The sequence below is a fragment of the Coregonus clupeaformis genome, chromosome 34 (assembly GCF_020615455.1).
Source record: "Coregonus clupeaformis isolate EN_2021a chromosome 34, ASM2061545v1, whole genome shotgun sequence".
Taxonomy (NCBI): Eukaryota; Metazoa; Chordata; class Actinopteri; order Salmoniformes; family Salmonidae; genus Coregonus; species Coregonus clupeaformis.
The window spans coordinates 38,178,459-38,322,637 of record NC_059225.1 but is presented as its reverse complement, the minus strand read 5'-3'; the positions used below and the strand labels follow the sequence as shown (position 1 = coordinate 38,322,637).

Below are 144,179 nucleotides of genomic sequence, written 5' to 3'. Positions count from 1 at the left end.
CACCCTCTCTCTTCGAATAGCCTCCCGTAACCTGCAACAGAGCGCACAGGAGCCGGGTTGGGCACAGGCAGCCACCGCATACCCCACCCAAACAGACAAGACAATTGCTCTGACCACCCAATCCATTTCCGCTTCCTGCACCTCGTTCCCAGCCAAGATACCGGCATTGGGAAAGGAAAGTCGCCATTGGTAATTCCAATCTTACGTGGCAATGCGCACACGGACTGGTTTGAGCGAGGGCCTCCTGAGTGTGTTCCAAGACGAGACTACAAATAGATATGAGTATCTTTCAGATAAATACTAGAACTGCATGACTGTGGGCATGATCTCCACCCTCAGTCGTTTTCTTAGCCAATTTGCATTAGCAAATTGAAGAATAACTAATTGTTTGTGATTAGAAAACGTATGAGACCAAGTACACCCTTCAGCACAGAACATCCAGGGGGTGAGCACGCTCTACCACTATGGGACGGTTTAGTTGGCGCAACATAAAACAGTCTCATTTTCCAATTGTTTGTTCTAGTAGCGTGAATCGTTCCTGTTCACACAGAGGTGAAGAGAGGAATAATTGAAGGAATTAATCCGAGCCTCACGCTTATCACCTGTGGAAGGCGCAGATTTCATTGGCCTTGTCAGGCGTGATTGTAGATCCTTCAACCGAAGTCGCGAGATTGACACTCCTCATAGTATGTTGTACTGAAGTTGACTGACTGAAAGGGAACTCTGACTCAGTAGTTATGGATATGTTGAACAATTCTTGGCAGGGACTAAAATGTGAAAAGGATGTTGCTGTTGATGAGTTATAAGATATCAAGGTCATGGTCTACAGCACTCTGTTTACATCAGGGCCCCTACAATTTCAGAACTTTCACATTGAGTATCTTATTGAAGGGGAAATCTGGGATTTGGAAAAAAACATAGCGGTCAACCCTTCCTTGTTTTAGAAACAGCAGAGGGATGGGGCTGGACAAATGTAACCACTCTTAATTTGTGGATAGAGCTGTGGTGATCATTACATTTTGTCAGCCGGTTATTGTAATGCAAATGTACTGTTAATTAACATAAACATGTTTAACATCTCCAGGCCTCTATGCATACAAGCTGCATACAAGCCGCTGATGCGCGTCTTTGGAACATCTACATTTTAAAAAGTATAATAAATCAATTCAATATACACCATCACATTAAATCCATTATTTATTTTAGTCAGGTCTAAAGAAACATTATGATATGAAGAAAATGTTTTCCGAAGAACAGAATATGAGTTGACCTACTGTATGTTATCTGGCTAAGCTCCATGTCATCGGCTGTAGGCTTGTTCATTTAGCTGACAAGATATGCTTATAGGTCCCGTGCCATTATTTTATATTATATGATTTTATAGTAAGAAGAATATAATTGAACTTAGCTGAATAAAATAGAAAGGATATTTTTCCCATTCCGGAGCTAGTGCGCATATGAAGTGGCTATGTTGAGCATAAAAGTGATAATTTGAAACAGGTTTTATATGCTAGATTTAGATTTATTTGGCAACTTTAGTTGTGAATGATACAAACCTTAGAATTGTTTTGAAATTAAAACATATATGGGCTGCATGATGCGACTATAGGCTATTGATGATTTGAGAAAGTCACAAAAAAAGCTTGTGCTCTGTTCCTTGCCTCAGGCTGCACAGCTTTCATCAAGTGATCATATTTTCACCCATCAGACTATTCTCAATTTAATCTTGTCTTTACTATATGTGAAATTAGTTTAGATTTAGAATGTCCCATTATCAAACGGGCAGGAACAGTAGCAGCGGAAAAAGACATGTCATGTGTATGCACTCGAATAGCGAATGGAGGCCGCCTACTTTCCCGCTGGTCCCGTTTTTTCAATGATGCCTGGTAGGCTACTTTGGTTTTATAGCTGAGCTGTGCTTAATATGAGCAGCTGAGAAATAAATATAAGAACACTTATTTCACTCCACTCATCAAACACTGTTTGAGGAGCATGCTCTCGCTGCGCGACAGCTGATAGCCTATTCTGCCCAAACTCTATGGGCCCTCCAACCCTGTTCCTGCAGCTACCCAGTGCTTACTTTGGGAAACCAAGTGAAATCTGTTCGGGAACATCAATATTAACATTCTTGCAATGAAACATTTCACTAAACTGTTGACTGCCCCTTTGCAAGCTCGAGAAAGCAATAAAGAAGGAACGAGAGGAGATGGAAACGCATGGTTGTGAGATATTCTGTATAGCTAAAGGTAATGTGCCACCCAATAAATTATGAAAATATAAAACATTCCAAATCAAATACAAATTCACTATATTTGTAGGCTAACTGTAAGCCGCCCTGCACAATCAATGAACCAACAGCATTGCCTAGGGCTATACGTTCTCTCCCAGACTCATGGATATGCATTTTGGAGCATAGCATAAGGTAACCAGTCCATCCAGTATGTATAATAATACAGCCAACAATCAAAGGTGATTACTCAAATTTGATAAATTTTGGAGTGAAGGCTAGACCAATTATGTACCAAAGACATCTTAATTCGGTTTTGTTTTATGTTTTTCTGCCTGTGTAATATGCGGTAGGCTATGTATTGTATAAGGCACAATCATCATTTTATTCAGTTTTTGGGGGGGCTTGGGATCATAAGTCTATGCGTATGCATAAGCTCTAATATGTGTATGGGTGTTTTGAATTAATCATCACCTTAGAAAGTGCTGTCCATTTCATTGTGTTAGGCTTTGAAATGACATCCACAATGACCATGTTTTACACTCAGTTTCAACCTGGTGTTGAACTTTCGTCAAATTGATCATAATAGTGAGGTGAGTTTTAAAAGCAGGATACTGTTTTGATGATAAGTGTTTGATGTGATTTTCGATTACATTTGCATTGGTATCAGAGTGGTTAGAGGGACAATAGAGCCCTGAGTACCAGGCCATTAGGACCTGATGGTCATTAGCAAGTTGGGTATAGTACCAAAGCATGTCCAGAGTGCATAACAGGAGATTACCATGACTCAAAGGTTACGTGGAATTATACTGCACTCGTGACTCATGACTGCTGGTGTGGTGGTAACACCACAAGAGCCCTAGCTGTGGATCCCTTATGAAAAAAGATTGCAGTCAGAGTGCAGTATAACTGCAGTACACTGTTGTATAACTGTAGGTAGAGTGCAGTGTTACTGCAGTATGCTGCAAATACTGCATCCAAAATAACTTTTTTTTTACTGCAGTAATTTTGCAGTGTAACTGCAGTTACAGTGCAGTATAACTGCACTTCAACTGCAGTAACTTCAACTGCAGTACGCTGCAGTCATTCTGCAATCACTGCGTCCAAAATACCAGTCGACTGCAGTTACTGCACTTTCACTGCAGTTTCAAAACTGCTATCTTTTTTTGTAAGGGATGCAAGGACTGACGATCCATGAGCTCAAAATGATAGTTTTAACTATGTTTTGAAGCTATACAGTGTTTGTTTACAATTACATTGTTTACAAACAATGGTGTGCAATAATCTCATAGTTTGGGTTCTGCTGGGGCACAACAATTACACTAAGGCGTAGATTCATTCAGTTCAAGCGTTAACTGGTGATAACAGGCAGCTGCATAGTGGATGTTTTGGCGGTTTTTACTGCATTGGAGCCTTCAAATCGGTGAGCAAGCTGCTCTTGTGATTGTCAGGAAACCATCCCGCCCCACTCACGTTAGAAGTTCAGAAAGAGAAAGTGTAGGCTAGATAGAAATAATTACCCAAATTGAATAATCATTCAACAAAAATAATGAGGATTAATAGAGGTGTAGATTACATCTAACATTCCAGTGTTCGATCTTGTAAACAAAGCTGCATGGGATTTCTCTTAATGCGACTCCGTGCAGCCAATGGCAATGTCTGCTTTAGGTATAATGCCGGGTGCCACTTGTGGATTCAATCCGATTGGCCCTTTTCGGCTATGCACCTTTTAAAAGCAATGTTCTTGCGTTCGTGGAGACCGCATTCACAGTATTTAAATTACCTTTAAATGTCAAGTGCGCTATCAAGCGGATCTAGCGCAGATCGGAATGAATCCCGGCCTAAACTCAGTCAAGTTATATTCTTCAAGAATCAATGGCTATAATATATCATTCATTCCAAAAATGTATGTACCAATCACAGACTGACCCTTTAATCATGGCTTGCGTTCCACTGGGTTGAGGTTTTATGAACATTTTACAGAGAGCATACGGAGAGCAGTCACTCCGTTATTTCTCCCACAACTTTTATGATCTGTACTTCCCAGCTGTCCATATCTCCTTAGCTTTGCATACATGCACACACCCATACACATAATAGACTAGAGATAGAACATGATGAGAAAGAACATTATGTCCAGATATTTGATATGCAGTAAGGACCAGCATTCCAAATACCATGAGGTATGCTGTTAAATATGTATTCATTATCTTTCTCTTCCACCCCCCTGTGGATGTTTAGGGCAATTACACCCAACACTGGTGTTCGGCTTTGTTGGACAGTTGACAATACAGCACCATCCACCTCAACCACTTTAGTATCCAAGTAGTTTCCCAGATTAATTACTTCCAGTGGTTAGCTGATTCATAATAAAGAGAGAAAAGCTATAATTCCATCATGAGGTGGATGGATCTTATGTAAACATACCTGTTCATCACACTGTGGCTATTTATTCCAGGGACACGTGACATTGTCACCATCCATGCTGCAACATGACTGTCATTGAGTTTGACAGAATGTAGTCTGTTTCTCGGTGTGTCAAACTGAGTGTCAAAGTCATGATACGGCCTGTATCTGACCTGGACATATTTAGATTCTCACTGACAAGCTGTGTCAGAATGTGTGTCAAAATGTGTCTCTCTCTCTCACCACATTTCTTGTGTTTTCAATTTTCACAGGCCTTTATTCAACAAGTGAGGGAGCTCACCCCCGAGGAGGAGGGGTGAAAAGGGGCCACATAAAAAATTATGTTTGATGTCGAAACAGACCATGAAGACCCACAGGGTCTTGTGACATATTCACCAGTGTGGCGCTCTGAAGAATGAAACAAATTAATAAAAACAAGCTGAACAAAGGAGGAAGGACAAGGGACTTGGGGAGAAAAGGTAAAACCTAACCTGACCACCTACCACATACAAACACACTGGATCAGTTCATGTAAATGTTACATTTGTTGTAAATGTTACATTTGTTGCAATAAAATGCACGGCGCAAAACACCGGAATAATTATCACTGAATTATCATTGTGAATCATTGCAATGTTTGTTTGTGTGCCAATTAATCCCTTAAGGTATGGGTTGCCAACTGCCGATTTGACATGGAAATAAAATGTCATTCATACAGTGTTTTTTATGTTAAAGTCTCAGAAATAAAGATTTAGATTTATTCTTAAAGGGGTACAAACGCTTGCCCCTTTAGTGTGGTATATGGCCAATATACCACGGCTAAGGGCTGTTCTTAAGCACGATGCAACGCGGAGTGCCTGAATATACCACAGCCAGCTAAGGGCTGTGGTATATTGGCCATATACCACAAACCCGAGGTGCCTTATTGCTATTATAAACTGCTTTCAAACATATTTATAACAGTAAAAATAAATGTTTTGTCATACCCGTGGTATACAGTTTCATATACTACGGCTTTCAGCCAATCAGCATTCAGGAATCGAACAAACCAGTTTATAATATAGGCTACAGCAGGCTACTAAATACAATTTCCAGTGGCACACTGACTCACCTAATGATGAAGATGAAGCCATAGGCTACTACTCACGGTGATGGCCGATGAGCACATCTTGGCAATAGCCCCTCTCATGAGCTACTTTGAAAAACAGTGCTGCTGTTCGGCAAAAACATTTTTTGGGTTCTACAGACAGATTAGTCTTCTCTTTTCAGCAGAAGGCATTCGCTTTCCAAACTGTACATTTTCCTGCAATTTTATTTAGAAATTTGCAAAAAAGACAAAACAGACAGCCCAAACCTACTATGGAAATATAGTCCATAAATGGCAGTTCCAATTCAAGTCTGGACTGACAGCCATTTCTAACGTACCCATGAGTTGAATAGTCAAATTGCCAGGGTAAGAAGTTCCAAAACTCTTCTATGGATTATACACTTCCGGGCAAATGTTTTAGAACAGCTACTCATTCAAGGGTTTTTCTTTATTTTTACTATTTTCTACATTGTAGAATAATAGTGAAGACTTCAAAACTATGAAATAACACATATGGAATCATGTAGTAACCAAAAAAGTGTTAAACAAATCCAAATATATTTTATATTTCAGATTCTTCAAGTAGGCACCCTTTGCCTTGATGACAGCTTTGCACACTGTTGGCATTCTCTCAACCAGCTTCATGAGGTAGTCACCTGGAATGCATTTCAATTAACAGGTGTGCCTTCTTAAAAGTTCATTTGTGGAATTTATTTCCTTCTTAATGCGTTTGAGCCAATCAGTTGGGTTGTGACAAGGTAGGGTTGGTATACAGAAGATAGCCCTACTTGATAAAAGACCAAGTCCATATTATAGCAAGAACAGCTCAAATAAGCAAAGAGAAATGACAGTCCATCATTGCTTTAAGAGATGAAGGTCAGTCAATATGGAACATTTCAAGAACTTTGAAAGTTTCTTCAAGTGCAGTCGCAAAAACCATGAAGCGCTATGATGAAACTGTCTCTCATGAGGACCGCCACAGAAATGGAAGACCCGGAGTTACTTCTGCTGCAGAGGATAAGTTAATTAGCGTTAACAGCCTCAGAAATTGCAGCCCAAATAAACGCTTCACAGAGTTCAAGTAACAGACACATCTCAACATCAACTGTTCAGAGGAGACTGTGTGACTCAGGCCTTCATGGTTGAATTGCTGCAAAGAAACTACTACTAATGGACACCAATAAGAAGAAGAGACTTGCTTGGGCCAAGAAACACGAACAATGGACATTAGACCGGTGGAAATCCAAATTGGAGATTTTTGGTTCCAATCACTGTGTCTTTGTGAGACGCGTGTGGGTGAACGGATTATCTCCGCATGTGTATTTCCCACCGTAAAGCATGGAGGAGGAGGTGTTATGGTGTGGCGGTGCTTTGCTGGTGACACTGTCTGAGATTTATTTAGAATTGAAGGCACACTTAACCAGCATGGCTACCACAGCATTCTGCAGCGATACGCCTTCCCATCTGGTTTGGGCTTAGTGGGACTATCATTTGTTTTTCAACTGGACAATGACCCAACACACCTCCAGGCTGTGAAGGGCTATTTTACCAAGAAGGAGAGTGATGGAGTGTTGCATCAGATGTTCCTGGCCTCCACAATCCCCCGACCTCAACCAAATTGAGATGGTTTGGGATGAGTCGGACCGCAGAGTGAAGGAAAAGCAGCCAACAAGTGCTCAGCATATGTGGGAACTCCTTCAAGACTGTTGGAAAAGCATTCCAGGTGAAGCTGGTTGAGAGAATGCCAAGTGTGTGCAAAGCTGTCATCAAGGCAAAGAGTGGCTATTTGAAGAATCTCAAATATAAAATATATTTGGATTTGTTTAACACTTTTTTGGTTACTACATGATTCCATATGTGTTATTTCATAGTTTTGATGTCTTCACTATTATTCTACAATGTAGAAAATAGTAAAACTAAAGAAAAATGCTTGAATGAGTAGGTGTTCTAAAACTTTTGACCGGTAGTGTATGTCTATGGCCACAACTCAACACGCTGTATATTTGGCACACATGTTAGCCTTCCCAAATGTAGGCAAACACTTGAGTAAATGGGGATACAAATAATATAATAATAATAATAAGCCATTTAGCAGACGCTTTTATCCAAAGCGACTTACGGTCATGTGTGCATACATTTTTACGTATGGGTGGTCCCGGGGACCGAACCCACTACCCTGGCGTTACAAGCACTATGCTCTACCAATTGAGCTACAGAGGACCACATATGTCATGGTGTGGGGTGCATTTTCCTGGCATGGTTTAGGCCCACTTGTAGAATCTATGGCAAGGCTCATTGACGCTGTTCTGGCAGCTCATGGTTGCCAAACATCCTTTTAAGACACTGTGTTGGTGTTTCCTTTATTTTGGCAGCGACCTGTATGTCCGACCTGTATTTAATCCAGTTAATTTTTTGAAACTATTGATCGTCTGTGGCTAATGTATGCTCTCTAGTGTATTTTGAACATTGAGTGCGAGCTCCTGTGGTTGGATAAAACAATTATAATAATAAAAAATAACTTATTTTGTAATAACTTTTTATTTTTGTTGCCTCTTCCAGCCCCTTACTCACACAATTGACCAGACACATTTATTTATTATGCAGTTATTATTTGTATTTTGTATTAGTCAGTTACCCAATCAAGGCAGGGCCCCCCAGTTACCCACGTGTGCCTCCTCTCTTCCCCCCCATCTGACGATTAGCAGAGCGGCAGCAGCAGGTTGTCTACACTCATTGACAGCGGGCTCCTGAATCCTCCTGTGGTTGGCGGTTGCAGTAAAAAATAATAATATTTATATATATATTACATACATAATACAGTTGAAGTCGGAAGTTTACATACACTTAGGTTGGAGTCATTAAAACACATTTTTCAACCACTCCACACATTTCTTGTTAACAAACTATAGTTTTGGCAAGTCAGTTAGGACATCTACTTTGTGCATGACACAAATAATCTTTCCAACAATTGTTTACAGACAGATTATTTCACTTATAATTCACTGTATCACAATTCCAGTGGGTCAGAAGTTTACATACACTAAGTTGACTGTGTCTTTAAACAGCTTGGAAAATTCCAGAAAATGATGTCATGGCTTTAGAAGCTTCTGATAGGCTAATTGACATAATTTGAGTCAATTGGAGGTATACCTGTGGATGTATTTCAAGGCCTACCTTCAAAGTCAATGCCTCTTTTGTTGACATCATGGGAAAATCAAAAGAAATCAGCCAAGACCTCCAAAAATTTCCAAATGCCTGAAGGTACCACGTTCATCTGTACAAACAATAGTACGCAAGTATAAACACCATTGGACCACGCAGCCGTCATACCGCTCAGGAAGGAGACGCGTTCTGTCTCCTAGAGATGAACGTACTTTGGTGCGAAAAGTACAAATCAGTCCCAGAACAACAGCAAAGGACATTGTGAAGATGCTGGAGGAAACAGCCTTTGACGGCGCGGGTGCTGGTCAAAGCTTATATCCCATTCACTAGAGTGGATGGCAGACGACCGGGAATTTCCCAGGGGATCTCCAGGCTGGAGGGCGCCATGGCTGCGTACCTCATCCCGGGGTCGAGCTCCTGGCCTTCGTCCAAAAAGCCCACTCTACCCACTCCGAAGGACCGATTCACGTCTCAGCTAATGGAGAAGTCCTTCGTATTAGGGGCCCAGGCTGGAGCAGCAGCTAACAACATTTCTCTCCTCGCAGCCTCTCTGTCCCGTCTCACCACAGATAAGACTGAGCTGTCAGGAGAGGAGATCGAAGAGGTGTCGAGGATTTCCGGCGCCATTCTTCATCTCACCCAAGCGTCGGCTGTGTGTGCGGGGAGGTCCATGGCCACTTCAGTGGTCGCGGAACGACACCTCTGGCTGTCTCTGACTGCCATGAAGGACACCGACAATGCCGCACTGTTGAACGCCCCCATCTCTGACGACGGCCTCTTCAGAGTCGCCGTCAAAGAAGCGACGGAGCGTTTTGGGAAATTGGACGAAGAGAGGAAGCAATTATCAAAACACCTGCCTTTGACAGGGCGTTCTAGACTGCTACCTAGGGAACCGTCCAATTCCACCGCCTCCAGTAGACCTGGGTCTACTGCTAGACGGCGCGCTCGGCATCAGGCGGCATCATCCAGCAGCATGAGAGCGGGCCCCGCCCCTCCTGCAGTGCCGGAGAGAGCAACCGTCCAGCTGGCGACAGAGGTTGTCGTGATGTCACCCTGGCATCACCCGAAGGGCGGCCAGAAGAGACGTCGCCCATGACGAGACGCGGGGGAGAGGATAGCAGAGAGCACATTAACCTGTTTGATTGTGCCCACTTTTCCCCCTCACCCCTTTATTGAGGGATGGAGGAGCCCACCTGTTGTTTGTATAATAAAGGATGGATTCCAATTGACTTTGTCACAAGATAACCCTTTTTCCATGACGAACCAGAGACCGTTCAGGTTCTCTCTCTCTCTCTCTCTCTCTCTCTCTCTCTCTCTCTCTCTCTCTCTCTCTCTCTCTCTCTCTCTCTCTCTCTCTCTCTCTCTCTCTCTCTCTCTCTCTCTCTCTCTCTCTGAGTGTAGCACAGCCCACTATGCGTGCGTAGCTGTGGTTCAGGGTTTAAAGAGCAGCCTTCATACATACCCCCGTGTTGGGTTGATGACGCAATCGCTGTTGGGAGACGGCACACTGACTCGGGCAAGCACCTCAGTCAGTGTAGTTAAGACCCGTGCTGCGTTCACGGAGGGGTGGGACAACGGTTTTACGGGTTTAACCAACATGTCATCGCCTCCGTTCATCTCAGAACGCACTAATACAGTGGGGGAAAAAAGTATTTAGTCAGCCACCAATTGTGCAAGTTCTCCCACTTAAAAAGATGAGAGAGGCCTGTAATTTTCATCATAGGTACACGTCAACTATGACAGACAAAATGAGAAAAAAAATCCAGAAAATCACATTGTAGGATTTTTAATGAATTTATTTGCAAATTATGGTGGAAAATAAGTATTTGGTCAATAACAACATTTTCTCAATACTTTGTTATATACCCTTTGTTGGCAATGACACAGGTCAAACGTTTTCTGTAAGTCTTCACAAGGTTTTCACACACTGTTGCTGGTATTTTGGCCCATTCCTCCATGCAGATCTCCTCTAGAGCAGTGATGTTTTGGGGCTGTCGCTGGGCAACACGGACTTTCAACTCCCTCCAAAGATTTTCTATGGGGTTGAGATCTGGAGACTGGCTAGGCCACTCCAGGACCTTGAAATGCTTCTTACGAAGCCACTCCTTCGTTGCCCGGGTGGTGTGTTTGGGATCATTGTCATGCTGAAAGACCCAGCCACGTTTCATCTTCAATGCCCTTGCTGATGGAAGGAGGTTTTCACTCAAAATCTCACGATACATGGCCCCATTCATTCTTTCCTTTACACGGATCAGTCGTCCTGGTCCCTTTGCAGAAAAACAGCCCCAAAGCATGATGTTTCCACCCCCATGCTTCACAGTAGGTATGGTGTTCTTTGGATGCAACTCAGCATTCTATGTCCTCCAAACATGACTAGTTGAGTTTTTACCAAAAATTCTATTTTGGTTTCATCTGACCATATGACATTCTCCCAATCCTCTTCTGGATCATCCAAATGCACTCTAGCAAACTTCAGACGGGCCTGGACATGTACTGGCTTAAGCAGGGGGACACGTCTGGCACTGCAGGATTTGAGTCCCTGGCGGCGTAGTGTGTTACTGATGGTAGGCTTTGTTACTTTGGTCCCAGCTCTCTGCAGGTCATTCACTAGGTCCCCCCGTGTGGTTCTGGGATTTTTGCTCACCGTTCATGTGATCATTTTGACCCCACGGGGTGATATCTTGCGTGGAGCCCCAGATCGAGGGAGATTATCAGTGGTCTTGTATGTCTTCCATTTCCTAATAATTGCTCCCACAGTTGATTTCTTCAAACCAAGCTGCTTACCTATTGCAGATTCAGTCTTCCCAGCCTGGTGCAGGTCTACAATTTTGTTTCTGGTGTACTTTGACAGCTCTTTGGTCTTGGCCATAGTGGAGTTTGGAGTGTGACTGTTTGAGGTTGTGGACAGGTGTCTTTTATACTGATAACAAACAGGTGCCATTAATACAGGTAACAAGTGGAGGACAGAGGAGCCTCTTAAAGAAGAAGTTACAGGTCTGTGAGAGCCAGAAATCTTGCTTGTTTGTAGGTGACCAAATACTTATTTTCCACCATAATTTGCTAATAAATTCATAAAAAATCCTACAATGTGATTTTCTGGTGGCTAAATACTTTCCCCCCCACTGTACCCCCTCTCCCTTTCATGGGAGGCCCGCCTTGGGCTGTGCCACCACTTCAATGTCGGAGGACAGCGGCGGCAAGGGCTATAGAGGAATACAGGTCCTTCCTACTGAATGCACCACAACTTTGCGCTCTTCCGCTCTCAGAGCATTATTGGGAGTGGCAGCGAAGTTGCACCCTCTCCCACTGGCTAAGCCGGACGCTGGAGAAGGGTTATGCCATCCAATTTCATAGGACTCCTCCCCCGTTTTCGGGCGTGGTGGAAACGGTGATGAAATCACCAGAAAAAGTAACCGCTGTCACTGCAGAGATTACGTAACTTTTGGCGAAGGAGGCGGTTGTTACCCAAGAGCAACGGAACAGCAGGCTATATTCGCCCTACTTCCTAGTGCCAAAGAAGACGGGGGGAATGAGGCCAATATTGGATCTACGCGTTCTCAACGAGAGCGTAACCAAACGGCCCTTTCGAATTCTTATGACAAAACGTCTGCTGGAAAGTGTCCACAAGAGAGACTTTTGTATAAGCATAGACCTGAAGGACGCTTACTTTTATGTGCTGGTGCATCCGCGTCACAGGAAGTTCCTGCGTTTTTCCTTTCAAGGGGTGGCGTACGAGTATGTGAGAATGCCATTCGGACACCCTGGCACCTCACACCTTTTCCAAATGCGTGGAGGCGGCAATATAACCGTTGCGTCGTCAGGGGATAAGGGTTTTGGCCTACCTAGATGACCTACTAGTTCTCGCCCCGTCAGTAGAGCTGGCGATCGCACACACGACACAGACAGTGATTAATCTTACGCGTCTGGGGTTTGCTGTGAATTGGGAAAAGAGCACGCCTTGGCACAGTCATCAGATTGTCTACCTGGGACTGCAGCTAGACACTGTGACTATGAAGGCTCGATTTTCGGATCCTCGGCGCGCTGCCTTGTTGCTAGCCCTATGAAAGTTTTATCTGAATCGCATGGTGACGGTGCATTCGGTCATGACACTCTTGGGTCTCATGTCGTCTGCCCACTCCGTGGTTCCGCTGGGACTCCTGCACATGCGCAGAACACAGCGATGGTTTGCCCAACTACGACTAGACCCGGTGCGGCATCATCGTCAGTTGTTGGTGGTTCCCCTGTCGCTCAGAGCGGACTTGAAATATTGGAGAGACCCGCACTTCCTGACACACAGGGTCCCAATAGGCAGAGTGTCCTCCTACATACCAGTCTTTACAGATGCTTGTCTCACTGGATGGGGAGGAACATGTCAGACTCAGGCGATAGGAGGAGTGTGGCCTCTCTCGGGACGCCACATCAACCTCCTGGAGTTGGAGACTATTGGTTCTGACCCAGACAACCGAACCACAGTAGCCTATATAAATCGCCAAGGAGGAGTCAGTTCTCCTGCACTCCAACGACTGGCAGAGGGATTGTGGATGTTGGCTCACGAGCACCTTCGCTCATTGAGAGCAGCACACTTTCCAGGCTATCAGAACGTAGGGGCAGACCTCATGTCTTGAGGAGGTCCTCGAGACGACGAGTGGCGTCTACACCCCAACATTGTTCTCCAAATATGGGAACAGTTTGGGAGAGCCGAGGTGGATCTTTTTGTGTCACCTGTGAACGCGCATTGCCCTCTCTGGTTCTCTCTTCGAGCCCAGAATGAACCGCCAATCGGGACGGACGCTTTTGCGCACCGACCGTGGCCGAATGTTCTCCTGTTCTCATTTCCAACACTGTCCTGCATTCTCCCACTGCTAGCCCGGGTGAGGACAGGCGGGCTGTCAATCATATTGATAGCTCCCGATCGGCAATTGCCCATAATCGGCCAACCACTGATGGTATTGCTCCTGAGAGGGACAGGTTAGAGCACCGTGGGTTATCTGATTCAGTAATCAGAACCATACAGGGCTCACGTGCCAGTTCCACATCCAGGACTTATGCCAGTAAATGGAACGTGTTTTCACAATTGTGTGCCACAGAGAATGTGAACCCTGTGTGTTGTCAGGTCGAGAGTGTACTCTCATTCCTACAGTTCCTGTTTGACAAGCAGTGCTCACCCGTCACCATTAAGGTGTTTGCGGAGGCGATTTCAGCTTGTCATGAGGGGTTTGGCAGAGACACTGTCTTCAGCCACCCTCTAGTGAAACGGTTCCTATTAGGAACGCGGCGGCTTAGGCCAATGCCTAGAGCCACGCTTCCTCAGTGGGATTTGGCTTTGGTACTCGAAGCGCTCTGTGAGCCACCGTTCGAGCCATTGAATCAAATTCCCCTCAAGATGTTATCTTTGAAGACGGCACTGTTGCTCGCTTTGACTATGGCTAAGCATGTCAGTGATTTGAGCGCTCTTTCGACGAGACCCGACGGCCATTAATGACGATCTGAGCAGGGCGGTGTTACGTCCTAAACCGGCATTTATGCCGAAGGTTATTAAGAGCTCATATAGATCACAGATTGTTGAGCTGTGGGCCTTCTTACCCCCTCCCCATGTGGAGAGGAGAGAGGAAAGGCTTCATCGCCTGTGCTACGTGGAGCGCATGGCGGCGATTAGGTCATCGCCTCAGCTGTTTGTGTGTCACGGTGCAAATGCACTCGCTAGACCACTTTCTAAACAGCGGCTGTCTCATTGGCTTTGCGAAGGCATTGAGACGGCTTATGAGGTTGCAGGGCGGCCATTGCCTCAGGGTGTAAGAGCCCACTCCACTCGTGGAGTAGTGGCGTCCACTGTCCTTTTCAGAGGAACAGGAGTAGAGGATATTTGGGCAGCGGCGTCATGGTCGTACCGTCTCCTTTCATCAGTTTCTACCCGTTGCATATGTCTTCTAACTCTCTGGCTCAGTCTGTACTCAGCGTAGCTGATGGAAGGACTTGAACTAAGAGGGAAAGTTGGAGGGCCGTTGTGCATGGTTCCCATTAGGATCACTCTTTTTCCGTGAGAGAGACATATATGACATGTCTCCTGTCTGATATTCTCAGTACAGTAGAGAGAATGTTTTTTGACCTGCCCACCAGACTAGTACTGTGATAGGGCGGAAGGATGGGGGAAACAGTGTGGTAAACTATAGCTCAAAACTACACTCCATGACCAAAGGTATGTGGACACCTGCTCGTCGAAACATCTCATTCCAAAATCATGGGCATTAATATGGAGTTGGTCCCCTGTTTGTAGCTATAACAGCCTCGACTCTTCTGGGAAGGCTTTCCACTAGATGTTGGAACGTTGCTGCGGGGACTTGCTTCCATTCAGCCACAAGAGCATTAGTGAGGTTGGGTACTGATGTTGAGGGATTAGGCCTGGCTCGCAGTCGGCGTTCCAATTCATCCCAAAGTTGTTCGATAGGGTTGAGGTCAGGGCTCTGTGCAGGCCAGTCAAGTTCTTCCACACCGATCTCGACAAACCATTTCTGTATGGACCTCGCTTTGTGCGCTAGGGCATTGTCATGCTGAAACAGGAAAGGGCCTTTCCCAAACTGTTGCCACAAAGTTGGAAGCACATAATAATCTAGAATGTAATTGTATGCTGTATGGTTAAGATTTCCCTTCACTGGAACTAAGGGGCCTAGCCCGAACCATGAAAAACAGCCTCAGACCATTATTCCTCCTCCACCAAGCTTTACAGTTGGCACTATGCATTCGGGCAGGTAGCGTTCTCCTGGCATCCGCCAAACCCAGATTCGTCTGTCGCACTGCCAAATCGTGAAGCGTGATTCATCACTCCAGAGAACGTGTTTCTACTGCTCCGGAGTCCAATGGCGGTGAGCTTTACACCACTCCAGCCAACGCTTGGCATTGCGCATGGTGATCTTAGGCTTGTGTGTGGCTGCTCGGCCATGGAAACCCATTTCATGAAGCACTCGACGAACTGTTCTTGTGCTGACGTTGCTTCCAGAGGCAGTTTGGAACTCGGTAGTGAGTGTTGCAACCGAGGACAGTTTATTTTTATGCGCTATGCGCTTCAGCACTCGGTGGCCCCGTTCTTAGAGCTTGTGTTGCCTGAGACGTTTTTGCTCGTAGACGTTTCTACTTCACAATAACAGCACTTACACTTGACCGGGACAGCTCTAGCAGGGCAGAGATTTGACAAACTGACTTGTTGGAAAGGTGGCATCATAGGACGGTGCCACGTTGAAAGTCACTGAGCTCTTCAGTAAGGCCATTCTACTGCCAATGTTTGTCTATGGAGATTTCATGGCTGTGTGCTCGATTTTATACACCTGTCAGCAACGGGTGTTGCTGAAATTTCCGAATCCACTAATTTGAAGGGGTGTCCATATACTTTTGTATATACAGTGGGGGAAAAAAGTATTTAGTCAGCCACCAATTGTGCAAGTTCTCCCACTTAAAAAGATGAGAGAGGCCTGTAATTTTCATCATAGGTACACGTCAACTATGACAGACAAATTGAAGAAAAAAAATCCAGAAAATCACATTGTAGGATTTTTAATGAATTTATTTGCAAATTATGGTGGAAAATAATTATTTGGTCACCTACAAACAAGCAAGATTTCTGGCTCTCACAGACCTGTGACTTCTTCTTTAAGAGGCTCCTCTGTCCTCCACTCGTTACCTGTATTAATGGCACCTGTTTGAACTTGTTATCAGTATAAAAGACACCTGTCCACAACCTCAAACAGTCACACTCCAAACTCCACTATGGCCAAGACCAAAGAGCTGTCAAAGGACACCAGAAACAAAATTGTAGACCTGCACCAGGCTGGGAAGACTGAATCTGCAATAGGTAAGCAGCTTGGTTTGAAGAAATCAACTGTGGGAGCAATTATTAGGAAATGTAAGACATACAAGACCACTGATAATCTCCCTCGATCTGGGGCTCCATGCAAGATCTCACCCCGTGGGGTCAAAATGATCACAAGAACGGTGAGCAAAAATCCCAGAACCACACGGGGGGACCTAGTGAATGACCTGCAGAGAGCTGGGACCAAAGTAACAAAGCCTACCATCAGTAACACACTACGCCGCCAGGGACTCAAATCCTGCAGTGCCAGATGTGTCCCCCTACTTAAGCCAGTACATGTCCAGGCCCGTCTGAAGTTTGCTAGAGTGCATTTGGATGATCCAGAAGAGGATTGGGAGAATGTCATATGGTCAGATGAAACCAAAATAGAACTTTTTGGTAAAACCTCAACTCGTCGTGTTTGGAGGACAAAGAATGCTGAGTTGCATCCAAAGAACACCATACCTACTGTGAAGCATGGGGGTGGAAACATCATGCTTTGGAGCTGTTTTTCTGCAAAGGGACCAGGACGACTGATCCGTGTAAAGGAAATAATGAATGGGGCCATGTATCGTGAGATTTTGAGTGAAAACCTCCTTCCATCAGCAAGGGCATTGAAGATGAAACGTGGCTGGGTCTTTCAGCATGACAATGATCCCAAACACACCGCCCGGGCAACGAAGGATTGGCTTCGTAAGAAGCATTTCAAGATCCTGGAGTGGCCTAGCCAGTCTCCAGATCTCAACCCCATAGAAAATCTTTGGAGGGAGTTGAAAGTCCGTGTTGCCCAGCGACAGCCCCAAAACATCACTGCTCTAGAGGAGATCTGCATGGAGGAATGGGCCAAAATACCAGCAACAGTGTGTGAAAACGTTTGACCTGTGTCATTGCCAACAAAGGTTATATAACAAAGTATTGAGAAACTTTTGTTATTGACCAAATACTTATTTTCCACCATAATTTGCAAATAAATTCATAAAAAATCCTACAATGTGATTTTCTGGAGAAAAAAAATCTCATTTTGTCAGTCATAGTTGACGTGTACCTATGATGAAAATTACAGGCCTCTCTCATCTTTTTAAGTGGGAGAACTTGCACAATTGGTGGCTGACTAAATACTTTTTCTCCCCACTGTATAGTGTATGTGTGAAAACAACCTTAGTCTTCTGCAAAACCAGTTGACATATTTATACTAATTAAAACCATCCAGCGACGGTCTCCCTCTCTTTTGAACCTCCTATGCGATGTTTCTGCATTATCTGAAAGTGCTTATTTGTCTGAGAGAAGCAGTAATTGCCTCATTAAACAGACTATACCAGTGGTACTAACTTCCAGATGCCATGACAGAAATACATTAAAAAAACTCACTCAACAGATGGGGGGTTTTATCCACAAAGCTGTCAGGGAGAGAGACAGAGGAGAGGGCGAGAGACCTCTGTGTCAAGGAAACACCAGTTTAGTATTGACTCCCCCCAGAAATGGTGGATTCAAAAGTCAGAGTAATGTCGTGGAATTTCTCTCTCCTCTCTCTTGGCAGATGGTGGTCCCTACTGGAATCCATGTTTCATCTACATTCACTTTAAAGCCACAATGTATTAGATTTCCGATGGCTTATTGGTGATTTGAACTATTGGAATATGACTTTAAAGATAGACTCAGTAATGCACAAAGTGAACAGCAATACCATTCCAATTTCAGCAAAACAACTAAGATCATTGAAGCAGCATGAAGCACACCCGTGCACTACTGCATACTCTGTGTGACTGTGTGAGGTCTGAGTCAAAGCTCATCTCAATATCTGCAGTGTTGCATGTGGACACTTCATAATGCTGAGTCTACCTTTAATGAGATGAGTTTATCTTAACCAAACACCTAAAGGGCCTATTTCTCAATTGTTGTCATAGGATACTTTGTAAATACATTATTTAGTTTCAAGTTTCACGTTTTATTAGTCGTATGTACGGGATAGACATATGGTATACACCGTCCTACGAAATGCTTACTTGCAGGTTCTTTCTCGACAATGCAACAACAATAAGAAATAATAAAAGATAAGAATACGAACATAAAGTAAATGGCTCAGTAGAATAGAATAAACATTTTAGTATAAGTATAATTCAGGAAGGCACAATTTATACTCCAATATTTATATGTTTTGAGGAAGGGAGGAGTGGGGGGCAAGTGTATAAATTGTGCAGTATTTAGCAATCATAATAAGAGTCACGACTTCCTCCGAAGCTGCCTCCTCTCCTTGTTCGGGCAGGCTTCGGCGTTCGTCGTCACCAGTTCTAGCCACTGCCGCTCCTCATCTCATCATTCCATTTGTTTTGTCTTGTCTTTCCACACACCTGGTTCATATCCCCTCATCAGTACCTCTATAAGTGTTCCCTCTGCTCCCCCATGTCTTTGTGTGTGATTGTTACTTTGTGGAGGTATCGCTAGCTCGGTTGAGCATTTTGTTATTTTATTGGCGGGAATATTTACCCGTGTATGTTTGGTTCCCAGTACGTATTTAAGTCGCACTGGGATCGTGTTTATGCATTGCTGCGGACTACCTTATTGGGCTTAATAAAGCATATTCCTTCTTCACACTCCTGCGCCTGACTCCATCACCACATAATCACACACCCAACAGCATGGAGTCAGTAGGAAACGGGAATATGCCTGGAGTCGTGGAGCGGGTCCGGGAGCATTCCAACATGCTAGCCAGCTTGGGCGAAGCGATGCCCCAGGGGCTGCATTCGGTTAAAATTTGCAAAGAAATTGTCCTCTATCCATCGTTTTTGGAATTCTCTATGCTTCCTGACTGTCTAGCTTTCATTTTGGTGATTTTTAGCGAGCTGGACACAGTCAAGAAACTGTACGATTTGGTTTTAGTCATTTTAAAGTATATTGAGTTTGTTTTCCCCCACACAAAAAAATATAATAAAAGAATGTACAAATGTTCTACTCAAACTACCCGTAGGCCAGATTGGACCCCCTCACGGGCCGGAGGTTTGACAGACCTGCATTAGAGGATCCTTATAAGGGCAATGGAGGATTTCTTCCAGAAATACAGTGCATTCGGAAAGTATTCAGACCCCTTCCCTTTTTCCACATTTTGTTACGTTATAGCCTTATTCTAAAATTGATTTTTTAAAAACATTTCCTCATCAATCTACACACAATACCCCATAATGACAAAGCGAAAACAGGTTTTTCGATTTTTGTGCAAAAAAACAACAAAAAAAAGATACCTTATTTACAGAAGTATTCAGACCCTTTGTTATCAGACTCGAAATTGAGCTCAGGTGCATCCTGTTTCCATTGATTATCCTTGAGATGTTTCTACAACTTGATTGGAGTCCACCTGTGGTAAATTCAATTGATTGGACATGATTTGGAAAGGCACACACCTGTCTATATAAGGTCCCACAGTTGACAGTGCATGTCAGAGCAAAAACCAAGCCATGAGGTTGAAGGAATTGACCTTAGAGCTCTGAGACAGGATTGTGTCGAGGCACAGATCTGGGGAAGGGTACCAAAACATTTCTGCAGCATTGAAGGTCCCCAAGAACACAGTGGCCTCCATCATTCTTAAATGGAAGAAGTTTGGAACCACCAAGACTCTTCCTAGAGCTGGCCGCCCGGCCAATTTGAGCAATCAGGGGAGAAGGGCCTTGGTCAGGGAGGTGACCAAGAATCCGATGACAGAGCTCCAGAGCTCCTCTGTGGAGATGGGAGAACCTTCCAGAAGACAACCATCTCTGTAGCACTCCACCAATCAGGCCTTTATGGTAGAGTGATTTGGAGGTGAAAGAAACGCACACCTATTTAGTCGAGGTGCTGGCTAACGGAGTAGAACACTTAAAAAAGAAAAGGAGAGCCGCACACTCTAGGAGCTCAGATGCAATTGTATGTATTTTGTATGTTCTGTTTATCTGTGAATTAACCAATGACATCTGGCCACACCCAGCGATGATTAGACACCTGTGTGTGTCCTTTGACACTATATAAACTAGTGACCCGCAATGTTTGTCATTATACCCTGATGAAGACAGCTTGTCTGTCGAAACGTTGGTTATTAGGTTATTAAATTATTGCATCTGAGCTCCTAGAGTGTGCGGCTCTCCTTTTCTTCTTTATGGTAGAGTGGCCAGATGGAAGCCACTCCTCAGTAAAAGGCACATGACAGCCCGCTTGGAGTTTGCCAAAAGGCACCTAAAGGACTCTCAGACCATGAGAAACAAGATTCTCTGGTCTGATGAAACCAAGATTGAACTCTTTGGCCTGAATGCCAATAGTCACATCTGGAGGAAACCTGGCACCATCCCTACGGTGAAGCATGGTGGTGGCAGCATCATGCTGGGGGGATGTTTTTCAGCGGCAGGGAGACTAGTCAGGATTGAGGGAAAGATGAACGGAGATCCTTGATGAAAACCTGCTCCAGAGCGCTCAGGACCACAGACTGGGGCAAAGGTTCACCTTCCAACAGGACAACAACCCTAAGCAAACAGCCAAGACAACGCAGGAGTGGCTTCGGGACAAGTCTCTGAATGTCCTTGAGTGGCCCAGCTAGAGCCCGGACTTGAACCTGATCGAACATCTCTGGAGAGACCTGAAAATAGCTGTGCAGCGATGCTCCCCATCCAACCTGACAGAGCTTGAGAGGATCTGCAGAGAAGAATGGGAGAAACTCCCCAAATACAGGTGTGCCAAGCGTTATACCCAAGAAGACTCTAGGCTTTAATCGCTGACAAAGGTGATTTAACAAAGCACTGAGTAAAGCGTCTGAAAAGTTATGTAAATGTGATATTGACGTTTTTTATTTGCAGTAAATTTGCAAAAAAATATAAAAACCTGTTTTTGCTTTGTCATTATGGGGTATTGTGTGTAGATTGATGAGGGAAAAAAAACTATTTTTCAATTTTAGCATAAAGCTGTAACGTAACAAAATGTGTAAAAAGTCAAGAGGTCTGAATACTTTCCTAATGTACTGTATATACAGTACCTTCAGAATAGTATTCATACCCCTTGACTTATTCCACATTTTGTTGTTACAGCGTGAATTCAAAATGGATTAAAAAAAAAAAAATTCTCACCCATCTACACACAATACCCCATAATGACAAAGTGAAAACATGTTCTTAGAAATGTTTCAAATGTATTGAAAATGAAATAGAGAAATATCTAATTTACATAAGTAGTCACACCCCTGAGTCAATACTTTGTAGGAGCACCTTTGGCAGTGATTACAGCAGTGAGTCTTTCTGGGTAAGTCTCTAAGAGCTTTCCACACCTGGATTGTGCAACACTTGCCCATTATTCTTTTAAAAATTCTTCAAGCTCTGTCTAATTGGTTGTTGTTCATTGCTAAACCATTTCCAGGTCTTGCTATAGATTTTCAAGTAGATTTAAGTCAAAACTTTAACTCAGCCATTCACTGTCTTCTTGGTAAGCAACTCCAGTGTATATTTGTCCTTGTGTTTTAGGTTATTGTCCTGTTGAAAGGTGAATTCATCTCCCAGTGTCTGGTGGAAAGCAGACTGAATCAGGTTTTCTTCTAGGATTTTGCCTGTGCTTAGCTCCATTCCATTTTTTTTTATCCTGAAAAACTCCTCAGTCCTTAACAATTACAAAAATACCCATAACATGATGCAGCCACCACTATGCTTGAAAATATGGAGAGTGGTACTCAGTAATGTGTTGTATTAGATTTGCCCCAAACATACTGTAACACGTTGTATTCAGGAGAAAAAAGTGTATTGCTTTGCCAACGTTTTTGCACTATTACTTTAGTGCCTTGTTGCAAACAGGATGCATGTTTTGGAAAAAATGTATTCTGTACAGGCTTCCATCTTTTCACTCTGTCAATTAAGTTAGTATTGTGGAGTAACTACAATGTTGTTGATCCATCTTCAGTTTTCTCCTATCACAGCCATTAAACTCTATAACTGTTTTAAAGTCACCATTGGCCTCATGGTGAAATCCCTGAGCGGTTTCCTTCCTCTCCGGCAACTGAGTTAGTAAGGATGCCTGTATATTTGTAGTGACTGGGTGTATTGATACACCATCCAAAGTATAATTCATAACTTTACACTGCTTAAAGGGATATTTTTTTTTTTTACCAATAGATGCCCTCTTTTGTAAGGCATTGGAAAACGCCGCTGGTCTTTGTGGTTGAATCTGTGTTTGAAATTCACTGCTCGACTGAGAGATCTTACAGATAATTGTATGTGTGGGGTACAGAGATGAGGTAGTCATTCACAAATCATGTTAAACACTATTATTGCACATAGAGTGAGTCCATGCAACTTATTATGTGACTTGTTAAGAAAATGTTACTCCTGAACTTATTTATGCTTGCCATAACAAAGGGGTTGAATACTTATTGACTCAAGACATGTCAGCTTTTAATTTTACCTTTTTGAAAAGCATAATTCCACTTTGACATTATGGAGTATTGAGTGTAGGCCAGTGTCAAACTCAATGTAGTCAATTTTAAATTCAGGCTGTAACACAACAAACTGTGGAAAAAGTCAAGGAGTGTGAATACTTTCTGAAGGCAAGGTAGCGTTTCACAGTGTAAATGTATGCACTAATCATGAAGCACTACGCCTAACTCTGGCTATTAATACAATTCTGGAGAATTAACCCCCATTTGACTGCGGTTGTTTATAATATTGCCTCGTCTTCAAAGGCAGACTTGTCGAGGGTTACATTGACCATGCACACACCGTGCAGTAGGTAGGTTAGTCATACACCATCCATAGGCTATACATGTACATAATAGTCTTTACAGCTCACATTGCGTCAACCCTTAGTCGTTTTTTCTTATTGGCTCGCTTTTCAATGACCGTGCATGCAGGTGTTGAAGATAACACATTTCATCTCGGACATAACACCTTACTTAGTCATAGAAAGTCATAGAAATTACCCTGTGAAAGAAGAGTGTACGGACCATCCACACACTTTGAAGCTTTTTGTCATAATTCAATGATCAATTGATGATTTGATGATCAACGTAATGTTCGATGTGATGATGGACCTCTTGATGCTAGAGGACAGAGCAGGGTGGCAGGTAGCCTAGTGAATCCAGAGCCAACAAGGGTAAAAATCTGTCTTTGCCCTTGAGCAAGGCACTTAACCCTAATTGCTCCTGTAAGCCGCTCTGGATAAGAGCATCTGCTAAATGACTAAGATGTTCTATCAACAAACTCAACTGCAACTCTGTTGATATGCAACCTCTTTACAGTTAGGCTTAATTTTAGGATTAGAGATAGTTATTAGAAGTGTTGCTGACAGTTAGTTGAACATCTACTGAACATCTAAAAACCATCTATTTAGGATTATCCAAATAAAGTGATTCAATTCAATAAAAAAATACTGGAGTTTTCCTAGCTCTACTTACTGTATATAACCCATGTGCCCTCTTCCTCTGCCCCCCTCTCTCCCTCAGAGGTAATGCCCCCCACCCAGTGGCCGGATACGGTGTGCGAGCGTTGGCGGGTCAGCCTGGTGGACCATTACGGGGGCCAGGCCCGAGCCCCACCACTACCTGCCCCAGTGTGACCCCCAGGGCCAGTTCAACCCCGTCCAGTGCTATGGCCACAGCAGCTACTGCTGGTGTGTGGACCAGGACGGCCGCGAGGTGGCTGGGTCGCGCTCGCAAGACGTGGTCAAGCCTGCCTGTGAGTGACGTAACTGAAGCTGCTGGTCATCCTTTTATGTTTTGAAGTTTGTACTGTATATAGAAAGTTGGAGTCTAACCTTGGGCACATAAGTTTTGGGGATAAAATATTTGTTGATATTAATTTGAAGCAGGGCCGGCGCAAGAACGAATCAGTTGGACGGGCCTTTGATTTCCATAGGCGGGCACGTTTTTTCATGGGAGGTCCTGTGTGTGCACGCGCGCTAGAAGGATTACTTTATCCTATCCCAGGTATTCCTTAAAGAGGTGGGGTTTCAAATGTCTCCGGAAGGTGGTGAGTGACTCCGCTGTCCTGGCGTCGTGAGGGAGCTTGTTCCACCATTGGGGTGCCAGAGTAGCGAACAGTTTTGACTGGGCTGAGCGGGAACTGTGCTTCCCCAGGTATTCCTTAAAGAGGTGGGGTTTCAAATGTCTCCGGAAGGTGGTGAGTGACTCCGCTGTCCTGGCGTCGTGAGGGAGCTTGTTCCACCATTGGGGTGCCAGAGCAGCGAACAGTTTTGACTGGGCTGAGCGGGAACTGTGCTTCAGCAGAGGTAGGGGAGCCAGCAGGCCAGAGGTGGATGAACGCAATGCCCTCGTTTGGGTGTAGGGACTGATCAGAGCCTGAAGGTACGGAGGTGCCGTTCCCCTCACAGCTCTGTAGGCAAGCACCATGGTCTTGTAGCAGATGCGAGCTTCAACTGGAAGCCAGTGGAGTGTGCGGAGGAGCGGGGTGACGTGAGAGAACTTGGGAAGGTTGAACACCAGACGGGCTGCGGCATTCTGGATGAGTTGTAGGGGGTTTAATGGCACAGGCAGGGAGCCCAGCCAACAGCGAGTTGCAGTAATCCAGACGGGAGATGACAAGTGCCTGGATTAGGACCTGTGCCGCTTCCTGTGTAAGGCAGGGTCGTACTCTCCGAATGTTGTAGAGCATGAACCTACAGGATCGGGTCACCGCCTTGATGTTAGCGGAGAACGACAGGGTGTTGTCCAGGGTCACGCCAAGGCTCTTCGCACTTTGGGAGGAGGACACAACGGAGTTGTCAACCGTGATGGCGAGATCATGGAACGGGCAGTCCTTCCCCGGGAGGAAGAGCAGCTCCGTCTTGCCAGGGTTCAGCTTGAGGTGGTGATCCGTCATCCATACTGATATGTCTGCCAGACATGCAGAGATGCGATTCGCCACCTGGTTATCAGAAGGGGGAAAGGAGAAGATTAGTTGTGTGTTGTCTGCATAGCAATGATAGGAGAGGCCATGTGAGGACATGACAGAGCCAAGTGACTTGGTGTATAGCGAGAATAGGAGAGGGCCTAGAACTGAGCCCTGGGGGACACCAGTGGTGAGAGCACGTGGTGCGGAGACAGCTTCTCGCCACACCACTTGGTAGGAGCGACCGGTCAGGTAGGACGCAATCCAAGAGTGAGCCGCGCCGGAGATGCCCAGCTCGGAGAGGGTGGAGAGGAGGATCTGATGGTTCACAGTATCAAAGGCAGCAGACAGGTCTAGAAGGACAAGAGCAGAGGAGAGAGAGTTAGCTTTAGCAGTGCGGAGAGCCTCCGTGATCTGATTTGAAGTTTTGTGTTTGAGTTATGTTGGTCTATCGGAAGTTAGTATTTTATTAATTAATTTATCCATTAATTCACTAATGCATTCATTTGTATATTTATTTATATACCTAACCAGGTAGGTAAATTAACAACTTCGTATTTACAATAACAACCTATATTTGGTCCTGAAGTCTTCTTGCACTACTAGACCATTGAGAACTTGACTTTAAACATGACTACATTGGAAACCACTTGTGGTTGTCCTTTACCCATACGGTACATTAACATATGAAATTACATCTCTCAATACATTCTCAGTGTTTTATCCTGACTTTCTTCTTTCCTCTCACCTCCAGGTATCCCTAATGTAGCCCCTCCCACCATGCACCCTCTACCCCACCCTGATGTTACCCCGCCCCCCTCAGGCAACTCCCTCCTGTACGCCCAGGGACAACAGATCGGCGCGCTGCCTCTCAACAACACACACATGGACTCGTAGCGCTCCTCTACACTACTGGCTCTGCATGTAATGAAGAATACTAGGCAACTCCATGCTAGTCCTTGCTGGTTGCGGTGGTTGGTCACAGTGCTTCTGAAAGCTGCGCTATCAAGAGCTTCATCTAGAGCAGTGCGAATATTGGGTCGCGACTGAGGCAACCTGGTTGAATTTGGGTCCCGAGGCAAAACCAGTTGAGAACCATGCTGTAGGTTTTCACTCCAACCTTAATCTAGTGCACCTGTTTCTAATAATTAGCTGGTTGATAAACTAAATCAGGTTAGTTAGAACTGGGGTTGGAGCGAAAAACCTACAGCAGTGTAGCTCTCCAGGAACAGGGTTGGAGAGCGCTGATCTAGAGCTTGTACTATTGAACAGCTAGGAATATCTAATTGTATGTCAGCCATTCACAATTTCTCAGTGTTCTCGGCCTTATGTGCAGTTCACGGCACTCACCGCCGTATTTGGAGATGCATACGGTTTTGTGTGACGTGTTATTTTTGTGGCTAACCTACAACCTGTGTTGAACTGTAAGGTGTAAACTGTATGTGTTTCTCCACAGGGCTCCATTGTGGTGGGCATCGACTATGACTGCAGGGAGAGGAAGGTGTACTGGACCGACCTGGCAGGCAGGACCATCAACAGAGCCAGATTGGAGCCTGGGGCAGAGCCTGAGACTATCATCAACCACAGGTACACTAACACCCACAGGTAACACCGTCAACACAGGTATATCACACACAACCAACATAGGTAATCATGTAACACACACAGCAAACACAGGTATAACAAACACAGCCAACACAATTAACACAGGTATAACACACATAGCCAACATAGGGAACACAGTCAACAAAGGGATAACACACAAATTCAATTATATTTAAATTCCCTCTCCCTGTAAGTTCCATTTCATTCAATTGAAATTCCAGGTCAGTCTTAAAGAATAATTCATAATTAAATTCCTCTCAATTCCAATGTTAGGTAAATTCCAATAATTAAATTCCCAGTTCAATATTATGCCCAACAATTCCACAAATTCCTAGGCTGATCATGTCACTGTTTAGACAGCCTAGCAATACTGGAAATATAGAAATGATTTAAAACAAATCCTGCAGTTAATTTGTGATACTAGGTGCATTAATTCCATTAACTGGGAAATGTACAAATATTCAATTCAATTCCAAATATTAAATGTTTTTACAATTCCAATTCAAACAGTCCAATAAGTCTAATTCCCATTCAATTTCAATTCCATAACTTGAAGATTGTTGAAATTCGAATTGAATTCAAAATAAATTATTCATGAGTGAATTCAATAATTTTATTGGAATTTCAAATTACATTTGAATTGACCCCAACCCTGCTACCAACACAGTTAACACAGACTTTTCATCCACAGTTACCACAGAATCACCTTCACAGCTTACTGACTACTACACTGCTCAAAAAAATAAAGGGAACACTAAAATAACACATCCTAGATCTGAATGAATGAAATAATCTTATTAAATACTTTTTTCTTTACATAGTTGAATGTGCTGACAACAAAATCACACAAAAATTATCAATGGAAATCAAATTTATCAACACATAGAGGTCTGGATTTGGAGTCACCCTCAAAATTAAAGTGGAAAACCACACTACAGGCTGATCCAACTTTGATGTAATGTCCTTAAAACAAGTCAAAATGAGGCTCAGTAGTGTGTGTGGCCTCCACGTGCCTGTATGACCTCCCTACAACGCCTGGGCATGCTCCTGATGAGGTGGCGGATGGTCTCCTGAGGGATCTCCTCCCAGACCTGGACTAAAGCATCCGCCAACTCCTGGACAGTCTGTGGTGCAACGTGGCGTTGGTGGATGGAGCGAGACATGATGTCCCAGATGTGCTCAATTGGATTCAGGTCTGGGGAACGGGCGGGCCAGTCCATAGCATCAATGCCTTCCTCTTGCAGGAACTGCTGACACACTCCAGCCACATGAGGTCTAGCATTGTCTTGCATTAGGAGGAACCCAGGGCCAACCGCACCAGCATATGGTCTCACAAGGGGTCTGAGGATCTCATCTCGGTACCTAATGGCAGTCAGGCTACCTCTGGCGAGCACATGGAGGGCTGTGCGGCCCCCCAAAGAAATGCCACACCACACCTTGACTGACCCACCGCCAAACCGGTCATGCTGGAGGATGTTGCAGGCAGCAGAACGTTCTCCACGGCGTCTCCAGACTCTGTCACGTCTGTCACATATGCTCAGTGTGAACCTGCTTTCATCTGTGAAGAGCACAGGGCGCCAGTGGCGAATTTGCCAATCTTGGTGTTCTCTGGCAAATGACAAACGTCCTGCACGGTGTTGGGCTGTAAGCACAACCCCCACCTGTGGACGTCGGGCCCTCATACCACCCTCATGGAGTCTGTTTCTGACCGTTTGAGTAGACACATGCACATTTGTGGCCTGCTGGAGGTCATTTTGCAGGGCTCTGGCAGTGCTCCTCCTGCTCCTCCTTGCACAAAGGCGGAGGTAGCAGTCCTGCTGCTGGGTTGTTGCCCTCCTACGGCCTCCTCCACGTCTCCTGATGTACTGGCCTGTCTCCTGGTAGCACCTCCATGCTCTGGACACTACGCTGACAGACACAGCAAACCTTCTTGCACTACCTGAGCCACTTGTGTGGGTTGTAGACTCCGTCTCATGCTACCACTAGAGTGAAAGCACCGCCAGCATTCAAAAGTGACCAAAACATCAGCCAGGAAGCATAGGAACTGAGAAGTGGTCTGTGGTCACCACCTGCAGAACCACTTCTTTATTGGGGGTGTCTTGCTAATTGCCTATAATTTCCACCTGTTGTCTATTCCATTTGCACAACAGCATGTGACATTTATTGTCAATCAGTGTTTCTTCCTAAGTGGACAGTTTGATTTCACAGAAGTGTGATTGACTTGGAGTTACATTGTGTTGTTTAAGTGTTCCCTTTATTTTTTTGAGCAGTGTAGTATAAAAAATACAATTGAACAAAGCTGAATAAAATAGAAAGGATATTTTCTCCAAACGATTTGAGGGAGTGCGCACAATTCTGTGTTGAGTGGTTAACAAAGAAATAGGTATTCCTATATGCTTAATTTAGAGTTATTAATGTAACTTTAGTTGTTCTACAAACGTTGGGCTATATGTTTTGATTTTTAATACATTGTAAAGCTGCATGATGCGACTAATGATTTGAAAAAAGTTGTTTGAAAGGCATGAGCTCTGCTTAGTTTTTTGCGCAGGCTGTACACACTTTATCAGTCTCTCATTCACAATTTGACAAGCACTTGATAATGCCTCGAATTTCCTAGCGGCATTCCCTTTTTGTGGCCGTAATGCACCCTAAAGAAATCCATGCCTTTTGCGGCCAGTGGCCGTTGTTCCCTTCTCCGTGAGTGCTGCGTACTCAGAAGCATCTCTCACTCACATGGCTCTCCGTCACATGATAGGGTCTTTCTCACAGGCTACAAGTGAAGAGACACTTTGGGGACGCAACTGTGCGCATCCTTATCCAATTCCGAGGTGCATATTGAAGATATTGGAAGAACTGTCCACATTTACTTTGTCAGCCAACAAGATGAGTAGGCCTAACGAACAGCAAAAGCACTAGCCTATGTCAATCTACTCTCCCCCATAGTACAAAGGTCGACCTGCGATAAATAAATATTCCAAACGTAGTCTGGGACAGTTGTGGGATGAGATTGATCCCAAATTAATACAACGTTTTTATGCAATGTGGCTGATGCAACAGATCAGAACGTTTAGCTTAAAATGTTGATAAACTATTAGGCTATTTCTTCACATTATAAGCGCAGCAATACGCACATGGTAGTAGGCTATAAGTGCGAATGTTCCATAAGCGGAAAACACCATTATCAAAAGGGACAGCAAATGCAATTATGCATGTAATGCTTTTATTATAAAGGTGCTTTTTTATGGTGAAAATGATCTTCCCCAAACTTGAAACTCACACGCTGCTTATGTATGCCAGTTAGGCTCTACACCCCTTGTAAAGCGGATTAAGGTGCTTAATTTTAAGAAGTTATTTGGCCACTTTAGTTATGATACAAACCTTATTAAAACATATAGGCCTATGGCCTAGGCTACTATGATTGTTTCTTGTGATGGTCATCATTCACAAGTGATAATATATAATTCATAAGTGATAGGCTAATATTGTCATCCATCAGACTATTCTTGATTTAATCTTGTCTTTTCATATACTAAATAATATATGGGTGAAATTTGTTTTGATTTAGAATGGACCATTATGATGCACCTGTATCGAAACAGGGGCAGCGGGAAAAAATACATTTAATGTATGCACTTAAATAGCGAATGGAGGACGGTTTTCCCCTTGGTTTATTTTCATGCCAGCCAGGTATGCTATACTCCTGTTGTAAATACACTGCTCAGAAAAATAAAGGGAACACTTAAACAACACAATGTAACTCCAAGTCAATCACACTTCTGTGAAATCAAACTGTCCACTTAGGAAGAAACACTGATTGACAATAAATTTCACATGCTGTTGTGCAAATGGAATAGACAACAGGTGGAAATTATAGGCAATTAGCAAGACACCCCCAATAAAGAAGTGGTTCTGCAGGTGGTGACCACAGACAACTTCTCAGTTCCTATGCTTCCTGGCTGATGTTTTGGTCACTTTTGAATGCCGGCGGTGCTTTCACTCTAGTGGTAGCATGAGACAGAGTCTACAACCCACACAAGTGGCTCAGGTAGTGCAGCTCATCCAGGATGGCACATTAATGCGAGCTGTGGCAAGAAGGTTTGCTGTGTCTGTCAGCGTAGTGTCCAGAGCATGGAGGCGCTACCAGGAGACAGGCCAGTACATCAGGAGACGTGGAGGAGGCCGTAGGAGGGCAACAACCCAGCAGCAGGACCGCTACCCCTGCCTTTGTGCAAGGAGGAGCAGGAGGAGCACTGCCAGAGCCCTGCAAAATTACCTCCAGCAGGCCACAAATGTGCATGTGTCTGCTCAAACGGTCAGAAACAGACTCCATGAGGGTGGTATGAGGGCCCGACGTCCACAGGTGGGGGTTGTGCTTACAGCCCAACGCCGTGCAGGACGTTTGGCATTTGCCAGAGAACACCAAGATTGGCAAATTTGTGTGATTTTGTTGTCAGCACTTTCAACTATGTAAAGAAAAAATTATTTAATAAGATTATTTCATTCATTCAGATCGAGGATGTGTTGTTTAAGTGTTCCCTTTATTTGTTTGAGCAGTGTATAAGCAATGTGCTTAATATTAGGAAAGTTGAAAAATAAATATAGTAAGCCTATAGAATGCTGATCCTCCTCTTTTCAGTAGAGGCCATCACTCTGTTTTCTCGCGCAATTGCATAGCCGATTGAAATGTTGCGCAACATGAGCACATGGCCTCTCGTGAAATGTTTGATTAGATTTTCGAAAACATTTGCATTGATGTCAGAGTGATTAGAGGGACAATATAGTGCTGAGTACCAGGCAGTTAGCAAGTTTGGTAGGCTACTAATGACCATCAGCAGCATCAGAGCTTGGAGAAGCCTAATTACCGTGACTAAATGGTCACGTGGAATTTGACTGCCTTCATGACTTGTGACCGCCGGTGTGGCGGTAAAATGGTCACTGCAACAGCCCTAGTGAAGGCATATAAATACAACCAGCTTACTCTCCCCAAATCCTCACCTTCATCATAAGGGAAAAATGCTAAACAGATCAGGGGCATTTTCATTAGCTCTTTTGAGGCTGAAGTTGCTAAGTCTCTGTGATCCAAGTCTCTCTCTATGTATCCTACAGTTTTTATGTTTTTCTATTCTCATTATGAAGTTGAGCTATACATATACTATAATAATGACAATTTCATGATTTCTAAAATAGTAAGCTATTAAAAGTATGCTAAGCTATTCGAAAACCGTGCTGCAAGTAGGGATGGGGCCAAATTGTTCTGGAGCAGAGTCAAAGAAGTGGTACACAGTTCAGATGCATATAGTCTGGATACTACTCTATATACTAAGAAAGGAACTTATACTGTTATCAACCTAATGAAACCTATAAAATCTCTCCCTTACCCTCTCTCCCCCATCTCTTCTCTCCTTCTACCCTCTTTCTCTCTCACACACTCTTTCTCTCTCTCAGGGACCAAGCGTTTGGAGTGCATTGCATCTGATGGGACGGGTAGAAGGGTGATCCACAGCAACCTGAACTACCCCTTCAGTATGGTGTTCTATGCCAACCACTTCTACTTCACAGACTGGAGGAGGTAAGACAGGGATTGGTTTCAAATATAATTCCTTTTCTGTAAAATACTTAAGCTGCACTTGATTGAGGTCGCTGGGTGCAACGGAACCAACGGAATAGTCCCAAAAGTGCAAACCCCATAAATTGTGTTTAAAGTTGTGTTTTTTATGTTCAGTGTGATGGGAGTTGATTTTTTTTCTTTTTTTTTTCTCTATGGTGTTTGTAGGGACGGAGTCATTGCTCTGAGTCGGGACAGCAGCCAGTTCACAGACGAGTACCTACCAGACCAGAGGTCTCACCTGTACGGCGTCACCATAGCAACCACCCACTGTCTATAAGGTAATACTGTACATCTTTCTAACGTCCTGTCCAGGGGGTGAACTTGTACATCAAGCTGCCTCACGCTACAGAAACATTGTGGGCTCACAAACAAATCTTGTATCGTGATTGGTGACTTGCCAGGTTGTCATTTTTGCTATATCATATGAATTGGTAACAAGACACTTCCTTAAATGTTGTGAGATCTAATCATCTGTTCAGCGCGCCTGCAAAAAAAGACAACCTGGAATGCCGTCAATATTACCCTTAGCAATAGCATTCACTGTCGCCAGTGGTTTTACACAGTGGGTGGAAATACATTTTACATTTACATTTTAGTAATTTAGCAGACGCTCTTTTCCAGAGCGACTTACATGAGCAATTAGGGTTAAGTGCCTTGCTCAAGGGCACATCGACAGATTTTTCACCTAGTCGGCTCGGGGATTAGAACCAGAAACCTTTCGGTTACTGGCACAATGCTCTTAACCACTAAGCTACCTGCCGCCCTGTATGGCTTATTATGCCTTTTGTGTGTTATGTAGGATAAAAGCAGTCTGTGTAGCCTGAAACGCTATTTTCTTTTGCAGATTTAGCTTGTGAGGAAGCACGGAGCCTCAATACAGTGCATTCGGAAAGTATTCAGACCCATTCCCTTTTTACACATTTAGTTACCTTATTCTAAAATGGATTGGAAAAAACCTCTAAATCTACACACAATACCCCATTTGACAAAGCGAAAACAGGTTTGTCAAAATTTTTGCACATTTATTTAAATAAAAATACCCAGACCCTTTGCTATGAGACTCGAAATTGAGCTCAGGTGCATCCTGTTACATCCTTGAGATGTTTCTACAACTTCATTGGAGTCCACCTGTGGTATATTCAATTGATTGGACATGATTTGGAAAGGCACACACCTGTCTATATAAGGTCCCACAGTTGACAGTGCATGTCAGAGCAAAAACAAGGCCATGAGGTCAAAGGAATTGTTTGTAGAGCGCCGAGACAGGATTGTGTTGAGGCACAGATCTGGGGAAGGGTACCAAAAAATTTCTGCAGCATTGAAGGTCCCCAAGAACACAGTGGCCTCCATCATTCTTAAATGGAAGAAATTTGGAACCACCAAGACTCTTCCTAGAGCTGGCCACCAGGCCAAACTGAGCAATCAGGGGAGAAGGGCCTTGGTCAGGGAAGTGACCAAGAACCCAATGGTCACTCTGACAGAGCTCCAGAGTTCGTCTGTGGAGATTGGAGAACCTTCCAGAAGGACAACCATTTCTGCAGCACTCCATCAATCAGGCCTTTATGGTAGAGTGGCCACTCCTACCATAAAGCCACTCCTCAGTAAAAGGAACGCTTGGAGTTTGCCAAAAGGCACCTAAAGGACTCTCAGACCATGAGAAACAAGATTTTCTGGTCAGATGAAACAAAGATTGAACTCTTTGGCCTGAATGCCAAGCGTCACATCTGGAGGAAACTACGGTGAAGCATGGTGGTAGCAGCATCATGCTGTGGGGATGTTTTTCAGCGGCAGGGACTGGGAGACTAGTCAGGATCGAGGGAAAGATTAACAGAGTTAAGTACAGAGAGATCTTTGATGACCTGCTCCAGAGCACTCAGGACGTCAGACTGGGGCGAAGGTTCACCTTCCAACAGGACAACGACCCTAAGCACACAGCCAAGAAAACGCAGGAGTGGCTTCGGGATAAGTCTCTGAATGTTCTTGAGTGGCGCAGCCAGAGCTCGGACCTGAACCCGATCTAACATCTCTGGAGAGACCTGAAAATAGCTGTACAGCGATGCTCCCCATCCAACCTGACAGAGCTTGAGAGGATCTGCAGAGAAGAATGGGAGAACCTCCCCAAATACAGGTGTGCCAAGCTTGTAGCGTCATAACTAAGAAGACTCAAGGCTGTAATCGCTGCCAAAGGTGCTTCAACAAAGTACTGAGTAAAGGGTCTGAATACTTATGTAAATGTGATTTCAGTTTATTTTTCATACATGTGCAAACATTTCTAAAAACCGGTTTTTGCTGTCATTATGGGGTATTGTGTGTAGATTGATAATGAAATAAAAAACGATTTTATCAATTTTAGAATAAGGCTGTAACGTAACAATGTGGAAAAAATCAAGGGGTCTGAATACTTACCGAATGCACTCTACTGGGGGCCATACTTAGTTTTGATGTGACGGTATCAGAGCGGACACCTGCAACAAACAAAAAAAGAAGCCAAATGACCTTTGGCTGTACAAAGAGCCTTGGCACAGAACCTGTCAACTAGCAAGTTCCTCAAGGGGAAAAGTAGAAGTCAACTGCTGCCAAATCACAGTACTTCAGACCCATGTGACGAAATGTGACCAGTCTTTGCAGAGACATCAAAGCCATAGAGCCCTATGAGTTCAGTATTGCATTATATGAATGGACAAAGCCATTGATCATGTGTTACCATTCATTTCTATGTGAAGACTCAATAGCGCATTGAAGACAAATGCAGTCGGTTAAGATGGCGTCTCAAGGAGACATGCACAGTTTGAGCAACTCCAGGAAATGACGTTGCAGGCTAGCTCAGTGCTGCCTCATCTCATTGAGCTACGAAACCCCTACCTGTCCCAGACCTGCTGTTTTCAACTCTTTAATGATCGGCTATGAAAAGCCAACTGAGAGACCTGAGCCCTAGGACCATACGTCGGGACTACCGGCCGTGGTGACTCCTTGCTGTCCCCAGTCCGCCTGGCCTTGCTGCTATTCCAGTTTCAACTGTTCTGCCTGCGGTTATGGAACCCCTACCTGTCCCAGACCTGCTGTTTTCAACTCTTAATGATCGGCTATGAAAAGCCAACTGAGATTTATTCCTGATTATTATTTGACCATGCTTGTCACTTATGAACATTTTTGAACATCTTGGCATGGTTCTGTTATAATCTCCACCCGGCACAGCCAGAAGAGGACTGGCCACCCCTCATAGCCTGGTTCCTCTCTAGGTTTCTTCCTAGGCTTTCGCCTTTCTAGGGAGTTTTTCCTAGCCACCGTGCTTCTACACCTGCATTACTAGCTGTTTGGGGTTTTAGGCTGGGTTTCTGTACAGCACTTCGAGATATTAGCTGATGTAAGAAGGGCTATATAAAATAAAATTGATTGAAATTGATTGATTGAGTAACTCAAGTTGAAGGTTGACTGGCGTACTGCAGGCTCCCAGTAGCAACTAAATTATCCTCTGTGTGCGATTAAAAAAAAATAATCAATTCAAGGACATACATCTTGTGTATTAGAAGCAATTATTGATACCATGATTGTCCTTGATTATTAATTTTTTTACACGAAGATCGCCATTTTTCTATTCACGATAATGGAGATCCTGTTTTATGCTAACAATGCCTGCAGTCGGCCTTGAACTTCGGTGGCTTCAATGAGAGGGGGCAGTCATTCTCCCCTGGTATTTACAGAGGTAAAAAAATAACACATTTGGAAAGTAATGTTTGTTCTGTGACTGATGATAGCGGAGTGTGGTATAGTTATCAAGGATGTCCACTGTCCTGCGACCTAATGTAGTGCTGTTGCACGGAGACACTAATGATAGAGGATCGTTTTATGGTGTTATTTCGGGCGAGTCTTGAAGTGCTTGCCCCTGTGAGAACCCTTCTGTCGTAGACTTCTACAGAGGCGGCGAATGAAGGACACTTGCGACAGAGCAAAGATTTCACCAACCACCACCAGAGTAAATTTACAAACGGCAACCATGACTTCCCTCCCCCCGCAAATAGTTGTCAATTTGTTTTATACTTTCTACTGTATTTGTGAGTTTTTTTAATAGAAAGCCAAAGAGATAAAAATAAAAGATATTTGAGCCACAAGTCCTGTTATGTTCATGTGTATTGAATGAACACACAGCAATGCAGTATTTGAGTATTCTGTGCACTAATAATTTTGTATTTCACCACATGGAATTGCCAAATATTTGTTCTACCACAATTCTTTTTTAATCCTTTATATTTTCTAAGATGTGATATTTATAACAATAAAATGTGATTCAGGACTTTCCTGACCTGTTCTCTCTCTCATTCCATCTTTGGGTTTGGCCCAAACCCAGCAAAATAAATAAAACACGTTCTCCAACGCAAGGGTAATTTCAGCACATAATCTGATAGCAGTTCCCATTTCTTATGAACACAAACAAACCACAAAGTTTTTCTTTTTCCCCCCAATGTATTTCATACATTTTCATTCCAACACTCATTCCATGAAAATGCATTTCTTTCTCCAAAACAAAAAAACTAGTCCATTTCATTCCAACCTTCCAAATCCATAAAAAACAACAACTATGAAACTCACAAAGGCTTAGTCCTAGTTGTTGGGTGGCTAAAATAAAATAAGGACAGGATCTTGGACCAATATCCATGTATAGTTTGTGTGGTACTGCTTTTCCACAGACCGTGTGTGTTGGGGGTTAAAGGCAGAGGTCAAGGGGTCAGGCAGGCCAGGTCATCTGCCGACCTTGCCCAGGCGGTGGTCTGTCTTGGGGTCTGCGATGATGGCCTGGACGGCTACGATGGCCTCGTTGATCCGGGTCTGCAGATCCCGTAGCTCCTCAATGTGGAGCAGACGTAGGATCTGAGCCGCCTCGTTCAGGGTGGCGTCTGCAGAGAAAGGAGGTGCACGCCGTTAGGGGCCATGTTCCAGAGTAAGAGATTATGCTCAGTCGGTGATCAGCAACTGAGGCCACAGTTCAATTCTTGTATGAATAAAGGACCACATGTATGAAGTAGGATGCATGTAATTGTGCTTTTGTTTTCCCTATGATGTCTTCTACCCAAATAAGGGGGTTAATAAAGCTATATTTGTAGTGATCCATCAAAACACTTACATACATCCTTCCCTGCAAGTAGGCACAACCCCTGCCCTGACATAGCCTGACATTAGGTTGACATGACAGGCCACTTCAAACAAAGTGGTTTGCGGGGAAATGACACTAGTCTCCACAATGACACGTTCAATGCCTTTTCACCAACTGATCTGGAACAGATCTTGACACAATGGGACGGCCCTACCCTCCCACGCAATCCTACAGTACAGTGAAGATAAATGCCATGTCTATCATATCAATAGGACAGAATGTTTGGAGCCTATTTAGATGATTATAATTGTCTTGGGCACAAGAACATGGGAGAATTAAGTGTTTCAAAATGTAATTTTAGGGACAAAATCCCTTTGTGAGGATACTAAGGATAACACAGTCCTTTTTTAAAATGTGCCCTGTGTGGATTACTTTAAAAACTCGACTGCGAGCACTCACCTCCGGTATCAAAGCCGAGGATGTGCTTGTCCAAGGCCACAGGTAGACCCTTGAGGAGACGAGGCAAAAACAGAAAGAGATACATCACAGCAATTAAAAGGCAATCGGGACACAGTAAGTGCCAATATACTGTATGTCCGGCCTCTTAAAATAGCATAGCCACGGAGACGACTCCCAGACCACTGCACACAGGCCTTACATATCACACTCTGGGGCCGTATGTATCATGCATCTCAGAGTAGGAGTGCTGATTTAGCATCAGGTCCACGTCCGATCCTTTTCATTGTGATTTAAAAAGCTAAACTGATCCTGAATCAGTACTCTGAGATGCTTGATACATACGGCCCCTGAGCAGTAATGTGTGCTGAGAGTTCCCGTGTATTATCATGTCAGATTGAGAGAATAGAGGTATGTCGACTTGGGTACACATTGCATTAGTTTTTTTTCAAATACACTCTGCGCTTAATTGAGCTTTCCCAGTGCAAAACCTGTCCATCTGGCACACCAGGCAGGCTCAATTCAACGCAAAAAGTATTTGGAAGAAAACAAATACAGTTTGGACCAATGTCTGAAGTATTGTGGGTACTCTTTCGGATCACATTTCAAAACAACGCATTTTGATGAAAATCTATCAACGCATTTTGATGAAAATCATTTTGAAGAAAACCTAAATGTGTAGGTGGATCTCTGTCAGTCAAAGACCCTTCAAGAGTAGCTCACCTCTTTGGACTGGCTGGCCTTGGCTATGGCTTCTGGGGTCAGCCTCTCTTGGATAAGGATCCTTATAGCCTGTTAGACAAGGGAAATTACCACACCATTGTAATCAAATCTGCTCAAGTCTGAAATCTGCACAGGGTCGTCATTTACAACATGGTCATAAGAAATTAGTAAGACCCTTTTCACAGTAAAGCGCCGATCTGAACTGTACTGGCTCAGAGATATTTTCTTTTCACATGGTCCTTTCCAGCACGGTTCCAGTAAATATAGTGGGTGTGTAACCAGGTCATCGCACTACAGCTCAGCACAGCTTGGCTCAGTAGTGTGAAAAGGATATTAGTACGTCTGACATGGTGCTCGGTTGCCGCTGGTTCTCACCTTCAGCATGACCAGGTAGTCGTCGTGACGTTGGATCTTCAGCAGGCTAGCCAGGCCTATGACGCCAGCCTTAAAGTCTGGGTTGCTGCCTTAAGGAGCACACACACACTTATTTTCAACACAACATGGAGGCTGTTGACTCAGTTACATTCATGAAGTCAGCTAGTCACAACTGTCCCCGTTGGTCCGATTCTGTGTGTGTGTGTGTGTGTGTGTGTGTGTGTGTGTGTGTGTGTGTGTGAGATTGTAATCAGTCTGGTGGTCTGGCCCAGACACGGTTGAGCTAACCCACTTTAGTACTACGTTGTTCACTGGTTTCTTTAATCAAACGATTCTATCACAGAACATCAGGGACAGAGAAGGGAGTGATGAGAGAGATGAGTAGAGAGGATGAGAGAGACTAGAGAGGTAAGGGGAGAGACTAGAGAGGTAAGGGGACAGAGTAGAGAGGTAAGGGGAGAGACTAGAGAGGTAAGGGGACAGAGTAGAGAGGTAAGGGGAGAGACTAGAGAGGTAAGGGGAGAGACTAGAGAGGTAAGGGGAGAGACTAGAGAGGTAAGGGGACAGAGTAGAGAGGTAAGGGGACAGAGTAGAGAGGTAAGGGGACAGACTAGAGAGGTAAGGGGACAGAGTAGAGAGGTAAGGGGAGAGACTAGAGAGGAAAGGGGACAGAGTAGAGAGGTAAGGGGAGAGACTAGAGAGGTAAGGGGACAGAGTAGAGAGGTAAGGGCACAGAGTAGAGAGGTAAGGGGAGAGACTAGAGAGGTAAGGGGACAGAGTAGAGAGGTAAGGGGAGAGACTAGAGAGGTAAGGGGACAGAGTAGAGAGGTAAGGGGAGAGACTAGAGAGGTAAGGGGAGAGACTAGAGAGGTAAGGGGAGAGACTAGAGAGGTAAGGGGAGAGACTAGAGAGGTAAGGGGAGAGACTAGAGAGGTAAGGGGACAGACTAGAGAGGTAAGGGGACAGAGTAGAGAGGTAAGGGGACAGACTAGAGAGGTAAGGGGACAGACTAGAGAGGTAAGGGGACAGAGTAGAGAGGTAAGGGGACAGACTAGAGAGGTAAGGGGACAGACTAGAGAGGTAAGGGGACAGACTAGAGAGGTAAGGGGACAGAGTAGAGAGGTAAGGGGAGAGACTAGAGAGGTAAGGGGACAGAGTAGAGAGGTAAGGGGAGAGACTAGAGAGGTAAGGGGACAGAGTAGAGAGGTAAGGGGAGAGACTAGAGAGGTAAGGGGACAGAGTAGAGAGGTAAGGGGAGAGACTAGAGAGGTAAGGGGACAGAGTAGAGAGGTAAGGGGAGAGACTAGAGAGGTAAGGGGACAGAGTAGAGAGGTAAGGGGACAGAGTAGAGAGGTAAGGGGACAGACTAGAGAGGTAAGGGGACAGAGTAGAGAGGTAAGGGGACAGAGTAGAGAGGTAAGGGGACAGAGTAGAGAGGTAAGGGGACAGACTAGAGAGGTAAGGGGACAGAGTAGAGAGGTAAGGGGAGAGACTAGAGAGGTAAGGGGAGAGAGGGGATAGGCATTTAGAGGAAGGAGTGGTTGTGCTCACTATCCAGATGGATGAGGGGATCCGAGGGTTTCTCCGCCTTGGTGGCTGTGGCTGGCTGGCAATTCTTGTACTTCTCAACTGGGGAGCCAGCAGGACACACAACATTGCATTTACATTTTAGTCATTTAGCAGACGCTCTTATCTTAGTGAGCGCATACATTATTTTTTATACTGGCCCCCCGTGGGAATCGAACCCACAACCCTGGTGTTGCAAACGCCATGCTCTACCAACTGAGCTACATCCCTGCCGGCCATTCCCTCCCCTACCCTGGGCCAATTGTGCGCCGCCCCATGGGTCTCCCGGTCGCGGCCGGCTATGACAGAGCCTGGATTCGAACCAGGATCTCTAGTGGCACAGCTAGCACTGCGATACAGTGCCTTAGACCACTGCGCCACTCGGGAGGACACAAAAATCCAGACAGTGACCACTTAGTCCATGCCCCCCACTAACTACATACTACTACCACCACCAAACTGTTTTTACAACAAATACTTTTTTAATAAGCACATTTATTTAACATTCCTGAACAATGACAATACAGTGTATGGCAAGAGAGGGTGGAACCACGACTAGATTATACCTTATGGTAGAGCAGCCCAAGATGTCAAAGTTGCCATTTAAGACAATGCTTCCATCTAGTGGCTAAACGACACATGATCACCACCACCACAACAATACAGCCCTCAAACTCAACTCTGGACCTCGAAGCCAGTTCCACTACATTTTTTTACTTTTCAGGGACTGATTTAGACCTGGAACACCAATTCATTATCAAGTAGAACAGAAAACTAGCAGGCTCCGGACCTCGTAGGGTAAGAGTTGAATACCCCTGCTACACAAGGTTGGTTGAACATTTACTGTATTATCATCTATGGACTACAATAGTCAAAGTAGTAATATGCCACAACAAGTAGCCCAAGTACACACAATGGGCACCGAATCATATGGCTATAAAAATGTTTTCAATAAAGCAAAAGATATACAGAGAAAATAGTACTGTACCATTGTCGCCATATTCCAACCGAACGGCTAGACCCAGCAACCAGTCCACTGACTCCTGTCTCTCTTCGACGGTGAATGGGCAATTCACATCTTGAAGATACTGCGTAGGAAACAGGGTCAGGCTCATGTTCCGCAGGGAGAAAACTTGCCCCAGTGTGCCCTCCTGAACAGTTGTACCGTGTATACGAGGTGCCTGAGACCATAGCTGTGATGCACTCCTCTTCAATGGTTCACATCCATCGGAGTGGTGTCGTTACTAGCTGTCCCCGGGTAGCTCTTTATTTCAGAGCGCTTGGGGCCAGGGGTGTATTCATCAGCCCACGCCGTAGCAAAATGTTTTGCACTGGAAAAACTAAAACAAGCACTGACAGGGGCTATGTCTCAATAGTCTTTCCTCATCCCGTCCTCCCCTCTTTCTCAAAAATGTAAATTGGAAGCGAGGATGCGAGGACAAAGGGAGCTTCCCGGCCAGGGAACGGGGATGGTAACTTCACAACCCCAATAGAGGTTCTCCAATGAAGAAGAGTGAATCACAGCTATGGAGACCAGTGATGAGGGTGGTAAATTGGCTTACTATCAGCATTTAAGAATTATTAGGCCTACTGATTGATATTGGGGCATGTTGAACAGGACACAACGTTTTGGAACATTCAGATAGATGTAGGCTAATGTAGAACAAACATGCCTCTCCGACGCTTTGAACTAATCATGTCAGTTCTATTAATGGCATTTCTATCTGTAACGTTCGACAACTGAACTGGCTTGATTGTTTTGCTTATGATGTAAACGGTTAGGGGTGGAAATAACACATTGTTAATAGATATGTTGATAAAGTGGGAAAAGAGCCCCACCATGGTTCAGTAAGGAGAAAATATTATGACACATGGAGATACTACATAAACTTCTCCAATAAGAAAGAACACAGATCCATCGCAAAACGTATTTCTACAGTTCACAATCCATGTCGTATTACTTGGATGTAATATGAACACAACACTTTTTCTGACCCAAGGTTATTTCCAGTATAGTAACTGTAACTAGCCTTGCTGCTCACCTGCTCAAAGGACTTGGGCCATTCCGAGCTGGGGATATTCCTCAGGTTGCCCCGATCTTCAATTTTGTAGTGTCTGATTTTCTGGTCCTCCAGCCACACAATGAAATTCCTGAACTCTGTCTCATCTGTGCAAAACAGAACATTAGCTAAGTGAAACTTATAGCTAGATGCACTCTGCAAAGCTAACTGACCTGCACAAATGTGCCAGTGGTAGTAGATTTTTGTTGTTGTTGGTATATACAACCGGCAGAAATTCACATACGACTAGTCACAATACATACAAACAAGACATAGATTGGGAATCAATTTCCGATGCCACCCCTAACCTAGCTAGCTAGTTAGCTAACATTAGCTAGCTAGTTACGTTCTCGGTCTCCACTGCCTGTTTGGCACTGCTGTTAGTAACTTCCCAAAAAGCTAGTTAATTAGCTAACGTTACCTGGGCTAATGCACAAAAGTACAAAACCTGACTACCTAACACGAATCACAGGTTAATCCTTTTTAATGACATAAACCCAGCCAATATAAACAAAGCATGCATACATATTACAGGCGTGGCTGTATTGAAACGTTTTAGACTGAGAGTAACAGCTTGTTAGCTAAAGGTAGATGCTAGCTAACATATTTTGAGCATGGCCATGGCTGGCTCTGAAAGTGCACGTCATTCATTAGCAGATAGCTCGTTTATCATGGTTTTGTAGCTACCTTTACAGTCAAACCCAGAGGGGTTATGGTAATCCAAAGCTGTCAGTTTTCTTCGAAACATGTTGACAAGTTGTTCTAGCTAGCTTTATAGCTAACGTTAGCGAAACTTCTAGCCGAAAGCGAGACAGTTCTTCTACTGTGGCTTTCCAGCAGACTTCTTCTGTGGGGTTCAAAGGCGGTTGGCATCCAATGTTTATGGTGCATTACCGCCACCATCTGTACAGGGGTAAAAAAAATGAAAATAGGGGGGGGGCTTAATCCACACAAAATAAATAAAAATCCATACCCCCCTCCCCAGGCTCCGGGGCCTGAGATGGTGGTATTGCTTGTGCCATTAGCTCAAGTAAATCCTTTGCCATAAAATGGAACTGATCTGCTGCATCCTCAATAACTTCCATCCTTCCGGACCTCTTCTCCACCTTAGCCATGTCATTGACCACCATTGCAATCAAAACCACAAAGTCCACCTTCTTCAAATGCAACATCTCTGGGTCGTGCTGATGAGAGGGCATCCCTGCAGCCTGCAGTAAAGGCCTATACACCACCATGGGCCCTTGAGGGCCATTCACTCCCTCAACCCTCCTGACAGCTTCTGCATATGGCATACACTGGTTGGCCCTGAACCAGAATCTGGGTTTACAGGAGACGTTGAATATGGCGATTCTCTTTTAAGCCCAGGAAGCAGCCATTCAACTTGCCATTCACCAGCTTTTCAAGCTTAAAAATGTCAAAATACGTTTGGGATATACAGTTGAAGTCGGAAGTTTACGTACACCTTAGCCAAATACATTTAAACTAGTTTTTCACAATTCCTGACATTTAATCCTAGTAAAAAGTCCCTGTATTAGGTCAGTTAGGATCACCACTTTATTTTAAGAATGTGAAATGTCAGAATAATAGTAGAGAGAATTATTTATTTCAGCTTTTATTTATTTCATCAAATTCCCAGTGGGTCAGAAGTTTACATACACTCAATTAGTATTTGGTAGCATTGCCTTTAAAATTGTTTAACTTCCACAAGCTTCCCACAATAAGTTGGGTGAATTTTGGCCCATTCCTCCTGACAGAGCTGGTGTAACTGAGTCAGGTTTGTAAGCCTCCTTGCTCACACACACTTTTCAATTCTGCCCACACATTTTCTATAGGATTGAGGTCAGGGCTTTGTGATGGCCACTCTAATACCTTGAATTTGTTGTCCTTAAGCCATTTTGCCACAACTTTGGAAGTATGCTTGGGGTCATTGTCCATTTGGAAGACCCATTTGCGACCAAGCTTTAACTTCCTGACTGATGTCTTGAGATGATGCTTCAACATATCCACAACAGTTTCCTTCTTCATGATGCCATCTATTTTGTGAAGTGCACCAGTCCCTCCTGCAGCAAAGCACCCCCACAGCATGATGCTGCCACCCCAGTGCTTCACGGTTGGGATGGTGTTCTTCGGCTTGCAAGCCACCCCCTGTTTCCTCCAAACATAACGATGGTCATTATGGCCAAACAGTTCTATTTTTGTTTAATCAGACCAGAGCACATTTCTCCAAAAAGTACGATCTTTGTCCCCATGTGCAGTTGCAAACCGTAGTCTGGCTTTTTTATGGCGGTTTTGGAGCAGTGGGTTCTTTCTTGCTGAGCGTCCTTTCAGGTTATGTCGATATAGGACTCGTTTTACAGTGGATATAGATACTTTTGTACCTGTTTCCTCCAGCATCTTCACAAGGTCCTTTGCTGTTGTTCTGGGGGGGGGGCATGGGCAAGTTTCAGCGGAGGGTGCAGAGCTGGTGGCTGGGTTAGGGGTGGCCAGGTGGAAAGCATGGCCAGCAAAATGCTTGTTGAATTTCTCGATTATCGTAGATTTATCGGTGGTGACACCTCCGTTGTCTTCAACCAGGATCTCAGCGATCACTGCCTCATTGCCTGCATCCGTAATGGGTCCGCGGTCAAACGACCACCCCTCATCACTGTCAAACGCTTCCTAAAGCACTTCAGCGAGCAGGCCTTTCTAATTGACCTGGCCCGGGTATCCTGGATGGATATTGACCTCATTCCATCAGTAGAGGATGCCTGGTTGTTCTTTAAAAGTGCAGAGCTGGTGGCTGGGTTAGGGGTGGCCAGGTGGAAAGCATGGCCAGCAAAATGCTTGTTGAATTTCTCGATTATCGTAGATTTATCGGTGGTGACAGTGTTTCCTAGCCTCAGTGCAGTGGGTACAGGATGCACATTTCTGTTTGAAAAAGCTAGCCATTGCTTTCCTAACTGATTGTGTATATTGGTTCCTGACTACCCTGAAAAGTTGCATATCGCGAGGGCTGTTCGATGCTAATGCAGCACGCCACAGGATGTTTTTGTGCTGGTCAGTCAAGTCTGGGATGAACCAGGGGCTATATCTGTTCTTAGTTCTGAATTTTTTGAATGGGGCATACTTATTTAAGATGGAGAGGAAAGCACTTTTAAAGAACAACCAGGCATCCTCTACTGATGGAATGAGGTCAATATCCATCCAGGATACCCGGGCCAGGTCAATTAGAAAGGCCTGCTCGCTGAAGTGCTTTAGGAAGCGTTTGACAGTGATGAGGGGTGGTCGTTTGACCGCGGACCCATTACGGATGCAGGCAATGAGGCAGTGATCGCTGAGATCCTGGTTGAAGACAACGGAGGTGTATTTAGAGGGTAAATTAGTCAGGATGATATCTATGAGGATGCCCATGTTAACGGATTTAGGGTTGTACCTGGTAGGTTCCTTGATAATTTGTGTGAGATTGAGGGCATCTAGTTTAGATTGTAGGACAGCCGGGGGTGTTAAGCATATCCCAGTTTAGGTCACCAAGCAATACGAACTCTGAGGATAGATGAGGGGCAATCAATTTACATATGGTGTCCAGGGCACAGCTGGGGGCTGAGGGGAGTCTGTAGCAAGCGGCAACAGTGAGAGACTTATTTCTGGAAAGGTGGATTTTTAGAAGTAGAAGCTCAAACTGTTTGGGCACAGACCTTGATAGTATGATAGATCTCTACAGTAGATTGCAACTCCGCCCACTTTGGCAGTTCTATCTGGATGGAAAATGTTGTAGTTGGTAATGGACATTTCTGAATCTTTGGTGGCCTTCCTAAGCCAGGATTCAGACACTGCTAGAACATCAGGGTTGGCGAAGTGTGCTAACGCAGTGAATAACTAAAACTTAAGGAGGAGGCTTCTGATGTTAACATGCAAGAAACCAAGGCTTTTGCAGTTACAGAAGTCAACAAATGATAGCGCTTGGGGAGTAGGAGTGATACTGGGGGCTATAGGGCCTGGGTTAACCTCTACATCACCAGAGGAACAGAGGAGGAATAGAATAAGGATATGGTTATGGAGATGGGCCTGGCTCGAGGCTAGTTTAAGGCTAACTGGGGCTTGCTTCGGGACAGTGGTGATTAGCCAACAACAAAAACAGCCATTCGGTTGCAGCTAGCTAGTTGCGATGATCCGGTGTTAAGATCCAGTGATTCAGTGATTCCTGCAGAAAATCTGATATGCTCTGGCTCGATAGCGTGATGTGCAGACTGGCCGATAATTGTCCAGGCTAGAGCTGGCTGGTAGGTAGTGCAGGCCATGGACAATTGTGAAGACCGCTAACGGTGGCTAATAGCAAGTAGATAGTTAGCTGGCTAGCTGGCTAGTTTCAGCCGGAGGTTCTAGATAAGAAGATATAAAGAAATAATAGAATCCGTTCCACATTGGGTGAGGTGGGTTGCAGGAAAGTATATTTAGTTAATGGATGGAAAGTGAGATTGAGAAATATAAATGAAAAATACGAAAAAAACAGGCTATTTACAGAAAACACGACCGCACTGCTACGCCATCTTGGATGTCGTAGCAGTGCGGTCGGTATGACGGCTGCGTGGTCCCATGGTGTTTATACTTGCATACTATTACTTGTACAGATGAACGTGGTACCTTCAGGTGTTTGGAAATTGCTCCCAAGGATGAACCAGACTTGTGGAGGTCTAGAAAAAAAATCTGAGGTCTTGGCTGATTTATTTTGCTCTTCCCATGATGTCAAGCAAAGAGGCACCGAGTTTGAAGGTAGGCCTTGAAATATATCCAAAGGTACACCTCAAATTGACTCAAATGATGTCAATTAGCCTATCAGAAGCTTCTAAAGCCATGACATCATTTTCTGGAATTTTCCAAACTGTTTAAAGGCACAGTCAACTTAGTGTATGTAAACTTCTGACCCACTGGAATTGTGATACAGTGAATTATAAGTGAAATAATCTGTCTGTAAACAATTGTTGGAAAAATTACTTGTGTCGCGCACAAAGTAGATGTCCTAACCAATCTGCCAAAACTATAGTTTGTTAACAAGATATTTGTGGAGTGGTTGAAAAACGAGTTTTAATGACTCCAACCTAAGTGTATGTAAACTTCCGAATTCAACTGTATATACAGTGTATATACATTTCTTAAAAATAAAAATATGAAATATGACATTTACATTGGTATTCAGACCCTTTACTCAGTACTTTGTGGAAGCGCCTTTGACAGGGATTACAGCCTCGAGTCTTCTTGGGTATGACGCTACAAACTTGGCACACCTGTATTTGGGGAGTTTCTCCCATTCTTCTCTGCAGATCCTCTCAAGCTCTGTCAGGTTGGATCGGGAGCGTCGCTGCACAGCTATTTTCAGGTCTCTCCAGAGATGTTTGATCGGGTTCAAGTCCGGGCTCTGGCTGGGCCACTCAAGGACAATTCAGAGACTTGTCCCGAAGCCACTCCTGCGTTGTCTTGGCTGTGTGCTTAGGGTTGTTGTCCTGTTGTAAGGTGAACCTTCGCCCCCAGTCTGAGGTCCTGAGTGCTCTGGAGCAGGTTTTCATCAAGGATCTTTCTGTACTTTGCTCCGTTCATCTTTCCCTCGATCCTGACTAGTCTCCCTATCCCTGACGCTGAAAACATCCCCACAGCATGATGCTGCCACCACCATGCTTCACCGTAGGGATGGTCTCAGGTTTCCTTTTTGGCAATCTCCAATTAGGCTGTCATGTGCCTTTTACTGAGGAGTGGCTTCCGTCTGGCCACTCTACCATAAAGGCCTGATTGGTGGAATGCTGCAGAGATGGTTGTCCTTCTGGAAGGTTCTCCCATCTCCACAGAGGAACTCTGGAGCGCTGTCAGAGTGACCATTGGGTTCTTGGTCACCTCCCTGACCAAGGCCCTTCTCCCCCGGTTGCTCAGTTTGGCCGGGAAGCCAGTTCTCGAAAGAGTATTGGTAGTCTCAAACTTCTTCCACTTAAGAATGATGGAGGCCACTGTGTTCTTGGTACCCTTCCCCAGATCTGTGCCTCGGGACAATTCCTTCAACCTCATGGCTTGGTTTTTGCTTTAATATGCACTGTCAACTGTGGGACCATATATAGACAGGTGTGTGCCTTTCCAAATCTAGTCCAATCAATTGAATTTACTACACGTTGACTCCAATCAATTTGTAGAAACATCTCAAGGATGATCAATGGAAACAGGATGTACCTGGGCTCAATTTCGAGTCTCATAGCAAAGGGTCTGAATACTTATGTAAATAAGGTATTTCTGTTTTTTTTTAACTATACATTCGCAAAGAATTCTAAAAACCTGTTTTTGCGTTGTCATTAAGGGGTATTGTGTGTAGATTGATGAGGGAAAAAATCTATGTAATCCATTTTAGAATAAGGCTGTAAAGTAACAATGTGGAAAACGTCAAGGGGTCTGAATACTTTACTGTACAAAAATATAAACGCAACATGTAAGTGTTTCATGAGCTGAAATAAAAGATCCCAGAAATTTTCCATACAGACGAAAAGCTTAGTTCTCTCAAATTTTGTGCACAAATTTGTTTGCATCCCTGTTAGTGAGCATTTCTCCTTTGCCAAGATAATCCATCCACTTGACAGGTGTGGCATATCAAGAAGCTGATTAAACAGCATGATCATTACACAGGTGCACCTTGTGCTGGGGACAATAAAAGGCCACTCTAAAATGTTTTGAGAGAGCATGCAGTTGGCATTCTAACTGCAGGAATGTCCACCAGAGCTGTTGCCAGATAATTTAATGTTAATTTCCCTACCATAAGCTGCCTCCAACATTGTTTTAGAGAATTTGGCAGTACATCCAACCGGCCTCACAACAGCAGACCTTGTGTAACCGCGCCAGCCCAGAACCTCCACATCCGGCTTCTTCACCTGAAGGATTGTCTGAGACAGCTGATGACACTGGGGGTTTGTACAACCGAAGAATTTCTGCACAAACTGTCAGAAACCGTCTCAGGGATGCTCATCTGCGTGCTCGTCGTCCTCACCAGGGTCTTCACCTGACTGCAGGTGTCATAACCGACTTCAGTGGGAAAATGCTCACCTTCGATATTCACTGGCATGCTGGAGAAGTGTGCTCCTCACGGATTAACCCTGGTTTCAACTGTACTGGGCAGATGGCAGACAGTGTGTATGGCGTTGTGTGGGCGAGCAGTTTACTGATGTCAACGTTGTGAACAGAGCGCCCCATGGTGACGATGAGGTTATGGTATGGGCAGGCATAAGCTACAGACAACTAACACAGTTGGATTTTATTGAGGGCAATTTAAATGCACAGAGATACCGTCGCGAGATCCTGAGGCCCATTGTCGTGCCATTCATCCGCCGCCATCACCTCATGTTTCAGCATGATAATGCATGGCCCCATGTCGCAAGGATCTGTACACAATTCCTGGAAGCTGAAAATGTCCCAGTTCTTCCATGGCCTGCCAACTCACCAGACATGTCACCCATTGAGCTTGTTTAGGATGCTCTAGATTGACGTGTACGACAGTGTGTTCCAGTTCCCGCCAATATCCAGCAACTTCACACAGCCCTTGAAGAGGAGTGGGACAACATTCCACTGGCCACAATCAACAGCCTTATCAACTCTATGCGAAGGAGATGTGTCGCGCTGCATGAGGTAAATGGTGGTCACACCAGATACAGAAAGGTTTTCAGATACACGACCCTACATTTTTAAAGATATCTGTGACCAACAGATGCATATCTGTATTCCCAGTCATGTGAAATCCATAGATTAGGGCCTGATGATTTTATTTAAATTGACTGATTTCCTTATATGAACTGTAACTCAGAAAATCTTTGAAATTGTTGCATATTGCGTTTATATTTATTTTTAGTGTATATTGGGCCATCCACCCTCATCGGAGGGCAAAAGTAATATTCTTACTAATACATTTTTGTTACAAATAAATTTTTACATAGATTTTTTTTTTATACAGTGCCTTGCAAAAGTATTTTTCCTATTTTGTTGCATTACAACCTGTAATTTAAATGGATTTTTATTTGGATTTCATGTAATGGACATACACAAAATAGTCAAAATTGGTGAAGTGAAATGAAAAAAATAACTTGTTTCAAAAAATTCTAAGAAATAAATAACGGAAAAGTGGTACGCGCATATGTATTCACCCCCTTTGCTATGAAGCCCCTAAATAAGATCTGGTGCAACCAATTACCTTCAGAAGTCACATAATTAATTAAATAAAGTCCACCTGTGTGCAATCTAAGTGTCACATTATCTGTCACATGATCTCAGTATATATAGACCTGTTCTGAAAGGCCCCAGAGTCTGCAACACCACTAAGCAAGGGGCACCACCAAGCAAGCGGCACCATGAAGACCAAGGAGCTCTCCAAACACGTCAGGGACAAAGTTGAGGAGAAGTACAGATCAGGGTTGGGTTATAAAGAAATATCTGAAACTTTGAACATCCCACGGAGCACCATTAAATCCATTAGTAAAAAATTGAAAGAATATGGCACCACAACAAACCTGCCAAGAGAGGGCCACCCACCAAAACTCACGGACCAGGCAAGGAGGGCATTAATCAGAGAGGCAACAAAGAGCCAAAGATAACCATGAAGGACCTGCAAAGCTCCATAGCGGAGATTGGAGTATCTGTCCATAGGACCACTTTAAGCCGTACACTCCACAGAGCTGAGCTTTACGGAAGAGTGGCCAGAAAAAAAGCCATTGCTTAAAGAAAAAAATAAGCAAACACGTTTGGTGTTCACCAAAAGGCATGTGGGAGACTCCCCAAACAAATTGAAGAAAGTACTCTGGTCAGATGAGACTAAAATTTAGCTTTTTGGCAATCAAGGAAAACGCTATGTCTGGCGCAAACCCAACACCTCTCATCACCCCGAGAACACTATCCCCACAGTGAAGCATGGTGGTGGCAGCATCAGGGACTGGGAAACTGGTCAGAATTGAGGGATGGTGCTAAATACAGGGAAATTCTTGGGGGAAACCTGTTTCAGTCTTCCAGAGATTTGAGACTGGGACGGAGGTTCACCTTCCAGCAGGACAATGACCCTAAGCATACTGCTAAAGCAACACTCGAGTGGTTTAAGGGGAAACATTTAAATGTCTTGGAATGGCCTAGTCAAAGCCCTCAATCCAATTGAGAATCTGTTGTTTGACTTAAAGATTGCTGTACACCAGCGGAACCCATCCAACTTGAAGGAGCTGGAGCAGTTTTGCCTTGAAGAATGGTCAAATATCCCAGTGGCTAGATGTGCCAAGCTTATAGAGACAAACCCCAAGAGACTTGCAGCTGTAATTGCTGCAAAAGGTGGCTCTACAAAGTATTGACTTTGGGGTGGGGGGGTGAAGAGTTATGCATGCTCAAGTTTTCTGTTTTTTTGTCTTATTTCTTGTTTGTTTCACAAGAAAAAATTTTTTTCATCTTCGAAGTGGTAGGTATGTTGTGTAAATCAAATTATACAAACCCCCGCAAAATTCATTTTAATTCCAGGTTGAAAGGCAACAAAATAGGAAAAATGCCAAGAGGGGGTGAATACTTTCGCAAGCCACTGTATAAATATATTTTTAAACATAATATCACATATCCATCCCTCAGCTTCTCTCAGCCCATCCCACCTATCTCCATAGAACACCCTCTCTTGATTTCCTTGTGCCTTATATTTTTCAATTGTGCTGTAATGTCTTACATAGATTCTGAACCTTTCTAATAGCACATTATCAACAGATTGTGATTTTAAAATGAATATTTTAGCTAAGAGTATTATTATGCTGTTGATTGATTGACAATGACATTCCAGATTGCCCAACAGTGTTTTATTTGTAGGGTTGATTTTAAAACAATGTTATGACTTTTTAGCCGCTCCTGAACCTGTGACCAGAAACCAGCTACACGAGGGCAATACCAAAATAGATGATCCAGTGATTCTATCTCTTCACAGCAAAATGTGGTTGTATGCCCCATATATATAACATTTTGTTGGTAGCAATAATTTTGTATAATAATTAAAAATTTTAAAACTCAATCAATCGTTGTTTTTTATATCAGTTCATAAAATATTTGCCATGGGATTGGAGCATTGAAGATGTCTTCCCGGCTTTTTTGTAACATGTGTGCTGCAGCTGTCAGCATTTTTGTCCTCAAATGGAACTGGTATATTTAATTTAATTTTGCCGATTTCTTTCTGCCAATTTTGATCTTTAATATAGGGCAGAGAAACAAGTTCCCTACCTTCTCCCCCTTCCACTTGCCTTTTCCATTTCTGCGGTAATGCTGCAACCAATTGGTTGTAACTTTGTTTTAAGCAAACATTCCCATATGCAGTATTTTCGATAGCTGCATGTGTGACATAACTCCACCATTCCTATTCATAATATCATTAATAAAAATAATGCCATGAAAAAATTATAATAAATTATCAATTAGTATATTTGAGTTTAACCATAATATTTGTTGTATATAGAAAGGGGGATATTTTCAACAAAGTTTAGTTTTCAATTAACAGAAAATGAGAGGTTGTAATCTGAATGAAGGCAAAAAGGCAATTTTCGAACAAAATATAAGCCTTTGTTAACTAATTTTTGAGTGAAGCTTTTAGTGAGAGATTCAATGCTTTAATATTTAATCATTTCAGCCCCCCAAATTCATATTCATTATATAAATAGGCACGTTTAATTTTGTCTGGCTTACCATTCCAAATAAATGTAAATATTATGACCTAAAAACAAACTTGAGCCACTGGGAAGGTAACCTGAGTCAGAATGTACTATAGCCTACACCAAAGTCAGATGAACCATTGTCTTTTTCATTTGGTAAAGACAAAAGACTAGAGGATACCAAGAGGGGAAGCCTCCATATTGAGATGCATGCCAAGACATGACCGCTCCTCACACGTCTCCTCTCTGCCTGTTTTCCATACTTGTGCCGCAGACAAGCACTCCTCTTCCCTATAAACGAAATTTGCTTCAGAATAACAAAAACAAAATTACCCAACATGGGAATTACCAATAGCACAAGCCCCATTCGACACTATGTCAAATTGACACTGAGTTATGGATGAGCAGAACAGACAACTTAGCGTGGTTGAACACAAGCATTTCAATGCACACTTTATACCTGCTGTGAAGTGTGTACGTAACAAATAACATGTTATTTGATTTAGATGCATCTTCTACTGATATCAAATAGGCCCCTCAATGCCTCTTCAAAGGGCCTGTGGTTGGAGTGTGTAGTGTTCTTAAAAAGAGGTGCCAAGTCTGGGTACTGCACAGAGAACTCTATCTCCACTCTTGCCATGGCCTCATGGGAACAGAAACGGTTAACACAAAAGGTGGACTCCCTTGTCAACGCTGATCCTGTCTGCTCCCTATACAGTGCATTCGGAAAGTATTCAGACCCCTTGACTTTTTCCACATTTTGTTACGTTACAGCCTTATTCTTAAATGGATTAAAAAATATATGTTTTCCTCATCAATCTACACACACTACCCCATAGTGACAAAGCAAAAACAGTTTTTTAGACATTTTTGCTAATAAAAAAAAATAAAAAAAACTGAAATATGACATATACATACACTACCAGTCAAAAGTTTGGACACACCTACTCATTCAAGGGTTTTTCTTTATTTTTACTATTTTTTACATTGTAAAATAATAGTGTAGACATCAAAACTATGAAATAACACATATGGAATCATGTAGTGACCAAAAAATTGTTAAACAAATCAAAATATATTTTATATTTGTCACGTCTCCTCCCGTTACTCCCCTCTGGCGCTCTGATTCGCCGGTCTACTGAGCCACCGGTCTGAGCGCACCACCTCAGCAAACACAGGAATGGAAACCCAACGCACCCTAATCACCTCCAGCGCACCTGCACCTCATCATCTCATCACCACCAATATATAGCTCTGGACTGTTCGTTCATTGTTGTGTGTAATTGTTAGCGTCATGTCGTTTACTCGCTCTTTGTTATTCACTTTCTCATTGTTAAGTAAACCTTTACCTTGTTAATTCCTACGTCTGCGTCCTGCCTCTTCGTATACTCAGTACTCGTCACAATATTTGAGATTCTTCAAATAGCCACCCTTTGCCTTGATGACAGCTTTGCACACTCTTGGCATTCTCTCAACCAGATAGGGGGGGTATACAGAAGATAGCCCTATTTGGTAAAAGACCAAGTCCATATTATGGCAAGAACAGCTTAAATAAATAAAGAGAAATGACAGTCCATCATTACTTTAAGACATGAAGGTCAGTCAATACGGAAAATGTCAGGAACTTTCTTCAAGTGCAGTCACAAGAACCATCAAGCGCTATGATGAAACTGACTCTAATGAGGACCGCCACAGGAATGGAAGAACCAGAGTTACCTATGCTGCAGAGGATAAGTTCATTAGAGTTACCAGCCTCAGAAATTGCAGCCCAAGTAAATGCTTCACAGAGTTCAAGTAACAGTTCAGAGGGGACTGTGTGAATCATGCCTTCATGGTCGAATTACTGCAAAGAAACCACTACTAAAGGACACCAACAAGAAGAAGAGACCTGCTTTGGCCAAGAAACACGAGCAATGGACATTAGACCGGTGGAGATTTGTCCAAATTTGAGATTTTGGGTTCAAACCGCTGTGTCTTTGTGAGAAGCGGTGTGGGTGAACTGATGATCTCTGCATGTGTAGTTCCCACTTTAAACCATGGAGGAGGAGGTGTTATGGTGTGGGGATGCTTTGCTGGTGACACTGTCTGTGATTTATTTAGAATTCAAGGCACACTTAACCAGCATCGCTACCACAGCATTCTGCAGCGATACACCATCCCATCTGGTTTGGGCTTAGTGGGACTATAATTAGTTTTTCAACAGGACAATGACCCAAAACACACCACCAGGCTGTGTAAGGGCTATTTTACCAAGAAGTGGAGTGATGGAGTGCTGCATCAGATGACCTGGCCTCCACAATCCCCCGACCTCAACCCAATTGAGATGGTTTGGGATGAGTTGGACGGCAGAGTGAAGGAAAAGCAGCCAACAAGTGCTCAGCATATGTGGGAACTCCTTCAAGACTGCTGGAAAAGCATTCCAGGTGAAGCTGGTTGAGAGAATGCCAAGAGTGTGCAAAGCTGTCATCAAGGCAAATGGTGGCTATTTGATTTGTTTAACACTTGTTTGGTTACTACATGATTCCGTATGTGTTATTTCATAGTTTTGATGTCTATCACTATTATTCTACAATGTTAAAAATGGTAAAAATAAAGAAGAACCCTTGAATGAGTAGGTGTGTCCAAACTTTGTACTGGTACTGTAAGTATTCAGACCCTTTACTCAGTACTTTGTTGAAGCCCTTTTGACAGTGATTTCAGCCTCGAGACGTCTTGGGTATGACGCTACAAGCTTGGCACACCTGTATTTGGGGAGTTTCTTCCATTCTTCTCTACAGATCCTCTCAAACTCTGTCAGGTTGGATGGGGAGCGTCGCTGCACAGCTATTTTCAGGTCTCTCCAGAGACTTTTGATCATGTTCAAGTCCGGCCTCTGGTTAGCCACTCAAGATCATTCAGAGACTTGTCCCAAAGCCACTCCTGCGTTGTCTTGGCTGTGTGCTTAGGGACGTTGTCCTGTTGGACGGTGAACCTTTGCCCCCAGTCTGAGGTCCTGATCGCTCTGGAGCAGGTTTTCATCATGCTCTGAAATTTTCTCTGTTCATCTTTCCCTCGATCCTGACTAGTCTCCCAGTCCCTGCCGCTGAAAAACATCCCCACAGTATGATGCTGCCACCACCATGCTTCACCATAGGGATGGTGCCAGGTTTCCTCCAGACATGACGCTTGGCATTCAGGCCAAAGAGTTAAATGTTGGTTTCATCAGACCAGATAATCTTGTTTCTCATGGTCAGAGTCCTTTAGGTGCCTTTTGGCAAACTCCAAGCAGGCTGTCATGTGCCATTTATTGAGCCCATTGGTTATCTCACTACACCCCCATATGCCATGTCTTGAAATATGTAGATAGACGGATTTAAAAGTATGTTTATATTGTAATACTTCTGTCAACAAACTTTCTAGCTCCGCCCATAACTTTTGGACTTTAAAGCTATTGATTCATAATTAGTTTTACACTTAAGACATGACTCTGCCATTGTGCTGTAGCATTTGTGAATGTTGTCTCTTGTATAATACATTCTATACATTAGTTTATACTGGATTAAGCGTACATGTTAGTTAACTGTAATTTCGTTAGTTATTCTCTAACTTTCCCTCCATCTTGTGCCAACATCCAGTTATTTTTAAGTCTTGGTTCCAGTAGTTTATATTTTTTTCTAAGAGATTGTCAGTTGGAAATTCTCTCTGCAAGGTTTTGCATATCTTCCCTATCATATGAACATCCGTTTCTGACTCAAATAAGGTTCCCTCAAGGTTGCTCTGATGTGCAAAAGATTTCAAATATACATTTTGTGATATGTAACTTTTAAGTTGCATGTATTTCCAACTATCTACATTGGTCAGTCCAAAATTACGTTTGAATTCTGTCATGGAAATAAATGTATTTCCTGTTACCAAGTAATTTACGGTTTCTATACCTTTAGTTTTCCATGTGGACCAATTTATCTGTGAATTCTTAAAAGCTATCCAAGGATTGTTCCATAAAGTAGTGTTTTAGGGAGTAATATTGGTTCTTGTATAATACGTTTCACTTTCTTCCATAGTTTTATAGTGTTCTTAAATATTAAGATGTTTATGTTCTTAGCTTTATCCTTTGAAAATAGACACATAAATCATTTTTTAAAGAATTAATTTTTTGGTGGTTTAATTGGTATTACTGAAAATAAATACAAAAACTTTGGCAACCATGCCATTCTAAAGAGGTTTATTCTACCTGTAAGATTTATGGGAAGATTATTCCATTTAATTAGATCTGCTTTCATATTGTTGAGTAATGCAATAAAGTTATCTTTTTATATTTGTTGTCACTTATTAAGCATCCTAAGTTTTAATATTTTTTTTGTGGTCCACTTAAAGCATTGCTGTAGATCGTGAGTTATTCCTTTTCTTTTTCCTATTGCCATTATGTCGTTTTTTACCATGTTAGTTTTATATCCTGAGATTTTATAACCTGAGATTCCTGAGTATTCTGAAAATAAATAGAACAAAATCAATTGAAAGTACATGTCACACACTGATCTGTTTCACCTGTCTTGTACTTGTCTCCACCCCCCACCAGGTGTCTCCCATTTCCCCCATTATCCCCTGTGTATTTCTACCTGCGTTTTCTGTTTGTCTGTTGCCAGTTCGTCATTGTCTTGCCAAGTCTTACCAGCGTGTTTTCAAATTTTTTCCAGTGTCTCTAGTTTCTGTTTTCTAGTCCTCCCGGTTCTGACCATTCTGCCTGCCCTGACCCTGAGCCTGCCTGCCATTCTGTCCCTTATTCACGCTGCCTTGGACTACTGACCTCTGCCTGCCCTTGACCTGCCGTTTGCCTACTCCCTGTTTTGTAATAAACATCTGAGATTCGAACTGTCTGCCTCCTGTGTCTACATCTGGGTCTTCTCCTGTGTCGTTATAGTACGAACTGGCCATGACTGATCTAGCAGACTCAGACCTGCCCCGCAACTCTGTCTCTTCCCAAGGACCTGCCATTGGAAGACACGAGGAGTTACTTCAAAATCTTATCGAAGGATTCCAGACCTTGGCGGAACGCCAGGACCGCACTTTCAATACATTGCTGGAGCAATTCCGTGGATTGTCTTTTAGGCAGGCAGCCAGACACTACAGCCTCTCAGTAATCCCGCTGTCAGCAGTGCGTCTCCCCAGCCCACCCTGGCTTCCCGAGAACCCTGCTTACCTCCTCCGGAGTGCTACGCTGGAGATTCAAGAACCTGTTGGGCGTTTCTCTCCCATTGCAATGGAATAGAAGGTGAAGGCAATGCTGGACCGCCTCCTACAGGAGAAAAAAAGGGAACCAGTGAAACACTAATGTTCAAATGTTATTTTCTGTGATGCCCCTTATGTTGAATGTTAGAAAATAGCAATTTCCCCATGATAATAAAGTTTTCTACTACTACTACTAGTATGAATAGCCTGAATGGCCACCAAAAGGAAATGAGCTGATAATGTAGGATATAAGCACAAACACATTACATTTACCGGACGTTCTTATCCAGAGCAACTAACAGTTAGTGCATACATTATTATTTTCATACTGGCCCCCTGTGGGAATCAAACCCACAACCCTGGCGTTGCAAACGCCATGCTCTATCAACTGAGCTACCTCCCTGCCTGCCATTCCCTCCCCTACCCTGGGCCAATTGTGCGCCGCCCCATTGGTCTCCTGGTTGCGGCCGGCTACAGCAGAGCCTCGATTCAAACCAGGATCTCTAGTTGCACAGCTAGCACTGCGATGCAGTGCCTTAGACCACTGCGCCACTCGCACATGCATATTATAACCCCGTTAATGACAAGAGGGGTGCAGTAGCATACTAATGTACATAACAAAAGTAATATATTTGTTTTTGGGCATTATCCTAGCCCACAATTTAACCACATCACCTCCTGTACTGCTTGTGCCACCTCCAGCTCCAGATGATGATCTGAGATTGGCCTGCGCCGCAGACCATACTCAGTGCAACATCTTCTGAGACTCCTTTCAGAGCACCAATACACTCCATGGTTTCCAGCAATGTCTGCATTGGATTTATTAGGTCGGCATATGGTTCTAAAGCCATGACAGGGAGGGCAATTAAGAATGACAGACAGACAGAATTGTTCTTAAAATAACATTTGGGGTGGGTTTATTGAAGTGATAATGCCCGATAAGCCGGTGTTTGGAGGATATATTGGCACTGGTGTAGTTAGGCCCAAGACGAAGTTGAGGGCTGGCAAACCATGCCAATATATCCTCCAAACACCGGCTTCGAGGGCATTATCACTTTTATACAACGGGTTACAAACATATTCAAACAATGATTGACATATTTTCATTAAAAACATTATTTTTATAAATTTATTCATACTATTTCATCCTTCCACAAGATATAGTCCCGACACAAATCTAGGGTTGCTACCCAAGCCGGCTGGTCGTTTGTTCTATTGGTTCGGTTGCCAGAGACGCGACCCAGTCGTTCGTTCTAAATGTTCCATTGCCATACCGGTTGGCAACGTTCTTCTCCCTTGCTTGCTAGCTAGCCAACTACGGCTAACTTACAGTCATGTCTAACGTCAAAAAGAATACCAACAGTAGCTGCATTTGCATTTGTTGAAGCTTTTTTCTAGTGACATTTATTTGGATACATCCATAACAATGAGCTAATGAGGCGCAATTTCGCCTGGCCAACAACAAAGCTAACACAATCACTTCAAACACTAAAGCTGTAAAGACTGCAAACTAGCTGCACTTCGTTTCGTTTGACCTTTTTTCAATTGACATTTCTTTGTATATATCCATAAAAATGCCAGCTGATTCATGATTTCGATTGGCTGAGAAGCGCTGCCCGTCTCGTCCCGACCCCTACACGTTCATTACTATGGGACAGCTGGAGATCGAATTTGAATAGTGACAGACAGCAAGGTTTATAAAAATCTCCGCTGTTGAAAACTAAATGTTAGTCTAAAAGAAATGTGAGATAATGTCTAGATGCTTTTTATAGTGGAGATCAAGTTTATAATTTGCCTGGCTGGGCTGATGAGACAGTGGATTGCGCAGTCAGATGGAACAGACTAAATAGGCATTTTAACGTCATAGATTTAGCCGGTGGTAACTTGTGGAATAGACACCGGCTGGAATGCGCTTTTAACCAATCAGCATTCAGGATTAGACCCACCTGTTGTATAAAAACCAATAGACCAATAAAAGAAGGTAAAGTACAAACACAGAGAGAATAAGTCTGCAAAGAAAGAAAGAAAACCACAGTGAATTTATGGCCAATGTTAGCTACTGTTGCATTTCATAACTTGTAGTCAATATCAGGTACAATCTTTAGGCCCCAACTTTAAACACCTATGACCTGTCCTTCATGTAACTATCTAATATTTTTAGTGTTCTTCTTATTTCTATTTCTTGTGTGTTTTTGTTGTACCTTATGTTACTTTTAGTGCTACATTGATATTGATTACTACATTTTGGGGTTTGGAGCTTGTAAAAAAGGCATTTCACTGTACTTGTGCACATGAAATTAAAACTTGAAACTATTTTGATGCTTATTACTGTCATTGTTGTTGTTGTCATTGGTAAAATGCTATTCTTTTTAACTTCAATTTAGTTAATTAACAAACATTATGTTAAGTATGTTGAGACCTTGGTTAACTGTCCTTATACACCCCCTACATATGTATGAAAATACACTAAAATAAAAGGTGACATTCTGTACCGTCACCTCAAATGAAACATTTTATCTCAAATCAAAAATGCTGGAGTATTTAAACACATTTATAATTTTAGCATCACTGTCCAAATACTTATGTAGGGAAGTGTATGGTAATAAAACTAGACCAGGCCTAATGCTGCAACAATATCGAATTAAGCATTGAAGATGCAGTAGCCCTAGCAATTATGGCAGGTTAGAGCTGCTGAGATTGATAATATTATCTAAGCTATCTGTCAAAATAGATGTTGAGTTAAATAAAGAACAATGGCTGCAAAAGCTATCCAGCAATCGCTTATTATTTATGAAAATGTATGCGTAGCCTAATCCTACACTAGTCTTATTAAAGTAACATGGACAAGCACATTGGTGCATCTCGTTACTCACCTCGATGATCGGGAATGATGGTGGTCCGAAAAGACATTAATGAGCGCGCTAGGACGGATGTAGTCAATATAACTATTTGTTCAGCACTTTTGAAATGTACAGCGACAAAATTCAGAACAGTATTCTCCCTGTACACCAAGTCAGAACCATAGGATACATAAAGGGGGCATATAAGCAGACAATGAAAGCTCTTACAATATTCAATGATGACATTTCTCTAAGACAGGCTATAGGCTACATGTGCACCACCAAGTCAGAACAGTAGGCTAAGTTATGAGGGGAAAAGGGACCACATTTTTAGGGTGAGGCACATGGGCTACTAACGGCTTACTACACAACATACACTTAGTATTACTTTCATAGCTACAGTATGCATATCTCCCTGGCATATTACATCATTTATGCAGCAACATACAATAAATTTTTGGACTCACCTTGTTGTGCTGTGCTCACTTGAACAGGAAGGTGGTGCGGCGGTCCTTTGTGGGCAAATTTTGTCATCAAACTGTGTCATCACATTCTAGCGTTCTCTGGATTTATGGTGCTTTTAAGATTTGGAACTAAAAAAAAAAACTAGGTCGAATCATGACGTTAGTGATCTTCAGGTCGAAGCTCTAGAAAGAGGCCCACGTTCCCGACTTGGAATTCCGAGTTGGATGACCATTCAAAACGTATTTTCCCAGTTTGAGCTCGTTTTCTTCCGAGTTCCCAGTTGTCTTGAACTCACTGAAGTCTGAGATTTCCCTGTTCCGAGTTTCCAGTTGTTTTGAAAGCGGTAGAAGTCATGCTGGATTGACAGCATGGCCAATGTTGAATGTTTATCATTTTAAGCTTGGAAAAGAGCTTAAAAGACCCTCAAACCCAAACTTGGACCACACATCCACCACTGAATAACAGGCTAGTGATTGCTTTGCAATGCTTGCAGTTAGCCACTGATTCCTTCCAAACCACTCATTGTTGAGTTTGCGATTTCTAACTTGTTGTGTAATGTCCAGTGGCCGATGAGCACCGATACATTTTATCTATAATTTCTCTTCATCATTTCTCTTCATATGACAAGGATTGAAAAGGATTTGCCAGTAGATTGTCGACTTGATTCATGATGATGACTGCTAGCTTGCTAGTTAAGATTTTGAAAGTATGATGTTGACATGATCAGTCCAATCAAAGCTACTGTAGACATAACGTGATTTGATGGATCTGTGGCCAATGACCTTGAGCCTTCTTGGAAGGGCACTTCCAATGTAACTCTATGGCAGCACCCATGGGGCTTGAATCTTCGAGCTCTTCCCATAGATTTTGCGGGGACGTAGTGTCCCCATGAGTGACAGAACACTGAGCCAATCACGGCGCAACTAGAGAACATTACCAACCCCTACGCTCCATATTTTCTGCCCCACCACCACAGAACGCACTGAGCTAGGTTGAAACACCTGCATTTTGGAGCTGCTTTACTCAATAAAGCAAAAAAAAGACCATGTTTGTATGCGGCTTTATTAACTAAAATATGTATATTCTTTACATTGTTTGCGAACTGATATGTGACACGTATTAATGCCAAAATAACATGCAAAACAGGCAAAAATTATAGTAATATATAAACACCACCAGTTAAAAGTTTGGACACACCTACTCATTCAAGGGTTTTTCTTTATTTTTACTATTTTCTACATTGTAGAATAATAGTGAAGACATCAAAACTATGAAATAACACATATGGAATCATGTAGCAACCAAAAAAGTGTTAAACAAATCTAAATATATTTTGTATTTGAGAATCTTCAAATAGCCACTCTTTGCCTTGATGACAGCTTTGCACACTCTTGGCATTCTCTCAACCAGCTTCATGAGGTAGTCACCTGGAATATATTTTCAATTAACAGGTGTGCCTTCTTTAAAGGTAATTTGTGGAATTTCTTTCCTTCTTAATGCGTTTGAGCCAATCAGTTGTGTTGTGACAAGGTAGGGGGGGTATACAGAAGATAGCCCTATTTGGTAAAAGACCAAGTCCATATTAAGTCAAGAACAGCTCAAATAAGCAAAGAGAAATGACAGTCCATCATTACTTTAAGACATGAAGGTCAGTCAATACGGAACATTTCAAGAACTTTGAAAGTTTCTTTGAGTACAGTCGCAAAAACCAGCAAGCGCTATGATGAAACTGGCTCTCATGAGGACTGCCACAGGAATGGAAGACCCAGAGTTACCTCTGCTTTAGAGGATAAGTTCATTAGAGTTACCAGCCTCAGAAATTGCAGGCCAAATAAATGCTTCACAGAGTTCAAGTCACAGACACATCTCAACATCAACTGTTCAGAGGTGACTGTGTGAATCAGGCCTTCATTGTCGAATTGCTGCAAAGAAACCACTACTAAAGGACAACAATAATAAGAAGAGGCCTGCTTGGGCCAAGAAACACGAGCAATGGACATTAGACCGGTGGAAATATGTCTTTTGGTCTGGAGTCCAAATTTGAGTTTTTTGGTTCCAACCGCTGTGTCTTTGTGAGACGCGGTGTGGGTGAATGGATAATCTCCGCATGTGTAGTTCCTCCCGTAAAGCATGCAGGAGGAGGTGTTATTGTGTGGGGGTGCTTTGCTGTTGACACTGTCTGTGATTTATTGAGAATTCAAGGCACACTTAACCAACATGGCTACCACAGCATTCTGCAGCGCTACGCCATCCAATCTGGTTTGGGCTTAGTGGTAATATCATTCATTTTTCAACAGGACAATGACCCAACACACCTCCAGGCTGTGTAAGGGCTATTTGACCAAGAAGGAGAGTGATGGAGTGCTGCATCAGATGACCTGGCCTCCACAATCCCCTGACCTCAACCAAATTGAGATGGTTTGGGATGAGTCGGATGGCAGAGTGAAGGAAAAGCAGCCAACAAGTGCTCAGCATATGTGGGAACTCCTTCAAGACTGTTGGAAAATCATTCCAGTTGAAGCTGGTTGAGAGAATGCCAAGAGTGTGCAAAGCTGTCATCAAGGCAAAGGGTGGCTAGTTGAATAAAATATATTTTGATTTGTTTAACACTTTTTGGGTTACTACATGATTCCGTATGTGTTATTTCATAGTTTTGATGGCTTCACTATTATTCTACAATGTAGAAACTAGTAAAAATTATGAAAAACCCTTGAATGAGTAGGTGTGTCCAAACTTTTGACTGGTACTGTATGACGGGTCGCCACTGTACCTTACAAGTAACTGCTGTACATTGTATCTTTGTGGAAACAGACTCGATTTCATTTACAGCCCTCTTACCTCCTAAATATCCAAGTGTAAACGTGGTATCATATAACAACAGGTTAAGATCACGGACAGATTTGCTGTTGTCTTTATGGGATGGAGTCTGCCAATTCTGCTTGATGTGTTATTGCTGGAATGAGCTAGATACAGTACTAAGAATGTACTTGATTTAAACCACATGTAACCTATTGTGCTGTATAATTAAGGCGGTCTGCACATTGGGATTTAATGTCAGAGAACTTTGGATGGAGCCAATGCTTTTGAATGGTGGTCATCCGTTGACGGATGAATGACAACGGATGATGATTGTGGGCTGTGCCCGTCTTGACACCTTAATACTGCCATAAATTAGAGAATCTATCTCTTGTCCTCCAGTATGGTGAAAGGAATGTCCTTTGTTTCAGAGACTTTTTGCCGCCCAAAGACTTCAACATCCAACAATGAACATTGGGACAGTATATTTCAACATCCAAACGTTGGGAATGATGAGAAATGGAATATGGAACATTAATGTCTATTTTGTGATGTCATTAAAAATGGTATAAAGGCGTTATAACGAAAACATTGTGACTTGAAGAGCTTTTACACTGTGGATATCAGGTGTACATCCTTTATGTAAATATCAAGGAGGAAGACAATGTTTTCATGAAGATAGTAATGTGATTTTAGCTTTCTAACAAGATCATAGTGATAATACTTTTGCCTCGTAACTAGCCACGCCCAAGGCAGCTCAGAGAGCGTGTCAGTATGACGGAAACGCCCCTCTTTACCAGAGTGCATAAAAGACTGAGATAAGAATTATCAGATCAGACTAGATGGACCTCAAGCTGCAGCTGTTGTCCATATTGGTCACGACCCTGAAAATCAACACGAGGTGAAGACAACAAAGTTGCCTCCACTAACAATCAATGTTACGGCTGAGTAGCTGTTCTAAGTACTGTATCTAAGAAGGTGAATTTAAGTGGGACCATCCTGTTACTCTCTTCAAACCATCGTCATCTACACTGCTCTCATCACCCCACAGGGGATCATCGACATGGCTGATTAGCCATCCTCAGAAGACCACTTCCAGAACGAGTGAAAGTAAACAGATGACTAAGAAGAAGGACATTGTGACCTCTTGTGGACAATCTGAGCCTTCCATCTGAACCTTCCATCTAAAAGGCCATCCGAAAAGAGAAGGCCCAATCGACCCTTCCCACGAAGGCCTGGGTCCAACAAAGACGACAAAGACGTAAATACATGCATTCATTCTTACCAAACGGGCGGCAGTTCTTGAAAAAGTATTAGGATTACTATGAGTATAGGTCTGTGTGTATCCAAGTGTTTTCTCTCGCTCTCTCTCTCTCTCTTTAAATCACCATCTTTTGTAACAAGTGTCATATTGTGTTAGTACGCTAGGTACCCGTTTTCATTGTATTAAGTTTCTAATCCCTACCTATACCGTGTATGTGTTTGTATCTTGTGTTATCATTTTTAATTAGTTAATAAATAAATAATTAAATCAATTTGTGTGGTACGGAATGATCAGTAAGACCCGGGTTCGCGCAGACTTAAAGAGCCTACGACTTTCAGAATGAGACTGATATGAGGTAAATGATTAATAAATGACTGTTAAACGATAAGAGATATCTAGATAACTTGAGTTAATTTGGGAAACGGTAACTCGTTAAACAACTTTTCCCATGGTGCCCCAAATTCCTAATGAGTTAATTGTTACATGATTAATTTAATCTAGTAACAATTAAACATAGTAGGTAATTATTCAATAAATAATAGTCATCTCAATAATGAAAGTCACGTCACGACACCGCCTCTCATTCCACACATTCTCCTTCACATAGTATCTATTGAGCTGTGTAGTGAATATGGATAACATGTCCTGAGAAAATGACCCAGTATGCTATGCAAATAACCCACTGGAGTCGTAGCCTTATCTCAAGAATGTACAGTATATTTGACTGACTGTTGTGTGCATGTGATCTCCTTAAGCTGCTGTACACCCTCTCTTCACCTAGTTTACTGATGTGCTTCCGTGACTTCAACAGATGTGTTGATGTGACAGTGTTAAGAAGTGCGCGTGTGTGTGTATAAAGATGAAAGATAAACAGGATATCTGTCAGTATCCCGTCCCATCCACACACAGCTGGTGTGTACAGATTCCCCCCCCACTCCCCCAGCTCAAAACAGGGTCACACTTCATACACATCATAAAATATTTGCAAGCAGATGCAGGTACCAACCCAACAACCTCTGCCCTGTGCCCCTTAAAATGTCCTTTAGGAACCTACAGTATGTGAAAAATGTGTTCTTTGATATCCCTCTGGCAGCCAGCCAGTCAGTATCCCGTACGGATAAAGCCTGCTAGGAGAACTAAAGGGATTCATCACAAAGGGCATCACTTACAAGAGTATCACACTGCCGTCGGCCACCAGATCCTGTGTTTTCTCACTTGTCAAATAGAAAAACCACTCAGGTCTTTTCCAGACCAGCAGCTCAGGCCCTTCCAGGTTCTCTCATTCCAACCAGAGGAGACAATCAGGCGTCGGAACGGCAGGCTTTGGAGGTCAGAACCTGGGCTCATTACACAGATAAAGGACAGCGGAAATCTAATGAAGAGGAAGACAGAAAAAGGGGGGAAAACATGGGAAAAGTTCCCTGGAGTAGGTGAGAGGAAAGGTAGTAGGTGTTCCTCCTTCCATCTCTTTGTCTAGATGTCCAGGACTTGACGAAGTCCCATCCCAGCTCGACGCAGGTGAAACTAATGGCAAAAGGGTACTATGTTCCTCATAAATTAGACATCTGTGTCTGTTGATGGACAGCTGTGAGATGTTATTCTTTCCATGAATTCATAGGGAGATCTCCAATGACTCTCTCCTTTTGGCATGCAGACTGGAAAATGGCAAGGCTCGACACTTTTTCTTTCTCAGCCTTTACAGCACGGGCCAAGAGAGAAGCAAAATGCCATGTTTATTAATATGCAGGAATAAATATTTATCAAACCATTTGTACATTCTTTGACTCAAGTTCCAAATGGCCTAGTAAGTCAAATGGACAATTCTTCCAGATATGGAAATACTTGAATCCGTACGATATACTGTACTTAATAAATCACAGCATTTGGATCACTGCCTATTAAGAAATATTCATTTAAGCAATCACACAAGAGCAATGAACCGAGAGGTCTGCTCAAACTAGACTGAGGACATCACAAAACATGACATCATCGCCATCTCCTTTCCTGATAGATTAGAGTCCTAGCCCTCTGAGCAGCGAATGAATCCAAAACTCCTACAGAGAGGGCATGGCTGTGTAAAATGTAATATCGTTATTTGAACGACATGTGTCGCCAAATCACGCATTCAAGGTAACAGGTTGGACTGTAGGGAGGAGTTGTAAAAAAAGAAGACCTTTAATACATAGCATTGCTTTCGTTGGCATGTGGAATGACCAGTTGTTGATGACTTACTTCATAGATTGAGTAAACCGATTCCTTTAGCAATAACAGGCACAGAGGTCAGATAGGAGCCAGTGGAGAAATACTCAAAGGCACAGGGGAGCAAGATAGCAGCTTCTCAACTAAATACAGCATCTTCCAATAGTGATATATATTTTTTTATAAAACCCCATGTATTTGATTGTAATGGTGTACATCTCTGCCAAACATGTTGGTATCCATTTGATCCAGTTCTAGGTTCAAATACTATTTCAAATGTCTCAATTACTTTCACATACATTTCGAAGTAAGTGTTCAGATATGTTTTATTTGAAAAGACAAGTAGTTGAATATTGGAATGTATTTCCAAATACACTTGGAAAGTATTGGCACATATTTGAACATTCTCAAATACACTGGCTGTGTCTGAATACCCATCCTAGCGTACTACATACTTAAACTGCATACTATTTAGCACATACCGTTTAGTAAAAAGTATGCCACGGCCGCAACGCAGTAGCGGCTCCTAACTGGCTGAGAAGCTGGAGGGTGGATTTTTTCAATAGACTTATCGCATTAACAAGCCTGATAATAGCGCATTTCCAAATTGATTAATTTCTCTAAACTCTGAATAAAATAGGAATGGAGTTACAGGCTTACTCAGGCTGGTTATAGGCAGACTATCACATTCGACCTATACCGCAGCCCATATAGCCCCTCTATCCTATTTAAAAAGGACTGAAGACAGAAACAGATAATTTGGTTCCATATCAACATATTTAGTACTGAAACCAAAGTGCTGTAACATATATAAATTAAATCAAATAGCCTAGTACACACACCAAAACTTTTCAGATGTTCAAATCAAAAGGCTATTGCACAGAAAAACGTGGACGGTTGGGTGCATCGCACATTTCAGAACCGCTGGACAGCAACATAATAAACTAAAGGACTGATCATTGGGAACGAGATCAGAATGACTGCTAAGGCTTGACCCATAAATTAAATAATTAAATAGGTAACCTAGCCTACAAAACTAAAACAATCCATAAGTTCAAATCAAAAGGCCAGATTAACATGACATCAATAACGCAGCAACATCCCGAGTCCCCGGTGCCGACACATTAAAAAATCAAAAGATGGTTTAGTATTTAGTTTAAAAGCTCTGACGAAGGCCAAAAGAACAAGAAACACTTTTCAATACGAAAACAGAAATATACCTTGGGTAAAAAAAAAAAGATGTAGCAATACTCGTGATAATTAATTTGAAGGAGAACAAAAACTACTTACACTACATTTGAACACCACCGCAGAAGCTTCGCTATTCGGCATCTGCCCAATTAAGTAGTCTAGTTTTGTTGTCTGGCTACTGAAGAGAACTAGGGCCTATCACTCGCAGCCCACCTCTACCAATGTATTGTGGAAAAGTGTGCATCGAATTCTACTAGATGAAGAGCAGAAATGAGTATAACATCCTGGCATTTAAACCATACTTGATTTTCGAAATTTTGCATACTATTAAACTGAATTTTTCCGCATACTCAAATGGCCTACAATTTAGGACGCAAGTATGGGTATTCGGACATGGCCAGTGACTCAAATATACTCCCATGCATTTAACCCAGGTATTTGAAAATAGTATTTGAAAGTTATTTCAAATAGTAGGCTTTTTAGGAAATTATTTGAAAATACTTTCAAATACTTCCAATAGAAGTAGTTGATTCAGGCCATGTTATTAGAAAATATTAAAATACACAGAAAATAAGTATTTAAATAACAAATAATCATTATTTGAATCCAGGTCTGATTTGATGATCTGTAAGCTGAATTTCCAAGCAAAGAACACATAAACACATGCTCCAATAGCCTACCACCCTAATGCAGTGGCTAATAACGTCCTGATGCTGTTCTGATATCGTTGCCTGCTACATCGCATCTGGTATGTATCAGATGTGCTAGTGTTGGAATAGATCATACGTGGAATAGTTGGGGGGAACCTAGGACGGGTTGGGAAACACTGGTCTGCTGTGTATCACATTGGCCATAGGAGGGCCTGTAGCTGCTGCTCTGTATGTATCACTGGGCCATTGGATTGGAACGCTCATTTCTTGTTGCCCTTGGCAGCTATTCAACACATCGTGTGCCTGAGGGGGGAATAGAGAGTGGGGTTCAAGGGGGAAGGGGTAGGAAAAAACTCCCTCCCGACTCGTTTTATCTCTGCGAAGCCAGATAGTTTTCCCCAAGGCTTTCAGACTTTCATTTTGTCACACTTGTGTCATAATGTGTTGAGTCATCTCATTTGTTGCAAAAAACGTTTCTAGAAATCCTGGTTAGAAGATTCCTGGAATCAAGAGGGAACAAGAAGGACATCCGATATCTTCCAACTAGGATTTCTGGAAAACCTGGGAATTTGGGGAAATGTTGCAGATTTTTGCAACCCTACTGATGTAATAAAGGGGCTATGGCCCATCTGGTCCTACAGTACTGTAGTATAAGGCAGCGTTTCCCTCTGGTTGAGGTAAATTCCTACTTGGTTGTGGCTTAAGGCTGGACTTTGAGCTAGGAACATTCTTTCATTCACCTGGAGCATCACAGACATTTCTGAAGGCTTTAGGTAGGTCACGGACGGCACAGAAAATGTTTTGGGAACCATCAGTATAAGGTACTGAAGCTTTAAAATAATATCCACACAGACAAACTTTGGATCACTGGGCCAAAGGCATTACAGGGTATAAAGACCAGAACACACATACAAGGAGATAGAAAAGTGCACGGTAATATAAAAACATTCACAAAATGTGTGAATTCATCTCAATAGAAAACAGCTAGAGAAAATCAAGCAATGAATTTCTCATTCCTTGTTCTTTCCCCTAGACTACACATTCTGTACTTCAGGTTAACCTCAGACCTTGACTATGGGTCTGGCTCTATGGCAGGGAAACACTTTGCAGCAAAGGGGTACGTGGGATGTCAAGGAGACCTTATGGTCGGTATTAGTGCACGAAGGACTACTGTACTCCGAACCCCATGCCTGGAGTGAGTAATAAGGAGACGGAGACTCCAATAACCATATAAAAATCCTGCAGTAGTACAAATTCGGTGTGAAAACACTTCTCCAAATGTTGGGTAAGCTAAACATCTCTGTCTGCTGCTGCTCAGTCTATAGTATATCCTATGTTTGTTCAAGCAGTTCATCAGGTCTCACAACATCAGAGGGCCAGGAATGACACGCGGAGGGTGAAACACAAAACTTTTCTGTCGTCGTCGTCTTCTAGTTCTCTTTCATTCCCATGTTTCACAAGTCGATATAAAGTCATTCTAACCTCATTCTCTGGAACCGTCGTTTTGCTTTCAAAAGCGGTTGTCAAATAAAACCGTGAGTCTAAACGGCTCCGGAGGGGACCAACCCCTACCCCTCTCTTCTTTCTCACTTTCCTCTTTCCTCCCTCCCTTCCTCTCCCTCGCTCATGTTCCAGCTTGAGAGCCTAGGGGATGCTGTCACATCTGTTCGTACAGCAGCATTCCATTGAAAATGGTGAGAGGCTCTACAGAGTGGGCCAGCTTGCCCATGACCAGGTCAATGCAGACTGTGTCTCCAGCCTGGAGGGGCAGGATGATGTTGAACACGGCCAGGGAGCCGGGGGTGATCTTGGCCTCGGCCACCGGCTTGTTCTCCAGGCCCTCTGGCTGGTATCCCCCGGAGTCTACGCGGGCCATACCGTAGTTGGACTTGGACAGCACCGCCTCGATCTTCTCGTTCCTGTGGCCCGTCAGGATGGCGCTGAAGAAGTAGCGCCCATCAATGGGCGCTGTGAAAACGCCTGGGAAACACAGAGAGGGAAAGGTTAGAGTTAGCTTAGCATAATCCACTGATATTGTAGGCAATAACAGTTGCCTGTTCAGGGTTATGACTTGGTTTGACAGTTAGCTCATTCTACATGAACTAAAACAATGATGTAACTAACTAGCTACTTACTGTACATTGTAAGTATGAGGTTAATGTTTACAGTCAGTGCCGTTTAAGATTAGGGAGGACCATTTTTCTTATTTCTATTACAGCATATTGGACGACTGTCATTCATATTTCATTCACCCAGCTCAATGTAACATCGATAGGTTTAGGCTACTACATGATACTCGAATTTGCCCTATACTCATCATGAGGTTGCTACAACCTAGTCTACAAATGAACGTTCATAACGTAGGTGCACAGGTCGAGAGACAAATTTGAGTAATCAAGGTGACAGACAGTGGCACATTCAATACTGCCTTACACACTCTTGCCTGCATCTAGCTGATCTGGGGTGTAATCATTAGTCCCAACAGTTGCAAAACAGGAACGTTTTGCAACTAAATCGAGAGTTTCTATTGAACAAATTCAGGTAGGTCCCTCCCCATTTCATTCAGTTTGCTTCCGTTCAAGAAACATTTTGCAACAGAATTGGTGGAGTGAATACACCCCTGATCACCCGCACATACAGCATAATCACTTTGCTTGTTGTATAATTCCTTCTCGCATCTACCCGCTCTCCTCCTCTCACCTTTTCCTTTTGCTTGTGGACTTCAGTGCACAACACAACAGCTGTCTGTGACCAAGTGCAAAAACCTCTCCAAGCCAACCTTCATACCATAACCGCTACACAGCCTACATCGTTGTCACTAGCTAATTTTCCACCAACATCGGACACCCCCTAACTTCGGACACTCTCTAGCGGTTGGAGGACTAAATCACCTCGAGCTCAACATTTAAATGGACTGGAAAATAACGGTATGTTTTGCCACTAAAGACACCCTTCTAGCTAGCTGACCACCGATTTTCAGTGCAATTTATGTAAATTAAGTTAGGTTTTGAAAGTTTTCAAAAAAGTTATATATGTACACATTTTGTGGGACACGCTGCATATTGTAAAATTCGACTGCGCGACAGACCACAACTTTTTACCTCTGAAATATAGCTAACGGATTTTCTAATGTTGCTAGCTTAGTTGCTAAATGTTGATAGAACTGCTAAGACAGCAAAAAGGAAATAAATTGTAAGCGTTAGATAATACATATCACGAAAACAGCTGAATGTTGTCAAGCTTTACCGTATCAAATTTGAAGTCCTCTGACGGAGGCGTTTTGCACAATCTGCAAAAATGTATTTGGAACTTTTAACCATTAACCTTTTGACACCTATCACTGTTGGCTATGTTTCATCTTACAACAGCTACATAGAGGCAGTATTTAGTCAAATGTTACAATGTACGCATCAATATTAAACTAATTGGGACACTAATTTTCATTACAGATAACATCAAACAAAAAACGTGGGTATACTTTCAGTTATTGTGAAAACTTTCATCACCTTTCAATGCCTTAGCTTTGAAATGTAAATGTTTATACATATTCAGATTGAGTTATCTTTCTAAAATGTGTATAGTATGCCAAGTTATTTAGCTAAATGTATTTACCACCACAGCATGGAGAAAGTCAAGAGGAAGCAGTGGAGTGAGGTGGACATGTTCCATGCCATGGAGGACTGCGGGGCAGGGCATCTTTTGTTTTTAGGAGATTACCATGTGTATGTGAATTTTATCAGCTAGTAACAGTTTTCTTTTCTTATCTACCAAGGTGCATGGTGTACCTCGGCAGACCCTGGCGGACAGGCTGAGCAGCTGGGTGACCCATGGTTGTCGCAGTGGACCACCCACATTGCTTGCACCAGAGGATGAAAATTATCTAGTGCAGTACTGTATCTACTGCGCCAGCCATGGGTTCCCCTTCCAAGGTAGCTGGAGACCTTAGCCATTTTGGCCACTCCTACATGGTAAACAAATCAGAATTTGCCAGAGTATTCCGCTACCCATACTAGCGATGCAAGGACATGCGCTATGTGGTGGAAGGGTTTAAGAAGTGTGGCATCTTCCCTTTTGATCCTACCGGGTCCCACCACCGCCTCTCCTGGACCACAGGAGGACCCTCAGCCCCTGCTCCAGTCCCAGCCCCTGCTCCAGTTGGCAAAGGACCTGGGGCACATCCTTACTGTACTGAAGTATCGGCTGGAACGATACAGAAGACTCCCTGTGGTCGCCACATGCCTCACCGGGGAGGAATACACGCGCCAGTGGCAGGAGAGGGGTGAGAAGGAGAGGGCCGAGGCAGAGGAGAAAGAGCGTCGGGCAGCCCTCAGAACACAGAGGGCACAGGAGAGGGCTGCCATGGATGAGACCATTGATGCCATTGCCTCTGCTGGACTCCCTGCTGGAACCACTCCTGACAGCTGCATCACCACTGCCAGTGCCTCCCAGTGTGCAACACCTGTAGGAGCCGCCGGAGTCCCCAGCTGCAGAAGAAGGCCACGTGCCTACTCTCCTGGCCACACCATCGTCGGCCCCTCAACCCCACTATTACACCAGCTCCTCCAAGCCATCGTCGGCGGTTTTGTCCACCACCACCACGATGCACACCACCCCCCCTGTCTGTCACCACCAACACGGCCTCCTCTGGACCAACTGCCTCCTCCGTCTCCCCTGGTCACACCACCATAGCACCCTCGTCTGGTGTCCCTGCCTCCTGCAATTTGAATACTGCCACCTCCACAGGTAAACACATGTTAAATTACGAAAAAATCACTGTTTGTTATCTGTTTTATAAAACAGCAATGTAAACTAAAATAAATCTCTCTTTACATATCTACAGTCCATAGCACCAGCCCTCAAGTCATCTCCACCTGCTCCAAAACCTCTGCAGCTTCCTCCAGAGGTATTGATGTAAAAAAGTTGAAAAGGGTTTTCATGCAACATGCTCTGTATAACACTACTTTTTATCAAACTGCAGCACAGAAAAGGAAGAGAAAAGCTCCACCGGTCACGTCTGTCATGTCACCCATGGCACCACTCTCAGGTACTTCATAATTTGTTTTTTCTCTCTCTCTCAGTTGTATCAATTACTATTGTTGTTGAAGAATCAATTTTTATTCTTATTTTATTTTTTTATAAAAGAAGACACCACCTGCTGTTTTCGCTGCGGGGATCATGATCCGCCTGCAAGCTCCCCTCAGGAGTGTAGATCCGAGGTGCCATGGGTGTGCTGTGACTTCTGCCAGCACTGGTTCCACTGCAGGTGTGTAAAGTGGGATCCAGAGGTAGCGGTGGAGCTGGATTTTGATTGTGATTTTTATGACAATATAGGGATGGAGGTCGAGATTTAATTGTTTGTTTTGTTTGTGTTCATATGAAATTATTTATTTGTACAAAAAAATTAATGTCTAAAATATAATATATATATTTATTCAACCCATCTTGTGTATTTCTTCCTTTACTTTCCAAGTGCACCTCTGCAACACAAACTCCAAAAGTGTTTTCATTGTTTATGTCAATGCACATAACTGAAATTAAAATGTTATTTGATGTAAATTATTAATACTCATATTTTAGTATTCAACTGTTATCTAATTTCTCAAAACATAAGATTAATCTGTAAAAGAAATTATGAGACATTATTTGGTTACAACACTGAATATGTTGGTGAAGAACCATTTTTTAAGAGTCCACAGGAGGGCGCACCGGGCTACGCAATGAAAAGTTGACAGGCAAGTCATTATTTTTTACCGGAAGGCTAGCCAACTAGTCAACTATCTAGTAAACACTACGTGGTTGGTGTCTCTTTTTTGAACAAAATTAAACTGATATATCTTGTAATTGAACAAAATAGTAAGGTGGCCAATAACTGGGGACCGTATGCCGATAATACGGGATGTATTTATTTGCTAAACTGCTTATCAAAAAGCTGATAATAGTAGTATTTCCACTGAAATGTCAAACATGCTAATTGCCAACCCGTTAGCTAACATTTTTACGACACCAATAATCACATAACATTGATGGCTTGATCACAAGATAGCACTGTTGAAGGTAATATATTTCTTAAATGCTGTTGAATATGCCGATAATACGGGGTTCCACGCTATATTAACGTCATAGTCAACCAACTAGAACTAACACGTTAGTAAATGCTCAATCCAATCCATGTGTACATTCATGCAGTACAGTGTACAGCAATCAGTTTAGCAGCTACACCGGCGGCCCCCGGAGGCAATAAATTAATAAAACCGAAAGCTTACCTTGACTTCGAAGAGTTGCAGTATTGGATAGCCTTAGCCAGCTGGCTAACATAAATAGTATTCCTCTCTGTTTGAGTCAGGTTGTTGAGTAGGCTTAATTAGCTGCATTAGCTAAGTAAGCGAAAGGTAAGCCAAGAAGAAGAAAAAAATACAAAGATTTCTCTCTCTCTCTCTAATGCTTTTCCTTAACTTTTGAAGAAATTCATTTGTTCAAAATTGTTCAACTATTGTCTTTCTCTTTGAGTCAACTACTCAAAACACCTTATGCACTGCAATGCTAGCTAGCTATAGCTTATGCTTTCAGTACTAGACTCATTCTCTGATCCTTTAATTGGATGGACAACATGTCAGTTCATGCTGCAAAAGCTCTGAAATGTTGGAGGAAGTCCTCCGGAAGTCACCATAATTACTGTGTAAGTCTATGGAAGGGGGTGAGAACCATGAGCCTCCTAGGTTTTGTATTGAAGTCAATGTACCCAGAGGACAGAAAATAGCTGTCCTCCGTCTACACCATGGTGCTAGCCTAAGGGTGCTGTTGAGGCTACTGTAGACCTTCATTGCAAAACAGTGAGTTTAAATCAGTTATTTGGTGACGTGAATATATTTAGTATAGTTTTATCTAAAAAGGATAACTTTTTTACATTTTAGTCATTTAGCAGACGCTCTTATCCAGAGCGACTTACAGTTAGTGAGTGCATACAATACCATTTTTTTTCATACTGGCCCCCCGTGGGAATCGAACCCACAACCCTGGCGTTGAAAACGCCATGCTCTACCAACATCCCTGCCGGCCATTCCCTCCCCTACCCTGGACGACGCTGGGCCAATTGTGCGCCGCCCCATGGGTCTCCCGGTCGCGGCCGGCTACAACAGAGCCTGGATTCGAACCAGGATCTCTAGTGGCACAGCTAGCACTGTGATGCAGACCACTGCGCCACTCGTTGTGTTTCACTATTTTAATGTTTAACCTTTCTCCTCTGAGGAGCCTCCACTGCTTCACATGTAGATTGAACTAACAGTATACATTGGTATCAGTAGTATGCACTGATCATGTTTGTGTATACTTCTTCAACCCAAAAAACAACAACGCCTTTCTATTCAGTACCTGTCCGTGGGTCATAGAACTCTCCCTCGTTGACAAAGATCTTGTCGAAGACGATGGTGCCAGCGTTGAGCATGGGGTAGGTGAGAGCTGCAGAGAAGGAGAGCTTGGGCACGTTGGCATCAGCACCTGGCATACCTGTGGGCAAAATCACATCAAGGTCTCAGAAAATAACCCAACAGGAGTGGAGGGAGAGCATGATTATTATCTAAACCATATATGATATTTCTTTGTTCTAACATGAGGAAATCTATTTTCACGGTTCATTACAGTACAAAATGGCAAAGTAAACAATGTGTAGGGAACATAGCGAGAAAGATGTTTATTAAAGACCGTTACGGCCCTTGGAATGTTTTCCTGTAATAGGCTAATCTACTGTAGATCAGACGCAGCTATACTGCCTTTGTGATGGGAATGTTACATCACAAAACAAATAGGGGTAAAAAACTCTAGGTTCACAGGGACAACACACACATACACACACATGCACACACACACACTAAGCTAATAGCCGCATAATTTATCTCACAATCACCACATGTTGCCCTCAAGCTTACCCAGGAACCAGTATGTGCACATCACCTGGCTGCCTCAAATTATTCATGTTCTCATTGGCCTAACGCTGACCTCTGACCTCTACAGTGACTCCTACACACATTCACACCAAACCCCATTCACCCTGAGTGTTATCGACCCTCAGCAACACTCATGTTATGTATGTAATGGGGTGAAACACACATCACTGTTGAGGGCATTAGCACATTGCAACAGTAGGACTCAAATGCAATGATAAAACAAACATAAACATACCTTGTTCACCTTTGAGGCCTGGAATGAAGAAGAGAGGAAGAGACGAGTTCAGTAGTTGGACCAATTCAAACCGTTCAACCATGTTTGTTTTTAAGTATTCATTATTTTTTTTTATTTATGTAAAGTGTGTTGTGACTTTGTTAAATGAACTTGCAATAAATTGTGATTTGATATGATGTCAAACATCAACATATAGCATTTCCTGAGGCATTAACACTGATTACAGAGGGTAGTGCGTACGGCCCAGTACATCACTGGGGCCAAGCTTCCTGCCATCCAGGACCTCTATACCAGGCGGTGTCAGAGGAAGGCCCTCAAAATTGTCAAAGACTCCAGCCACCCTAGTCATAGACTGTTCTCTCTGCTACCGCACAGCAAGCGGTACCGGAGCACCAAGTCTAGGTCCAAAAGGCTTCTCAACAGCTTCTACCCCCAAGCCATAAGACTCCTGAACAGCTAGTCATGGCTACCCGGACTATTTGCAGTGCCCCCCCACCCCCACCCGATCTTTTTACGCTGCTGCTACTCTGTTAATTATTTATGCATAGTCACTTTAACTCTACCCACATGTACATATTACCTCAACTACCTCAACTAGCCGGTGCCCCCACACATTGACACTGCACCGGTACCCCCCTGTATATAGTCTCCCTACTGTTATTTTATTTTACTTCTGCTCTTTTTTTCTCAACACTTTTTTGTTGTTGTTTTATTGTACTTTTTAAATAAAAGAATTAATGCATTGTTGGTTAAGGGCTGTAAGTAAGCATTTCACGGTAATGTCTACACCTGTTGTATTCGGCGCATGTGGCAAATAAAATTTGATTTGATTTGATTATAAAGGGCTTATATGGTTCCTGTTACCTGGTGGTCCTCTGGGCCCGTTCTCTCCCTGCCTGCCCGGAGGTCCGTCCCTGCCTTGGGACCCCTTGGGGCCGGGAAACCCTGGGAGCCCTCTTTCCCCAGAGGGACCTGGAGGACCAGTCAGACCTGGGGTGGTGGGAGGCAATGACAACAATATGAATACATGTAACTTTCATAATTTACATATATTTAACTGAAATATTCAGTGTTGACACAAAGGCGGCCTGTTATTGGACACGGGACATAGAACAAATTCCAGACAGTGTTAACAATACAGTGGAGGAGTTTTCTCATTCAAAATTATGTAATTTAATTCCACCCACATAAATAGAGGACTCATCTTTGTATCTGTGCCATTCAGTGTTAATTTTGTCAACAATAACTATGACGAAAAATACTTGTCAACAACCTATTTTTCCTGACTAAAGGTTACTACACGCTTCACTCCGTTGATCTACATGTGTGCGTGCACGTAGGAGGAGTGGGATTTTTGGAGTAGCGGACACCTTTTGGTAACGTAATATCCTCGCCGGTCCCACTCCCATTCACAAGGGTGCGATAGCAACATTTAAATTTTTTGTCTTTTCATTTTGTGAAAGTAAGATAGAGTCGCCGTCCCTTGTAGCTAGGTGGCAGCCTGACTAGCTAGCTTTAGCCTGACTAAAAACATAGCAAGCTAGTCTTTTTAGTTTCCCACATCTCCATATGAAATAATCAGATTTATTATAAAAGATATGGCCTGGTATATATTCTTATACTTTCCGGTGTAACCTAAATCATTATCCCAGTTTGATATGCTGCTTGTGTATTCATTCCCATATCAGCTAAAAATAGAACATCATCATGTTTTGGTCAAGGAGAAAAAAGCACATGGCGGGCTAGTTGGCTACAGCAGGTTCTACCATTTCACAACAGCCTGTAATCACTAGCTATTACTTCTAAAAAAAATACCTCTTTGGGTGGATTTTTGTTGTTTGGTTTTTATTGCAGATAGATTGTAACTTCCATCAATGTAACTGTCTGCATCACTTCCAATCCCCCATATGTTTTTTTCTTCTTCTCGCATATATATATATATATATATATATATATACACATACATACACATACATACATACATACATATACGCATATACATACATATATATATACATCCATATCCTTAAAAATATATATATTTCCCTTTATTACTTTCCAACCCCACCATCCCTTCCCTAATTGGAGTAAACTAGTGAACAACAATGCTTAGGCCTCTACTTCATGCTTATACATACTATATACATTTTATGGACACAGTCAATAATTATATTTTGTTTGTTTTTACTCCTGAACTTCCTCTGATCATTTTCATTATGTCCATCTGGTATGCTTCTATATGCCATATCTTAAGCTACCCAGTGCTTAATTTGGGAAACCAAGTGAAATCTATTCGAGAACATCAATAGTAGCATGTTTTCACAAATAAACATATTTAATTAAACCGTTGACAGCCCCAATCTCTGCGCGTTCGAGAAAGGAATGAAGGAGAGAGAAAATATATAAAATGCCCTAATACTAGGCTATTCGAAATAAAATACAAATTCACTATAATTGTAGGCTAACTCTGCAAGCCGCCCTGCACAATCAATGAACCAACATTACATAGGCCTATACGTTCTCTCCCAAATGCATGGATAGATAGTTTGGAGCTTAGCATAAGATAACCAGTCCATCCAGTATGCATAATAATACAGTCCACACTTAAAGGTGATTGCAAGAATGTGTTTAATTTTGGAGTATAGGCTGGACCTATTATATCCCAAAGACATCTTAAATCTATGTTTTTTTAAATGTTTTTCTGCCGTGAGTAAAATGCGGTAGACTATTAGGCTATGTATTGTATAACGGCACAATCATTATTTTAATTCCGTTTTTTTTTGGGGGGGGGAGGGGGCTTGGGCTCATATATGCGTATGGCAGTGGAGGGGATGGATGGCTCCTGGAGTGAATAGTCATGCTGTACTTCGCTCCGCAGGTAATATGACACATTACATTACAATGGAACGATTTGATTAGTGTAATGTTAGCTAGCTACATAGTTGTCTTTGTATCAAAGATAAAGGTGTAATATAGAGAAACTATCGAGGTTAGCTAGCCAGCTACATTCGTTCGCAGTGACGCCGTTTTTTCAAACAAAGTCAACACCGCAGCCATTGCTAGCTAGCCAACACTACCAGCTAGCAGTACTGTAGCAACTAAATACAATATCATTTTAGCCAGCTACATTCGTTTGCAGCAACGCCGTTTTTCAAACAAAGTCAACACTGCAGCCATTGCTAGCTAGCTAACACTACCAGCTAACAGTACTGTAGCAACTAAATACAATATCATTTTAGCCAGCTACATTCGTTCGCAGCGATGCCATTTTTTCAAACAAAGTCAACACCGCAGCCATTGCTAGCTAGCCAACACTACCAGCTAGCAGTACTGTAGCAACTAAATACAATATCATTTTAGTCAATGAGAATTTTGCAACGCAAACAAATTATTTTTGCGTTATGAAAGGAACTAGACACGGACACGAATGATCTGTTTAGTGTGTTAACACACTATTGGTAGTTTGTTGTAACCAAGTATTGGTGCTAAACAGTGTGTTATTGGATGCTAGCATGCTAGTTAGCTATGGTGTCATAAGATATGGTGCCCTGGGCGGTTTTCACGGAAGAATACTGTACCAAGTTAGCTAGCTGAATAAACTAAGTTAGAGTCTACTCCTAGAAACATTGAACCGCTGTAGTTTACAACAATTATAATTTCTAAAGTGGAAGTTGGGAGAGTTATATTTGAGTGTTTCAGTGAAAGGTAAGTGAGGGAGGTCCCGCTCTCTCGCTTCCTCAGATGTATAGTTAATTTTATTCTGATCTCTTTTGCATTATTGTAGCCTTTTCTGTAGCCTGTCAACTATGTGTCTGTCTATCCCTGTTCTCTCCTCTCTGCACAGGCCATACAAACGCTTCACACCGCATGGCTGCTGCCACTCTAATCTGGTGGTCCCTGCGCGCACGACCCACGTGGAGTTCCAGGTCTCCGGCAGCCTCTGGAACTGCCGTTCTGCGGCCAACAAGGCAGAGTTCATCTCAGCCTGTGCTACCCTCCAGTCCCTCGACTTCTTGGCGCTGACGGAAACATGGATTATCACACAGTGTTTGTGTGATTACCACACAAACACTGCTACTCCTACTGCTCTTTCCTCGTCTGATCATGTGGTCTTGCATACTCCGAGAGCATCTGGTCAGCGCGGCGGTGGCACAGGAATCCTCATCTCTCCCAAGTGGACATTCTCTCTTTTCCCCCTGACCCATCTGTCTATCTCCTCATTTGAATTCCATGCTGTCACAGTCACTAGCCCATTCAAGCTTAACATCCTTATAATTTATCGCCCTCCAGGTTCCCTTGGAGAGTTCATCAATGAGCTTGACGCCTTGATAAGTTCCTTTCCTGAGGATGGCTCACCCCTCACAGTTCTGGGTGACTTTAACCTCCCTACGTCTGCCTTTGACTCATTTCTCTCTGCCTCCTTCTTTCCACTCCTTTCCTCTTTTGACCTCACCCTCTCACCGTCCCCCCCTACTCACAAAGCAGGCAATACGCTTGACCTCATCTTTACTAGATGCTGTTCTTCTACTAATCTCACTGCAACTCCCCTCCAAGTCTCCGACCACTACTTTGTATCCTTTTCTCTCTCGCTCTCCTCCAACACTACTCACTCTGCCCCTACTCAGATGGTAATGTGCCATCGCAACCTTCTAATCTCTATCTCCCGCTACTCTCTCCTCTTCCATCCTATCATCTCTTCCCTCTGTTAAATTCTTCTCCCTCCGATCTCCTGATGCTGCCTCCTCAACCCTCCTCTCCTCCCTTTCTGCATCTTTTGACTCTCTATGTCCCCTTTCCTCCCAGCCGGCTCGGTCCTCCCCTCCTGTTCCGTGGCTTGACGACTCATTGCGAGCTCACAGAACAGGGCTCTGGGCAGCCGAGTGGAAATGGAGGGAAACTAGACTCCCTGCGGACCTGTCATCTTTTCACTCCCTCCTCTCTACATTGTCTTCCTCTGTTTCTGCTGCTAAAGCCACTTTCTACCACTCTCTTCGTCAACCATTTTGAAAAGAAGGTTAACGACATCCGATCCTCATTTATTAAGTCAAATGACATCGCTGGTCCTGCTCACACTGCCTTACCCTATGCTTTGACTTCTTTCTCCCCTCTCTCTCCAGATGAAATCTTGCAACTTGTGACGGCTGGCCGCCCAACAACCTGCCCGCTTGACCCTATCCCCTCCTCTCTTCTCCAGACCATTTCCGGAGACCTTCTCCCTTACCTCACCTCGCTCATCAACTCATCCTTGACCGCTGGCTATGTCCCTTCCATCTTCAAGAGAGCGAGAGTTGCACCCCTCCTCAAAAAACCTACACTCGATCCTTCTGATGTCAACAACTACAGACCAGTATCCCTTCTTTCCTTTCTCTCCAAAACTCTTGAACTCTCCTGCTATCTCTCTTAGAATGATCTTCTTGATCCAAACCAGTCAGGTTTCAAGACTGGTCATTCAACTGAGTCTGCTCTTCTCTGTGTCATGGAGGCTCTCCGCACTGCTAAAGCTAACTCTCTCTCCTCTGCTCTTATCCTTCTAGACCTATCTGCTGCCTTTGATACTGTGAACCATCAGATCCTCCTATCCACCCTCTCCGAGTTGGGCATCTCCGGCGCTGCTCACTCTTGGATTGCGTCCTACCCGACAGGTTGCTCCTACCAGGTGGCATGACGAGAATCTGTCTCCGCACCACATTCTATCACCACTGGTGTCCCCCAGGGCTCAGTTCTAGGCCCTCTCCTATTCTCTCTATACACCAAGTCACTTGGCTCTGTCATATCCTCACATGGTCTCTCCTATCATTGCTACGCAGACGACACACAATTAATTTTCTCCTTTCCCCCTTCTGATAACCAGGTGGCGAATCGCATCTCTGCATGTCTGGCAGACATATCAGTGTGGATGTCGGATCACCACCTCAAGCTGAACCTCGGCAAGACAGAGCTGCTCTTCCTCCCGGGGAAGGACTGCCCGCTCCATGATCTCGCCATCACAGTTGACAACTCCATTGTGTCCTCCTCCCAGAGTGCAAAGAACCTTGGCGTGACCCTGGACAACACCCTGTCGTTCTCCGCTAACATCAAAGCGGTGACCCGATCCTGCAGGTTCATGCTCTACAACTTTCGCAGAGTACGACCCTACCTTACACAGAAAGCGGCACAGGTCCTAATCCAGGCACTTGTCATCTCCCGTCTGGATTACTGCAACTTGCTGTTGGCTGGGCTCTCTGCCTGTGCCATTAAACCCCTACAACTTATCCAGAACACTGCAGCCCATCTGGTGTTCAACCTTCCCAAGTTCTCTCATGTCACCCCGCTCCTCCGCACACTCCACTAGCTTCCAGTTGAAGCTCGCATCTACTACAAAACCATGGTGCTTGCCTATGGAGCTGTGAGGGGAACGGCACCTCCTTACCTTCATGCTCTGATCAGACCCTACACCCAAACGAGGGCACTACGTTCATCCACCTCTGGCCTGCTAGCCCCCCTACCTCTACATAAGCACAGTTCCCGCTCAGCCCAGTCAAAGCTATTCGCTGCTCTGGCACCCCAATGGTGTAACAAGCTCACCCACGACGCCAGGATAGCGGAGTCACTGACCACCTTCTGGAGACACTTGAAACCCTACCTCTTTAAGGAATACCTGGAATAGTCTAACAGTAAACCTTCTATGGCACCACAACAAACCTGCCAAGAGGGCCGCTCACCAAAACTCACGGCCCAGGCAAGGAGGGCATTAATCAGAGAGGCAACAAAGAGACCAAAGATAACCCTGAAGGAGCTGCAAAGCTCCACAGCAGAGATTGGAGTATCTGTCGATCGGACCACTTTAAGCCGTACACTCCACAGAGCTGGGCTTTACGGAAGAGTGGCCAGAAAAAAGCAATTTCTTAAAGAAAAAAATAAGCAAACACGTTTGGTGTTCGCCAAAAGGCATGTGGGAGGCATGTGGGAGCTTTTTGGCCATCAAGGAAAACGCTATGTCTGGCGCAAACCCAGCACCTCTCATCACCCTGAGAACACCATCCCCACAGTGAAGCATGGTGGTGGCAGCATCATGCTGTGGGGATGTTTTTCATTGGCAGGGACTGGGAAACTGGTCACAATTGAAGGAAAGGGAAATTCTTGAGGGAAACCTGTTTCAGTCTTCTAGAGATTTGAGACTGGGACGGAGGTTCACCTTCCAGCAGGACAATGACCCTATGCATACTGCTAAAGCAACACTTGAGTGGTTTAAGGGGAAACATTTAAATGTCTTGGAATGGCCTAGTCAATGCCCAGACCTCAATCCAATTGAGAATCTGTGGTATGACTTAAAGGAACCCATCCAACTTAAAGGAGCTGGAGCAGTTTTTCCTTGAAGAATGGGCAAAAATCCCAGTGGCTAGATGAGCCAAGTTTATAGAGACATACCCCAAGAGACTTGCAGCTGTAATTGCTGCAAAAGGTGGCTCTACAAAGTATTTACTTTGGGGGGGGGGTTATGCACGCTCAAGTTCTTTTTTTGGGTCTTATTTTTTTGCATATTCTAAGTGGTAGGTATGTTATGTAAATCAAATGATACAAGCCCCAAAAAAATCAATTTTAATTCCAGGTTGTAAGGCAACAAAATAGGAAAAATGCCAAGGGGGGTGAATACTTTTGCAAGCCACTGTAATAATGGCTGGAATGGAGCAAATTGAATGGCATCAAACACCTGGAAACATGTGTTTGATGTTTTTGATACCATTCCACTAATTCCGCTCCAGTCATTACCACAAGCCCATTTTCCCCAATTAAGGTGCCACCAACCTCCTGTGGCGTATGGGTGTTCTACATACAACATCTTAAATGCTTTGAATTAATCATCACCTTAGAAAGCGCTGTCCATTTTGTTGTGTTTGGCTTTGAAATAACATCCACAACAACCATGTTATCCACTCAGTTTCAACCTGTTGTTGAACGTCTTTCTTCAAATTGATCATCACAGTGAGGTCAAAAATGTTTGCCTAACGGTGAGTTTTAAAGCATGATACGGTTTTGATGACAAGTGTTTGATGTGATTTTCGAATGCATTTGCATTGATGTCAGAGTGGTTAGCGGGACAATAGAACGCTGAGTACCAGGCCATTAGCGACCTGATGGTCGTTAGCGAGTTGGGTACTACCAACTCATGTCCAGAGTGCATAAAAGAAGATTACCGTGATTCAACGGTCACGTGGAATTTGACTGCGGTCATGACATGACTGCCAGTGTGGCGGTAACACGGTCACCGCAACAGCACTACAAGTGACACTTAAGGACATTTAATTTGACATGAAGCTCATTTTCATCTGTTTTGTCCAATCCTAAGTATGCATGCATGCAGAATATTTCATGCACTCCTCATTGGCAGAATTTACATATTTCAGTTGCCAATCTGATTGAGATGATCTGCCCGGCTCTCCTACACAATTCCCAGGTGGTCACTTCAGTCAATCGTCAATCTTTTGAACTGATGCGAAGCCAGGACACTTGACTTGTAACTAACCTGAACTAGAAACAATATCTACTCTCTCTCTTACTTTCATGTAGGCTGTCTTTGTTTTGATCACATCAGAAGCTTTATTTCCCCCATATGCGTTGCCACTCTCTCACCACGGTCTGCAAATGTCAGTTGCAGTTGATTTTTTTCCAATGGGAATAACAAATGCTATTTGATGAATATTAAGAGTACAGTAATACTTCTGGCATTTTTGTAAAGCTCATTCTCCCCTTTTCAAAGAAACCACTGTTATTTACCCCCTTGACGGTTTTGATGGGGAGAAAATCAGAGCTGTACATTGTTTAACCTGTAGCCACAGCTTTATAGCCTATGGTTAATTGGTTAATTGTGGCTGGCATTGGTTACTATCTGCCACAATATCAATGTTGCCAGCTAAGGTATATGAGGGGATAGTCGGCCTAGTTGGACAAGGCTATCTGAATGTGCACATGATTGAAGTTAGAGGCCTAAATTGTCATTATTTTATAGAAAAAAATGCACTGACTATTATGTGACTAAAATGTCTGTGACTAAAACTAGACTAGAGTTTAAGTCCACTGATAATAACTAAAACTAACGTCTCATTTTTCAATATCAGTATGAACTCAACAAATTCTCAAACATAGTCAATGTAAATCATGTCTAAATGAACATGCTCTACCTGTCCAAACCATGCAGTGTTTAGTTTCTGTAGTTACCTACATTGGATCAAGATCAGGGAAACGCAACCTCAGTCCTGCTAATACACCTGACTCCAATAATCAAATAATCATGGTCTTCAGTTTAGATTGCAATTAGTTTATTCAGGTGTGTTAGCTATAGGGCTGGGGTGAAAGTGTGCCACCAATCAGGCACCCGAGGACTGGAGTTGCTAACCCCTGATCTAGATCCTAACTTTTGAAAGGAATATAGTGTCAACTCAACACACTCACCGGTCAGGTCCTGTTCCGAGAGGTTCTGGAACTCCTTGAGGATGTGGCTGACGGACGAATTGAGGTTCTTGATCTTCCCGTAGATCCCATCCAGCTGAGTGGTCTGGATGTTCTCGATGACCCCTCCATGGGAGATGACCGTAGCGTTCAGGCCATTCACACAGTTCCACAGGCCCGACACATGCTTGTTCAGCCCCTCCTTGATCTTCTGGAGCGAGTCCGAGACGCCGTCCAGCCGTCCACACACACCCTCCATCTTGGACAGCCTCTTCTCCAGGCCGTCGCCAGAGCGCTTGCAGTCACCCATCTCCACCACCAGGGTGCTCTCGAAACGGCGCACATCACGGTCCACCCCGTCAAGCCGGTCGCGACTCTCCTCGATGTGCTCGGTCACCTCCTGCTGGATCTTGTCCAGCTCCGAGATGATCTTGTTCTTTGTGTTGCCCAGGTCGGTGATGATGCTGCCGTGTTTCTGCACTGTATGCTCTAGGCCCCTCAGTGTGTCGTTGATGGAGCTGAAGGTCAGGATGACCTCGGACAGCTCGCCCTGCAGGGACTTGAGGTGGCCGTTGTTAGACGTTCCTCCGATCACACTGTGGCCGTCCAGGGGCTTCTGGGGGTCATCCAGGCCTCCTCCGGTGCCGCCTCCTGTTGTTGGGGTCTCAAGGCGGATCTTACACTGGCCACTACACTTCTCCACCTCCTCCTGGAGTTTCCCCACCTCCTCCTTCAGGGTGGAGCACACCTGCGAGCAGGAGCTCTGGTCCGAGTCCACCTGTGTCCGGATGGTGTTGATGTCCTTCTCCCAGCGGTTCAGGGTGTGCTGCGTGTGGTTCTTCAGCTTCTTCAACTCGTCTTCCACTCTTCCGCAGATGTCGCATTCGTCCACGCCACGACCCAGCATCTCGATCTCTGTGACAATGCGGTTGAAGTGCTCGCCGTTGTCTCCGGTCAGGGCTTTGATTTTGCGGATGTCGTGGCTGAGGTCCACCACCTTGTCCATTAGGGAGTCGCCTGAGATGGACAGGTCCTTGATACGCGTGTCGAAGCGGCGGATCTCGTTCTCGTTGGCCACCACCCTCCACGTGATAGACTTCACAGAGTCTCCGTTGTAATCATTTCCTCTGTCTCCTCCAGCTCCTCCCCATCCATCTCCGGTTCCCCCTATTCCTCCTCTTCCTCCATCTCCCCCTCCTCCAGTTCTGGTTCCCTCTGCTCCCCCTACTCCTCCCCATCCTCCTCCAGTTCCTTTATTTCCTCCTCCATCTCCCCTTCCTCCTCCGTCTCCTCTCCCTCCTGTTCCTCCACTTCCTCCTCTTCTACCTTCTCCCTCTCCTCCAGCTCCTCCTCCTAATCCTCCACAGCCACAGTCAGTCAGACTCTTGTCTAGGAGTGCCGTAGAGTTCTCCAGGCGGGTCAGCTTCTTGTCGTGGTCCAACACTTGGTCCTTTACGATGCCCATGTCCAGCTCTATGTCTTCGATGCGGTAGCCCTGGGTGTCGAAGCGGTCCAGGAACACAGTCCGGAGGTCACCCAGCTCGCGGTGGAAGTAGTCCTTCATGTTGTTCTCTATTAAGGCGCAGCTCTCCTCCGTGTGCTGCACTGTGCTGTTCACCCGCCTCTCCAGGTCCTTCAGATGGCTATCCAGCCTGTCCTCTATAACCTTGGGTAACCCGCTGCCACCACCAGGGCCAAAGCCACCACCACCAGGTCCAAAGCCACCTCCTCCCAAACCTATGCCGCCATGACTACCACCACCACCGCCCAACTCCTTCTCCAGGCGGTTCTGGATGACATCGTAGTTCTCCGACGCAGAGCTGATCTTTCTCTCTGCATCTGTGACCCTGTTCTTGAGGTCGGTGACAGTGTTGCAGCAGCCCTGGAAGCGTGTGACCTCCCGGCGTAGGCCGTCCAGGCTCTGGCGATAGCGTCCATCCACTGCGTTCAGCTGCTTCTCCAGTGCCTGGATCCTCTCCCTGTTCTCCTGCTGCTTCCTTCGCAGGTCCTCCACCCCAGACTGGCAGGAGGAGCAGGACAGAGACACCCTCCTCTCCAGCTCCCTCAGGATCTCCTCTTTCAGAGTGCTGAGCGTCCCGCCGCTAAACCCACCGGTGCCTCCAGAGGAGCCGCCACCGCCACCCCCGAGTTCATTCCCGCCGCCAGCATTCCCGTTGACCAGGTGGTTGTTGATGCTGACCAGGGTCTTGTCGTGGGCCTGGGTCCGATTGTCCAGCTGGTCCAGTTTGGTCTGGATGCTGTGGATGGTCTCCATCATCTCGGGCTGGGCTGAGTCCGCTGGGGTCTTTGCGCCGCCACCGGTGAAACCCGGTTTGTGCGTCTCCTCCTGGAAGCGTTCATTCATGCCCCTCAGGGAGGATTGCAGGTCGTGGAGGTCCTTGGTCAGGCTCTGGATCTTGTCCTCCAGCTGCCGCATCTTGTCACCGTCTCCTCGCCCTGAACACAAACACATTATATTACAGTATATAATCTATATAGTATTAGATGTATCATGTATACTATTTGAGGAGTGACATGGGAACAGAGACGAGGACAGAAGTAGGAAGAAGAAGAGGGGGATATAGAGGAGGAGCAGGTTGAACAGACATCCACCCACCGTCTCCTCCACTCTGTCCTCCGTGACCTGTTCCGGTCTGTCCCGGTCGGGAGGGTTTCGGCCGTGGTTTGGCTGTAGCAATCTGGGTCCCAGACCCTCCGCTCGGCCCCTCACTACATTCGTCCCCAGTGTAACCATGGCAACATTTCCACTCCATGTCTGTTACCATCTTGTAGGCCACCTTGTACCGTGGCTTCATATACGTTCGATATCTATTGAGAATCAGAGACAACAACGACAACAATGGTGAAGTGGTTCACAATGAGGTTGTCTCACCTATCTAAATTGAATGCACATATTTTGGGTCACACTAGATAGGAGTGTCTGCTAAATGTTCACTGATGCTACGCAATCATAATTGGTCGCATGTGGTAATTGCCAACTTATTGTCCATCTGCCTTTCTTTCTAAAAACTTTTACCCCTTTTTTCTCCCCAATTGGTAGTTACAGTCTTGTCCCATCGCTGCAACTCCATAACGGACTCGGGAGAGGCGAAGGTCGAAAGCCATGTGTCCTCCGAAACATAACCCTGCCAAGTGACATTGCTTCTTGACACACTGCTCTCTTAACCCGGAAGCCAGCCTCACCAATGTGTCGGAGGAAACGCCATACAACTGGCGACTGAAGTCAGCGTGCAGGCGCCTGGCCCGCCACAAGGAGTCGCTAGAGCGCGATGGGACAAGGACATCCCGGCCAGCCAAACCCTCCCCTAACCCGGACGAAGCTGGGCCAATTGTGCGCGGCCTCATGGGTGTCTCGGTCACGGCCAGCTGCGACACAGCCTGGGATTGAACCCGGGTCTGTAGTGACGCCTCAAGCACTGTGATACAGTACCTTAGACCCCTGCGCCACTCGGGAGACCCGTCCAGCTGCCTTTTGGCCCATAACACCACTAGTCGTTGGCAGAACATAACATTAAACCTTAATTGAAGAGCCTTGGACATTGTTTTATTTTACTACTTCACACATTTTGTTTATGCAATATCCGTAATTTCCCTTCCAAGTTGAATTGAAGTTCCTACCATTGAGTTTCAACGGGCCTGTCTGCAATTATGTTGGCCTGAACTCTTCAAACGGCCTCAGTTTGGAGAATGTTTATGTGTCAATCCAAATGCAGTCATTACAGGCCACAAAGCCAGAGTAACAGGCATTTTCTAATTACGTTTCTATTTAAATCGAGGTTTTCATGTTGTTCCCGGGCATGGAAGCATGAACACAAAGCTTAAACAGCGGACGCTGGTTTCTGCCCTGACAGGCACTTTGAGGTAACTCTAATCCCCGGTATTCACCAGATACCAACGTTGATTCAATCATTAACTATTCAGACCTTAACATGTTTGCAATTAATCCACCAGCTCCTTTTCCGCTCTAGTGTGTAACACAGTATCAGAAATGCCTGTCACTGTCTATTGTGAAAGACTTAGGCATGGTAGGTATGCGTCGCAATCTCCTCTTACCCAATCACGTAATCTGAAAAAAGTAACAAGAACTTCAGGATTGGGGAAACAGATTGCACAGCACTTGACAGCACACATCTGTGATAACTGTCAAAACATATTGAATTACTGTACGAACAAACGCAATACCCAAGTCAAGTGGCCCAATATTTACATTAACCTAATTCAAACTCAAGCTGACCACCACCCTTCGTTTTCGTTGGTCAGATAACCATAGTTCAGAGGAGACCCCTCCCCTTTCTGATGGATGAGAATACTCCACTGTGTAGCAAATGTACTGTATGTTGCAATGGAGAGTCGAAGCCAAACTCCAAAATGAGATCCTAAAGCATTGTCAAACAATTAGAACAGATAAACGAACACACATGCACACACACGTTCCACACACGTGCTCGACATACACACGGACAGATTTCTACATTTTGCTTGGACCGCGTTCAAAAGAAACTGTCTTTTATTTTCCCCTTTTAAACTGAGAAGGAAATAAATGTTTCACAATTAATCCCCCTTGTGCGTGAACAGGCATATATTGTTTTCTTTCCTGTATATGTGCTGTATGGTTCAGGCTCAAAACACAGTCATCTGCTGCCAAGCCGTGAGAGTGTCAGAGAGAGAGACAGAGGCTGTGGCAGTAGAAGGCCTTCAATCAACAGGACTCAGTTTGCACAGCCACGACTTTGTCCATCACACATAATTTATGTCAATTACAATACGACAGCTCTTAGCCTACCACTGCTATGCCTGGAATCATGCAAGAGAAGGATAGAGAAAGACAGGAGAGAAGGGAGATGAAGAGAAAAAGAGAGCGAGAGAGCGAGAGAGGGAAGCCGTATAGTATGGGCTTCAGATTTGTCAAAAAGGTCCTGATTTCCCAGAAATATTGGTTACGTTTTGCGAGTTGTCACACGTCTGTCTTTCCAATTTGTTTATTCCACAAGCAGTGTGTGTGAGTGTGTGTGTGTTGACAGACATTAAGGGCATTAGGTCCTAATGGCCCTTCTTACACAATTCCCCTCAGCCTTGGCATTCTCTCACCACTTTGTCCTCTGTCTGTCTACAGTAGATGGGCAAAGACTGATTCATGCAGTGGGTGTCTGGGTATACCTGTTTAAATGAATGTGTAAGTGTAAGTATACGGCACCACATGGTAGTCCCGTGTGTTTGTGTGTTAGGAGCATACTCACGTCACCATGCGGGAACACTGCGTGCCCCAGGAGCAGGGGTGGTAGTCAGGCTTGACGTAGGTCTCCACTCCATCCTCCACCACACAGCTCACTGTCTTCGTCACCACATACGCACACCAGTTTCTACAGGGAGAGAGAAGGGGGGAAGTTAGTTTGAGATACATTTTTACGTATTAATCTATGCACACATGACTGTAAGTCGCTTTGGATAAAAGCGTCTGCTAAATGGCATATTATTATTATTATTATTATTATTATTATTATTAATGCACATACTGTATGTATATACGTTTAGAGATGAGAGATTGCATACAAATCAAGGGAATACACTAAGTATTCAAAGCTGAGATGAGAAATTAGAAAAAGAGAGGGAGTGGACAGTTTGAGGAGACATGTTTATGCCCTAATCATGTATAAGTTAGGTACCGGTAAGTGATTCATTGCTGGGAAAGCTTCAGTATCTCCAGTAGGAGTAACTCTCATGGTCTTGTCATGCGTAAGCAATGAAAATATATGGAGAGGCAAATGCACTCTAACATTTTACTAGGATCTCAAGTACTGGTTCCTCTCACAACAAGTCAGGACTCCAACAGAGAGCTGCCTCTCCTGTCTTAACTAGTAGGGGCTTAGTAGAGTTACAGCTCTGTGCAGTAGAAATGGCACTACATTTGACCAGGTTCCATAGGGAATAGAGTACCATTTAGGACCCAGCCAGAGGGAGACAGTGCTGAGCTGACTGCAGAGTGAGTGGCAGTCAGATTTAGGGCGGCTGGTCTGACACTTTTTCCATAGCAGCACCAGGGCCAGTGTTGATTTAGAGCTGATCTTGTCTGGGGGCCGCTATGGCCTGGTAAAAGACTGAGTGCTGCCAGAGAAAGGAGCTGTGTAGCCAGTGTGTAGTCAGTGTGCTGTAGTCATGGTCCCCTGCAGAGCGAACCAACTCTCTCTGTGGTCACACTGTCAGGAGATGGACTCTGGGCGCTCAGTCACATAAAACTAACAGAGTTTAACACAGAACACTGCATGGGATGGGACACTGGGATAGAACTGATATAGTACTGAGATACAGTTGACTTGCAGGCACTAAAAAGTTGATTGTTGTGCTCTGATATTGGTTGTACAACATGATGCTTTATTATATCCTAGTGCTAGTTTGTTACAAAAACCTGTACCACTGTACTTTAGAAGACTGGGACAGAGCACTGAGATGGAACACTGACAGTGAACAGTAGGAACACACTAGGAACTATTCCGAACAAAACACATGCTGGTTGTAACCACCCCATTCCATTTCTTTATGTGGAACAGATAGACCAAACAGCAGGTTGATGTTTATTGTCATGAGTCTTTTCCTGGAGGCAGAACTGAGCAATTTCCCCTTAGATAGTCCAGCTGCAAAGTCAAAATTAGCTATATTGTAAAAATGTATGAAAACAAAAATGTGTTTTTTGGTCTTAATTTAAGGTTAGGGTTAGGCATTAGGGTTAGGATTGTGGTTAAGATTAGGGTTAGGTTAGGTTTAACATTTTATGACTTTGTGGCTGTGCCAGCTAGTGACCACTGCAGAGCTGCCTCCAGAACAAGATTCATGACGAGAAATGCTAACCTGCAACCAAACAGCGGTACACTAGAACACCAGATCAAATTCAAACCATTAACTCCCTCCTGGAAAAACAGCAATTTAGGTTTCACCCCTGTTTAGTTTTAGTCTGCCAGGCAAGATCAACAAACAGACCACACTGTGTGGGAGAGAAGAGGAAAGGGGAGTGGAGAGGATCAGCTGTCTGACTGTCACTGGCCTGACAGTGATCCCCCATCAGACTATAGGCTGTGGTCTGTCTGCCACTGAGGCTTTACATTCTGGATTCAGGGGGTTTGTCGCCTCTCGGGCTCGTGCAGTGGAGGAGATCTTCGTGGGCTATACTCAGCCTTGTCTCAGGGTAGTAGGTTGGTGGTCTGTTGATATCCCTCTGGTAGTGTAGGGGGCTGTGCTTTGGCAAAGTGGGTGGGGTTATATCCTGCCTGGTTGGCCCTGTCCGGGGGTATCGTCGGACGGGGCCACAGTGTCTCCCGACCCCCCCCTGTCTCAGCCTCCAGTATCTATGCTGCAATAGTCTATGTGCTGGGGGGCTAGGGTCAGTCTGTTATATCTGGTGTTATTCTCCTGTCTTATCCGGTGTCCTGTGTGAATTTAAGTATGCTCCCTCAAATTCTCTCTCCCTCCCATCCCGGAGGACCTGAGCCCTAGGACCATGCCTCAGGACTACCTGGCCTGATGACTCCTTGCTGTCCCCAGTCCACCAGGTCGTGCTGCTGCTCCAGTTTCCACTCTTCTGCCTGCGGCTATGGAACCCTGACCTGTTCACCGGACGTGCTACCTTGTCCCAGACCTGCTGTTTTCAACTTTCTCTCTATCTACCGCACCTGCTATTCAACCTCTAAATGCCGGCTATAAAAAGCCAAGTGACATTTACTCCTGATGTACTGACCTGTTGCAACCTCTACACCCACTGTGATTATTATTTGACCCTGCTGGTCATCTATGAACGTATAAACATCTTGAAGATGTTCTCCACCCGGCACAGCCAGAAGGGGACTGGCCACCCCTCTGAGCCTGGTTCCTCTCTAGGTTTCTTCCTAGGTTTCTGCCTTTTCTAGGGAGTTTTTCCTAGCCACTGTGCTTCTACACCTGCATTGCTTGCTGTTTGGGGTTTTAGGCTGGGTTTCTGTATAGCACTTTGTGACATCTGCTGATGTAAATCTGCTTTATAAATAAAATTTGATTGACTGATTGATCATCATTGCATCACTTTTCAAACACTTCGATTGAAGACACATGAGAAAGACACAGTGTGCACGCAATACATTTCTTAGCATACCAAACTAACCAGGCCAGGCATATGTATTACTCATATTCTCAAGCTTGAGCTTACTGCTTTCTAGTGCCAGTGAGAAGCCCTGTTTCTCTCCACATCTGACATCTGTCCTGTGTTTGAGCAGATAAGCCAGTGTGCAGCTGCATAGAGACAAGCACAGAGGGTTCTAACTAGCCTATCCATCTGGCATGGCTCTTGATTGAGATTTCTGCAACATTCTTCCACGCTGTGCTTCGGGCACTGGGACAAAAGCTTTGGTGTGTCTATGTAACAAGCCTCATTTGGAAATGATAACACATGGCAATGATGTAATCTCTTCCCAAAACCATCCCTTCCTCTCTTTCTCTTTTATTCCCCTGCTTCTCTTTCTCAGCACGGCATGCTCTCACTCCCCAGATAGCAAAAAAATGGCCTCCCGCTTGCTATTTGCTGCCTTCCTTACACCCAAGGCTATAAATTCCTACCGCCAGCGAGCAAATGGAGTTTGCCTTTCAAGACGTGATTTCCATCTCTGGCGGGTAGCCCCGACTCATACGACCGCTATAAGCCCTTGGCAGGCCATTTTTGCATCTCTGCCGTTTCGCCTCCACTCAGAGGACAGCTATAAACCCAAGGCAAGCCATCTATCCATGAGCTAATTTGAAAGACAATAGCAAGGAATTTTTCTAATCTCAAATTCGGCCTGCCACCTTCCAGCTAACCACAGCCAGCCAGAGGCTGCAAGCTGTTTTTGTTGTTTCTATAAATACCTTACATTTGTTGTGATTTTAATTTGATTCGATTTATTTGCCAATTTAAAAACACAATAAAACCACACATGTGGACATAATGCATTTACAATCTTTGAGGATGAAACAAAAAAAGTGATACACCTAATGATTGACAGTTTAAGTAGATACATTATGTATTGATTATACCTAAAAATAGCCTACATTGTTGCCATTGATTTAATATACTATATATTTGAGGCAATACAAACGGTTCCTTTCTAGCAATAAATGCAGCTCCCTAAACCGCCTCACCCACTTGAAGAAAATATTTGATCACTACCTACAGTTGGACGCGGCTGCTCTTAAACCCCCACAGAAGAAGCCAAAAAGCCTCAATAGGAAGTTATCTTTGACCATCGAGTTTTCAAACCTGTCTTTGATACAGATAGTAGCCAGTAGCTTTTTGGAGAAAAAATTCAGTCGATATACACTGACTATACAAAACATTAAGACCACCTGCTCTTTCCATGACATAGACTGACCAGGTGAATACAGGTAAAAGCTATGATCCCTTATTGATGTCACTTGTTAAATCAACTTCAATCGGTGCAGATGAAGGGGAGGAGAAAGGTTATAAAAAAATACATTTGTTATTATTACTTTTAGCCCTTTTTCGTGATAGCCAATTGGTAGTTACAGTCTTGTCCCATCGCTGCAATCCCCTACGGACTCGGGAGAGGCATGCTTCCTTCGAAACACAACCCTGCCAAGCTGCAATGCTCGCTTAACCCGGAAGCCAGCCGCACCAATGTGTCACAGGAAACACCGTCCAGCTGGCAACTGAAGTCAGCTTGCAGGCGCCCAGCCCGCCACAAGGAGTCGCTAGAGCACAATGGGACACGGAAATCCCGGCCGGCCAAACCCTCCCCTAACCCGGACAACTGTGCGCCACCTCATATGTCTCCCGGTCACGGCCGGCTGTGACACAGCCTGGGATCGAACCCAGGTCTGTGGTGACGCCTCAAGCACTTCGAAGCAGTGCCTTAGACCACTGCGTCACTCGAGAGGCCACGAGTTTGTGTTTTCTACAGGATGTACCGTCCCCACCTACGTCAACTAATCATGTCAATGCGGAGCTATATAGAGCCCTCCACATAGTTAAAACATTTGGGAGGCACATGACGATGCAGTACAGAGCTCGATTTGGCCTCTGGGTGCCTCTGGAGGCTCTGCAATTGCGTCACACCCTCCAGCCTCCGACCACATTTTCGGATTAAGCATGAAATGGCTTTTAGTCTAGGCCTCCACAAAGGATTAGTTCACTGAGATGGGTGCAAATATATATACTTGTTTCTGCACGACTAAAACAATCTCGGTCGACCAACAGCCTAACGACCAAACTATCCACCAGTCAACTAATTGGGGTCAGCCCTACAACTTGCACATCTCTATTTGGTGTAGCCTTAAACATCATGGTCACTCCCAATGTGTTATTTCATAGTTTTGATGTCTTCACTATTATTCTACAATGTAGAAAATAGTAAAAATAAAGAAAAACCCTTGAATGAGTAGGTGTGTCCAAACTTTTGACTGGTACTGTATATATATACATATTCTTTTAGTATATTTACAATGTCACTTATTTGATTCCTTAACTATGTCACTTTGATTACTATGTCACTTTTGTTGCCATTGCACTGTGTGAGAAGCCTGTCAATAAACATTGTATTTGTTGTCACATGTTGATCCAGGGAACCAGGACTGGCACTCTTTATCTGATATTTTGCACACACATAATAATTTACAGTACTCGTACTTGTGGAAATCACAAAACTGTTTTTCAAATGGACATGGCATCCAATGTAACTATAAATATATAAAGAATAAGTGGTGAAAGGGAGAAGGCACGCGCTGGCTTGTCGCTGAAAAAGCGTCTTGACTCCGACTGGCAGCTGTAGTGTCGCTGGTCGGGACAAGGGCGGGTGGGCTGTGTGAGGAAAATGGCACGTGAACGGCAGGTGCACGGCTGCCACTTGACAAAGTGGGCTATTGCGGGTGCCCTGTGAATGAGGCGATTGGCAAAAAAGCTGTCGCACGGCGCACAACCACTCTGGAGGGACGCTGGCCTCTCCTTGTGCTCATTGCTAATTGGGTCCGACCACGAAATTGCGTGCTGTGTGGCAGTGTGCTGACTCAGTGTCACACCACCCACATGAAAAAAATACTACAGTTTCTGTAAGGGATAATCAACGAGGGGCTATATACGTTCTATGGAATATAATGAACGACGTGGAAGGTGTGTTCCATGATGCGCTATTGGAATGAAACTAACCTTCCACGGAGTTGCATTATTTTCCAGAGAATGCATAGAGCCCTGAGTTGATTATACCTTTTATACCATGGGGCTATAACCTAACACATTTGCTGCTAGAAATGTGTTCATTTGCAGGTAGAAATGTGTTCAACATCCATTGAAGTAGCTAGCAAGTTTACTAGATAGCTACAGTAGTTGCCTTGGTAACCACTTGCTAGTTTAGCTAACCAAACCATCAGTCCTAGCTTGCTTTAATGAAAATCGAATTCAACAATGGCAATAATTTTTTCAATTCGACTTTTGCTTTCAAAAGCAGCTCAAACATAAACTATAGCCATTTAATTCTACCGTGCTGATATACCATGCGTTATAGGGAAGTAATTCATGCTCTAGAATGCCCTTAAAGCCAATCAGAAACGAGTATTCAACAATGTCATGGTATATTATACACTGAGTATATGTAGCGGACATGAGTCGGTCATGGTCACGTGATGAGGTAAACCTGCCTGCGAACTTCAAAACCAGTGTCTGCCCTCGGCCCAAAAGGGAATTTTTGAAATGTCTAAGATATTGTTTGCTCCCATGGGAGACCCGGGTTCGCATACCAAACATTAGGAACACCTTCCTAATATTGAGAACAGACTTAATTCGTCAGGGCATAGACTCTACAACAGGGATCATCAACTAGATTCAGCCACGGGCCGATGTTTTTTTGAGCGGATGGTCGGGGGGCCAGAACATATTTACAAAAAATGTGTAGATGACAAATTGACCACAAGAAGCCCAAACAGATACAGTATAATGTTTGACTAAAATATAATAATTTCAAACCTTGCTTACATTTGTATACGATCACATTTCTCTTGATTATGCATGGGAATACTTGGGAACATTTCTTAATTAAAATCTTTTTTTTTTTTTTGCTCAGAAAACTTGGGGGGCAAAATAAAAATGAACCGCGGGCCGCCAGTTGGGGAACCCTGCTCTACAAGGTGTCAGATTATAATTTGTATCATATCATACGAAATGGATGATGGACATCCACAAATTAATACATACTGTACCAAATGTAACATATCATACTAATTTCAGTGTCCCGGATTTTCCTTTGTTATGTTACGTCTACCCCTGAGTCTAGGTTGATCAACTAACTACTAATCTAGGCCTAAAGGTTGGTTTTCAGACCAGGCTTAGACCTATGTGGGGTCTGCTATGTGTGGTCTGCAATTGCGGCCAGCCATGTTATATGGTCCAGCTCTGATTTCAAACCTCCCACATTTTCTATCTTTATGACCCAGAATCACTTCCATAGAGGCACTGTGCCCTTGTGACCCCGCTTGCAGCCTCAAGGCCAGGGCGGTGGCCTTACATCAGCAACGACCTTTGACCTATTTCCTCTGTCACACAGCTGCAGACCATGCATGGGAGTCCCGTGCCAGAGCCATGTCACGTTCCTACAACACATACGCACACACACATACGCACATGAGCGCGCACACACACACATGCACACACAGCGAACACAGATGTTCCCAGAGAGCACCACAATTAACTGAGAGGATGTTTCTCATTAATCATAAAGGGTTTGGCGACATGTTTATTGTTTTGGCACCCTCAAAACAGTCTCTCTCTGTCCAATGCATTACACAAGAGGTCTCCATCCGCTTCCACCATAACTTCCACCATAACCGTCCCAGTAACCGCCTGCATCCACCCTTCCTTGGCATTCTCCCATAGAGTATGACTACAGATAGGAGAACCCCATGTCGCTGTCGCCCTAAGATGATGAAGATGATGAGGATGAGGAGAGGGGCCTCCACCCCAATCAGTTAATCCAGCAGACATTGTAAACAGGCCCCTTACCCAGACCCTATTGGTTTACGTCACCACCATGCAGCCTCAGCCTCCCAGGGGGCCAGGACCTCATCAATTTAAGTGCATCCTGTGAAGTCTGAACATAAAGTATAACAACACTGCCCACCCTCCTGGGCCCAATGGGGAGAAGTGTGTTTGTTTGTGTGTTTGGTTTTACTATCCTTGTAGGGTACAGAAGTACTCATAGTAAAACAAGTGGGGACATTTTACCGGTTCCCACAAGAAAAAAGGCTATTTTAGGCTTAGGGGTTAGGTTTAGGGTAAGGGTTACAATTACGGTTAGGGTTAGAATTAGGGTTAGGGGTTAAGGTAAATTCACACACTACAGAGATGTAAGGTATGGAGCATAGCACAGTGTTGCAATGTCGTTTTTCGTTACAAAAGGGGTGGCTCCTTATAGTACGCTCTGGCATTCGAACACAGTTTTTTTCTACCTGGAAATTGAGATGCAAAGTATCATTCCTTGTGAAGACTTGAGGGGCAGTATTGGGTGAGTTTTCTGGTATCACTTCTGGTATAAACACGGACGAGATGGACGTGCTGCTACTTCGCTGCTACCGCTATTCTACTTGCAAGCGTCCTTTTTTGTGTTTTTATTTAAACATTTTTTACACACCATTATGTCTCTGTCCAGTTTTGAGGAGCGTCTGTGCAAGGAGGGAGATATCACAAAATGTGAACACTGACACCAATATCAAAGAAAAATGGAGAACGATTCCGGACCGGTATGATCACAATCTGCCGGTATGAACACAATCTGCCGGTATGATCACAATCTGCCGGGATGATCACAATCTGCCGGTATGATCACAATCTGCCGGGATGATCACAATCTGCCGGTATGATCACAATCTGCCGGTATGATCACAATCTGCCGGTATGATCACAATCTGCCGGTATGATCACAATCTGCCGGTATGATCACAATCTGCCGGTATGATCACAATCTGAAAAAGGTGAAGAAGATGAGGAGTGGAGCTGCTGCCGATTGTCTGACAACTGGGTTGGCTTCGTGTTTACGTGAAACATCGTCAGACAGACACCAATAAGCCAGAGACAGTATGTAGTCTTGGAAAAACGTGGAAAAAAACACAAAAAGAATATGTGTCCATTTATCTATATGCCAACAGTGCGCAACAATGCCTAATTTATCATAACCATTACAGATAACAAATTCTAATTGCTAAATTTCCCCATATACATATATTCAGTCAATAAAAAATCAAGTGACATTTTAAGATTAAGTCTAAATTAGCACAAAGTTTAGCGAAACCCGTCGCCTTGACTTGCCTGTTCACATAAGGGGAACTTTATTATGCAACTTGTGTTTGGAGACCGTTGTGGAATGGGAAAATTGAGTGGCCGTTTATTTTTTAAGTGTATTTATTTGGTTTATCCTTATTTTGTTATAAGCTACTTGTCTATCGATGCTGAGTTATGATGGCGGGGCTTCATTCCAAGATTTTGGCTGTTGATACAAGGCTGAGAGGACATTCCTATGTTACTGTAAAGGGACAGCGCCAAAGTGTAACCATGAGTGAGGCTTCACTCATTCTCTGACCATGATCCTTTTCAAGCCTTTTACTTCTTAGTTTCTGCCATATTGCTCTCATTTAGGCCCTCTGTAGCTCAGTTGGTAGAGCATGGCGTTTGCAACTCCAGGGTTGTGGGTTCGATTCCCACGGGGGGCCAGTATGAAAATGTATGCACTCACTAACTGTAAGTCGCTCTGGATAAGAGCGTCTGCTAAATGACTAAAATGTAAAGATGAATTTATTGAAACCATAATATCAACTGGTTATATTATGTTGTGGAACACAATCTTCAAAAAGGTAGATACCTCAGCAGTGGCGCTTGCTTGTAGAAGCTTATAGCTGTGCAATGGCATAGCCTTGTTTTGTTAATTTAGCATATAAGACACTCTTATTTCCCGAGCCCTTATCACAGTCAAGACACACCTATTTTATAGTAAAAACATGATGCACTATAACAAAATAAAATAAATGTTTCCAAATAGAAAAGGTTGCCACATCTGGAACAGTTATTCCCAGAGTGATCATTTGAAACGCGGCTGAATTTGGCAAGTTGGGTTACAAACCAAAATCTGTCTTCTTTTCAATATACAGACATTCGATTTAGTTTATTCTGCCTGTTCTTTAGAATTGATTGAACAATTCCACAATGAACACTGCATGGTGATGAATTACGGCCATGACATCCGTTTGGTGAGTGGGCCTATGCTTAATGATTCTGATGAAAATACGCTCTTTGTCTTTATCGAACTACTGCTTTTGTATATTTTCAATGTGGAACCTGTCTAGCCTAGGCTAACCAATTCTAAAATGGCACTAGCAGTTTGCAAAGTAGCCTAAGCATGAAAAGAAAACTACAGCTCGTTGTTGGAACACATATTTTCCTACTTCAATCAACTAGTCCCAACCAGTCCATTTAGAAATGTGATAAAACTTGTGTATCCCATAAATTAGATATGTTTTTATAGGCGTTTATTTCTCTAGGCCTAACGGGAGCTTGTGTGGCCGAACGGGAGCTTGTACAGTATATTTCCTTGTCTTGGTGTTTGTAGAAATGTATAGCTCCAGCGGATTAGTTCTTTATTTAACATGTAGATCTAATCTCTTCTCTACATGACAGGGTTTGTATGCAAATATGCAAGAGGAAGTACTGGTTTTCATTTTATTGGGAAGGAATACTGTAGCTCCATTTATATAGCTCAATGAGTTGTTTATTTACAGTGTAAATGTAATCTATATTCTACATTACAGCTATCATATGCAACTATGCAGGATGCAACACTTGTGTATCCACAGGCAATTAGTTATTTATTTACAGTGAAGATCTAATATCTACTCTATGTTACAGTTAATATGCAACTACACACAATAGAATACTTGTTATGGCTCTTTCTAGGATATGAGAACTGGTTAGAGAGTCCACATGAATCCTAGAGAGTTTAATCCTAGAGAGTTAAACTGAGAACTATTTTCTGTTTCTCCTCTGCAAGTCTATGGGGTATGCATCTGGTATAATATCTCACTTTGGGTGGTTTAGGGTTGTCTGTGTGTTCCAGTTCAGTGTCTCCTCCGTGTCTGTGGTCTCATGTACCAACTTTAGGTGATCTGCATTCTTTAAACATTTGTCACAGAGGATTTTAACTTCACAGACACTTTCATGGTAAAATGTTTGGTCAACACACGATTTGTCTCATTCTCTACAAGTCTACTAGCTAATATAGGAGGAAGCGAGTGTGAATGAGAGAAAGAAAGAAAGAAAGAAAGAAAGAAAGAAAGAAAGAAAGAAAGAAAGAAAGAAAGAAAGAAAGAAAGAAAGAAAGAAAGATGGATGGATGGATATGCATGAGCATACCACTTATTCCACAGAAATCCACACGCTCACCGCAATCAGAATTCATTAAATTATGTTGATGAAATGTGCTCTTTTAGGGCCAAATCTCTGTCAGGAGACCATTCACCCCCTTCCTCTTTTTCCATCACATCTTTCGCTAGAGCTGTCCAGAAAAGCATCAGCAGGCAGCTATGGTGGTGTAGGTATGGAAAAGGCCCTTTAGAACTTACTGTCAGAGAGAAAGGTAGAGAACGAGAGACGACAGGGAGAGAGAGAGAGAGAGAGAGAGAGAGAGAGAGAGAGAGAGAGAGAGAGAGAGAGAGAGAGAGAGAGAGAGAGAGAGAGAGAGAGAGAGAGAGAGAGAGAGGGGCGAGAGAGAGAGAGAGCGAGAGAGAGAGGGGCGAGAGAAACACGGGAAGATCGAGAGAGAAAGGAGGAGACATAGTCAAAGAGAGAGGAACAAATAGAAGGAAAGAGGTAGACAAACGAAAAACAGCTTCTCATGTTAGAATGTCATATAGGCTGGCAGAGTGGCTGTTGGGAGACAAGTCAATCCAAGAGAGAGTGTGCCAGGGAAAAGGTTACACACACAGTTTAAACCTCCCCAAAGGATGGATAACTTCTACCATAGAGCTGCCATAGAACAAGCTACCTCTCAGAGAGTCAAAAATAACCCCAGAATAACAGAAGCATTAAAGGTGTGGGGTTGGAACGTACAAGAGAAAGATTATGGAGTGTTTGACACTATAGTAATCAATACATCAAATGCAATCAGCACCTGCAGCATTGAAATGCAGAAAGGGAATAGGCACAGCCTGTCCTTTGTGGAATGGCACACACATGCACACAAACACACCACACCCATTAACCCTCACACAGGCCTATACACCCACACAGCAACCCACCCTGACACAATGCACAGTCATGCCATTGTCCACACACACACCTTTCGACCCCTACCACACACACATCCCATTCTTCCCTCTCCTGCCAGTCACCCTGCTTCAATGCAGTGATGAGAAGCAGCTGATGTGGAGACACAGTTTCCCTCTGTCTCCCCAGACACTGACAACACTGAACCCTCATCATCTCCAATCATCAATCTGACAATAAAGCCTCGGCCTGCAGCTCCCTGGCCACCAATTACCTCCCAATTACCCCCCATTAACCACACTGGGCTCATATAAAACACTGAAAATGACCGTCTATAGTACAATACATGTCATTATTCATACAATGAGCTGTACAGTACAGGGATCTGAAAACAGCACCGGATTCGCAGTTTTTTCTCTCTCATCCAATTGCTCAATCAGCATGTCTCTCCGTGACCTCTGACACCATCCACTTCCTGTGACTGCCTGGCCGCCGGATTCTATCCTTCCTGTTCACGCATCCTCCTTCTCAAACATCTGTGCCATCCTCCCCAGCCCTGCTCCTCCTCATCCCCCTCTGCTCTGTAGAGACCCACAGCCCCCAGGAAGAGGAGAGGGGATCGGGATTTGGAATGCTGTAGCAGTGCTGTATGCATATCCCAAAAGTGTCATGGTTTTGTGGTTTTCCAACGTCTCCAGTTTCTCTCAGTTGATAATATATCAACTTGGTACAGCATGTAATTATGAACTGAACTGAATAGAATAGAATAGAATAATTGTGTGTGTGAGTGTGTGTGTGTGTGTATGTATGTGTGTGTGTCAATGTATACATCCTTCCACATGCTTGTGATGTTTGTACTGTATGTGTGCTCACACGTGTATGTTCACACATATCCTGGAAGTATGCCAGTGTGGTTGCGTGTTCAATCAACCATCTAATAAAGACAACAGCCCTAAAGTTGACCATGCAGGAAACTGCTCTGTTCTATGGTCACGTTCTCTAGGACAGCCAACAGCATGTATTAACTAACGCACATGGTCAAATGGCTCCAGGGAACGTACGTTTAGGAACCCAGCCAGAACTGATCCAACAACAATTACATGATCATAAACACTCTCTGAAGAATGCATTGTTGTGTACAGAAATGTGTGACATATCTAGATCTAGCTTCAATAACAGAGCAGCTGCAATCTTTGGCATTGGTGTTGCTGCTATAGCTTCTAGAAGTAGAATAGACAGAATGGCATTGTATTCCACATTAACTGTTGAGAATGTAGCTACTAAACTCCTGCAGGAGATGGGATATTATTGACAAACATTGGATTACACTTGGAATATTGAGAAATGTTGAACCAAGGTTTTGCCAACACGCTTATTCTCCCAATCAATTCTGAAATGTGCTTTCGTAGCAGCAATACTCCTTGTGTTTTACTTGTTACAAACTTTGCAAGTCCCTCCCTCCCTCTCCCTCGCTCTGTCGCTCTCTCTTTCTCCACTCTCTCCTCCTCTCAGTAGAAAGCTATGGTGTTTCTCTCTGTGTTTGGGAGTTTGATTCATGCTGATAGTAACCTGACGTCATAGACCATCAGAGGCAGCGTGCCATTAGCATGAGTACTGACCAGTACACACACACACACTGCCTTTTTACCATGGGAAAGCGTTTGGACCCTCATTTACAAACATTCTCTGTGCTGGTGACATCATGGTCCTGAGGCTGCCAAGGGGAGCTGGTGTGTCGAGGAAAAGTCACTTGGGCTTCTGGACAATGTCAGAGAGCAAAAATCCCCCACACACGCCTACACACACACACATCTGACCATCCATCCTCCCACTCTCTTAACCACTCAGTCAGCCACAGTGTCACAGTGACCTCTTCCTTTAATATCTTCCTTCCATCAGTCTGTCGGCCAACATACCCTTTTCCTCTCCTCCTTTTCGTGCTCCTCTCCAGTAGCCTTCCACCTCGCCTTGAACCCAACCCGCCGCTCGACCAAGCAGGTCGTTGCTGTAGAGCTTGACCTCTCTGTGATGTGAGAAACAGGAAGTGCTCCCCCTGGTTGCCGGGGGTAACACAGTGGTTTGACCACAGGGGACAGACAAACCTGTTTTAATGGTCATATTTGCTTGTCCAATGGGAGGGGTCCTCATAGAGAGAGAGGGGTGTGTGTGTAGGTGTGTGTGTATGTGGGAAGGAGAGAGGGGTTTGTAATCACTGATTGCACTCCTCCCTCTTTAGCCTGAGCCAGTGACATCATGCATCCACCAAGTGAGACACCACAGAGCGAGGGAGAGAGAGAGGACACCACAACGGTCTTTCACCTACGTTCTCACACTTACCTAACAAGACCTCTGGCTACATATAGCCACTAATGAAATGGCAATACTTCCGAGGAGCCGTTAATCCCAATGGCTTTTTGCTGCTCTCTTCAGTACAGAAGCAGCAGTGAAACACATGGTAATAATCACAGCGTTACATATGGAATGAGAATAACTCTGTAATTACATGAGGTGATCTGAAGATGATCCTCGTGGATAGTCCTCTGGAGCCACGGGCTTACTGCTGTACATACAGCCCTTATGAACAGAGCAAACAGACCAACACACACGCACACACACACTGAACAGTGTGTATAATGAAAAGTACAGTAAAGTCTGCTTTACACAGAAGACCTATACTTGGCGCTAATAGGTAGAGGCATGCACAGGTAATTGTATGACCGCACCTCCAGTAAAATATAATATAATATCTCTCCAGCCTCTCCACTATACAGTATGCTGTTGTAAAAGAACCAGATGCTATAGAGTTAGTGGTGGGATAGGAAGGTGCACAGGTAATCTTACTTTCAGTTCAAGTTGTAAAATGTCTGGCCAACTTGTCCGCGACACACATGCACATGCACGCACGTCCACACTTTACAGCTGGCTCGTTTATAGTTCCTTCTGCAGGAGCGGTGCTTTGAGGAGAAGGGTAGAATTAAGTCAGGGGAAGGAGGGAAACCATGAGACCACAGACTAACTGTACTGTGCCATTACCTCCTCCCTGATTACACTGCAGTTAGCCAGCCAGACCAACTTTCAATTTGTCCCGGTAACCCTGACACATCCGCCCCAGGCCCTGGAGGGGAAACCTAGGGCTGATCTCACATGACACCCTGTTCTACAGTATGTAGTGCACAACTTTTAAAGAAGCAAACTGTATGCCTTTATCTAAGGCTCTGGCAGTGTGTCGATAATACCAAATACCCCCTTTAGTGCACTACGTTTAATGTACTTTGTGGAGAATAGGGTGTCATCTGAGCCTTAGATAGTCCTATGTCACTGTGAGACAAATCCTAACTCAAGATAAAAAAACGAATCTTTACACAAGTCCTCCATTGTCACCATCACATGATTCGCATGAATGCTCTGCGATTGTGTATAGCATAGTATTCTTAGCATGAAAGCCCAATCTATTATAATTTATGAGTGTATAGTCTTTACATGAAATCCCAGCCTGTGTATTATGAATGCATGTTGTTGTTCAGAGAAGGAGCAGAGAGGCCAGCTCTGATGGACTGACAAACGGACAGAACGACAGACAGACAGACAGGGATGGGAGGTCTCAGGCAGCCCTCTACCAGCCTACGTACTGGGAGGTAGTGTAATAAAGAGACGCAGACCTACAACAGCTCCGCAGCCTCAGGGCAGAACTATTACACTGTCTGGTTGCTCGGTAAATCTCTCTGCACCCTCCGCCGCCATGCGTTAGCAAACACACAACACAGCCGGGACACCACTAAAACGCTGATACGGATTCACTTTCTACTATAGAGGAGAGTCAATAAAGAGATACTGGAGGGCAGTATAGAATTGTACTGGCAGCAGAGAAGACGGTCCTTTCTTAACACAAGGCCCTGTCTCCTAGACCCAGACTGAAAGCTGTGCTGCATTGTGAAGGGTCCCCTGGGCTGCCTCACAGTCACAACAAACAGACAGACGGGGGAAACAGGGGGCAGAGGGAAGATAGGGGTAGACGGGGGAGAGGCAGGGGGAAGGCGGGTGGAGAATGGCCAGGACATGCTGTGTGTCACCAATAGAACCAGACATACAGTGAAAAGAGGAGAGGGTTACTGTGAGTACACAACAATGAATGAACTGAGCAAAAAAGAGAGGTATTGAATGGCATAAAGTGATACAGCTGTGAAGAGAGAGAGAAGGCTTAGAATCCCAGGAAAAAGGGAAAAAAGGGTCACTAGTATCACAACACTCAAAATAGACCTTGGTAATCTGATTGTGTACTGTGAACGCCTAATTGATTGATTCAACTGTCACCTTGTATAATGATAGAAGACAGGCACAGGAATGCGTAATATAGTTTTTTATTACTCCACCCAACATAAGGTACATGAAAAACGACGGGGACGAAGCCCAAAACAAACACGTATATATATATAACACAGGGCTGTAACCCAAAGAAAAGAGTGAGGTGTAACCTCTAAATAATACAAGGGATGAGACCCGTAATAACAAGTGCACAATTACACGGTATGTAAACCGTAATACAATGTACAGTAACACGTAGCACGAAAGCCGATACAACAGAGCACAGGTACTCACGAAACCAACGGACATGGGACAATAATGGACAAGGACAATGGGGAACAGAGGGCACATATATACACATACTAATCAGGGGGAATGGGAACCAGGTGTGGTAATGAGACAAGACAGTCCGGGGTTGGTGGTAATGATCCATGTCAGTGACGCCTAGAAGGCCGGTGACGTAGACCTCCGGAGCTGGTGAATGGAATGAGCAGCAGTACCGGGGGGGATCCGTGACATAAACAAACATAGATAGATAGAAACCAATAGAGACAGGTCTCTCCCACACATGCACACACACACACCCAGTGGCTTTGACAAACAAGGAACAAAGGCTGTTATCAGTAGAAGTGGCTTCATGTATGCTTTCCTCATCTTATCATCCGGTGGGCCTCACAGATAGAAGGAGACTGACTGACTGGGCTGTGAATGGAAGGCTTTGACAGAGGAGCTTCAACTTGAGGAGGCTCAATGACTGACCAAAAGCTTTGATGTGAGTGTGTATGTGTGTGTGTGTGTGTGTGTGTGTGTGTGTGTGTGTGTGTGTGTGTGTGTGTGTGTGTGTGTGTGTGTCTGACTGAACAAAACAGCAGTGTCCCACAAATACTTATCACTACTGCTGGCACCACTTTAGAGTAGCGTTTAGACTGGCACCAAGATAACTGCCACTGACACATTCGAGAGAGAGAGAGAGAGAGAGAGAGAGAGAGAGAGAGAGAGAGAGAGAGAGAGAGAGAGAGAGAGAGAGAGAGAGAGAGAGAGAGAGAGAGAGAGAGAGAGAGAGAGCACTTGGCCTCACCCTACTAGAATCTGAAGTCAAATGTCTACTGTTTGATGATGATCTGATGCTTCTGTCCCCAACCAAGGAGGGCCTACAGCAGCAACTAGATCTTCTGCACAGATTATGTCAGACCTGGGCCCTGACAGTAAATCTCAGTAAGACAAAAATAATGGTGTTCCAAAAAAGGTCCAGTTGCCAGGACCAAGAATACAAAATTCCATCTAGACACTGTTGCCCTAGAGCACACAAAAAACGATACATACCTCGGCCTAAACATCAGCGCCACAGGTAACTTCCACAAAGCTGTGAACGATCTGAGAGGCAAGAAGGGCCTTCTATGCCATCAAAAGGAACATAGAATTCGACATACTAAAAATACTTTAATCAGTTATAGAACCCATTGCTCTTTATGGTTGTGAGGTCTGGGGTCCGCTCACCAACCAATAATTCACAAAATGGGACAAACACCAAATTGAGACTCTGCATGCAGAATTGTGCAAAAATATCCTCAGCGTACAACATAAAACACCAAATAATGCATGCAGAGCAGAATTAGGCCGATACCCGCTAATTATCAAAATCCAGAAAAGAGCCGTTAAATTCTATAACCACCTAAAAGGAAGTGATTCCCAAACCTTCCATAACAAAGTCATCACCTACAGAGAAATGAACCTGGAGAAGAGTCCCCTAAGCAAGCTGGTCCTGGGGCTCTGTTCACAAACACAAAGACCCCACAGAGCCCTGGGACAGCAACACAATTAGACCCAACCAAATCAAGAGAAAACAAAAAGATAATTACTTGACACATTGGAAAGAATTTCCAAAAAAACAAACTAGAATGTTATTTGGCCCTAACCAGAGAGTACACAGTGGCAGAATACCTGATCAATGTGACTGACCCAAAACTAAGGAAATCTTTGACTATGTACAGACTCAGTGAGCATAGCCTTGCTATTGAGAAAGGCTGCCGAAGGCAGACCTGGCTCTCAAGAGAAGACAGGCTATGTGAACACTGCCCACAAAATGAGGTGGAAACTGAGCTGCACTTCCTAACTTCCTGCCAAATGTATGACCATTTTAGAGACACATATTTCCCTCAGATTACGCAGACCCACAAATAATTGGAAAACAAATCCAATTTTGATAAACTCCCATATCTACTGGATGAAATACCACAGTGTGCAATCACAGCAGGAAGATATGTGACCTGTTGCCACAAGAAAGGGGCAACCAGAGAAGAACAAACACCATTGCAAATACAATATCTATATTTATGTTTATTTATTTTCCCTTTTGTACTTTAACTATTTGCACATCATTACAACACGGTATATAGACATAATGACACTTGAAATGTTTTTATTGTTTTGGAACTTTTGTGAGTGTAAAGTTCACTGTTAATTTTATTTTATTTTTTTCACTTTTTTTTATTATCTATTTCACTTGCTTTGGCAATGTAAACATATGTTTCCCATGCCAATAAAGCCCCTTAAATTGAAATGAGAGAGAGAGAGAGAGAGAGAGAGAGAGAGAGAGCGAGAGAGAGAGAGAGAGAGAGAGAGAGAGAGAGAGAGAGAGAGAGAGAGAGAGAGAGAGAGAGAGAGAGAGAGAGAGAGAGAGAGAGAGAGAGAGAGAGAGAGAGAGAGAGAGAGAGAAAAAATAAAGATTGATTGAAAGATTGATTGATTGATTGATTAATAGACAGAGAAACTGAAAGAGAGAGAGCGATTTTGGTTGAAATTTCAAAATAAATGACCTAATGTTGCGGGGATAACTGCCTCAATAGCCCATGTAAGGAGTGTGTCAGAGTTATGTGGGTGGTCGAAACAGCTTGTTCTCCACAGAGGAATGTGAAGGCTTTGTCCTGCCTTATCCCTGTGTGAGATGAGAGGCAGCAGCATGTTTTATATTACCATAATTGTGGATGTAGAATATGCCTGGGGGCCTCGAGGTTGTAATAATGTGAGAATCAGCAGAATTACTCTCAGAGGAAACACAACACTGTCCCACAGAGGGAGGGGGGCATAGGTAGAAGAAGAGAAAGAGAAGGAAGCAGGTTAAAGAGAAATAGAGATGGGATAAAAAGGGGAAGACAAGGTTATCAAACGATACTATCACTATGGATACCTAACTAACTGAGAATAACTAATTATATGCACTAAAAGACACCCTAAAAGACAGGAATATAAGCCTATAAATAGGATAAAACTCACACTGAGGGAACACAAGACAGTACCCTAACACTGATGGACTGCAATAAACATGGGTCTAAAGGAAGCTCCCACCCCTGCCATCAGGGCCTGAATGTCTAAATACACACTTAAAGGGGTACAATACACACTAAACTAACACAATGCCACACAAACAGTATTGAAAACAATACACACTGACAAAGACAGTGAGGTCCCTCGCACGGAGGCACGCAAAAACACACACAAACACACATACCCACACAGGGAAAATAAGCTGTCCACCAACCACATCATCTGAATGAGCCTGACCAGAATTTCCGGAATTCCAGAATTACACAGGCCTCTTCCATGACAGAGAACAACACATTCCAAAGAGAACTCAGAAAACCCGAAACAGAGAGGAAATAAAAGTGGAACTGACAGCGTTTTAACTACTTTGCAGATATGAAACAAACAGACAATCATAATATCAGTAAAAAATATCAAATTCCCAGTTTATGCTTCAAAACCAACTTTTTAAGAGGTTTTAAAAATAGGTTATATTTGACTCAACGTTCCATGACGTACAGTAAGACATTATTGGCAGAATAGATATCACTTGAGATGAAGTTCAATGCATGGTTAATGTAATTCACCATAACATTTCTTGGTAGTCCAAAAATTTTTGCTATCAGGTTCTAAATCACAGCTGGCCTGGTACATTGTTTGCTGCCTCCACCCATTCGGGAAGGACTGTTTCAGTTTCAATATTTTGAACAAAAACGGACGAATGTAACTAAGGCTGGGAATGTCAATACAATCAAACTAGCAAGGGCAATGATCACAAGTCAGTAATTACATGGCTAATAGGCTAGCGCACATGTGTCAAACACAAGACCCGCGGGCCGAATAGGACACACAAGCGAGTATAAATGAGTCAACAGTTGAACTTTATGAAATTACAGCCTGATGCACAGGGTGAATTCAACTACAATTACGCTGCTTTCGTGTGTCCGGTTTAGAGCGCGCAGCGGAGGGAAAGTGTACAGACACTTGCCACAGTCCTAGATAGGCAACTAAAACAAAACACCATGCAAAGGAGAAACATGTAGGCCTAAGCAACATTTGAGCATTAGCGTAGGCTGGCTACTCACCTACAATACATGTTGAGTGCACCATACAGAAATGCTGCATTCAACCGCATCGGTGATCCAAGCAGTGCAAAAAAATTAAAAACATGTTTAAATGTTTAAATGTTACAACAACCTATCACTACAAAACATGTTTTTTGTTTTAATATGTTAAAATGCTATATACAGCATCATAAGTGGACATTATAAATGCCATATTCTTTCTAATAAAACAATGGCCAGTTTGGGTCGCAGTTGCAGTTTTTCGTCAAATCAAATAGGCTATGTCTGGCCCACAAATTAGTTGTGTTTTTTAAATATGGCCCGTGCACTGATTGAGTTTGACACCCCCGGGCTAGTGTATCTATTTGGGATCCACCACCTGGATTCGGTCCTATGTAGCAAAATTTGAAATTGTGTTTTTTACATTGGATAAAAGTAGAGACACCGAGCTAGAAAATGGTATATCATACACTGCAGTTGAGGAACAATGAGAAAGTAATTCTGCTTTGAACTTGTAACACCACTTTTGAGAAAATGGCCTGTGAATGTTTTGGTACACCTACTGGAAAGTTATTCTTTGTCTACACCCATTCAACATAGTTCACACCCTCTTAAGCCTTAGCCCCACCCATCTCTTTAAGGATTCACAGTGTAGTAAACAACCAAAGATTTCAAGACGAAAAGTGGTGAAAGTATGGCAAAAAGTAGTGGTAAAAATGTACTTTATCTAGTCCTTGGCCTATATCCTAATCTGACTTTGGTGCAGGTCATGTTGTTCTTCACATTACCGTCTCTGGTAAGCACACACTATATCAAATAAAATCTAAGTTTATTTGTCACATGCACAGGATACAGAAGGTGTAAACCGTATAGGGAAATGGTCACTTGCATAGTAGAGTCTTTTATTTAGACATGTAGCTAGCTAGCTAAAAAATTTACCATAATCCCAAAAAATTTACCATAATCCCAACTCTAATGGCACGTTCAAAAAAACTGGGCCTCTTTCTAGAGCTCCTACACAGATCATACACGCAACGCTAGCTAGCGAGCCAGCCAGCTAACGTTAGCTAGCTAGCTAGCTAACAGTACGCTTTAACTTGCAATGAAAACGAATTTCGGACAAAATTAGAAACGTATAATATCTGAAAATGTAGCTAGACTCTTACCCGTATACATGGATGAATGCTTCTCCCTCTGTCATGGATGCCATGGTTGCCTTAGTTTGAAAATGTAATCCGGAGACAGAAGTTTTATAAAACAGCCTTCTTTCTGTGTTCTCTTTTTGAACTCTCTCCGCAATCATCTCTCTGCTTCCACCGGGCATTCCATTGATTTCAAAACTCTGCCAACTTCTTCAATGACAACGACACCGTTTCTTCCCCACCATTTTCATCAGAAGAATCTAAAATGTCTGGTTCAATTAAAATGTTTTTACTTAAATCAGGGATTTCCTCATCGTCTGACTCGTTTTCAAAGTCAGAGAAAAGCATACCTTTTCATGGTTGTTTGATCAATAGGATTGTGAGGTTCCCAAATTTAAGATGACTCCCATGGTATTTACATATTTGATCATAGCTAAGTGCCTGGGGGTGTATATGAACAGCTTTGAATAAGATTTCATGTTGCTAAAATGCTGTCAGTTGCGCTTTAAAGGCCTGAGAAATACACTGCCTTATTGCACCATTTATCAATGCCAGTGTTGAAAGGTGTTAGTTAAGCAGCTTTGATGTTGTGAAAAGGGACCTGAATGTAGCCAGGGGAATGATACAGTGGGGGAAAAAAGTATTTAGTCAGCCACCAATTGTGCAAGTTCTCCCACTTAAAAAGATGAGAGAGGCCTGTAATTTTCATCATAGGTACACGTCAACTATGACAGACAAAATGAGGAGAAAAAATCCAGAAAATCACATTGTAGGATTTTTAATGAATTTATTTGCTAATTATGGTGGAAAATAAGTATTTGGTCAATAACAAAAGTTTCTCAATACTTTGTTATATACCCTTTGTTGGCAATGACACAGGTCAAACGTTTTCTGTAAGTCTTCACAAGGTTTTCACACACTGTTGCAGTGATGTTTTGGGGCTGTCGCTGGGCAACACGGACTTTCAACTCCCTCCAAAGATTTTCTATGGGGTTGAGATCTGGAGACTGGCTAGGCCACTCCAGGACCTTGAAATGCTTCTTACGAAGCCACTCCTTCGTTGCCCGGGAGGTGTGTTTGGGATCATTGTCATGCTGAAAGACCCAGCCACGTTTCATCTTCAATGCCCTTGCTGATGGAAGGAGGTTTTCACTCAAAATCTCACGATACATGGCCCCATTCATTCTTTCCTTTACACGGATCAGTCGTCCTGGTCCCTTTGCAGAAAAACAGCCCCAAAGCATGATGTTTCCACCCCCCATGCTTCACAGTAGGTATGGTGTTCTTTGGATGCAACTCAGCATTCTTTGTCCTCCAAACACGACGAGTTGAGGTTTTACCAAAAAGTTCTATTTTGGTTTCATCTGACCATATGACATTCTCCCAATCCTCTTCTGGATCATCCAAATGCACTCTAGCAAAGTTCAGACGGGCCTGGACATGTACTGGCTTAAGCAGGGGGACATGTCTGGCACTGCAGGATTTGAGTCCCTGGCGGCGTAGTGTGTTACTGATGGTAGGCTTTGTTACTTTGGTCCCAGCTCTCTGCAGGTCATTCACTAGGTCCCCACGTGTGGTTCTGGGATTTTTGCTCACCGTTCTTGTGATCATTTTGACCCCACGGGGTGAGATCTTGCGTGGAGCCCCAGATCGAGGGAGATTATCAGTGGTCTTGTATGTCTTCCATTTCCTAATAATTGCTCCCACAGTTGATTTCTTCAAACCAAGCTGCTTACCTATTGCAGATTCAGTCTTCCCAGCCTGGTGCAGGTCTACAATTTTGTTTCTGGTGTCCTTTGACAGCTCTTTGGTCTTGGCCATAGTGGACTTTGGAGTGTGACTGTTTGAGGTTGTGGACAGGTGTCTTTTATACTGATAACAAGTTCAAACAGGTGCCATTAATACAGGTAACGAGTGGAGGACAGAGGAGCGTCTTAAAGAAGAAGTTACCGGTCTGTGAGAGCCAGAAATCTTGCTTGTTTGTAGGTGACCAAATACTTATTTTCCACCATAATTTGCAAATAAATTCATTAAAAATCCTACAATGTGATTTTCTGGATTTTCTTTTCTCAATTTGTCTGTCATAGTTGACGTGTACCTATGATGAAAATTACAGGCCTCTCTCATCTTTTTAAGTGGGAGAACTTTCACAATTGGTGGCTGACTAAATACTTTTTTCCCCCACTGTAAATCAGTTATTAACTCATATAACAAGACACAACCCAAACACAGACACTATTGTTATGCATAGTGTGTCCCACTATACCTCTTGGCCTGAGATCAAATAACTCCAATAACTGTCTAAACTGTTGAATTGGTAACATCTTGCCTTTTCACACCGATTCCCCGTGCCAGGTTTCAATATGGCTGGCAATATGTGATTCATATTTTGGAAAAACACTTGTGGCACATCAGTTCGTGGGAAATGTAAAGTGTACATTTACAGTTTATAGTTTGTAAAGTGGACAGAAAATCATACACTCTGGGAAAGTTCCAAGACTTACACCATATAATCAGCAAGAGTTGAATGCACACAGTTGAGAAGAGAGCTGACTTGAGAGCTAAAATATTTGGTGGAGCAGAACATGAGAATTTAGCAGAGGGCCCTGCTAAATTCATCTTTCAGAAGCACTCAGCATAAAATCCTTGTTTCATCTGACTGCTGCATTTGTTGATAAATTTGATCATGGTTTGTGTATTTCCTTTAAAATGCATATTTGATAAATGCATCACGAGTCAAACGCCAACGACCAGTCAGTCATTCATAAGACCAAAAATTATATAATGGCAATAGGAAAAAGAAAAGGAATAACTCACGATCTACAGCAATGCTTTAAGTGGACCACAAAAAAAATATTAAATACTTAGGATGCTTAATAAGTGACAACAAACAACAAATATATAAAGATAACTTTATCCCATTACTCAACAATATGAAAGCAGATGTAATTCAATTGAATAATCTTCCCATAAATCTGACAGGTAGAATAAACCTCTTTAGAATGGCATGGCTGCCAACGTTTATGTAAGTATTTTCGGTAATACCAATTACCCCACGAAGACATTATTTAAAAAGGTATACTCAGTCATAACATACTTTATATATGAAAATACAAAGGAAAGTTTTCCATCTTCCTAACTCTGAGGGTGGTTTTAACCTTCCAGACTTGGAATTGTATCAACTCGCTACCCAAGGCTTTTACTTAAGACATATAGTTAAATGCACTAAAGAGGAACAATGGGTACATATTGAAGATGCGCATGCTCATCCCCAGCATTGTCTAAGGATAAAGCTAAGAACATTAACAACTTCATAGCTAAGAACACTATAACAATATGGAAAAAAAATTAACGTATTCTATAAGAACCAATATCACGCCCTAAAAACACAACTCTATGGAACAATCCTTGGATAGCTTTTAAGAATTCACAGATAAATTGGTCCACATGGAAAACTAAAGGCATAGAAACCGTGAATGACTTGGTAACAGGAAATACATTTATTTCCATTACAGAATTAAAAAGCAATTTTGGACTGAACAATGTAGATATTTTCAAATACATACAACTTAAAAGTTACATATCACGAAATCTCGATTTGAAATATTTTGGACATCAGAGTAACCTTGAGGGAATCTTATATGAGACAGAAAAATTGATGTTCATATGACAGGTAAGGTATACAAAACCTTGCAGAGAGCATATCTATTTTTCTTGGGAAAAATAAAATAAACTATTGGGCTTAAAAATAACTGATGTTGGCACAAGATGGAGGGAAAATTGGAGCGTAACTAACGAAATTACAGTTAACGAAAATGTACGCTTAATCCAATATAAACAAATGTATATATTTTATTATTCAAGATACAAAATTAGCAAATTCTATAGCACAAAGGCAGAGTCATGTCTTAAGTGTAAAACTAATAATGACTAAATATTCCATGCTTTCTGGGAATGTTATAAAGACTGGACGTTGTGGGTGGAGCTAGAAATGTGGCTGTCAGAAGTATTACAATGTAAACTTACTTTTAATCCGTCTGTCTGCATATTTTAAGACATGGTATATAACCTGGTAGTGATATACCCGATGGGTTGGACGATTTTCTTATAATCTCTCATCTTGAAAAAAGGTATACAAAAAATGTGGAAATCAATCAATCCGCCATCATTAACACATTGGAAAAATCTAATGATTTATTATTTAAATATTGAAAGTGGGTGAGCTATGGAGAGAAACAAAAATGGTGCAGTTTCAGATGGGGGTGTGTGCTAGTGGTCAGGTGTGATGTAGTTGATGTTTGTATGATGTTGTCATTTGTATGTATGTTTTGTATAGTTTATTTAAAAAAATTAATAATAATAAGACAAACAACATGCACAGCGGGAGAAAGACATATCCTTTAAAAGCACACACACACACACACACACACACACACACACACACACACACACACACCTTCTTGTGGAATACCTTTGACATCTGTTATAACCCTACCCACCTGCACCCGCTGGCTTTCTTTCCGACTCCCACCCACTACCGCAAGAACTGGTCCCGACCCGAACCGCAGTCCCACAACTCATTTGCCAGCCATGGTCCCAGAAATGTTGCACCTTATGGTCAATATCAAAATGTACACAAATAACCTAAGAAATAGGTTAAATTACCAGAGATCCTCACGTGGCCCATTATATTAGGCTATCGATATTACAGGGCTATATCAGCCAATATGCTAGACATAGTTTGAAGAGAGCAGAGTTGGATAGACTTGCACTATCTCTTAAGCTATTTTTATTGCCTACTTTTTAGGAGTGGGACGATTTTCAGACGGAGACAAATATGGGTGATCAATATTTATTTCTAGGCAATGTATTAAACTATAGCCTAATTATATTTAGGAAGTACATTTCCTTGGAAAGATAACTTCCCCTTGCTTCTCTGCCCATGCATAGGCCCAAGCCTACATTTAATTGAGAAAACACTTGCACCTGATCTTGCACGTATGGCTACTGAACTTGAGGCAGCAAGAATTATGACAGTGGACACTTGCACTTTCTCTTGAGCTACGTTTTTAGGAGAACGATTTGCAGGCAGATATTTATTGAAAATGAAGAGGCGCAACGCTCACCATGGTAGCCTGTGCGCACTTTGCGACTTTTCCTTTTCAATGATGATATATATTTTTGATTGCACCTCGACTCACGTTGGTTGAGAGCCTTCTACTTCTTTCCATTATCAATATTTATTTACAGGCACTGTAGTAAACCATAGATAGCCTAATCATGTTGCAGTTAATTTCCTTGGAAAGATAACTGCCACATGATTCTCCGGCCATGCATAGGCAGCCTACTCTATTTCAATGAGACCACACATACAGTATACTAGGCGCACTTGATCTCGCACGCCCAACTAGGAGAGGAGAGGTATGCTACTGAAGTTGAAGCATCGAATTCTGAGTGTGTGAATAATGCAACAAAGATGTGTTTTTAATACAATAGGTAGACTGACGAGTAGAAAGCAGAAAGACAACCGTTTCCAGATAATCATTCCAAAGTCATTTGTCTCACTGCCTGCTCCCACTCTCTGCATGAAAACACACTCACATGGCCATACTACACAAAAATACTCCTACAACACATACGGCCCCTAGTACTACACACGCACGCGTGCGCACACACACACACACACATAGAAACACACACCCACACAGAGTTTTGTATTGCTATCCTTGTAGGGGACCAAATAATTGAATCCCATCCAAAATCCTATTTTCCCTAACCCCTAACCCTAAATCTGTGAAAGAATGTTTGGACCCCTAGCACTACAATAACACACAAACCCATACTAAACGTGTATTAACTATATGGTACATCAGGTACATAGCTCACTCTGATTTGCGTGGGAAGTTACAGTACTCTTATTGTGGAAGAAGAGTCCACCTCTTCAGTCTACATTATGTGTCCAGGCAGCTCATCCTTCATCAGCTATAAACCAGAAGTTCAAAGCTCAACAGTTGCCATCAGTGCTACTCCAGTGAGAGATGGGAGAGTTATGGTAAGCTGTGATCAAAGGCCTGAACTTCTGTATCTCAATTTAAATTGCATTTGTCACATGCGCTGAATACAAAAGGTGTAGACTTTACCGTAGAAACAAGCCCTTTCCCAACAATGCAGAGTTAAAAAGTAAGAAAAAAATTAGAATTAGCAAATAAGAAGAAAAAAAAAGGAAATAGTAACACAATAAAATAACAGTAATGAGGCTATATACACGGAACGGGGTATGAGGTAGTTGAGGTAATTGAGCTAATATGTGCATGTAGGTCAGTGGCGGTCAGTGCCGTTTATGATGAGGGAGGACGATTCTTTTTTTCATGAGCATGGCCTTATTTCTATTACAGCATATTGGATCACTGTCATTCATATTCGATTCACCCAGTTCAATGTAACATCGATAGGTTTAGGCTACTATGTGATACCCTAATCTTCCCTATACCCATCATGAGGTTGTTACAACCTAGCCTAAGAAGGGAAGTTTACAACGTAGGTGCACACAGGCCGAGAGAAAAATGTTAGGTGACAGACAGTGACACATGGGCAGACAGTGACACATTCAATACCGCCTTGCACACTTTTGCCTGCATCTAGCTGATCTAGGGTGTAATCATTAGTCCAACAGTTGCAAACGAGAGTTTCTATTGGACAAAATCACGTATGTTTATCCCCATTTCGTTCCGTTTACTTCCGTTTAAGAAACGTTTTTCAACAGAATCTTCGGAATGAATACATCCCTGATCACGTGTAAACACAGTTCACTTTCATAGCAGCCACGATGTATTCCTTCTCACATCTATGCGCTCTCCTCCTCTCACCTTTTACCTTTGTTTGTGGACTTCAATGCACAACACATCAGCTGTATGTGACCGGGTGAATAAACCTTTCCAAGCCAAAACATATCATAACTGCTACACACAGGCTACATGGTTGTCACCATATTAGCTAAAGTAAAGTCCTAGTCAACATAGCTAATAGAACTAATGCATTAGTAAACCCGCTATAATCATGCAGTAACGTTACAGTGTATAGTCACTAAGCAGTTTAGCAGTTACACTGGCGGGCCTCGTGGCAATAAATTAATAAAACCAAAAACTTACCTTGATTTGGAAGAGTTCCAGTGTTGTGTTGGATAGTCATAGCCAGCTAGCTAACATAGCATACCTCTGTTTGAGCAGGGTGTTTTGAGTAGGCTAAACTAGCTAGCTGCATTTGCTAGCTAAGTAAGTGAAACTGAAAGTGAAAGAAAATACTAAATCTTTCTCCCTCTCTTGCTTCTCCTTCATTTTTGAAGAAATTAATTAGTTAAATTTTTTTCAACTATTGTCTTTCTCTCTCTTTGACTAAACGACTCACCATATTTTATGCACTGCAGTGCTAGCTGTAGTTTATGCTTTCAGTACTAGATTATTTCTCTGATCCTGTGATTGGGTGGACAACATGTCAGTTCATGCTGCAAGAGCTCTGATAGGTTGGAGGATGTCCTCCGGAAGTTGTCATAATTACTGTGTAAGTCTATGGAAGGGGGTGAGAACCAAGAGCCTCCTAGGTTTTGTTTTGAAGTCAATGTACCAAGAGGAGGACAGAAGCTAGCTGTCCTCTGGCTACACCATGGTGCTACCCTACATAGAGCTGTTGAGGCTACTGTAGACCTTCATTGCAAAACAGTGTGTTTTAATCAATTATTTGGTGACGTGAATATATTTAGTATAGTTTTATCTAAAAAGGATAACTTTTTAAATGTTTTAAAATTGTTATTTGTATGAAATTCACTGAGGAGGATGGTCCTCCCCTTCCTCTTCTGAGGAGCCTCCACTGATGTAGGTAGGGGTAAAAGTGACTGGCAATCAGGATAGATAATAAACATAGTAGCAGCAGCGTATGTGAAGAGTGGGAAAGTGTGTCTATGTGTGTCTACATGTGGCATCAATATGCATGTGGGTGTATGTTTTGTGTGTGTGTGTGTTGGAGTGTCAGTGTAGTATGTGTGAGTGTGTGGTTAGAGTCCAGTGAGTGTGCATAGAGCCAGTGCAAGAATGTCAGTGGGAAAAAAAGCCTGGATAGCCATTCGATTAACTGTTCAGCAGTCTTACGACTTTTGGTCCCAGACTTGGCGCTCTGGTACTGCTTGCTGTGCGGTAGCAGAGAGAACAGTCTATGACTAGGGTGGCTGGAGTCTTTGACCATTTTTAAGGCCTTCCTCTGACAGCCTGGTATATAGGTCATGGATGGCAGGGAGCTCGGCCCCAGTGATGTACTGGGCTGTACGCATACCCTCTGTAGTGCCTTGCAGTCGGATGCCAAGCAGTTGCCATACCAAGCGATCATGCAGCCAGTCAAGATCCTCTGCAGCTATATAAACTTTTGAGGATCTGAGGGCCAATGCGAAATATTTTCAGCCTCCTGAAGGGGAAGAGGTGTTGTCGTGCCCTCTTCACGACTGTGTTGGTGTGTTTGGACCATGACACCGAGGAACTTGGAGCTATCGACCCACTCCACTACAGCCCCGTCGATGTGAATGGGGGTGTGCTCTGCCCTCCGTTGCCTGTAGTTCACGATCAGCTCCTTTGTCTTGCTGAAGTTGATGGAGAGGTTGTTGACCTGGCACCATACTGCCAGGTCTCTGACCTTCTCCCTGCAGGCTGTCTCATTGTCGTCGGTGATCAGGCCTTCCACCGACGTATCGTCAGCAACCTTAATGATGGTGTTGGTGTCGTGCGCGACCACACAGTTGTGGGTGAACAGGGAGTACAAGAGGGGACTAAGCACGCACCCCTGAAGGGCGTGTTGAGGGTCAGCATCGCAGTTGTTGCCTGCCCATACCACCTGGGGACGGCCCGTCAGGAAGTCCAGGATCCAGTTGCAGAGGAAGGTGTTTAATCCCAAGGTCCTTAGCTTAGTGATGAGCTTGGATGGCACTATGGTGTTGAACGCTGAGCTGTTTTCTCAAGTAGGTGTTCCTTTTGTCCAGGTGGGAAATGGCAGTGTGGAGCGCAATAGAGATTGCGTCGTCTGTGGATCTGTGGGGCGGTATGCGAACTGGAGTGGGTCCAGGGTGTCTGGGATGACCCGTGTAGCTCAGTTGGTAGAGCACGGCGCTTGCAAAGCCAGGGTTGTGGGTTCGATTCACACGGGGGGACAGTATGAAAAAAACAAAATAAAATAATAATAGAAATGTATGCACTCACTAACTGTAAGTCGCTCTGGATAAGAGTGTCTGCTAAATGACGTAAATGTAAATGATGGTGTTGATGTGAGCCATGACAACCCTTTCAAAGCATTTCATGGCTACAGATGTGAGTGCTACGGGGTGATAGTCATTTAGACAGGTTACCTTGGCGTTCTTGGGCACAGGGATTATGGTGATCTGCTTGAAACATGTAGGTATTACAGACTGGGTCAGGGAGAGGTTGAACATGTCAGTGAAGACACTTGCCAGCTGGTCAGCGCATGGTCTGAGTACGTGTCATGGTAATCCGTCTGGCCCTGCGGCCTTGTGAATGTTAACCTTTTTAAAGGTCTTACTCACATCGGCTATAGGGAGCGTGATCCCACACATGTACGGAACAGCTGGTGCTCTCACGCATGGTTCAGTGTTGCTTTACTCAAAGCGAGCATAGAAGGTATTTAGCTCATCTGGTAGGCTTGCTTCACTGGACAGCTCGCGTCTGGGTTTCCCTTTGCAATCCATGATAGTTTGCAAGCCCTGCCACATCCGACGAGCATCAGAGCTGGTGTAGTAGGATTCAGTCTTGGTCCTGTATTGACGCTTTGCCTGTTTGATGGTTCATCGGAGGGCGTAGCGTGATTTCTTATAAGCGTCCGGATTAGTGTCCAGCTCCTTGAAAGTGGCAGCTCTAGCCTTTAGCTCAGTGTGGATGTTGCCTGTAATGCAGGACTTCTGACTGGGATACGTACATACGGTCACTGTGCGGACGACGTCATCAATGCACTTATTAATGAAGCCGGTGACTGATGTGGCACATATAATCCCGGAACATATTCCAGTCTGTGCTAGCAAAACAGTCCTGTAGCTTAGCATTCGCTTCACCGGACCACTTCCGTATTGAGCGCGTTACTGGTACTTCCTGTTTGAGTTCTTGCTTGTAATCAGAAATCAGGAGGATAGTGTTATGGTCAGATTTGCCAAATGGAGGGCGAGGGAGAGCTTTGTATGCATCTCTGTGTGTGGAGTAAAGGTGATCTAAAGTTTTTTCACCTCTAGTTGCACAGGTAACATGCTGGTTGAAATGAGGTAAAACGGATTTCAGGATCTGTGTCTCCATCAGGGTTCCATAGTGCTATCTATGCTGAACAAAAATATAAATGCAACATGTAAAGTGCTGGTCCCATGTTTCATGAGCTGAAATAAAAGATCCCAGAAATGTTCCTTACGCACAAAAAGCTTATTTCTCTCAAATGTTGTGCACAAATTTGTTTACATCCCTGTTAGTGAGCATTTTATCATTTGTCAAGATAATCCATTCACCTGACAGGTGTGGCATATGAAGAAGCTGATTAAACAGCATGATCATTACACAGGTGCACCTTGTGCTGGGGACAATAAAAGGCCACTCTAAAATGTGTCATTTTGTCACGCAACACAATGCCACAAATGTCTCAAGTTTTGAGGGAGTGTGCAATTGGCATGCTGACTGCAGGAATGTCCACCAGATTTGTTTCCAGATAATTTAATGTTAATTTCTCTACCATAAGCTGCCTCCAATGTTGTTTTAGAAAATTTGGCAGTACATCCAACCGGTCTCGCAACCGCAGACCACATGTAACCACGCCAGCCCAGGACCTCAACATCTGGCTTCTTCACCTGCGGGATCGTCAGCGGGGGGAGGGGAGGTGCTGAGGAGTATTGCTGTCTGTAATAAAGCCCTTTGTGGGGAAAAACTCATTCTGATTGGCTGGGCCTGGCTCTACAGTGGGTGGACCTGGCTCCCACGGCTCTACAGTGGGTGGACCTGGCTCCCAAGTGGGAGCCAGGTCCATCCACTGTAGAGCCAGGCCCAGCCATATAGCTGAAGCAAGGCCCAGCAATATAGCTGAAGACAGTTGTGAAGGTTACTGAAACAGATCTATTGTAGCATTGTAGCAATAGCTATATTTCAGCATCTATAACAACACCAGGCCTGTTTAATTTTCGCTGGGGTTATTAGACACTTTGACTCCTCCATAGAGCTCCTGTCAGATTCCCTCAGTGAGGGGAGAGAAGCTGTTTTCATGGATCATTTGGATGAGAGAAGGACTGCTCATCTGTGTTAAATGTACTCTCACTCTCAGCCACACAGAGAGAGAGAAAGAGAGAGAGAGGGGGAGAGACTCCAGCTGACTGTCTTTGATGTTTAAAGTTTAGACTACATGGGAGAAAAATAAAAAAGCACTTTGGTCTTAAAACATCTAATAGTTCAGTTTCTTTACCGCTAAATTCCTTTATCATGTTCCACCTGCACTGCAAATGAGACACACATTTCAAGGCTACTCCTTTCAGCTTTTAAATACTCAACGCATCAGCATCAGCTCCTACCAGATGTTTTGTACCCTTTGACATGAGAGTGAGAGCGATGATAGTGAGTGAGTGTGGTGAGGGAATGTGTGTGTGTGTGTGTGGGGGGTGCGTGCGAGTGTTACCTGTGTCTGCTCGCCGCCCGGGCGCCGTTCTGTGGCTGCGCCTGGGTCTGTCCCGAATAGAGATTATACCGCTGCGGGTACGACGCACACAGAACCTCCCCGGACCACGTCAAGACCCACAGCACAAGAAACAGAACTGGTCCCGCCATGCCTTCGCAAAAAACAACAAAACCTAACTTCTAAGTGATGCGGCAGAATCCTCCCGTTTGTCAATGAACTTTTATTCCACACGGATAGCGGGGAAGTAAATTCCTATCAGCCGTGACGCACTCTTCCTCTCCAGAATCGGATAAGTCCATACTATCGACCCATAGTTAGGCTACAGCGGGATGTGAGACGGTCTCTCAAACTTGTCTTCACTTCAACATCGATATTATTAGTCCCCTGATTGATAGCACTTATATTCCCTTCAAATATGTCCAAAAGCAGCTGCTATTCCCTTTATCATTTTTGTAAATGCGCTAAGACACTTACAGACGCATCCATGAGCCTGCCGTTATTTTCCAGACGTTCAAATGGGCTACAGTTTCCGATAAAAAAAGTTTTGCTTTCAGTCAGTAAGTAAGAAGTTATTGCGAAGCAAAACTGCGAGGAAGGTGGCTTGCGTTTCAAGCGCAACAGAATCTGAATGACTGCTCTGCTCTGCCCCTACCCAAGTCCCCTTCTCCCTTCCTTTTACCTCCCTCCTTTCATGCGCTTTCTGACCCCTCCCACCTGTAGGCTACCTATCAAGCACATATGCACAGATCTAGGACCAGCTTAAACTCCCCAAATTGAGGTAAGCGGAAATTCAAAACTGACCAGTGTCTAGGAAAAACACCCGAATGACAACATATACTGTATTTACACACCCACTTGCTGCTTCGGGGAACTCACTCACGCATTGACGCTTATCTGACCGCAGCATCGCTATTAGGAAAATCCCCTCTATCTGATCCGGGACAAACGGATGAGTGTGTTTGAAAAAGATAAACCCAGTAGGCCTACATCATCATAGATGACGCAACATTTGAGTGACTTCCAAAAGTATTGCTGATAGACTATATCTCCATTAAATTAATAATAGCCTATATTCTCTAAATCCATTTATTCATAAATTCGTTATTCATTATCATTCACATTATCTATTCATTAGTTTAAACTAAATCATTACACATTCATTTATGTTTGGGGGTTAATTTGATGACTTCTTGAGGAAATGGGGTGATAAGTGATTTGTTCTTTCCTCTGTACTCTTATCTCTGCAGATTTCTTCCCCAGGATGTGTCCTCCTCTCCTCTCCATTCAGACCTCCCAAACTCCCTGCTCCTGTGGTCACCTGTTGGGGGATGGGACATCTACTAGGTTTGAGGGGAGTCCGGTTATCGCTACTGTCTCTTTAATTAATATACACCCCAGGTCAGCCAGATGAGAGAGATAGAGGCAGAGCTGGGTGTATAGGCGAAAGAGGGTGGGATATACTGGGCATGCTCAAAGGTAGGGATTCCGTATTTTCTTAATCCTTCAATTGAATCCAAACCTCCTCCTCTGTTCCTCCATTCTGACAGGAGTTGTTAGGGTATCACGTGGAGGGGTGTGTGAACGTTTCTGCACGTGTGTCGGTTTGTGTTTTAGGGGATTCCGTCGCCTCAGACATATGTTGAGAGGTCACAGGTGAGAGAGGGGTGGTGTGTCGTAGGGTATTTAGGTAATGTCACACTGCTCTGCATCTGTCTACCAGCTGCAATCAGAGTGCGGGGAGAGATAAATTAATGAAATCACTTCCACTGATCTTAAACACCTGCCAGCCCAGTCATTCATCAAGGATCAGTTAGTCCTCTGGTAAAGGCATTTACTATATATTAGAGGTTAAAGGGTTTAATTTCTCTCTCTCTCTGTGTGTGTGTGTGTGTGTGTGTCTGTGTGTGTGTATGCATGCCTGCGTGCATGCGTGCATGCGTGTCAACTTTACATTGTGCTGGACCTCATTCAACCCCATTTGATCATATGATTCAATAGAAGAGGATTGACTGCCTGTTTAAGCGCCTCTATGGGTGGAGGTGGAGGCTGTCACTTGTCACTATTGAGGCCCACACACACCCCTCTCGCATTGGGGTTCCAATGTCCATAGAGTCCCTGGAGAGACTTCCAGCCTCAAACACTCCAATCCCCTGCTGGGGTCAATGGACATGCTTCCCACCACATCAGAGGCCTCTAATGAATGAATGAATCAATGGATTGGATTTATATAGCGCTTTCTACCTACTGAGGTACTCAAAGCGCTTTACATAGTAAATAGATCTCTATGGTGTTTAGCCTGACTGTGGTCAGTGTAGTGACAGCTCTAAAGCACCACAGGAGTTCAGTTCACTTCACTTCAGAGGAAGGAAGCTGATGTTTAGGGGTGAAAGACAGGTTTTATCAACTCAGGACCAATAGGCCATAGAAATAGAATGGGTTGACACACAGAAAACGGACAGTCAAAAGTAATTTAGAATTGGGTCTGTTTAGTTCTGCTCTTTCTATTTCTATGGTCAACCGACCGGCCTATTTAGTGGTGATGCAGTGTTTGTGGCAGGAAGGAAGTTCAGGCAGTAGTTCTGCTGACGTTAGCATAAAATAAGGTTCTGAGTATAGTCACGTAGTGTGGTTTTAACGGGCAAACGTACACTGTACAAGCTTTTGATTTAGCTCATAAACATCTAATCGCTGTGTGTACTTAATTACAAACAAATGCTGTTGTTTTTTAAAGGCTGAATCTGTGGGGGGCATTGTTATTGCATTTAAGTGAAAAAAAAAATCTTCAAAGACAACATGCCATGTCAATTTAGAGCTCATATTAACAGTGAACGCTACCATGTGATGAGTGCTATGTGGTACAGGTTACAATAGGAATAGAACACACTGGATTGCAGCACTGTATTCTTTACCTTGCATTTTATTTGAGTTATTCTTATAGTACCTAACATGTGGTAGCACCTTAATAAATTACAACTAGTTTCCATCTTTATTACCATATTATTACCCATTTTTTTCCATAATGTAAAGTGTTAAGCTTAAATTCAAACAGGTACTCACATGTAGTGTTATCCTTATTGATAGAAGTTGCATAGGTAGAAACCTTATTAAAAAGTTGTAACATTGCTTGAGTTCATACCAAGTTACAAATGTTAACACACACTACACACTGAGCCTTGTGTACTAAGCACCAGAGCTGCGAGAATAGCCCTGTGTGGTAGTCACTATGATAGTCATTCAGATGTTTGTTGCCTTTGTAATCTTACCATCATCATATTGGAAAACGCCCCGCCCCACCTTCTCCTTTCCCTTATGTGCACCAGCTGTAAGGGGAACAACACACACGTGGAGCACGATCCCTGCCCCACTTTCTATGTCTCAGAACAACAGCTGTGTTTACAACACAATTAAAGATGCACTCTCTAACTTTTGTATAATTTCAGCCAATAGTTTTGAAAGTGGTGCTCACGAGCCAAACGTGGTCCTTGTTTTTTGTGTATTACGTCATCAAATTGTGTACTACGTCATTCATTTCGTATGATATGTTACCTCCTGCAAAAATTGTTATTATTATTTTATATTTTATATATACACTACCAGTCAAAAGTTTGGACACTCATTCAAGGGTTTTTCTTAATTTTTTACTATTTTCTATATTGTAGAATAATAGTGAAGACATCAAAACTATCAAAAAACACATATGGAATCATGTAGTAACCAAAAAAGTATTAAACAAATCAAAATATATTTTATATTTGAGATTCTTCAAAGTAGCCAACCTTTGCCTTGATGACAGTGTCATGAATCCCGCTTCCTGAGTCTGTTTCTGCCTGTGTTGCCTGTTTTCTGTTCTGAAGTCTGTTTCCTGAGGTTCCTGAACGCACCCTGTCTGGTTGCCAGGCGACGAAGCTAGGCGGGAGATCTCTCTATTACCCGCACCTGCATCTCATCAGCTATCTGCACACCTGGTCCTGATCATCACCTCTCCACTTCATAAGCTCCGACCTGACATCCATTCCCTGCCGGATCGTTAGCCATGAACAGTATGTTGTGTCAGCGTATCAGCCTCAAGTTTACTAGAGTTCGTTTTGTTGTTCTGTACTTTTTGCTTGCCGTGTACTCACCTCCGTTTACTCTGTCTACAGTCATTCTCCCGGAACATTCACCCCACCCCTGCCTGGTCGTCGGTGGCTTCTGTGACACCATTGGATCTGCCTATTCACTCCCACCAACTCACCTCCGCTGCCTGCTCCGTCTCCTGGATTATTCTGTTTCCACATTTGAGTCTGTAAATAAATACTCACCTTAATTCTACTCACCTTGTCCTGGTCTGCTTCTGGGTTCTGGGTTCTGCTTTAGAGAATCGTGACAGAACGATCCGGCCAAGAATGAACCCAGCGGACCTGGACTCCGTTCGCCATGCCATTACCCATCAGGAGAAGATGTTGGGACAACACAGCACGGCGCTACAGGAGATAGCGTTTTCGGTTCGGAACTTTTCTGCTAGTCTGACGAGTATCCAGGCTCAGCTCAGTTTGCCGGCGGATCATCCACCACCTGCTTCACCCCTCTCACCTGCCGCTTCTGGAGCTGTGTCCTTCCGTGAGCCCAAGGTTCCGACACCAGATAAGTACGAAGGGGATTTGGGAAGATGCCGTTCATTTCTTATGCAGTGTGGATTAGTGTTTGATCTGCAGCCCCACTCATACGCCACAGACAAGGCTAGGATAGCTTTTGTTATTGAACTGCTGCGTGGAAGAGCTCTGGAGTGGGCTTCAGCCGTATGTGAACGACAGGACACCTGCATGGCGTCATACCAGGAGTTCACGGCAGAGATGAGGAAGCTTTTTGACCATCCAGTCCGAGGTAAGGACGCAGCTAAGCGTTTGTTCTCTCTTCGCCAAGGAGCTCGCAGCGTGGCAGACTTTGATATCGAATTCAGGACCTTGGCTGTGGAGAGTGGGTGGAATGAGGAGTCACTACAAGCAGTCTTTTATCAGGGGTTGTCGGAGCAACTCAAGGATGAGCTGATCTCCTATCCGGAGCCTAGTGACCTGGACAGTTTGGTAGCATTATCTATTCGGGTGGATAATAGAGTCTGAGAGAAAAGGAGGGAGAAGCAATGGGGCCCGTCCAATCAATCAGCTACTCGGTTACCATTCGGGTCAGGAAGTGGACCAGAACGAGTCGATCATTGTTCACCACACAGGGTTAGTGGAGAGGTTCTGCCTCCAGATCCTGAAACCATGCAAGTGGGGCGGCACAGGTTAACCAAGGAGGAGCACCAACGTAGACGTGAGACCAACAGCTGCCTCTACTGTGGTAGCTCGGGACATTACATCTCCGCTTGTTCCCAGCGCCCGTTAAACTGCCCGGCTCGCTAAGTTTGGGAGGACTTTTAGTGAGCCAGTTTCAACCTCTCAATAGCCCTGTCAGACCCCGTTTTCCTGCTACCCTCATGAACAAGAATCAGAGTTTAGCGATTAACGCTTTCATCGATTCAGGTGCCGATGGCAGCTTTATTGATGCCGACTTGTTGGAACAGCTGGGGCTTTCCAAGGAGCGATTACCGGAAGCCATTGAAGCTACCACTCTGAACGGCAGTAGTCTGGCACGTATCACTATGAGGACTGAACCGGTTAAGATGCTGTTGTCAGGGAATCATTCAGAGGTTATCTCCTTCTTCATTCTGCCTTCTCCCCATGTTCCTCTGGTTCTTGGATACCCCTGGCTGAGAGAACACAATCCCACGTTCGATTGGGTGACTGGCAAGGTAACTAGTTGGAGCATTGAATGTCATGCTAACTGCCTTCCCATTCTGTTCCCAGTCAGGTCATTGATTCTACCCCCCCCCCAGATTTGTCCCTGGTTCCTGAAACATATCACAATTTGGGGGACGTGTTCAGTAAGCAGAAGGCTCTGTCACTTCCTCCCCACCGACCATATGATTGTGCCATTAACCTGTTCCCTGGAGCTGCCTATCCCAAGGGACAGTTATACAGTATCTCTCGACCTGAATGTGAAGCTTTGGAGACCTACATAAAGGAGTCTCTAGCTGCTGGTCTCATTCGTCCCTCGTCATCACCCCTGGGGGCAGGATTATTTTTTGTGAGTAAGAAGGATGGCTCTCTTCGACCTTGTATTGATTATCGGGGTTTGAATGATATTACGGTCAAGAACAAGTATCCCCTGCCCTTGATGAGCTCTGCTTTCGACTCCTTACAGGGTGCTACTGTGTTCACCAAGCTGGATCTACGCAATGCGTATCATCTGGTCCGGATCAGAGAGGGGGACGAGTGGTTGACTGGTTTCAATACACCAATGGGTCATTTCGAGTATCAGGTGATGCCGTTTGGACTGACCAATGCTCCAGCAGTGTTCCAGAGTATGGTGAATGACGTCCTGAGAGATATGATCGGTCTTTGTGTTTGTGTACCTGGATGACATTCTTATCTTCTCTAAGGAGCTTTCCAGCCATGTCCAGCATGTCAAATAGGTTCTGCAGCGATTGTTGGAGAATCGCCTGTTTGTGAAGGCCGAGAAGTGTGAATTTCACGCCCACACTACATCCTTCCTCGGGTACATCATCTCCAGGGGAGAGATTAGGATGGATCAAGAGAAGGTTAGGGCGGTTCTGGATTGGGCCCAGCCCGGTATGAGATTGCAGCTCCAGAGGTTTCTGGGGTTTGCGAATTCCTATCGTAGATTTATCCGTGATTACAGCCGTGTGGCCGCCCCATTAACTGCCCTGACTTCTAGTACCAGAACCTTCAGTTGGAATCCTGAGGCAGACCGAGCATTTCTGGATTTGTAGAGGCGATTCACCAACGCCCCGATTCTCTCTCAACCTGACACTGCCCGTCAGTTTGTCGTTGAAGTGGACGCATCTGATGTGGGGGTTGGCGCCATCCTGTCCCAGCAAAGCTCCACTGACGGTAAACTCCATCCCTGCGCCTTCTACTCTCGTCGTCTTTCGTCTGCGGAGAGGAACTACGATGTGGGTAACCGGGAGCTTCTCGCTGTGAAACTTGCCTTGGAGGAGTGGCGCCACTGGTTGGAGGGGGCGGAGCAACCGTTTATTGTCTGGACTGACCACAAAATCTTGCTTACGTGCAATCGGCTAGACGTCTCAACTCCCGTCAGGCCAGGTGGGCTTTGTTTTTTGGACGCTTTAATTTTCCCCTGACGTTCCAACCTGGGTCTAAGAATGGCAAGGCGGACGCCTTGTCCCGGATGTTCTCCAAGACGGAGGAGAGTGGGGCCAAGACCGAGACGATTCTTCCCCGGAACTTCGTTGTGGGAGCAGTTACGTGGAGGATTGAGGAGGAGGTTATGGCGGCCCTTCGGACGCAGCACGGTCCCGGTAACGGGCCACCCGGTCGGTTGTTTGTGCCTGAGTCAGTCCGTTCTGCTGTCCTCCAATGGTCCCACGCCAGCAAGATGGCTTGTCACCCTGGCGTGGCTTGGACGATGGCGTTACTACGCAGATGATTTTGGTGGCCTGCCATGGGAGAAGATACCCGGAGGTTTGTTGCTGCCTGTCCAGTTTGTGCGCAGAATAAGAGTGCCAATCGGCCCAGCTCTGGACTTCTTCACCCCCTACCTATTCCCCGGCGACCTGGCCTTGGACTTTGTCACTGGGTTGCCCTCTTCTGAGGGGAACACGGTCATTCTGACTATTGTGGACAGATTCAGCAAGTTCGCCCACTTTGTGCCCATCTCCAAGCTTCCCTCTGCCTCTGAGATGTCCGAGATCCTGGTTAGGGAGGTTTTCAGGTTCCACGGGTTGCCCAGTGACATAGTTTCCGACCGTGGTCCTCAGTTTACCTCTGCTGTCTGGAAATCCTTCTGTTTGGCCATTGGAGCTACAGTCAGTCTCACATCTGGATTTCACCCCCAATCTAATGGTCAGGCGGAGAGAGCCAACCAGAAGATGGAATCCACGCTGCGCTGCCTTGTCTCCTCCAACCCCAGCTCTTGGGTCTCTCAGTTGCCTTGGGTCGAGTATGCCCACAATACTCTCCCTACATCTGCCACTGGGATGTCTCCCTTCCAGTGCCTGTACAGCTACCAACCTCCCTTGTTTCCTTCTCAGGAGAAGGATCTCTCGGTTCCCTCTGTCCAGGCCCACATTCGTCGTTGCCACCGGACCTGGCATCGGGCCAGAAAGGCTCTCCTTAGAGTTTCTGACCGGTATCAGCTCCAGGCGAATCGTCGCCGTATTCCAGCCCCCGCTTATGCCATCGGAGATAAGGTCTGGTTGGCTACACAGGATCTTCCTCTGCGGACTGAGTCGAAGAAACTGTCACCGAAGTTCATTGGTTCGTTTGTGGTGGAGAGAGTGATTAATCCTGTTGTGGTTCGACTCAAGTTGCCTAAAACGCTCAGAGTCCATCCCACCTTTCATGTCTCCTGCCTCAAGCCTGTTCTCCTCAGTCCTCTGTTGCCCCCTCCGCCTCCTACTCCTCCTCCTCGGATGATCGGAGGTGGTCCTGTCTACACGGTGCGCCGCATCATGGATTCCAGACGGCGGGGTCGGGGTTTACAGTATCTCGTGGACTGGGAGGGGTATAGTCCTGAGGAGAGGAGTTGGATTCCTCTGCGTCAGATCCTTGATGCTGACCTCCTTCGTGACTTCTACCGCTTACATCCTGGCGCTCCAGGTAGTCCGCCCGGTGGCGTTTGTCGGAGGGGGGGTACTGTCATGAATCCCGCTTCCTGAGTCTGTTTCTGCCTGTGTTGCCTGTTTTCTGTTCTGAAGTCTGTTTCCTGAGGTTCCTGAACGCACCCTGTCTGGTTGCCAGGCGACGAAGCTAGGCGGGAGATCTCTCTATTACCCGCACCTGCATCTCATCGGCTATCTGCACACCTGGTCCTGATCATCACCTCTCCACTTCATAAGCTCTGACCTGACATCCATTCCCTGACGGATTGTTAGCCATGAACAGTACGTTGTGTCAGCGTATCAGCCTCAAGTTTACTAGAGTTAGTTTTGTTGTTTTGCACTCTGAGCGTTCTAGGCAATTTGAGTCGAACCACAACAGGATTAATCACTCTCTCCACCACAAACGAACCAATGAACTTCAGTGACAGTTTCTTCGACTCACCTCCGTTTACTCTGTCTACAGTCATTCTCCCGGAACATTCACCCCATCCCTGCCTGGTCGTCGGTGGCTTCTATGACACCATTGGATCTGCCTATTCACTCCCACCAACTCACCTCCGCTGCCTGCTCTGTCTCCTGGATTATTCTGTTTCCACATTTGAGTCTGTCACTAAATACTCACCTTCGTTCTACTCACCTTGTCCTGGTCTGCTTCTGGGTTCTGCTTTAGAGAATCGTGACAGACAGCTTTGCACACTCTTGGCATTCTCTCAACCTGCTTCACCTGGAATGCTTTTTCAACTGTCTTGAAGGAGTTCCCACATATACTGAGCACTTGTTGGCTGCTTTTCCTTCACTCTGCGGTCCAACTCATCCCAAACCATCTCAATTGGGTTGAGGTCGGGTGATTGTGGAGGCTAGGCCATCTGATGCAGCACTCCATCACTCTCCTTCTTGGTAAAATAGCCCTTACACAGCCTGGAGGTGTGTTGGGTAATTGTCCTGTTGAAAAACAAATGATAGTCCCACTAAGAGCAAACCAGATGGGATGACGTATCGCTGCTGAATGCTGTGGTAGCCATGCTGGTTAAGTGTGCCTAGAATTCTAAATACATTACCGACAGTGTCACCAGCAAACACCCCCTCACCATAACACCTCCTCCTCCATGCTTCACGGTGGGAACTACACATGCAGAGATAATCTACCATAAAGGCCTGATTGGTGGAGTGCTGCAGAGATGGTTGTCCTTCTGGAAGGTTCTCCCATCTCCACAGAGGAACTCTGGAGCTCTGTCAGAGTGACCATCGGGTTCTTGGTCACCTCCCTGACCAAGGCCCTTCTCCCCTATTGCTCAGTTTGGCCTGTCGGCCAGCGCTAGGAAGGGTCTTGGTGGTTCCAAACTTCTTCCATTTAAAAATGATGGAGGCCACTGTGTTCTTGGGGACCTTCAATGCTGCAGACATTTTTTGGCACTTTTCCCCAGATCTGTGCCTCGACATAATCATGTCTCTGAGCTCTACTGACAATTCCTTCGACCTCATGGCTTGGTTTTTGCTCTGACATGCACTGTCAACTGTGGGACCTTATATAGACAGGTGTGTGCTTTTCCAAATCATGTCCAATGAATTGAATTTACCACAGGTGGACTCCAATCAAGTTGTAGAAACATCTCAAGGATGATCAATGGAAACAGGATGCACCTGAGCTCAATTTCGAGTCTCATAGCAAAGGGTCTGAGTACTCATGTAAATAATGTATTTCTGTTTTTATTAGTTTTATAAAGTTGCTCAACAATTTAAATACCTGATTTCGCTTTGTTATTATGGGGTATTGTGTGTAGATTGATGAGAAAAAATACATATTTAATCAATTTTAGAATAAGGCTGTAACGTAACAAAATGTGGAAAAAGCTAAGGGGTCTGAATACTTTCCGAATGCACTGTATGTTATAAATCCAATTCGTACTATATGTTACGAATTTGTGGTGCTGAAGATCCTGGAGTGCATCTTTAAGGGGTCCCCCTCAGATCCCTACTAGGCACCAACCACCACCACCACCCACTGACTCCTCTCCCCAGAGAGGATGCCCTTTCATGGGCTGCTGACGTCTGGGTTTCCCTGCTCCCCGCAGATATGCACCAGAGAGCCTGTTGTGGGAGGGGAGAGAGAAAGGGAAAGAGAGCGAGGAGAGAAAAAGAAAGAAGGAAGAGGGAGGCAAGAAGGGAGTGAGAGAGAGAGAGAAAGAGAGAGAGAAAAGACATAGATGGAGAGAAACAGAGACAGAGAGAAGGAGAAAGAGGGAGGCAGGCAGGCAGAGAGAGAGTACAGAGAGGGAGGGACGGATGGGTGTGCCCACATCTCAACAATCCTTCTTTCATACAGCCGCTACATCATCATTTTGGAGCCATGCTTCACACCAGAATCACAAATCACACCCGACCACAACCAGCAGTAATTGGTGTGTATGACGACTATGTATGTGTGTCTTCATATCGTTTTGGGAAAACACATTCTCAAACTATTTTTACGAGAGTGCAGTGGGATGCCAAGTACCGTGGAGTGTTCTGTGGAGATCCCAGTTAGATTGTAGAGCAGGGAAACACAACCATAGGTCATTAGGTCATGAGCTCACTACTACGTCTTATAGACCACATTACCAAGGCCTTAGCATGGGCGTGTGAGTTTGTGTTCATTGCTAAGGGTTAGACCGTATTCCTGTGGTTCTCCACAGAGTTGGTTATCATGACCCCAACTCAAACCATTACCATTAGATCAGAAGTAAGTTGAAGTCATCAAAATTGTTGTTTTTTATACAGTCGACTAGGGAGTGGCCATAGCCTGTGAGAGCTAGCTTTACTGCTGTAAAGAATGGCAAGTCTAATGGACTATGCTCACTATTTTGGCTAAAATCGTATGTATGGGAGCTCTGTTTCTGCATGAATGCAATGCATGTCTCCGGCTCTAATAATGGTGTTTTGTTGATGTATTGATTTGGTACCATGGGAACAATCATCAAGGAGATTTGTAAATAAAAGATTTAACAACATGTCAGGGTTGTTCTACATCCTCCACTTTAGGAGAAGTGGTCAGGCAGCGGAAATCCCTTTTCCTCAGAAAACCAGATGATTCATCTCAAGGGGTTTATCCAGTGAAGATGACAGGACTCATAGTGTGCTGCTCAGTTCAGGGTTGGTCAAAGGTTATATCAACCAAAAACTTTGATAGCAGTGAATTCATGTCTAGTTGGTCAAGACTTTTAAAGCTGTAAAATACAGTACTGCATACATTATTCTGGGCTGGTTTTCAATGCAGTTCATCAGAGCACTTTCAACTTGATTATTTTCTAAATGTTCATCATCATCATCATCGTAATCCTCACCATCATCACCACCATCACCACCTCTACCACCATCACCACCACCACCAGGTAGTTAAAGCTGCTGTGTCAAGGCTACGGCTGGGTGGAGGTGATGAGTTCCCTTCTGAAAGACCCTTCTCAGACTGACCAATCAGATCTCTGCCTTGCGTTGACAATGGGGCCAGTTTCCTGTGTAAGCACCTGTTCTTTGTTGTCACCCACAGCTCCATGACACTGTTAAAACCTGCCAGCCTGCCTGCTGTAGACAGACGGTTTGAATGCAGAGGGTTCATCCTGATTCACGGACTAGAAGGACACTAAAACCTCCCCAAATCTTTTCACACCTGATTGTTATACACCTGATGGTACCACTATGGACCCACCAGCTGTTCAAGAGGCCCAAACAACTAACTCACAAATCACAGAGTTATACTAGAGATGCATTTCTATGGAAACAACCAGGCAGATACACTATATACAGTGCATTTGTAAAGTATTCAGACCCCTTGACTTTTTCCACATTTTGTTATGTTACAGCCTTATTCTAAAATTGATTAAATATATTTTTTCCCTCATCAATCTACACAAAAAAACAAATAATGACAAAGTGATAACAGGTTTTTAAAACATTTTGCACATTTATAAAACATTTAAACCAGAAATACCTTATTTATGTAAGTATTCAGACCCTTTGATATGAGACTCGAAATTGAGCTCAGGTGCATCCTGTTTCCATTGATCATCCTTGAGATGTTTCTACAACTTGATTGGAGTCCACCTGTGGTAAATTCAATTGATTGGACATGATTTGGAAAGGCACACACCTGTCTTTATAAGGTCCCACAGTTGACAGTGCATGTCAGAGCAAAAACCAAGCCATGAGGTCGAAGGAATTGTCCGTAGAGCTCAGAGACATGATTGTGTCAAGGCACAGATCTGGGGAAGAGTACCCAAAGAATTATGCAGCATTGAAGGTCCCCAAGAACACTGTGGGCTCCTTCATTCTTAAATGGAAGAAGTGTTGAACCCCAAAGACTCTTCCTAGAGCTGGCCACCCGGCCAAACTGAGCTCCAGAGTTCCTGTGTGGAGATCGGAGAACCTTCCAGAAGGACAACCATCTCTGCAGCACTCCACCAATCAGGCCTTTATGGTAGAGTGGCCAGACGGAAGCCACTCCTCAGTAAAAGGCACATGACAGCCTGCTTGGAGTTTGCCAAAAGGCAACTAAAGGATTTAGACCATGAGAAACAAGATTCTCTGGTCTGATGAAACCAAGATTGAACTCTTTGGCCTGAATGCCAAGCGTCACGTCTGGAGGAAACCTGGTACCATCCCTACGGTGAAGCATGGTGGTGGCAGCATCATGCTGTGGGGATGTTTTTCAGCTCCAGGTACTGGGAGACTAGTCAGGATCGAGGGAAAGATGAATGGAGCAAAGTACAGAGAGATCCTTAATGAAAACCTGCTCCAGAGCGCTCAGGATCTCAGATTGGGGCGAATGTTCACCTTCCAACAGGACAACGACCCTAAGCACACAGCCAAGACAATGCAGGAGTGGCTTCGGGACAAGTCTCTGAATGTCCTTGAGTGGCCCAGCCAGAGCCCGGACTTGAACCCGATCGAACATCTCTGGAGAGACCTGAAAGTAGCTGTGCAGCGACGCTCCCCATCCAACCTGACAGAGCTGGAGAGGATCTGCAAAGAATGGTAGAAACTCCCCAAATACAGCTGTGCCAAGCTTGTAGCGTCATACCCAAGAAGATTCTAAGCTGTAATCGCTGCCAAATGAGCTTCAACAAAGTACTGAGTAAAGGGTCTGACTACTTATGTAAATGTGATATTTCAGTATTTCTTTATTTGTAGTATTTCTTTAACTGTGCAGAAATATATATATATATATATTTAACTGCTTTTTGCTTTGTCATTATGGGGTATTGTGTGTAGATTGATGAGGGGAAAAAACGATGTAATCAATTTTAGAATACGGCTGTACCGTAACAAACTGTGGAAAAAGTCAAGTGATCTGAATACTTTCCGAATGCGCTGTATAAAAAAGCATGTGGACACCCCTTCAAATTAGTGGATTCGGCTAATTCAGCCACACCCGTTGCTGACAGGTGTATAAAATCGAGCACACAGCCGCCTAATCTCCATAGACAAACATTGGCAGTAGAATGGCTTTACTGTAGAGCTCAGTTACTTTCAACGTGGCACCTTCATAGGATGCCACATTTCCAACAAGTCAATTCATAAAATGTCTGCCCTGCTAGAGCTGCCCTGGTCAACTGTAAGTGCTGTTATTGTGAAGTGGAAACGTCTAGGAGCAACAACGGCTCAGCCGCGAAGTGGTAGAACGCTCAAGCTCACAGAACAGGACCGCCGAGTGCTGAAGCGCGTAGCGCATAAAAATCAACTGTCCTCGGTTGCAACACTCACTACCGAGTTCCAAACTGCCTCTGGAAGCAACATCAGCACAAGAACTGTTCGTCGGGAGCTTCATGAAATGGGTTTCCATGGCCGAGCAGCCGCACACAAGCCTAAGATCAACAAGTGTCGGCTGGAGTGGTGTAAAGCTCGCCACCATTGGACTCTGGAGCAGTGTAAACGCATTCTCTGGAGTAATGAATTACGCTTCACCATCTGGCAGTCCGGCGGACAAATCTAGGTTTGGTGGATGCCAGGAGAGCGCTACTTGCCCGAATGCATAGTGCCAACTGTAAAGTTTGGTGGAGGAGGAATAATGGTCTGGGGCTGTTTTTCATGGTTCGGACTAGGCCCCTTAGTTCCAGTGAAGGAAACTCTTAACCACACAGAATACAATGACATTCTAGACGATTCTGTGCTTCCAACTTTGTGGCAACAGTTTGGGGAAGGCCCTTTCCTGTTTCAGCATGACAATGCCCCCGTGCACAAAGCGAGGTCCATACATAAATGGTTTGTCGAGATAGGTGTGGAAGAACTTGACTGGCCTGCACAGAGCCCTGACCTCAAACCCATCGAAACACTTTTGGGATGAATTGGAATGCAGACCGCGGGCCTAATCGCCCAAAATCAGTGCCCGACCTCCCTAATGCTCTTGTGGCTGAATGGAAGCAAGTCCCCGCAGCAATGATCCAACATCTAGTGGAAAGCCTTCCCAGAAGAGTGGAGTCTGTTATAGCAGCAAAGGGGGGACCAACTCCATATTAATGCCCATGATATTGTAATGAGAAGTTAGACGAGCAGATGTCCACATACGTTTGGTAATGTAGTGTAGATACTCATGGAATGATCCCACATGATTTCAATTAAAAGCTAAGAGTGAAGGAATCCAAAATGTCTTATTCCCAAAACAAAAATGTCAAGTTGTCCCTAACAGAGATGGGGGACAGACACAGAAGTTGACCTCACCCTGGCAGCTGCAGTCAACCATTCCCAGAAATCCTGACCGGAACATGGACCTGGAACGTTGTCCCTGGCCTCTTCCCTCAGAGCTGATAATAGCAATCAGCTGGGCATTGTCTGTGTGTGTGTTTGTGTGTGTGTGTGTGTGTGTGTGTGTCTCTCTGTGTGTGTGTGTGTGTGCGCACACACACACACACACACACACACACACACACACACACACACACACACACACACACACACACACACACACACTCACACACACACACACAGGGGCTAGGCTGTGGTAATTTTAGGACACATGAGGCTTCTCTCCTGGGCAGAATAATTTCCCCTTCCCTCAGTTTTTGTTGTTGGTATTAGTGTAAGCTGAAGCTGAGACCACCCACACGTTGTAATTAAAAAATAACCAGTGTTTTACAACCCAGCTATTAAACTCTGGCTACACAGTTAACAGTGTGTCACTTCCATCCATCTCAAATTCCATTGGGGTGGGCCCCAGGTAATATACAGTACAGAGAGTGGGATACACAATGTAGTTAGTCAGAAAATACAGTCTGCAAAACATAAACGCAGTATTCTGATGATAACATTTTGATGATACCTCAAGATAAAGGTTTGTATTGTTCTTTATGACTAATCAAATGCCAAACCATAACAAATGGAAACATTTGGAGGAAGTGTATGAAGTTACATATTTTATTTGTTTCATTTTACTGTCCTGTAACTTGTGGAATGTTTATTGTGACTTCCTCACCATAGTTAAATCCTGTCGTCTGCAGTGGTGTAGTAGAAGGTAAAAGTGAGTAAACGCAATTGACCCACATTTTTATTGCTGCAAAGTTTTCTCACCTTTTGCGGAAAAATGCATTGAAAATATAGGAAGTGTTACTTTTTTCACCACAACCGGCGGTCAGAGTTTACCCACCTATTTACTTTACCACTACATCACTGGTCGTCTGGCTTGGGGGCTTAAACGCCCCATAGAGGACCGCACCTGACTTCACGACCCTAACTAGTCTGAGCTCAGAGGTCAGGGGTCAGTGGTCCCTACCTCAGAGAGAGAGTGGTCACAGGTTAACAGTGGAGCTGCATTGGGTCCTGTCAGAGCCGTTACGCAATTAACCGTGACAGAAATTAGTACCTGTGTACCTCTGACTGACCACTGATGTGGTTTTCCCTTTACGACCGTCGACCGCACTGATGACCAGCAGGCTGCGGTCCAGTGGGTGAACCTAAACCATGAATCATGGGTTAACTGGTTGAACTTGCCCTTTTAAGACTACTTCCTGCAGCACACACTAAGAATATACATAGACCAGGATTCAAACAAACCGCAATGCACTGACAATGCACTGCACGATCTGCGCCAACGTCAGGGAAATTGCCTTTGTCTGAATCCCGGTTGGTTTGAATCCCAGCCAGAGTCTCATTTCATTACTCTGGACTTGAATTCAAATATTTTTCTTTGGCCCCTTTGTCCTTTCAGGTGATGCTGAGTGGACTTTCTCCTCAGTCTTTATAGCCCTTTTCTGTTAGCTAATCCTACAAATTGCAACCAGAGCTGTTGGAGGAATGCAGCTTTCTCTGTGTGTGTGTGTGTGTGTTTGTGTGTGTGCGTCTTTGACAGAGGGAGAGAAACAGGAGAGGCTTTAATTACGGAGCCAGATTATGTGAAGGGTTTTCCTGCTGCAGCCGTGGAGCACCCAGCCGTGGAGCACCCAGCCGTGGAGCACCCGGCCCTGTGACCGCCCAAACACCTCCGCCCACCGTCCAACCCCATGTTATGACTACACCTCCAACTATCATCTACTGTAGGTGTAAATATCAGATTCAAAAGAAAGAGAGAAGAAGGGAGGGAGGGAGGAGAAGGAGAGAAAGAGAGTGGGAATGTGTGTCCTGCTGATAACCTGCAGATGTGTACAGCGATGGAAAGAATCTGTGGAAAACTGGTTGAATCAATGTTGTTTCCACGTAATTTAAACCCCAAAAATCAATGTAATGATGTGAAATCAATGTGGAAAACTAATTGGATTTGCAGAAAGTCATCAACGCAAGGGCAATCATGACATGGTGATTTTTTTTTCTCCCACATTGAGTTCACTTTAGTTGACAACTCATCCAAATATAAAGCAAATCAAAACCGTCCCATTTAGATTGCAAAATAGTTGGGAAGAGA

The 144,179-nt window shown here is 44.0% G+C and overlaps 2 protein-coding genes across 3 annotated transcripts; both read right to left on the bottom strand.

Annotated features, from left to right (window-relative positions):
* Positions 1-37,086: 37,086 nt before the first annotated feature.
* LOC121539646 (RNA transcription, translation and transport factor protein) lies at positions 37,087-43,886 on the bottom strand. 2 transcript variants are annotated; one of them, XM_041848307.2, is made up of 8 exons: positions 43,714-43,886; positions 43,009-43,133; positions 41,955-42,054; positions 40,952-41,038; positions 39,401-39,489; positions 39,026-39,094; positions 38,306-38,354; positions 37,087-37,649 (listed from the first exon to the last, which is right to left on the bottom strand). In XM_041848307.2, exons 1-8 carry the CDS (start codon positions 43,772-43,774, stop codon positions 37,495-37,497), a joined length of 735 nt encoding a protein of 244 aa, XP_041704241.1. In that variant the 5' UTR covers positions 43,775-43,886; the 3' UTR covers positions 37,087-37,494. The 2 variants fall into 2 exon arrangements, with proteins under 2 accessions (XP_041704241.1, XP_041704242.1); XM_041848308.2 differs by having other exon boundaries at positions 40,952-41,029.
* A 25,701-nt stretch (positions 43,887-69,587) lies between these two features.
* LOC121539645 (EMILIN-1) lies at positions 69,588-127,293 on the bottom strand. Its single transcript, XM_041848306.2, has 9 exons — positions 126,655-127,293; positions 93,148-93,270; positions 90,507-90,718; positions 89,216-90,346; positions 87,893-88,996; positions 79,328-79,453; positions 78,464-78,481; positions 77,657-77,791; positions 69,588-72,268 (listed from the first exon to the last, which is right to left on the bottom strand). The coding sequence occupies exons 1-9, from the start codon at positions 126,801-126,803 to the stop codon at positions 71,946-71,948; spliced, it is 3,321 nt and encodes a 1,106-aa protein (XP_041704240.1). The 5' UTR covers positions 126,804-127,293; the 3' UTR covers positions 69,588-71,945.
* Between the last annotated feature and the right edge of the window lie 16,886 nt (positions 127,294-144,179).

Coding starts and splice junctions, on each gene's coding strand:
- LOC121539646 (XM_041848307.2), bottom strand. CDS start 43,774: ATGTTTCGAAGAAAACTGACAGCTTTGGATTACCATAACCCCTCTGGG. Junction 41,039..41,954: donor GTTGGAATATGGCGACAATG/GTACAGTACTAT, acceptor TGTGTCCTGCTG/GCTCCCCAGTTGAGAAGTAC. Junction 38,355..39,025: donor AGGCCAGCCAGTCCAAAGAG/GTGAGCTACTCT, acceptor CGTCTCCTCAAG/GGTCTACCTGTGGCCTTGGA.
- LOC121539645 (XM_041848306.2), bottom strand. CDS start 126,803: ATGGCGGGACCAGTTCTGTTTCTTGTGCTGTGGGTCTTGACGTGGTCC. Junction 93,271..126,654: donor CGGGCGGCGAGCAGACACAG/GTAACACTCGCA, acceptor CTCTCCCTGTAG/AAACTGGTGTGCGTATGTGG. Junction 90,719..93,147: donor CAGTGTTCCCGCATGGTGAC/GTGAGTATGCTC, acceptor GATTCTCAATAG/ATATCGAACGTATATGAAGC.